The sequence below is a fragment of the Thamnophis elegans genome, chromosome 3, assembly GCF_009769535.1.
Source record: "Thamnophis elegans isolate rThaEle1 chromosome 3, rThaEle1.pri, whole genome shotgun sequence".
Classification (NCBI taxonomy): domain Eukaryota; kingdom Metazoa; phylum Chordata; class Lepidosauria; order Squamata; family Colubridae; genus Thamnophis; species Thamnophis elegans.
This window is the reverse complement of record NC_045543.1, coordinates 37,305,456-37,428,490: the sequence shown is the minus strand read 5'-3', so window position 1 is coordinate 37,428,490 and position 123,035 is coordinate 37,305,456. Positions and strand designations below refer to the sequence as shown.

Below are 123,035 nucleotides of genomic sequence, written 5' to 3'. Positions count from 1 at the left end.
TGACCCTACATGATGCCAATGTGCCAGAACTGCTGGACTTCGACTGTTTCATGATGGCCCTGTGATGACGTTTTGAGGACCCCCTCGCAGACCGCAAAGCACACAACCGCATTAAAGTTGTGAAGCAGGGACGGCGGCCAGTGGCAGAGTAGACCGAAGAATTCCAAGACCTGGCGTGTCATGTGAACTGACCAGAAGATATCCTGGTAAACTGGTTCAAGGATGGGCTGAGTGATGAACTCTACAATGCCTGTGTGGTGTGAAGTTCCCAAGAGATGACCTAATTAATTTACGAACCTCGAGACAAAGTTTAAAAAAAAAACATTCATTTATTAGGATCAACATCTTGGCATGATCTTCTGTGGAGCCAAAATTGGCCTGCGCTTAATTGCGTTTGAACTTTACCCCTCTATCTCCTCCCTTCTGTCATGCATCATAAATGAGATTCATGAACTAGGTTGTAGAAATATGATATTCTATCCTGGCCAAAGGTATGCATGGAATCTTCCCTCGAATGCCAACCTGATAATAGTCATGGCAACGCTTTACAAGTTGACATATGGCCTGAGGCACACCAAACCACCTACATGAGTGGTATCTCAGTGCGGAAGAGGCAGAGATCGACATGGCCAGGAACCAGTACCGAGCGGGATGAATGTGGAAGAAATCCCCAACCCAATGGAAGCAAGAACCTTTCAATCTGCAAACGGCATCTTCTCTGAAACCCCCAGCCTGTTTCAAGTGTGGAAAGGAGGGGCACTGAACTACAGAATGCCATTCTCAAACACTGGCTAGGAGACCAGAGCACCCATTGGGGGCGCAACCTACAAAACTTGGCCAGCGCAGGAAGGAGACGACCCTGAGGAGCAGGGAGATTGAAGAATCTGCACCCCTTCCCTCTTTGAGGAGGAAGCCCTGGCTTCTCAGCAGAAGGAACCATACTCATTCGGAAGCGACCCAGAGGATGAATCACTGGTAAGCAAACCAATTAAACCGCTTACCCTCCCCCTAAGACTGTTTATCCCCAACTGGGAGAGGGGGATAAAAATCTCCGCTTTATTGGACTCAGGGTGCACCTGCTGTTTGATCAGCCCAACCCTAGTAAGAAAGTTGAGGATAAATGTAAGGAAGCTGAAAAGCCCCATGTAGCGTTTTGCCAACTACATGGGTCAATAGCAGGGGGGAGCCAGCTTCTTTTGCCACTGAGCCCTTTACAGATAGGCATTGGGAGCCATGAAGAAATACTTACATTTATAGTGGCGCCTGGCATGGAATGGCCACTAGTTTTGTGCCTTGCATGTCTGAAAAAATGGAACCCCAAAATTAATTGGAAGCAAGGCACCATAAAAGTTCAGATGCACATGACTTTTGCTGAGAATCTACACAAAGAAACTGGGGGAGGCAGAGAACCAAGAAACAGCAATGCTTGCTTACACTATGCCAACCCAGGGCATACCCAAAGAATATGAAGACTTGGGTGAGGTTTTTAGTGAAAAAACCTCTGACGAGCTCCCCCCCCTCCACTGACTGTGCGATAGAAATCTGTTCTGACCCCCCTCCGTACGGTGAGTCATGCTGACACAAGGTTACTGTTAGCCACACTTTATTCACAGTAATTACTCACAGACAAGACTTTGGCAGCAACCCAGACTCCCACAGATAAGTGATACATACAAGAGCTTCTCCAGCTTAGTAAAACGGTTGTGTCCTGCAAAAGGTCTCCTCCCAAAGTCTCTTCTTATATACTCTCTTGGGAGGAGCCCAAATCACAACCACCTGGGCCCAATTATCTTCTGTCTCCGTAATTGTTGCCTGTGCTTATCCGCCCTTCTTTGCCTGGCATCCAGGACCAACTCTCTTTGCTCCTCCCCATTGCTCCAGGGCCTGACGTCATGAACAAACTCCCTTTGGCTTTCACCACTGCTCCATGCCTCAAGCGCCTCCTGGTGGCCAACCAGCCTCTCTGGTCCCTGCTCAGAGTCTGAACCCTGCCCAGGGTCCTCCACATCGTCCAGAGCTGATTCATAGGGTCCCTCGCTATCGGAGTCTGTCAGCAGCTCCAACGGCTCCTGCTGGGCCACAACAGAAACCCTACCTGGTGCCAAACTCCCTAAACGCAAGATGTATAGCATGTTCCCGAGGGAGCTGGAAGAACAGAGCATTCATTGAGCCAAGGTGGCGCAGTGGTTAAATGCAGCACTGCAGGCTACTGCTAGATCAGCAGGTCAGCGGTTCAAATCTCACCGGCTCAGGGTTGACTCAGCCTTCCATCCTTCCGAGGTGGGTAAAATGAGGACCCAGATTGTTGGGGGCAATATGCTGACTCTCTGTAAACCGCTTAGAGAGGCCTGAAAGGCCTATGAAGCGGTATATAAGTCTACTGCTATATTGAGAAAAACCTAGCAAGGGGTTTCATCAAGCCAGCCGGACCAAAAATCACAGTCCATGTTATTTAGAGAAAAAAAAGATGGTCTAAACGTCTCTATGTGGATTTTAGAAACTTAAATACGATCAGTGTGGAGAACATGTACCCCATCTTCTTTCCCTCATGAAAGACATGCTAGCACACCTCGCTAAAGGGGAAAAAATTTCAAAGCTGGATTTAAGGGAGGCTTACTACCATATCAGAATTAAAGCAGGAGACGAATGAAAAACGGCATTTAACACCCCTCTTGGATGCTACCAATTCAACGTGCTCCCATTTGGGCTACAAGGGGCCCCTGCAGTGTTTATGCAATTAATAAATGAAGTGCTACATGAGCATTTATATAAGGAAGTTTTGGTCTATTTAGATGACATTTTACTGTATACCGAGACCAAAGCAGAACATGTAAAACTAGTCCAGGCTGTTCTGAACAAACTTCGCTCTGCCAAACTTTATGCTAAACTCTCTAAACGTGAATTCCACCAAGAAAAAATCGATTATTTAGGGTACTGCATTTCACACCAGGGCATAAAAATGGATCCTTTAAAAGTGCAGGCGGTACTTGATTGGGAATCACCCAGAACAGGTAAAAAAGTTACAAAGCTTCCTGGGATTCGCCAACTTTTATTGCCACTTTTGCCCAGATTGTTCTCCCCATCACCAAGCTTTTAAAAACAAAGGGGCAGGGTAACTCAAAACCAAGGCAGCCTTTGAATTGGACAATGGAATGCCAAGTTCATTTGAAAAACTTAAAACGATTGTTTTCAGCAGAGCCAATTCTAAAGCACCTGGACACAGAGAAACCATTCATCATACAAGCAGATGCCAGCAATGTGGCAATAGGAGCGGTCCTGCTTCAGAAAAATGAGCAAGACCAATTACAACAATGTGCTTACATATCCAAAAAATTGAATGAATCTGAGCAATTTGGGAGAAAGAAGTTTATGCAGTTCGGTGGGCACTTTTAACATGGAGGCATTTTCTAAAGGGGAGTAAGATCCCTTTTGAAGTCTGGATGGATCATAAAAATTTAGAAGCCTTAAAGACCCCAAGGAAACTTTCCCCAAAACAAGTACGATGGGCTCAGTACTTTAAATGGTTTGAATTTACGCTCAGATATCTCTCGGGGAATTTTTTTTTCTGACAAATGCATTATCCAGAAAACTGCAATACAATAGTACGAAACCAGACGTAATCAAACCCATGATACAAAACAATCAAATAGCCGCTAAAGTAATCACCAGATCCCAGGCAAAACAAGAAACACTGATGGACAATGACACCACCCAAACTTTTAAACAAGCTTTAGCCACCGATGAATGGTTTTTGAGCCACAAATCCAGCTGCCTGATGAAAGATAACTTAGCCTGGGTGGGAGGGAAGTTGTATGTTCCTGCTAGCCAAAGACTGCACTTAATGGCAAGATGCCATGACTGCAAATTATCTAGACACTTTGGTTTTGTGAAAACTTTACACCTAATTAAAAGATAATTTTGGTGGCTTCATTAAAAAAGGACATAGAGAGCTATGTAGTTAGCTGCCCTATTTGTGCAACAGCTAAAAGACGTCAAGGGAAAATCCCCGGACTCTTACAGAAGGTAGCTGAACCTTCAGCATCCTGGAAAGAGATTGCTATGGACTTTATTGTAGAACTACCAGAAAGTGAGGGGAATACTGTAATTTGGGTTGTAATAGATCTGTTTACAAAGCAGGCACATTTTATACCTTGCCAAATGATCCTAACTGCCAAAAGTCTAGTCAAGTTATTCCTGATACACATTTATCGTCTTCATGGAGCCCCCCAGAGAATCATCTCCGACAGAGGGGTGCAATTCACCTCAAAATTTTGGAGGGCATTTTTAACTTTACTTGGCACTGCCCAAGGATTGAGCTCATCGCACTACACCCAAACTAACGGTCAAACTGAAAAACTTAGCTCAGTCTTAGAACAATATTTAATATGTTTTATTAATTTTTAACAGGATAACTGGACTGAACTTTTATCTTTTATGGAAGTGGCATTCAATAACGCTGTACACCCAAACACTGGTTTTACTCTTTTTAGAGTAGCAACAGGTCAGGATTTCAGCCCCATGCCTGAACTACCCACAGAAGAACCCACTATCCCCTCACTTAAGGAATGGATATACACTTTATGAGAGACATGGCCAGTAGTTAGATTAGCTTTAGAGCAAGCTAGAGCGGCTTTTAAAATTCAAGCTGACAAGAAAAGAATAGACACCAAACCTTTCCATGTTGGAGATAGTATACTTGTCTACAAAATTCCTGAAGTCATTGCAGTCATCAAAGAAATTAGGGCCAAATTTCATTGGACCTTTCCCTCACTAGAGTCATCAACCCAGTAACAGTAGAACTACTCCTTCCAAAAACATTCAGGCAAGTCCACCCAGTATTTCACATTAGTTTACTCAAACGAGAAGTAATCTCACCACTCAGACTACCTGCACCTACAGTATCTGTTCCTATCATGATAGAAGGTGAAAAACACTTTGAAATTAAGGGAATCCTTGGCTCTAGGATCTACAGGGGGAAAACCCAATACTTAAGTTGCTTGAAAGCATCTACCTTCATACCAAAATGAATGGGTAGCTAAACACCATGTTAGGGCCCCTACCTTATTGAAAAAAATCCACTCCCAATACCCTGACAACACGTTAAAATACTATGATGGAATTTTTGTTTTTCTTTTCACAGGTGAATCTCTCCTTTTTCTAAGGAAGGCAGCATGTCAGATCTCTAAAAGTGATACTGTCATTCAATTGGGAGGGAGGCCTTGGAGTCGATTTATTAGTAGTGCCTGTGACAACTGATATTTTACAACTGGTTTCCTAGCGCCAAAATGCCTTGAGATCCTCTCACCTTTTGGGGGAATGTTTATGATGGCCATGTGGGATGTTTCACTTTAATGTCTAATGGAAGATAGCCATGGGAAGGTGTTGTGGCCCAGCAGGAGCTGTTGGAGCTGCAAACAGACTTTGACAGTGAGGGGCCCTATGAGTCGGCTCTGGAAGATGTGGAGGACCCTGGACAGGGTTCCGACTCCAAGCAGGGACCAGAGGGGCTGGTTGGCCACCAGGAGGAGCCTGAGGCATGGAGCAGCGGTGAAAGCCAAAGGGAGTTGCCCAGGACGTCAGGCCTTGAAGCAGTGGGGAGGAGACAAGGGAGTTGGTCCTAGACGCCAGGCAACAGCGGGCTGATGGATGCAGAGAACAATTACGCAGATACAGAAGATAATTGGACCCAGGTGGTTGTAATTAGGCTCCTCTCAAGAGAGTATATAAGGAGAGACTTTGGGAGGAGACTGTTTGCAGGATTCAACTTCATTACCAATGCTGGAGAAGCTCTTGTGTATATTTCTTATCTTGGAAGTCTGGATTGCTGCTAAGGTCTAGTCAGTGTGTTAATTTACTGTGAATAAATAGTCTAGCAGAATTCTTGTCTTGGGAGTGCCTTGGTGTGCAGAGAGGGGGGTCAGAACAGGAATGTATATTTATTTGGCTCTCAGGGCAGTATGGTAAAGGAAACATCTCCACACTTGTTCATTGGTAGAATCTGCATTCTAACTAATGGGATGGGTCTCTACTCCTTTAATTCTACTTGCATTGCCTAAGGGAATTCAGATGTTGCTTTGAATTTAATGGTTTCCATTCTTCTCAATAAAAGGTTGCTTTTGAAATACTCCGTTTCAAGAGTCTTCACTTTCTTAAGTTAGGAGAGGAACCCTTACACCCATAATGTCACCTAATGGGCCGTAATATTGAAAACTGCCAGTATATTATGTTTTATAAACACTTTCTTGTGCTCAGAATTCCAACAGATTAGGAATTTGTCCACCAGATGTATCTTTAATCTAAAACATGGTGAATAAGTTCAGCAATTTTATATTGAATTTAATGTAAAAGTCCAATTTCTGAATAGTCTTTCACAAAAATCAAGAAACTGCAATATAACTGACTGATTACAATAACTACTGTACAGTATTACAGTACTTCAGGAAACTGATGCTATAATTTATGCAAAGAAATGTGATATATACAAAACCACACACACATTGCTATGGCAATATTTGCTTTTTTGTAGAAAATATTTTGTAGATTTTGTAGAAAATAGCAATCCAGAGTGAAATGCCTTTTTCTAAAATTCAATTTCCAACAGTATTTGGAACAAATGGAAAACAAAAGTTAAAAAAAGACTGATATTTATATTTGAAATGAAAAAGGCTGAAAAAAAGCTGTATTTTTGGCCATTGAAGAAAATTCAGAAAAAAATTGTAATACATGATCCATTTCTCTCCTTAATTAAGATTTCGTTGAAAAAAATCTTATTTTTTAATCAAAACAATCCTTTGGTGATGAATAAATTAATTCATTTTTCTGGTGTCAAGTTTCCAAGCACCTGTCAGGTATCGTAGTCGTATAAAAAGAAGGTCCTTTCCCATCTGCAACCAACTCCAGAAGGGAACCAACTTAGAACCTATGATTATTAAAAATAATAAAATTTATGTTAAACATATTTATAAATGACAATTATTTCAAAATCACTAATTTTAAATTTTAATTTGCTTTGAAATATATTAAATTTATAGTTCTAACATGAAATGTATCAAAGAGGCACAAAATTATAATCTCAAGTGAAAATAGGCAATATTCAGCTGTATCATTTTGCTAGATTATTATTCTCTTAGTTTTCCCTCTCCCTAGCACAATAGCCAGCACAAGTGTAGATGGTCTGGAGAGGGTGCATGGGTGGAGAAGACTACCCTAGGGACTTGCAATCTGCTCTGTCAGCTTTTCCACTATCTTTATGGGGAAACAGACTGGGAAGGGTGCAAATCGTAATCATGTGATCAAGAGTGCTTGGCAACTGGTCTAAGTGGGAATGGATTGCCAAGTGCCCAGCTTGCGGTCATGTGGCATGCTTGTAACTTTAAAAGCCAGTTGTAAGTCTCTTTGTTCAGCACTGTCATAACTTTGAACAATTGCTGAATGAGTGGTCATATGTACAGTGGGCTATCTGTGCAGAACCATTCTTGTTATAGAGAATATTTATGGATTTGTATTATCTGAGCAACACCAAAAATAAAGCACTTGACCCACTCAGAAGCCATTATGAAATTGATTCTGTTAGTCATGGAGGAAAATAAGAAGCGCTACAGTTAGTTGCTGAGTTGGAAAGTATGTATCTCATCCCTTCCTTGCAGCAATCTCCAGATACATATTTCCAATTTAATGTAATTGAGGTTACTAATGTAATTTGTTTTTTAAGTTTGACTATGGTGTTAAAAATAATTTTATCAGGTGGCTGAAAATTTGATATGTATATCTCTGTGTATCTGTTGATTCTGTTAATAAAACTCTTAATAGTGCTTGCTTTTATTTTGCTGTTATAGTATCAATAAATGTTATTTATACAATAAAGTAAAAGACTTTTGTAGCCAGTACAGCAGTACAGAAGCAAGTCACCCCAAAAAACTAGCAGATGGTAACTAAATAATGTAAGAACATAACTCATTGCATTAATGTTGTTCTCTATTATATTTCAAAAATCAGGTGTTAGGTTAAACCTTTTCAGATTTACAATCTTTAATAAGAGGCTAAACGTTTGTGAAATACAGTTTACTTTATCATTTCAAATTATTTTGGAATTGGTTTCTCTGAGAATCATCACCCAATAGGAATCCTCTTATCACCCATCACACCATAATTTTTATTAACTACTAGGGAAAATATGATAGAAATCTACTGCAAAATAAATAGTTCATAATATATTGACAGTGAGGGATAAAGCATATTAGGAGACTAAGGAGCACCATGCAAAAGACCCAGTGTGGAGGAAACAGATTAATTTTCTTAATAACTATACAGGTTGTCCTTGATTTACAAGTTCATTTAGAAAAAGAAACCTTAAAACTGTGTTTCACACTTATCACCATTCCAATATCCCGATGGTTACATAATCAAAATTTGGACACTTAGCAACTGACTCATATTTATCACCGTTGCAGTATCCCACAATTATGTGATCACCTTTTGCAACCTTCTGACAAGCCAAGTCAATGGGAAAGCCAGATTCACTTGACAACCATATTACTAATTTAACAATTCCAATGATTCACTTAACAACTGTGGCAAGAAAGGTTATAACATGGGGCAAAACTCAATAAATGTCTCACTGAGGAACAGAAAGTGTGGGCTCAATTCTGGTTGTAAGTTGAGGATTACCTGTATTAGAAAGACTAGTGGAACAATAATTTAACATTTCTATATTATCATAGGGAATATTTTAAGACAACTGAACTCGTAGAACTCACCTGATCTCTAGAACTGATCTAAAATGATACAAAATGTAAAATTTTCAACTGACCTTCAATTTCTGTCCAATTGACAGCAATCTCTGATATTGGGATTTTAAAGCTTTGAGCTATGTAAAGAAGTTCCACATCAAAAGCCCTAAAAGAAGAACAGAATAAATATTTTCAAGATTCTTCTAATGAATTTCCATAGCATATGGCAATATTGTTGCCAATTTTAATTTTTCTATCATAAAATAAAAATAATTGTGATATATGTTTCTCATGTTTCTCAGGAGTGGGCAGTATCTTAACTTTTTTTTAATCTAAAAACTTTAATCTCCCCTAGTGTCCCGTTTTTGAAATCATGAAATTGCTTGTTTTGCCTTGTAAAAATAGACACCCCCCCCAAAAAAGCTGTTTTTATATATTAAATCCAAAATTTTATTGTAAATGTTTCAATATACCAAATTTATCTGGATCCTTAGTGTGTTTTAAATTTTCTAAGACCAAAATTTTATTTTTGCTGATTATTTATGACTCTTAAATTCTTAAAACTTATGATTAAAATTTTCTTTCATTCAGGATTGAAGGCAGACTCACCCAGTGTTTTTAGACTTGTTGGTCCAAAACTAATAGTTTAGAAGTAGTTAATAAACAATTTCAAAAAGTGAGTAGGAAGTCACGTTTGCAAACTTAATGTCTTTTATAAATCTCCACTGCTGTTGCAAGCAAGAATGCTAATCTCATCATCTCCCAGCTCGCAGAAAACTGCTATTGTGTGGTCTCCCCACAAAAAGCAGTTGTCTGGAGCACATGCAGGTGATCTCTGGTCATTTCCTTATCCAGAGAGTTCTACTCACCACTTCCTTGTTCTTTGTTGCACTCACTGGCTCTGCTTTTGCAGAGTCACCTTTCACAGAGTTCACCACACCTTCCCAGAAGCCAAGCTTTTAAAACTACATCTGAAGGATGTTCCTGGGAAATGGCCAAATTCTGCTCACTTAAAACAACTAAATCATTCTGAAGTTTCAAGATAGAGTTGAACATGTAAGCAACTACAGAGTACACTGGGTCCCAGTAAAGCAGTGGCAGTTTGCTGAGCAGCCCCGAGAAAAGCAGAATCAGAACTGATATATTTTTGGTCTACTACTTTTCAAAGAGATGACAAAAGGAAAGGCATTTTAATTATTGTATAATGCTGGGATATTTTAGATAAACTTCTAATTGTCCCTTCCTAATAGGTTACCATGCTAGTTATGCTACCTTTGGTCAGTGAATACAAACAATTTGTTTTCTTGGGCCACTTGTTTGTGCCTAAAAACTCCATTGTCACTACTCAGGATGAATTCAGCTTACTGTGAATATTTCATTATGAAGGCATTATAAGTAGCTCACATGTAGGAAGGGCATCTCCTTGGTAGTGAAGGAGCTCAAATATGCAATCTTCAGTAGAGCCTACACTAAACAAAAAAAGATGGAAAACATAGAGGGACTGCTTCTCCTTTGAACACAGAGGAGGCTACTATTCTGATAAAGGCAAGTGTCCATCCTAAGCCTGTAGAAAAAGAAGACAACAGCCAGAAAAAGGGCTAGGCCGAGATACTCAGGTCAATATCATAACTGAAAAATGGAGGCAACAGCAAGAAGAAAGGTTTAATAAAAAAGGAAGAACAACAGCTAGAGGGAGACAGAGAAGAAGATATCAACATCCTAAATTAACCATGGAAGAAAATATAAAGGCTTATTTTGCTACATTTGAAAGGGCACCCAGTTTAACAGGAAAGATTTTAAGGACTTATTATAGCAGACTTCCAGCTAGGGAAGTAACTGATTACTATGTTAAAGAAAAATGTAATCATATACCAATACTATGTACCTCCCTTATACTGAGGCAGTTTAGGAGCTACATTTATGTCTACAATGAACATATTTTGCTGAGAATAAAGAAAAAAAACAACCTAAAAAAGGAACACATATGAAAAAGATCCATAAGCATAAAAAATGTAATTTTTAAAAATAACTTTGCTTTACAAAAGAAAATTTAAGAGCAAAACCAAGGAAAACTTTACAAATTGCCTATTTTTATTTTTAAAAAGCCTAAACTCAAACAATGTATGTCAATTTATTTTAAAAAGACAATTCAATTTTGATATGAATGTATAAGAATGTATTAAGTGATACCATTTGCATGATGAAAGTTAAATAACCAAAATAAAAGACAAAAGTGAATTTTTGAAAAAACAAATACCGTATTTTTTGGAATATAAGACGCACGTTTCCTCCCAAAAAAAGAAGGTGAAAATCTGGGTGCGCCTTATACACTGAATACAGCATTTCTGGGCTACCAAAACCCAGCCGCCTTTGCAAAAATGAACGTGCAGAGGGTTTGGGTGGCTTGCAAAGTGCTCTTGGGGACTGTGGAGCCCCCCCTGCCCCCAGGAGTACTCCAAAAGCCACAGTTTTTGCAAAAAACTACCCTTTTTTACCCCCCCAGCCCCCAGCACTCTACAAGCCTCCCAAAGCTCTGCATGCCCCCCTTTTTTGTGTGCAAAGAATGAGGTGTGCAGAGGATTTGGAGGGTCTGCACAGTACAAAACCTTTTTTTAAAAAATTTACCTCTTCAAAATGATGTTTTATACTCCAGTGCGTCTTATAGTCCAAAAAATACAGTAAATCCTAAAGGATGGCTTTCTGAAATAAAGGTTTGTCCTAATAAAAAATTAATAGGCAGTACAGGTAGCCCTCAACCTAAGACTACAATTGAGTCCAAAATTTCTGTTGCTAAGTGAAATATTAAATGAATTTTGCCTCATTTACAATTTTTCTTGCCACAGTTGTTAAGTGAATCACTGCAGTTGGTAAATTAGTGACTTGGCTGTTAAGCAAATCTGGTTTTGCTTTGTCAGAAGGTTACAAAATGTGATCGGGACACTGCAACCGTCATAAATGAGTCAGCGGCCAAGCATCTGAATTCTGATAATGTGACCATGCAATGGTCGTGTGAAAAACAGTCATGTCACTTTTTTCAGTGATGTAACTGAACGGTCACTAAATGAATGGTTGTAAGTCGAGGACTGTGTGTATATATATGGGGAAAAACTCACAAGTATGTTTGTGCAAACTTGAGTTGGTCCCATTTGTTACAGTCAAAATATAGAGAAATGAACACATAATGGTGACAGGTGCAATCCCTAAATTATTATGTAGTCTAATAATTGGAATAGGTTTTCCAATTGATGAAGGTTTGATTCCAACAAAGGGCTTTATGGAGGAGTCGAAAGTAGTAGGAGTAACCATAAGAGCCCAGTCTATGGCAGAAGCAAAGAAAGAGAATAAACAGGAGGGGAAGGAACCTAGGATCCTTCCCAGCCATGCCACTTTAATAGTGAAATTGGGATGTCCTAGTCCCGGGATGGCGAATCTATGGCATGCGTGCCACTTGTGGAACACGGAGCCATTTGTCAGGGCACGCGAGGGCCAGCTGAGTTCAGCCTTTTTAAAAGCCATTTTTGCCCTCCCCAGGCTCCAGAGGCTTTATAGGAGCCTGGGGAGGGCAAGAAAAGCCTCCCCACTGAGGCCCTCCGGAGGCTTCAGGAGCTTCCCTGAAACCTCCGGAGCGCAAAAAAACAGCCCTATTGGCAAACCGGAAGTTTGGAAAGTGACTTCCGGTTTGCTCGTAGGGTCGTTTTTAGTCCTCCAGAGGCTTCAGGGAAACCTCCTGAAGGTCCCTGAAACCTCTGGAGGGCTTAAACTGACCCTACGAGCAAACCAGAAGTGACTTCCTGTTTGCTTGTAGGGTCATTTTTTGCTCCCTGGAGGCTTCAGAGAAGCCTCCTGAAGGTCCCTGAAGCTCCCAGAAGACCTCTGGGGAGTGGGGAGGCTGTTTTCGCCCTCCCCAGGCTCCTATAAAGACTCTGGAGCCTGGGGAGGGCAAAAAAAAAATGGAAAAAATGGGGAGTCGCGCCTCTCATGCGCGCATGTGCACTGGGGGGTTGCATGTTGCATTATTGGTGTGGCATGCCCGTGCATGACTCCCCCCTGCGTTCCCCCCACATGGCACGCAAGTCAAAAAAGGTTCGTCATCGCTGTCCTAGTCTTAGCAAAGGCTGATAAAGTGAGAGGCACAGATACTCCTAAATAAGAGTGATTTAGGGCTTATAAAAGAAGGATTCCCATCTTAAAACCTTATTGGTTGGGGGCAGCACAGGAGAAAAATACAAGAAAAATAAGTTTTGCTGTTTCAAATATGGCCCTGTCAATATACAAAGTTACAAGTAGTAGTTCTCCAAGATTATTGCAAAATTATATTACAACTATCCCATGAAAATCTAGAGTCTGGACATACAAGTAGAGATTGTATAACATTCAGAATGCAAGTAATCCTACTTTAACAGTTGCTTAACAATCATTCAAAGTTACAATGGCCTCAGAAAAGATGCTTTATGTATTTCAAACCTGCATAAAACATTGTGTCATTGTTATCGGCGTCCCCTCCCTCCTGTCACATGACAGCATTTCAGGTATTTAGCAACCATTGCAGCATCCTGCAGTCATGTGACCGTGATTTGCAACATTTTTTTGGATATGCTGGATTTGCTTAACAAGATTTATGATTCACTTATCACAGTGATTCATTTTTCAATTATCATAAAAATGGTTGTAAAATTGACCCAGGTCACATGACCTACTCAAGAACCACCCCAACCTACAATCAAAATTCCGGGCTCAATTGTGGTTATAAAGTGAGGACAACCTATATTAGATATTTAACTGGCCAAATAAAGATGTGATTCATTACTCCAGACCCTGCCTGTTTGTCAATTAATGAAACCAAAAGGAAAACAAGATGAAGTTTCCATTGGACAGTGTGTCCTTAATTCTCATTTCTTTTTTAAAAATAGACACAGATATTGTGGGCCCTCTGCTCCAATCCAGTAAAGGAATACTGTATATCCTAACTGTTTGTGACTATGCAACTTGTTATTTAAAAACAGTTCCATTAATAAATGTTCCATTAATAAATATAAAGAAACTAGTCAAAATCTGTATGACAGGCATACTAAAGGAGATCCTCATGAATCAAGCATTTAATTTTTACCCAGCCCTACTTAAATATCTTTAGGGATGATTTAGGGATAACAGGAGTGTGTATCAGTCCTTATTTTTCCTAGGCAGATGGCATAACTAAAACAATCCATCAGTCCCTGAATGCTATGCTTTGGAAATAGGCAGGTCAACAAAACCAAAAAGTTAGGATACCTACCTGCCATTTTTAGTATAGTATTTGGCCCACAGGCAAATCCTAAAGGTATCCACTGGATTTAGAAATTGGGAGGCAACTTCAAGGTGGGTTGGGCGTTAAGTTAATCCTTAAGGAAGGATTGTGTGAACATTTGGAAAGCCCCAACAGTTTAATAGAATGCATATTAACCCGGAGAAACAAATCAAGGGCAGTAGGACACATTGCCCAAGAACATTTAGGAAGAGCCAGGGAAGAACAGAAGAGGTATGATAAGGGTACAGCAGTTCAATGAAGAAGACCAAGTGTTATTATTATCACCTAGTACAGAAAGCAAACTATTGGCTAAATGGCAGGGCTCCTACATAATAATGAGAAAAATTGGACTACCTATCAATGTCATGAAGAATTCAAAAGTATCTAGCTCAATTTACTAGTCAGATATCTGGAAGTTGAAAGAACTTCATGGCACAGCAACTGAATAGTTGACAAGCTTCTTCAATGTCTTTATGCATTCTAGTCATGCACCTACTATTTGGGCCATATGTGTTACAGTTTCTCTCTTCAAGAACAAAGGCAATCAATGAGACTTCTCCAACTACCGACCAATCCCCTTCTTGTCACACACAATGAATTTTTTGAGCGAATCTTCAACCGCCATCTCTGTGACATGGCTGAAATCAGCATCAATCTATAGAGTTTTGTCAAAGACTTGACTACCACCAGTGTGATTTTTGCAGCTTGCATGCTCATAGAGCATAGAGGAAAATTTCGCATCAGCTAATATGGTACATGGTGCAGTATTACATGTAAAAAAATGGAAAGAATTCCAAAAATCTCATAAGAAAGTGACCATTCTCTCCCCAAAGGGCAATCAGGGTCAAAGTCAAACCATGCATCAGAGCCACAGGAATAATTTTGGTTACCTCTGAAAGCCAACTAGACGCATTAGTCTAATATATGACCATTGATAGGAGTCAAGTTTTTAATAATTTGAGTCAAGTCTATGGTTGTCATGAAGTCCCAACTGTCTGTATCCATAAAAGACAGATTAAAGTGTATCATTTGTTTGGGTGACTGCATTGTCAATTCAGCTAGGGCTTCAAGCAGATCGAGTGGGAAGGCAAAGAGATTGGTATAGTCACAGCAATCCTATTTGGCCCCCAGGATCCAATTTCACTACCAAAGTCTCACAAACAGCTATATGAAAACCACTCTTATGGCCATTCCATTCATACATGAATTTACATCCTATAGAATCATAGTACTGGAAAGGTTCTTGGAGATTTTCTAATCCAACCCCTGCCCAAGGCAAGAGATCTTATACTATCCTGGAAACATGGATGTCCAATTTTCTTGGAAATCTCTAGTGATGGGACCTACAAGCCTAGGAGGAGAGCTGTTTCATTGATTGTTCTCATTGTCAGGAAATTTCTCTTTAGTTCTAGTTTGGATCTCTCTTTAACAAGCTTCTCCCCATTGTTTCTTGTCTTGTCCTCAAGTGCTTTAGAGCACTCTCTTAGCCATTTGATCCATATTAGTTAGGATAATGTCCAGTGTAGCTGACCCTCTTGTTCCCACCTCCAGTTTTTGTGTGACAAAGATCTCAGCTAGGCACTAAGAAACTTGTTTGATCTCCCACTCACTGCAGATTTTGTTTTCCAGCTGATGTCAGTTAAAGTCTCCCATTACGACAGTGTTGTTGTTTCCTTCATACTTTGGCTAACAGATTAGCAAAAAGTTCATCTATTTCCTCCAGTGTAAATGTGTATGTAATTTTTTTTTAAAAGGGGCACTCTTTTTCTATTGTTTTTTTCCTGCTGATTAAATAAATAGTATTTTTTTTTTAAAAAAAAGTAGATTTGAACACTGGGACAGGTATGCATCCTTTTGTTTATCTAAATGAGCAGGCCTATATAACATAAGACCTGGGACAGTTTTGGAAAAGTCTACAAATCTACTGCTGCTAAGCACAAGAAAAGAGCTCTTGTTGCCTAGCTCTTTGCAGTCATCTCCCCTCTCAAAGATATGCGGTTTAGCACCTCCAAACCTCACTGACTACTACCATAGAAAGACCTAGCAGCTACCCACTGCAGCCCAGTATTATTTTTAATTTATCAGTGTGGCCCTTAAATGCATTATATTGGTCTGTCCTAGAGACTAAAAGTAATTCTTCTAATTTTGGATAAAAGCCTGAAGAACTATCTTCATAAATTGAAAACAAGAAGACCCAGTGAATATACAAAAGTCTTTGCAATGCCTGAAAGCTCTTACATTCTAGCCATAAAATTATTTAGCATATATATGTACATACTGGATAATGCATCATAATTTTGCACACGTTACCAGTTTTCAATTAACTGAAAGAAATATACCAACCAACGTTCTATATGAAGAGCTGAAAATGTCCGAGAAGCAGCCTCCCGGGTCAAGAGTTTAAAACCACACTGCGTGTCTCTAATATCCTTAACACAAAGGAACCTGACTAGAAAGTGGAATCCATGCATTAGAAAGGTTCGGAAGTATGAACGCTGCAAACAAAACACACAAAATATTAGGTTTGAAGTAAAGAAAACAAATGCATTCCAGAACTTTTCTGTTTCCATAATCACCTTACTATAATAACCTTACCATGATAATCTCACTAGAACTATATATAAACTATATTCTCTGTGACAAGTATAAGAAGAAAAAATAAGAATTTTCTACAGAACAAATGTACCAGTGCAAGAATAGCTGGAGCAGCACTGATATTTATATGCTAGCAGTGCTATGAATGTACCAACACAAACTCTGAAGCACCTTTCTTTCTTTGAATTTATAGTACAACCCAGTCCTACTGAATACTTTATGTTCAACATATTTCTAGAACTATACTTGAACAAGAAATTGGCATTTCAAATAAAATATAGAATTTATAATCCTGCTTTTGCAATGGGGTCCATCTTGAACTAAATGATCTGAGATACTTATCCAGTAATGTAGAAAATATACCATCAATATTATGTTTAAACCACAGTAAGAATTTAAACTGTTTACTAAGCTACTAGGCCTCCCACACCCGAGGCATACTTTGCTCTGTTCAACAATCATCTCAGGGAGAGTAGGGTGGGGCAATCACATAGGTGTCTTGTTTACTGACCATCACAACAAAATGCACAGGTATAGAATAGGTGGTACCTAGCTCAAGTTGAGTATGAGCTAGCAGTGTGCTGCAGCTGCCAAAAAGTCACTGCAGTTTTAGGCTGCATCAAGATCATGTGAAGTGTTAGTATTGCTATATACTGCCTTGATAAGACCACACTTGAAATACTGCATCCAGTTTTGGTCACCATAATACCAAAAAGATGTTGAGACTCTAGAAAATGTGCAGAGAAGAGTAACAAAGATGTTTAGCAAACTGGAGGCCAAATTATACAATGAATATGACTGCAGGAATTAGGTATGCCTAGTCTAATGAAGAGAAGTACTAGAGGTAACATGATAGCAATTTTCCAATATCTGAGGGATTCTCACAGAGGAGATCAAGCTATTCTCCAAAGCACATGAGGGCAGGACAAGATGTAATGGATGGAAGCTTAATAAAGAGAGATTCAACCAAGAATTTCCTTTCAGTGAGAACAATTAATCAGTAGAGGTGTTAAGAAGAGATTAGACAGCCATTTGTCCAGAATGATATAGATTATCCTGTTTGAACAGGAGGTTGGACCAGAAAATCTCCAAGGTCCCTTCTAACTGTGTTTTTCTATAATTCTGCAATTTTTCTTGAGACCATAATGACCAGGCCCCATTACAGTCATAACTGAAGAAATATCTATAATCAGTTAAGTGGTGGGTTTCAAAATTTTTAGAACCTATTCTGTAGGTGTGGCCTCTTTTGTGGGAGTGGCTCGGCAGTCATGTGACTGGGTGGGCGTGGCCAACTTGGAAAATGTGGTGAAACTCACTTAACAACTATCTTGCTTAGCAACCAAAATTTTGGGCTCAATTCTTTCTTTCTTTCCTTTTTTGTCTCTCTCCTTTCTTTCTTTCTTTCTTTCTTTCTTTTCTCTCCCACTTTTTTTATATTTTCTCTTTCTTGTTTTTTCTTTCCTTCTTTCTCTCTTCTTTCTCTCTCTCCCTCCTTCCTTCTTTCCTTTCTTCTTCCTTCCTTTCTTGTGTGTATCTCTCCCACTTCCTTCCTTCCTTCCTTTCTCTCTTCCTTTGTCTCTTTCTCTCTCTTCCCCTCTCTCTCTCATACACACATCCCTCCCAATTATATTCATAGATATATTCTATGAACTAAAACCGGTGCCCAATAAATCCTATGATCACGGAATTCTGTGTCCTACAAGCAAATTCACAGAGCTCCCAATTCAGCCTGTTACCGCTCTGGGGGTTAACTGAATATGGTTAGTCGTCCTGTTATCTCTTGGCCTTGGTTTCCGCCTTTTTAGCAGAGTGGCAGAGAGGGCTAATTTGAAACAACTTTTTTTCCTTTTGCCAAAGCCCAATTTCTCTGCCGTTCGGCGGATGACCTAGTGGGTGTCCAAAGATGTTGGGCAGGCTACGGAGGGCATGCACGTCATGCACACACACACTGCACTTGTCGCAATGCAAGGCGCAGAGGAAGGAGGCAGGGATGCTGGCCGGCCTCTCTTCATTTACCGCTCGCCCCTGAGGTCTGCCGGCTGCAGACCCTGCCTGGTTGGGAAAGTGGTGAGGGGGCAAGCGCCAGCCACCATCCCCACCTCCTTCGTCTGTGAGCCACTGGGATTAAAAAAGAAAGAAAAAATAGCATTGTGACCAGCTCCGCCAACTGTGGATCATGGGACCGGTTGCCTGGCCATGTCTTGGATTGGACAAGACATTGCTTAGTTCTAGTGTGGCGAGAGCATAGGAGCAAAGGCCCTCTCCCAACTGGCCCTTCCTCCCTTCAAGGGTGAGGGACACGGCTGCCCCACTGCCTCTGGTGGACATCAAAGAAAAGGGAGCACGCGCCATGTGGGCTTCTCTCAATCCTCCGCTCTGGCAAAGGAAGTGGGTGGGTGGGGCAAGCTTAGTGCTCACAGGCAGGGTGAGCAAGCGAGCGAGCAGCGACTGGGCGGACGGGGGGGGGGTGGGGGCAGCCAGGGGAGGGAGTGTTCCGGTACGGGACCTCCGCAACAATGGGTACGGGAAGGCATGCTAAATTTCACCATCCGGTACGGTCGGTACCAATTGAAACCCTGAATCAGCTGTTGGAGAAACAACTCAAGATTGGAACATTAACTAATAGTTGTCTGAACCTATCCTATTGCTCCATTTTGCAATAATATCAACACTGCATTCAATATTCCTGACCTGATATTCTTTGCTATATTCCTTGTAATCTTCTAAGATACTAGGAATTGTAAAATATCCATATATGGGAATCAACTAAAACAATTACCATTAAAAACTGGAAAGATAAATCTGCACCTCACATGCAGTAATGATCAACTGGTGTTTTGTTTGTTAACATTTGAATTTTTTCAACAAAGGGCAAGGAAAAGATGTGGAGGGAGTGGGTTTGAAGTTGTTCTATTTAAAAGAAACCTAGGTTTTCCCCTCTTAATTTTTATCATTTCAAATTAGTGCTTATAGGATACTGTTAATACTGTTGTATGTATACTTTTTATTCTCTTAATTAGTTTGATCTAATAAAAATACTTTAAAATCTCAATTTAGAGACTACAGAATAGAGACTTTGATAATTGTGCTAGAAATATTTAGTAGCAATGAGTGTTTGTTTTAGTTATTTATGCTGGCTGTATACGGTTGAATAAGGGCCCACATTCCTTGGTCAATAAAGAATTCTATTCTATTCTATTCTGCATTCCAACCAGAGATCATGCAAACTAAAGGAGGATAAGATTTGATCCTAAAAAAGAAGGCATTTATATCTGTCTATAAAGAATAGTCTATCTGACAGTAGATGCAGAAGAAAAAAACAGAGGAAAGAAAAATATACCTGTGCTATGGAATCTTTCTCTAAGTGAGCACGAGATCCACAGGCAATAGCCATCATTTCCTACAGGGAAAAACATTAACAGCCTTAAGGGAAGCAGAGTAAGGAACAGGTAGTTTCCAAATTATATTCCTATAAGCCAGTGATGGATTCAAATTTTTTTGCTACCGGTTCAGTGGACATGGCTAGGAGGATGTGACTGAGTGGGATTGGCCAACTTGACATCACTCACGGCCACAACTACTCAGTCACATGACCCTCCCCCTCACCAAGCCACACCCACAGGAAAAGGTAGGAAATTTTTTAGGATTTCTCCCTATCTACCCCCGCCCTCCCTTTGCCAGTCTCTCCCATTTCCTCTCCTAAACCCTGGCCCTAGCCCCATTTCCTCCTCCCCTTCCACCTCTTTGTTTGTTCTACAGTGGCTGGTCTAGGCCGGAAGGCAAGCTGACCAGAGTTTTCGGCAGCCCCCAGCCAGCAGCTGCTGCTGGGAAGCGGCTGGCTGGCAAAAAGCCTCCCAGCCTCTGCCTTTTTGCATACCGGCTCTCAAAGAGGCTGGTGGCTGGCTGCTGACAAGTCCTCCTGTTGGCAAAAAAGCAGCTGCCGCAACCGCCATCTTCTTCACACATACAAAAATCCAACAAAAAGGAGAAAAAGTAGCCAAATAGAACCTCACAGGCCAGGGTTGGAGACTCTCAAGACCTTTTTCTACTTTTTCAATATCTTTAAATTTTGTAGCTCCATCAGCATCTGCCATCAATATTCTTTTTCCTCGTGAATAAAATACACCCTGCGGTTAAGAAATATGTAAGAACCTAAATTAGTTTAGCAGATTATTATGAAAAGACAAAAAAGTAATACTTTGTTTTGATAGAATCTTCCCCCCAAAATTATAATTTAGGTATTAAACTTTATGACCAGAGAACATATTTGACAGCATGAACACAATCATGTTGCTGGTATGAGGTAAATTGTCTGTTCACAAAATGGATGCCACAATGGACATGGCCAGTCATTAATTGCAATTTTCCAGAAAGCAAAATGAAGAGACTGCTTAACAGAATACCGATTAAGAATTTTGGCAAACAACTGCAGTGAGCCACCATTTTAATTCTGTAAGACTCTCTTCACAACCTATGTGAAATCATATCTCTGGAGACTAATGCTTTGCTTTGCATTATGCCAGTTTCCCTTTTAATTATATTTAAAATTAGAATAATCTGTTCAAAAAACTAAAAACTAACATGATGCAATAAGCTTTCCATGTTACCAATAGTCACATTCAAGACTAAGAATGACTTCACAAAGCTCTGTTTGAATTATGGCTACAAACCCTGGCAATCTGTTGCCGAGAAGAATAACAATGGTTCTAGACAAGGGTGCTACTTGGCAACTCAATCAGAAACTAAAATGAGGATGTTTACCAAATCAGCAGCTCTATATTTTATGTAGTCATTATTATGATTATATTTTTATAGCTCAATTGGGTAAATATACCTAATCCCTCTCATTTTCCCTTAACAACAACTTGGGTGTAGAGAGAGAATGACTGACCCAAAGTCCCACAGCTGGCTTTCATGCCAAAGGGAGGCCAAGAATTCACAATCTCCAGGATTCTAGGCCAGCATTTTAACCATTATATAAAACTGGTTCTCTGGTTAATTTTAATGTTAAGTAACGTTAAGTTTTTGAAAAGACAAAATACCAAAACTCCATGTCTCTTGGAGAAGATTACAGGAAGCATGTATTATTCTCTTTTGAATCCCTGTCAAAGAGATGGGCTCAACACATGGGATGGGGGGAAAGCAGTATTTTTCAAAGATGGCTATAAAATGAAATTAATGTTAAATACATCCATTTTAATATTAATTTTATCACTTGTCTTTCAAACTTGAAGATAATAGCAATTTATGGACATATAATAAATATTAAAAGTACAAATTAATTTAATTGTAAATTTAATTTACAACTTAAATTAAAGTACTCCCAAAGAACAAATATTTTAAATTAACTTTGCAAATTTGGAATGGTAATCCAGTAAATGTCTATGGGACATAGATGGTTTTATTCAAAGAATCTTGGATAAGTAGACACTGGGTTTAATATACTAAAAAATTGTAGATCCAAGTTCTATTAAATTTCAAACAGAAAGAGACTTCATTTCAAATTTAGAATACAATCAGTTTGGTAAAGTAGTCTGGATAATGGCCACTGCATCCTCTCAAAAGTTTTATTTATTGTAACCTGAAAAATATATTTTCTCATCGTGTTTTGGGGCTCAAAAATTATTTTGTCATTTAAGAGTCATTTGGTTCAATAGAGATTCCTTCTCCTATTAATCCATTAAATCAAGCAGCCAGTCTATGTTCCATCTTAGCAAAATAAGCACTATAGGTTGCCCCAAAGTGCTTTTTCAAGAGGCAATTGGACTTTCTGGTTTTTATTTGAAGAGGTTTCATTTCTTATCCATGAAGCTTTTTTCAGCTCTTACTGGATGGTGGGAAATGGAAGGATTTATACTACTTGCAGACAGCTGGTCATTTGTATTCTTTTAGTGAGTTGTTAAGCCACATGGATGTTTATCTGTGTCATCAGGGTCACCTGAGTAGTACAAATTGGTGTGGAGCCTTCTTGGAACTATTGAAAGGACTGTGTTGTAGACTGAAGATAGATGGTGTTGTATTCCTCCCCCTTTGTTGAGAGAGGACCGTACAATTTTGACATAGATGGCCTCTTTGATCCCTCTTTTAAACCAGCAGTTCTCTCTGTCCAAAATGTGGACTTTGCTGTCTTCAAAAGAGTAGCCTTTGTTTTTGAAATGCAGATGGACTGCTCAATTTGTCTTGATGGGGTTTTTTTCCCTATGTTGTGCTATTCATTTTTGAAGTGGTTGTTTTGTTTCCCCAAAAGAAACAGATTTGCACATGGCTCACTGTATTACAATGCCTATACCAGATTGCTCAGTTTGTGTCTGGGTGTTTTATGCTTGGGATAGACAAACTTCTGCCTTAATGCATTCTTGGGTTTCAAGTGTACATGTATGTTATGTTGGCATTTAAAAAGTCAAAGGCCACTCTTTTGAAGACAGCAAAGTTCACATTTTGGACAGAGAAAACCGCTGGTTCGAAAGAAGGGTCAAAGAGTCCATCTATGTCAAATTGGAACAGCCCCCTCTCAACAGAGGGGGAGGGGTACAACATCATCTATCTCCAGTCTACAACAGTTTCCAGTCTTTCAACAGTTCCAAGAAGGCTCCACATCTATTTGCACTACTCAAGTGACCCTGATGACACAGACAAACCTCCGAGTGGCCTCAACAACTCTTAACGACTTGCTAAAAGAACACAAATGACCACCTGTCGGCAAGGAGTATAAATCCTTCCATTCCCCACCATCCAGTCAGAGCTGAAGAAGCTTCTTGGATGAGAAGCAAAATGTCTTCAAAGAAAAGCAAGGAAGTTCAGTTACTTCTTGAAAAATCACCTTTGGGATAACTATGACCTAGATGACTGAAAATCTCCAGAGACATCAAGCACTATAAATTCTAAATAAGAAAACAGTATGTTTGCAGTACCTTCAGTAATATCTTTGAATTTAATTTAAATGTTCATACTAAAGGCAAAGACCGAATCACTTGTTTCCTCAGAGAAAGAAAATATGCAACTTAAAGGAAAAGCAGGTGAGTTTACCATTCTAACAGCTGTCCCCTTTCCACGATTCCTCACCAGAGTGAGTACTCTCACTTTGTCACTACCATACTTCTCAACGTATCTCAGTGCAACCTACAGAAAATAATACATCAGAATAAAACAACAGTGACCACAATTTGGAATGCTATACTTACTAATAATTGAAGGTCAAGCGTTACAAATATACTGTATATACTCGAGTATAAGCCTAGTTTTTCAGCCCACTTTTTGGGCTGAAAAAAAGCCGCCTCGGCTTATACTCGAGTCAGTGAAAAATTTGCCCGAAATGGAGGAGAAAAAGGGGCGGGGCCATGCCGCTGGGTGACACTCGTGAATGGCCCAGTGCCCCTGTGAGTTTCCCCTCCCTCTGTGTCAGTTTGCCGCGCAGCGCGCACCGCACCATCCCCCCTCCTCACGTTCTAATGTAATGCAGGGCTGTCTTACGATTCCCCTTCCTCCCCCTCCTGCCGCTCTGCAACGATGTCCCACCTCCTCCTTGTTATGGCAAGCAGCCACATAGCGATGTCCCACCTCCTCTGGTACAGTGATCCAATGATAGGAATCACTGTGCCGTGTGTCATAGGAGGCGGGACATCGCTCCCGCAGCTGCACGGGACATCATCATCATAGCGGGACATCAGCATCATGAGGTGAGTGAAGTATTTCATTGAATACACCGCTAGTTTACTGTTTTTCTTTGAAATAAATATTCAAAAACATTATTGGTATCTATTTTTATTTTTGAAATTTACCGGTAGCTGCTGCATTTCCCACCCTAGGCTTATACTCGAGTCAATAACTTTTCCAGTTTTTTGTGGTAAAATTAGGTGCCTCGGCTTATATTCGGGTCGGCCTATACTCGAGTATATACGGTACATACATCATGCAAAAATATTTTTTGTTTAGAAAATGCCATTTGAATTTTTCTAATCTTTTTCCTGCTAATTTATTCACCTATTAAATCCTTCCCAGACAGATGTGTTTCATGGTGTTAAAGGTACTGTCATAGTACCTTTAAAGGTACTGTCATAGGATATAAGCTGTTCCAAGTAAAGCTGCCTTTTGCTGTTGTGTTCATTTTGTCAATGCCAATGGTGTCCAACTAGTGCTCCACATGTTTTAGGATTGCAACCAAGATGCCTATTACTATTGGTACTATCTTGGTTTCTTTTGCCACAGTGGTTATAGTTCTAGTTGCAGGTCTTTATATTCTGTGGGTTTCTCCAGTTTCTTCTTTCATTCTGCCTCCAGGTACTGCAAAGTCCACTGTTGAGACTTTTTTGTACCTCAGTGCTTTTCTTATCAACAATTGCTAAATCTGAGGTGTTATGTGGCAGATACTTTTGTTTTAATTCTGAAGTCCAAGCATACTTTAGCTTCTTTATTTTCAATTACTTTGTCAATTTTATGGTCCCACCAGTTGTTGTTGGCAGGCAAGTAGTAATTTTTGCAGATATCCCAATGCACCATTTTTGCAACTTTGTCATGCCGTTGTTTGTAATCCATCCATGCAATCACCTTGTAGCAGCTAACTAGGTGGGCCACTATTTGTTCAGCATCTTTGCAGAGGTGATATTTGCTGTCTGTTGCTCCCTTCTCAATTCTGGTTTTGTATGCATTTGTTTTTTGGTCTTGTACAATCAGTCTTTTCATTGGGGTGGGGGTCTTTCCTCAGCATTTCAAGGAAGGTCTTTCCACCTGTCCCCCTCTTGATTGTAGTGAGCAGAACTAGGATGGTGTTCCGAGAATCCAGTCAAGCCTCAATTCCTTAATGGTGCCCTAGGCAAATTTGACGTTACAAAATACCATATTAGAGATACTGTGCTTCAGCCCCTTGTTGTACCTTTTCAAAATATTATTGAATCCTAGAGCAGGAAGGGATGTTAAGGGTCATAGAGTCCAAATCCCAGACCAGGGCAGGAAAGGTAGTGAACTCTTTTCTTGAAAAGCTGCAGGGTAGAGCCACCACAACTTTAGGACGTAGGCTATCCCTGTGCTGCATAGTTTTTCTTAAAACTTAAATATATGTTCATTTAACATATATTTTAGTGGCTAGTTGGATAATCTACACTGTGTGCACAATTATTTGGCATGATGTATTTTGGAGGATTCATTTTATTATTGAACAACTACAGTGCTCTCGATCAATCCAAAATGTTAATAAATCTCAAACCTGAATATTTAAGAAAGTAAAAGTGAGGTTTTGGATTTCTTATGAGAATACGTGTGCAGAATTATTGGGCAATTATTAATGTGCAGAATTATTATGCAACTAAATGAAAAATGAAAATTTCCCCATCTCACTTGTTTATTTGTATGTTAAAGTGAGAATAATAAACAACCTAAACTGTACAAATAAACATTTCTGACATTTCAAAAATAATAATAATAAAAAATCAGTGACCAATGTAGCCACTTCTTTTCAATAACAGTCATAAGCCTTCCATTCATGGAGTCTGTCAGTTTCTTGATCTGTTGACAATCAACTTTTTGTGCAGCAGCAACCACAGCCTCCCAGACACTGTTCAGAGAGGTGTAGTGTTTTGCTTCACTGTAAAGCTCCTATTTAAGAACAGTCCACGAGTTCTCAATAGAGTTTAGGTCAGATGAGGAAGGAGGCCATGTCATTATTCTTTCATCTTTAAGGCCTTTACTGGCTAGCCATGCAGTGGATGCATGCGATGGAACATTGCCCTGCATAATAATCATGGTCTTCTTGAAAAATGTAGACTTTTTCCTGTACCACTGCTTGAAAAAGAGGTCTTCTAAAAACTGGCAGTAGGTTAGGAGTTGATTTTGAGTCCATCTTCAACCTGAAAAGGTCCAACTAGCTCATCTTTCATAATACCAGCCCATACCACTTTCTTGGCGTCTGAGTTGAAATGGAGCTCTGTGCCCGTTACTGATCCAGCCCTGGGTCCATCCATCCGGTCTGCCAAGAGTCACTCTCATCTCATTAGTCCATTAAAACCTGTCTTCAGATATTTCTTGGCCCAGTCTTGCTATTTCAGCTTATGTGTCTTGTTCAGTGGTGGTCAGATTTCAGCCTTCCTTACCTTGGCCAAGTCTCTGAGCACTGAACACCTTGTACTTCTGGGCACTCCAGGTAAGTTGCAGTTCTGGAATATGACAGCACTGGAGGATAATGGTTCCTGGTAGCTTCACATTTGATTCTTCTCAAATTTTAGGCAATTAATGTGTGCCTTTTTTCTCAACATGTTTCTTGCAACCTTGTTGACAATTTGCAACACAAATTGATGGTTCTGTGATGACGCCCCAATATTTTAGCAATTTCAAAAGTGCTGCATCCCTCGGAAAGACTTTTACAATTTTTGACTTCAAAGTCAGTTAAATTTCTTTCTTGGCCCATTTTGCCTGAGGAAAAGAAGCTGCCTAAGAATTATGCACATTTTGATATAAGGTGTTGATCTCCTTAGGTCACCTCCTCCCTAATTACACAAATGCATATCACCTGATATGCTTATATCCACTAAGCATTCAAATTTTTATAGCTTGGAAGTGAAAAACATGCATAAAAATGATATGGTCAAAATACTCACTTGCCTAATAATTGTGCACACAAATAAATAGGACTAATGTGATGGATTGGAGCCTGTTCCATTTTGAATTCCATGAATGTTTTGTATCTTGGCTGCTCATTGTAGTGGTTTTAATATGGTTAGATGCTTTTTCTTTGTAATTTTTAAATTGTGTTGCCCAGAATTATAAATATGAGATAGGTGGCTATAGAAAGTGAATGAACGAATGAATATTCAGGATGTAATGGCCAAATTGTTTACTAATAATTAGTAAGTTTACTCCCCTTTCAATTTATTTTGCTTAATTCTTGCTTGTGTTTAATTTCTCTTTCTAAACAAATCATGAATAACCAAGTCCTTAAAAAAAGTATACCTGTTGCCTAGCTAAAAACTATTTTTCTACCAAAAAACTTTCTACTTTGAAATTGTTGACAAACAATACATGCATCATTTTCTTTACTCATTTCATCAAATTATCTCCAGTAAGACCATAATAGACTGTCAGTTATTTAAAATATTTCCTAATGTTCTCTGTGAATTAATGCTAATGGTTCTTTAAAATCTATGTAATACTTGAACACAAATGCACATAATGAAGGAGATAATTATTTTAGACAAAAATATATATATATATATATATATATATATATATATATATATGTATGTATGTATGTATGTATGTATATGTATGTATGTATGTATGTTGTTGTATTTGTGCTGATAAATAAATAAAGGGAGACTAGTATAGATCTATTTCAAGCTATTTAGATCTCATCAGCTAGCCATACCCTTACTGGGATTTGAATGAGAGCTAAATAGCTTGAAATAGATCTATACTAGTCTCCCTTTATTTATTTATCAGCACAAATACAACAAAATGTAACAAAAAGGCAACAGTAAAAATATTGGGTTTCTGCCTGGATGGTCTCTTGTGACGAGCCGAAGGACAGAGAATGGAAGTAGTTATCTTCCTCCCATATTTGGGCATACCGGGGGTTGTAAAATAATATCATTTTGACATATATTATGTTTATTCTGGCAGAATCAATTCTAGCTGTGAATTATTTTACATATATTGAATTGCTCTTTGGGCTTTGCTACCACATTGTAACATATAAGCAAGGAAAAAGTCAAGAAACAAAAATAATGCATATGTGCAGTTTATACAGAAAGGCTACTCTGACATGCATAGGCAACCATGTTCTCAGTTGATTGTACTCTGAAGGGAAAGGTTTTCAGTTCTCTATCACTAAATAAAAATGGCAGCTTGCAAGGTTGAGCAATCAATAAACATTGTAGTTATTTTGGAATCAGAACCTCAAAATAATAACACCAGCAACAATAACGAGATATGGAATAGATAAAATTACTTTTTACAGCTTTCTGATATTTTTTCTTATGTATTGTTTCTGGTATTGTGATTTTAAATTTTAACAACAGAAAGTCTTTTCCAAAACACAAACAAACAAAACAGGTAGATTTCAGCTTATAACAGTGACTGGGACCAGAATCGGTGTCGCTAAGCAATACAATCATAAAACACAATATCATGTGAGTTTATTGCTTAGTAACAATAATTCTGGTAATCTCAGTTGCAGTCATTAAGTGTGGGCCGTGCAGGTCATTTAATGCTGCAACAGTCAAAACTCCAAAGATTAACTGCAAACCACCCTTGTTCAGGACCATCCTAAATTTGAACACTCATTGAATGAGTACTCATAAGCATGAAGAGCACCTCTACTGTTGACAGTTATCTGAAGTTTGTAGAAGAGTCCTTTATTTCCTACCTTTGTGGTTTGATCTGTGCTGCCATCATCAACTACTATGACCTCATATGTGAATGAAGGATCTTGCTTCTATAAAAATAAAGAGAACCATTTTTCATTTGACAGGTTTCATGTTCTTTTACTATCAGAAGATTCTACTTTTAAAAGTGTTACTGAATTATTGCAAATACGTACCTGTCTCATCTCTAGATAATCTAGAGCTTCATTCATCATTGATGGTACTGTAAGATGTGGAAAAAAGCAAAACTGCAGATCTTGTTTCATTAAAATTATACTGAGGATAAAATAATTTATAAAACAAAATATCTTATATATAAATATTTATCCTTACATCGTTCTTCTTCATTATATGAAGGTACTACTACAGAAAGTTCACGTGTTGCAGGGTCATGAAGGCTAGGCACTGGTTTCTTATCATTCAGAAATAAATTCTCACCCTCATATTCATAAATACTTGGCGACTGTCTTGCAGTTATATATGCAATGGCAGCAACCTGGGAGGGAAGTAAAAGAGGAGTGGTAGCTTATAGTACTGTAATAATAATGCAATACCATTCTTGCAAGATTAAAACATTCATGTTGAAGTTTTTAAAGTGAATAGAGAATAGATAAATAAAATTAAGAAAAAGAAATAAATTTGATCTCAATGTCCAAGATTGTGTGAATTGGGAGAGAATCTGCACTAACCAAAATGTAAACACAGAATAAATTATAGTATTCAACATTCATATATAACAGAGGAAATTAAGACGAGGAATATATTGTATGTTGAGAAAAAGGATGTGACTCCTTTTTGAATGAAAGTAATATATATGAGAAATTAGGAATTGGTGTTATTTAAACTGTTATAAGAGCATATGAAAGTAGGAATTCACAGGTTGATGATAGTTAAACTGTTATGGTTTGGTAAATAGTTATGACAAAAAATAGTGACCAGGACTAAAAGCGATACCCTGAATAGAGAAAGTAAATGAGGACTGAAGCACAAAACAAATATATGAAGAGAGGATGTGGATTGAGGGGAAGCTGAATTATGCTGCTGATAAACTCCTAAAAAAGAGATGAGAGTTTAAAGAACAAAAGGCAATATATAAATTGCATAAAATATGACAGAATCATTTGCCAGATAAATGAACACAAAAGAATACTGAACTGTGTTGATATGAATTAAATTAAGCCATATTTGTTTTTCTTTTGTCCCATGGTTTTAATTTTTTTGGCTTCTTTTAGTTTTTTCCGCACTTTGCATGATTGGTATTGCTGTATAAACAAATTAGCATTTAAATGAAAGATACTCCCATCACTAAAATGGCTTTTACTTTTTAATTTAGGAAAGGCTGAGTTCTACTCCTTTAAAAATGTACATCAAATTTCTGAGTAAAAACTACAGGTAGTCCTTGACTTACAACAGATCATTTAGTGACTGTTCAAAGTTACAACGACACTGAAAAATGTGACTGATGACCATTTTTCAGTTACAATCTTTGCAGAATCCCCATGATCATCTGATCAAAATTCAGATGGTTGGCAAATGGTTCATATTTATTGCTGTATCCCAGAGTCGTGTGACCTTCTGACAAGCAAGTCAATGAGGAAATCAGATTCACTTAAGAACTGTGTTACTAATTTAACAACTGTAGTGATTCACTTAACAAAGGATGGCAAGAAAAGTTTTAAAATGGGGCAAAAGTCACATAACAAATTTCTCACTTAACAACATAATTTGGGGCTCAATTATGGCCGTAAGTTGAGGACTACCTATATCCAAGTCAGCAGCCCAACTTTCTCTGACAAGGTAGTAATACCACCTCCTCAGAGGGCATTTTGCACCAGAAAGACATAGTTCTAAAAAATCAGAAGTTATCAAAGTAATTTTAAGTAAAGCTATAATGTAAACAAAGATGAACTCATATGACTTGGAACTGCAAAATTTCAGAAAAATAAGTGCACAACTAAATGCACACTCACTCACACCCACTGATGTCTCAGCCTGAATGTCTCAATGTAACTGTAGTCAGAAGCATGTGCATTTATACATTTACACATTTTTCTTATCTGTTAGTACTGAAGTTTTACAATGCAATTTTATTTTTGTATTTATAAACTGCCTAAAGTCTGTGAAGAATGAGATGGTGAACTGCTTATTCCGTACTCTAGGAAGGACGTATTGCATGCATCCCGATGCATTTTTGTTAAATTTGCGGATATAAAGTTGAACCTCGGATATAATGAATCTCCTAGGTCAAATTTTCCTGAAATGTCAGGAAAATGACAGAAAATAAGCCTGAAGGCCAAGATTCTAAGAAAGGAGAGCCCACTACGAGGAACAGTTTGCTGTTCCGCCTTCATTCTCTTCGCCCCGAAATGCTTTAGGGCCACTCCTGATCCCTTCTCACCAGAGCCAGCCCTGCAGTTGCTAATACCACGATCCCTTCGATCAGCAAGCACAGTTCCATCGTCAGTTACTTCAGCACTTCGCTTCTCTGCTCAGGTATCTTCAACCAGCACTCAGAGCGACTCATCGAAAGAGACACGAAAGCGGAAGTAAAGAATGACGAGGACGCGAAAGCCTGAGCTTCCGGTGTGTAGAGCAGCCTATTGGTTCAGATGATTAGACATTTAGGAAGACAAAACTAAAAAAATGCTTTTTTATATTCACGGAGGTAAACACATTCACGTCGTGTGAAAAACACACGGGGGTTACCTAAAATATGTTGCCTACAGAAGTTATGGATCCTCCGTCACGGGAGGCTTTTAAGAAGAGACCGGACAGCCACACAGGTCTCCTGCTTGAGCAGGGACTAGAAGACTCCCAAGGTTCCCCCCCCCCCCAAGTCTGTTATTCTGTTCTATGCATTGAAATTAGCTTGAGTGAGCACTGATTCGGCAATGAAGATCTTTGGCAGCAATCTTTGAACAGTTTTGTATTGAAGAAGCTGTTTTGTATTTCAGTCTACCGTAAGTCTGGTCTTTAAAATGCCAATAACGTCAATAAGCAGCGGTTTTATATGAGCATTTTTAAACTATTTAAACTAGAAAAGTGCTGTGTGAAAGAAGACAGGTTTATGCGGCCGATCTTCCTATAGACAAACCAAGTTTCCTTCGAATCGATTCGTGATTTGACATTAAGGCGCCTCTATATAATAATCTTAGCAACAATCACGGAAGTGGTTTGCAACCTCCTATTTTTTTTTAAAAAATCAGCGTAGCTTTTCATCCAAGAGATCATCCTCCATCCAAGTAATCAAATTAATCAAACTATGCAGAATTGATGTATTTCTTTACTTATATGTATAAGGGAAACTGTAAGATTCTCGCAATATCGAATTCAGAAAATTAGGTGAAGTATTTTTTTTTAAACCTAGTTACCATTACCATCTGGGAGACCGCTCACTTTCGTTTTTGCCGAAACTGCCGACAATGTGCCAATCTCTCCTTTTCCTAATTCTAATTTACATCGCAGACTCGATTTAGTAGCGCCTTCCGCAGCTGGACTGTTTTTAGTTTATATCAGTTGCTAAACGGAGAAGCCAGTGAAGTGACGATGACGGCGACCGTAACGGACGCGTTCAGGTAAATGTTGGTTTCCTGCCGATCGGGAAGCGCAGAGTGTTTCCCCTCGTGCCCAAACCGTTCCTCGTTCCGGAGGGTCTTGGGCGCGAGCGCTTGCATTTTGGTATTCTCGCCACTCGCGATCAGGCATTTTTGGTTTCTGGAAGTTCTCCCCACCTTCAACCTGCTGTATTCAAGTTTAGGACATATCCAGATTGGCAGGATTTATGCATTCCTGCAGTAGTGAAAGAGTACCAATGAAAAAGAATAAGAAATTGGCTTAATTTAATTGTCCTTTTTGAGAGGGGGCTATTTAAGAATGTCCCCTGCTCCTTCACCAAAATCTTTGCGTGTTTTCCTGTTCCACCGAGTCTAACCCTTCTTTATGGGGCAATTAAAATAGTTTTTTTGTTTTCATTTTTAAGTTATTTCAGTGCTCATATTTCCTCCAGGATCAAAATACATTACAAAAATTAAAGAAATATAAAATAAAGCAATATAATAGTATCTCAAAGACTGTTTGGTCTTGAAATACTTCTTACTTCAGAGATGTCTGGGTGTTTAACTTTTCTAAAAGAAAAAAACTTGGAAAGCTAGATGAATTTCCCCTAGCAAGAGAGGTTCAGGGGCTTTAGGAGGCCTTATTTTTAGTTACTTAAATCTTTCTGATTTGGTGATCATGTAATATTGTCAGAAAGTTCATGATTCGGTGTTTCCAATCTTTGGATGATTTCTCCTAGTTCAAACACCAAATAGCTGGGGAAGAAAAAAATAGAACTCTGTAGTACCCTGCCTGTTCAGAGAATCAAAGTCATTGCCTTATTGCCTACTATCACCTTGTGGAATTAGTTATCAGACAGAAATGTAACCACAATACTGTGATTCCTAATTACCAACCCACCAATTTGTTCCCGTAATATCTCATGATTGATTAATTCATTCTTTGCATCTGTCTTCACGCAAAAGAAAAATAGTCCAACTGATCAAAAACAGCACAATAGGATACATAGACAGAATAGGAATGCAAGTCAAAATGAGCAACAGAATGATAAGAGAACACCTATCCACTCTAAATGAATTCAAATCATCAGATGGATTACATTCCAGGATTCTGAAGGTGCTGACAGATGTGGTCTCAAAACCAAAACTTTCAAGGCTCCTGTAGCATGGGAGAACTGCCAGAGGATTGGAAAAGAACTGATGTTCCAATCTACAAAAAAAGGGGAAAAACTGATTACACAAAACTATGAACCAATCAGCTTGACATCAATACCTGGGAAAATCTTGGAAAAGATAATCAAGCAGTGCATTTGTGAGCATCTAGAAACAATTACTAGAAGCCATCATGGGTTTGTCAAAAACAGATCATGCCAGATCTTAATGTCTTTTTTTGACAAAGTGACTAAATTACTGGATAAGGGAAATGTGTGGACAGTTTATTTAAACTTCAGTAAGCCATTTGTCAAATTGTAAGATAGTGACAATATGGGATAGACAGTACCACCATCAGATGGATTTGCAATTGGCTGTCCAACCACACCCAACAGATAGTTCTCAATGGAATTACATCTACATAGAAGGAAGCATGCAGTCATGTGCCCAGAGTTCGGTCTTAGGTCCAGTACTCAGCTTATTGATAAATTATCTAGATGACAGGAAAGAAGTGGATCTTATAAAATTTTCAGACAGAATCAAATTGGAGTGAATAGCTAACACTTTAGAAGATAGACTTAAGATTCAAGAGGATCTTGACAGACTAGACTGGGTCCTATCCAACAATATGAAGTTTCATGGTAAGAAAAGTAAAATCCTATGCTAGGCAAAAAAAAAAAAAAGCAGAGATGTAAAAAAGGAAGTACCTGGCTCAATAGAATAACTCTGAGAGGGATCTAGGTGTCCTAGTGGACAACCACTTAAGTATGAGCCAGCAGTGTGCTGCAGCTGCCAAACAAGCCAGTGCATGATTGGGTTGCAAGGATAGCATCAAGATCATGAGAAGTGATAGTGCCATTCTGTACTGCACTATTGAGGCCACACTTGATTGCCACATTTCAAAAAAGATGATGAGATCCTGGAAAAAATGCAGAGAAGAGCAATGAAGATAATAAGCGGTCTGGAGGCTAAACTCTGATGAATAGCTAAGAGTACTAAGTATGTCTAGCCTAATGACAAGAATGACTAGGGGTGACATGACAGTTGTCTTCCAGTACTTGAGAGTCTGTCACAGAGAAGAGGGGATTGACCTATTCTCCGAAGTGCCTGAGGGCAGCAAGAAGCAATAGGTAGAAGCTTATTAAAGAGAGAACTAAGGTGAAATTTCCAAACAGAGAACAATTAATCAATGGAATGGCTTGTCTTCAGAAATTGTGGGTGCTTCTTTACTGGAAGTTTTCCAGTAGAGACTGGACAGCCATTTGTCTGTAATGGTATAATTTGCTCACATAAAGAGGTTTTGACTGTTCTCTGACCCAGCCAGTTGTACTAGATTTTAATGGCCACAGTAGGCAAAAGTTGAGAGAATAGATTGTTAGCCTAATAGGCACAAAAATCTTATTTGCTTCTTTTGGATGCAATAATTGCTATTAATCCCACAAATCTAGTCAGATGGCAGTCCCACAGTTTCTGATGCTTTGGGAATTCAAAATTACTATCCATTTGGGAATGTTATTTTTATCCTAAAATGTTCAACTTGATTTGTCTGTTTCTAAAATGCTTTATGTAAATTTCTATTTGTTTTAGAACTGTAGAACCTTTGGAATATTACAGAAGATTCTTAGTGAGTACAAACTGTATATATCTATATATATTAAAAGTGTTTTTGAAACCTATTCCTCGTATGAAGATAGACATAGAGTATCTGGAGGCTCTCATCACTTGCTCCATATAAGCAGATTGATTAAAACAGGATCTGATATGACCAGAATAAAGCAAGCTGTATTCAGGATTTTCCCAGTCCCCACAGTCTTTTAATGGCTATTTTCATATTGTCAGAACTTCCTCAATAAACAAAAAAAAAATCCTGTCAAAAGTTTTAGCATTGAAGGTTCAACTTTGGTTATCAGAGACTGACTTTTTCTTAGCAGGTCTATTTAAATCTGAACATATTTGCATTTGAATCCAAATAATCATACCTTTGTTTTTAGATGAATCCTATCATACCAATTTGCTTGTCAAATCCTGATATTTTTAAACTCAAAGTATATACTCTAATGTTATGATTAATTATTTATGCTTGATTTGGTGATCCTAATAGAAAGAAAATTGTCGGCCTGATGGAAGGGACCTTGGTGAATTTAGGACCACAACTATCAACATAGGTAAATGCGTTACTATTAAATAACTATTCTTGCTCATAGTATTCCAAATTAATTGTAGGATATTAGTCTTCAATATGTAGTTGAGTTTGTTTTGAGAAATAATGGGAAGAATAGCATAGAGCGCATATTCTGATTAAGCAAGAATATGGAAAAGGGTCAGGACTAACCACTATGGTTATAGGTTGAAATGATTCATACTAATCACAACATCTGGTTTAACTATAGAAATTGGCTCTTCTCAATAAAGGTGGAGATAGTATCCATGAATGGGTTAACACGGTCCATGCTCTGATTATAGACTGTCTGATTATTAATTAATTATCTGCCTATATAACCCGCCTTGTGAGTGGCCCCACCCAGCTTTCCGACTCAGTCCACTCTGGGACGGTTGTGTTATCCACCCCTTTCTTCATCCCATGCTGACTGCTTTTCAACTTCTGTCAGTTCTGAAGACTGCAGTTTGTATTGGTGGTCTGAGATTGTCTGCCACTGGTCTCTGGGCATTGCCCCACAGGCCCAGCCTCTGCCTCTGTAAGGACAATCCTCTTACCTTTAGGGCTTATTCAACGACAAAGGAATCTCGTATTGATAAATCAAGCCTATTCCGCAGCTCTGGCTGCAAGGCTTTGCGCAAGTAAACCGATTGGGCCGCTTGTCAGTTCGGCCGAAGTGCTCTGTGTGATTACGATCGGTTTCAGATCCAACATGGCAGCGCCTGTTAGCGGGCATTCACTCACCTGCTGCCTGCGATGTTCCTCACCATGTGTGTCACTGCCGCATCGCCAGCTGACCCATTAAAGTGAATGAGACTGTCAGTGAGTCAACAGCAGGTCAGAGAAGGAGCCGCTGCGGGACAGAGATGACAGTTGCTCTTTAAAAATTATGATTTAAATTGAGTTGATTTAAATCAAGCCTTTTTACTAGTGATTTAAGCCGACTTGATTTAAATCAAATCCACCCTCAACCACTGGCTTTTATTTTGAATGCATCAATGTAACATTTACATATTTTCTTAAGTAGATTTTATGAAGTTTTTTTTTCTTTCTTTAGGTTCAATTACAACTGCAGATGGCTCTGCACTTTTGAAGTTAGGGAATACTACAGTGATGTGCGGCATAAAAGCAGTAAGTTCATGGATATATATATTTTAAAGCTAATACAGGTAGCCCTCTGTTAATGATCACTTGTTCAGCCCCCATTCAAAATTGCAAAGGTGCTAAATCAGTGATGCTTATAACCAGCCCTCAAAATTCTAACCATCGCATCATCCCCAGAGTCATATGATCATAATCCAGGTGCAACCATCTCACAATTAAACATTTGCAACATCCTGCAGTCACATAAATCACCATTTGTTACCTTCTTGTCAGCTTCCCATTAACAAGTCAATGGAGAAGCCGGCAGAAAAGTTTGCAAGTAGCTTTTTCTCCCAAGGAGCCCCAGTACAGATTATGAGATACCAGGATCTTGTCCTCCTTAATATGTTTGTACTTCAACAGCCCCTCATCAGCCCACATGCATTGCTTGCAGTAACCCTGCGACCTCACTTTGTAATCCTTGCAAACCATTTGGGACTTGCAACTTCCAGCTGGCTTCCCCATTGATTTTGCTTCTGGAAAGTGGGCAGGAAGACACAAGTCAGTTATGTGAGGCTCTTGCTTAATGACTTGAAATTTTCACTAAATGATAGCAAAATAAATTTCTGGGATTGCCATCTGTAAGCAGGATGGTCACTTTTTTTTTACTGCATTGGAAATTCAGATCCCAATTACTGTTGGTAAGAGAGAACTACCTATACTATGAGTATCTTTTTGGAAAGATTCTTTTCTTTAGCTGAGGTGAAGAGCTGAGGTGGCGCAGTGGTTAAATGCAGCACTGCAGGCTACTTCAGCTGACTGCAGTTCTGCAGTTCGGCTGTTCAAATCTCACCGGCTCAAGGTTGACTCAGCCTTCCATCCTTCCAAGGTGGGTAAAATGAGGACCCGGATTGTTGTTGGGGGCAATATGCTGACTCTGTAAACCGCTTAGAGAGGGCTGAAAGCTCTATGAAGCGGTATATAAGTCTAACTACTATTGCTATTGCTATTTAGCTCTAATAGGAAATCTTAATCTCTAAAGTACTTTAAAAAATCTTTTGGAGCTTAATCCTCTGCCTATTGCAAGAACAAGTAAGGAAAATATACTATGGGAAAAGTAATACAGAGAAAAATAAAGGAAAATAAAATGGAAAATAAAGGAAAAATTATAATGGAAAGAAAGAAACTTTTCTTCTAAAATAAGGATGCACTAACCAGTATGGCAACTGTAGAAATTTTTAGTGAGATATTCCAAACTCTGATATTGTTAAATATGATATGAAATATTCTTCATACTGAATATATGAAGTAGTAGATTTACCAGTTTACTCACGTCCCTTTGCAGTGTTGCTGGATGATATACTATCTCTATTTCGAGAATTGACTTTTCAGCTATGTTTTATTGTGATGTAGATTTATGTTCCAATAGTTACTTTGTAGTATATGAGAAAGGAAAGCATTTGAGAGAAATCAATAATGAGCATGCACAAAAGAATTAGTAGGAATTCAGACTTTGTCCTCACTAGTTTTGGCTTGGACAATACCACCAACTTCCTGCCACATTCAGCCTTAGAAACTGAGTTGTGTAACTAATGTATTCAGTTAATATTTTGTTTTAATAAATAATAAAACACATCAAAATTCAGGCAAAATGTGTGTGTTGACTTTACAAGTTGCATATATATTATTTCTAAACCAACTTCTAATTCTTATATTTTGCTCTTCCCCAACTATACATTATGTACAGGAATTTGCAGCACCCACTGTTGAGTCCAGTAACAAGGGATATATCAGTAAGCTTTATTTATTCATTTTTCTTCAAATATGACATTACTATCATGCAGATAATATTTATGATTATTTCTCTATTTCTCTATATAGTTCCCAATGTAGATCTTCCTCCACTTTGTTCATCAAGATTTCGACCTGGACCTCCATGTGAAGAGGCTCAGGCTGCTAGTCAATTTATTGCTGATATCATTGAAAAGTAAGAAATTTAGACTTCAATATCAGAGTCTTTTGGAGTGGGGCAGCTATAATAAATAGACAGACAGGCAAACAGCTGGACAGCTCTAAGATTGATAGGGCAGCTGGGGAAGCTGCCCTATGTAGTCTGTAGAGAACATGGGTTGAAAAAGCGGAGAGACAGCACACTGGTTTTCAAGATATTATTATTATCGCAACAACAGAATTGTATCACAACAGCCAGTTGTTTCGTCGGATTTGGCATTGATTACTAGTCGGGCCCACCCAGGAGCCTAAGACGTCGTAACGTATTTTCGTAATATGCGTGTGGATCCAAGCAGTGCAGTTTTTTGCATTTGACTGATGGTGATTTTGTCAATTTTTAACTGTTTTAAATGTAATTCCAGTGCTTTTGGAATAGCACCCAGTGTGCCGCTTACCACTGGAATTGCCACTGCTGGTTTGTGCCATAATCATTGAATTTCAATTTTTAAGTCCTGGTATTTCACGATTTTTTCATGTTCCTTCTTGTCGACCCTGCTATCACCTAGTATTGCGATGTCTATGATTGTAACCTTATTTTTCTCAACCAGTGTGATGTCTGGTGTGTTAAGCGCCAGTATTTTGTCCGTTTGTATATGAAAATCCCATAAGATCTTGACCATCTGGTTTTCGGTGACTTTTTCAGGCTTATGTTCCCACCAGTTTGTTGTTGTTTTAATATTATAATTTTTGCACAAATTCCAGTGGATCATTTGTGCTACTGAATTGTGCCGCAATTTATAATCAGTCTGCGCGATTTTTTTTACAGCAGCTGAGTATGTGATCAACAGTTTCATCAACTTCTTTGCAAAGTCTGCATTTGGCATCATCAGAGGATTTTTCGATTTTGGCCTTAATGGCATTTGTGCGGATAGCTTGTTCTTGCGCAGCCAGGATTAGTGACTCTGTTTCTTTCTTTAATATACCCGTTGTTAACCATAACCAAGTTTTTCACTATCCACTTTATCTTTTATTTTTCCCAGAAATAGGCCATGCAATGCTTTGTTCTGCCAACTCTCCATTCTTGATTTTATCACATCTTTTCTGTATTCTTGTTCCGTCTGTTGGATCTTCAGTAGATTTTTGTTCTTGACTTTCTTTTAAATAATCAGCCAGTGCATGTTTTTCTTCTTCAACTATTGCTTCACTTGTAATGATCCTCTGCCACCTGATTTTCGGGGCAGGTATAGTCTATCAGTGTCACCATGTGGATGTAAACTGTAGTGCATTGTCATTAGTTTCCTGGTTTTTCGGTCCAAAATGTCCAAATCTGCTTGTGTCCAGTTAACTATACCAGCTGTGTATCTTATAACTGGTATTGCCCAGGTATTCATGGCCTTGATTGTATTTCCACCATTCAATTTAGATTTCAAAATTTTCCTAACTCTGTTGGTGTACTCTCTCCTGACAATAGTTTTTACTTCTCCATGTTTGATGTTATCCAACTGCAGAATGCCTAAGTATTTGTAGGCTTCAATTTCGTTGCATTTAATTAGTTGGCCATTGGGCATTCCAATTCCCTCACATGTAGTGATTTTGCTCCTTTTTATGGATACAGTGGCACATTTTTCCATGCCAAACTGCATTGAAATATCGGTGCTGAATACTCAGACTGTATTTGTCAGTGATTGGATTTCTATTTCTGACTTTCCATAAAGTTTCAAATCATCCATATATAATAAATGCGATTTTTTTTTCAGCTTCTTTGGCTGTTTGGTAGCCTAATTTCATTTTTTTTTAAGATTACTGATAGTGGGATCATGGCGATGATGAAGAGAAGAGGCGAAAGTGAATCACCCTGGAAAATTCCTCGCTTGATATTAACCATTCCTTAGTTCTCATTCCCTACTGTCAACTTAATTCTCCATTGTTTCATCGCCTTTTCAGTAAAGGATGTAATATTTTTGCTAGTGCCTTGAAGCCTCTGGAGCGCAAAAAGCGGCCCTATGGGCAAACCGGAATTTCAGGAACAGACTTCCAGTTTGCTCGTAGGGTTATTTTTTGCCCTCTGGAGCCTTCAGGGAAGCCTCCTCTCTGATACTCTTAGAGAAGGTGCTGAAGATGCTGGTTCTGCCAGTGGGCCTGGGGAACCCAGAGTGGGATGGAGCCCATTAAATGGCTTGTGTGATCTGCTGTTGCAGGGGGTGATTTTGTTATATTGCACTATATATATTCCACTATATTGCACTATATTTATTTGATTCTTTTTGTTAGTTTTTATTGTTTGAAATATGGTTTTATATTCTGTAAGCCACCTTAAGTCACCATGGGTGAAGAGGCAGCAGTATAAATTCAATAAATAAATAAATAAATAAATAAATAAATAAATAAATAAATAAATAAATAAATAAGAAAGAAAGAAAGAAAGAAAGAAAGAAAGAAAGAAAGAAAGAAAGAAAGAAAGAAAGAAAGAAGCAGAATTGGGGATAAATGGAATGTCCTCTTCATTATGCCATTATTTCAGTTCACAGATGATAATGAAAGAAGATCTATGCATTTTAGATGGAAAGGTGAGTAAACATTTTATTTTAAGAATTGTAAGAAGCTGAGATGCTCCTAAACTAAAAATTCCAACGAGATATGAAATATGATTTTATTTTATCCTGCATGCTATGAAGCAACCTTTGCTTCTAAACAAGGTTGAAGCTGGACTGCAGTTAACACTTTGCTTGCACTGAATATGTTTTGTTGAGCACATTTCAAATGTGGTAAATAGAATCATACACATTAATACAGATGTAAATGTGCAATAGCTGGATAAGGGCATTGCGGTGGTTTGGCATTGTGTAGCTTCTTAAAATATCCTAGAGTAACTTCTCATTATTTCACTGCTGCTGCTCTGCTTTGCTTCCTGATGTAGTCAGTATCTTTCCTGCATTGAGGGCAACAATTTGTTTTCTTACTTCTTGAGCATCCATCTTGGTCCATTAGGCCAATCGCTTCTTTGGCTAATTTCCTGTTTTGAACACTGGCAACAGCTTTGATAAACTGGCTAAACCTGATGATGGGAGCTAATGTGTCTTAAGCCCTTGGTGAGACAGACAGCTGCCTATTCCAGCATGTGAAGACAAATTCCAGATTGAGCTGATGAGAACACTGGAAGGACTAATTCTCATGGTCTCTGAAAGTATTATGGAACATGAAGAACAGGACAAGGCACAGAATATATTCTGGTCACCCACTACGTCTAGTCCCATTTCCAGTTGTTTTGACTGTATTTTGCCACTGGACATAGATGGGAATTGGAAAGAGAGAATGAAGCAGACACTGCATGCCTCTCCCTCATTTTAATCCATATTATGTGCTAGTCTGAACACCATTATTGTCATCACTCTTTATAAAGTACATGGGTGACAATGGGTGAATGACAGAGCAGTAGATGTGGATACACTAGGAGCTGTGATCATAGATCTGCACACAGGCGACTCGTTTAATGGCCAGTTTTTGAACACAGCATCTCTGCAGGGGACTGAGCAGCCCTCTCTAGGAATGTATTCCTCATCTCTGCAGTATGAGGAAGGGGCTAGAGAAGGTACCCTAAAACATTCACTACATCCTAGCCAGTTTACCAGGGCTGCAGGATCCCACTTTGGCAGTCAAACACACACAAAATGCAAGTGATGCTGCTTATCATTGGTACTTGGAGCATGTACACACTTCTGAACAACTTGATGGCAGACACACCAGAGAGAAGAACAGCTTTAATTGCCAAAGAAAGATATAACATTGAGATTGGAGGCCTGAGTGAGATTTGTTTTGCCAATAAAGATCAACTGACTGAAATTGATGGTAGATACAGTTTTTTTCTGGGGCAGTTGTGACTGTGATTATAGTTGCAATGCTGGAATTGGACTTACCTTAAAGAGATATCTTGATTGGAAACTTATTATTCTCTCCAAGGGTGTAAACAACTGGCTCATGACACCGCAACTTCTGCTACAGAATAAAAGTCAAGTCACCCTGATCAGTGCCTATGCCCCCACAATGACCAATTCCGATGAGATGAAAGATGGATACTATGAAGAATTAGATATCCTGCGATCAGCAGTGAGCAGAATCAACAAGCTGATATTGCTCGGCAACTTTAACACAAGAATAGGATGTGATTCTGCAGCCTGGCACAGAGTCATTGGGAGATATAGAGTAGGCAACTTTAACATTAATGTTCTACTCTTACTGAAGTCCATTGCAGCACATGACCTCCTCAACAGCAATATAATTTTCTGTCTGACTACCTGTAACCGGACCTCCTAGGTGCACTCCTACTCTAAGCATTGGCATTTTAACTGACATCGTCAGAAAAAAAGACAGGATATCAGAGTGACCAAACCCATGTGTGTTGCTGACTATTGGCTAAATCTCAGGCTCATTATCTCCAAAATGATGCTCCATATCAGACCCAAGAGAGGACCAGAAGGCCATGAAAAGAATTAATGTAGCCAGGCTGAAGAACCCCAGCAAGGTTTCAGCATTGGATTAGAGACTAAGCTTGCTATCGTACATCTTGCTGGCAGTCCTGAGGACAACTGGAAATGTTTTCAGGAGTCCTATTCATTTATCTGCACTGAAAATTCTAGGATTCTCTACTCACCAAGCAGGAAAATGATAATTTAAGGAAAATGATGAGGAGATAAGAGGGTTGTTAAAAAACATCACCTTCATAATGTCCACCAGAACTGTTACCAAGAAAATGGCTTTAACCGTGCACATAGGATAGTCCAAAATAAGCTGTGTAAAATGCACAATGCCTGATTGAATGCCAAAGCAGAAGAAATACAAGGAAAAGTAACAAGGTAAACAAACATCTAACAGTATGAATATATATCCCCACTTCTATTTAAACCTAATCGTGAATTCTTCTCTATAATAATCAAAATCTAATTTCAATTAACAATTAAACCTTGCAAAAGTTACAATTAAACATTACCAGAAATAATAATCCCTTATTTATATGTCAGAAGTACTAAAATAGATATGCCCATTAAAACCAATTAAATATTTACAAAGCAAAGTATTTTCTTCTTTCTCCCAGCAATCTTTAAATTCCATACATCAAGTTCTAACATATACTTTCTTCTATCTGTCTTCTCAGAGTTCTTTTTACCCTGCAAAGCTTGCAAGTTCTAAAGGCTTTTCAGTCTTGAAGGGGTAATAAAAAGAAAATTAAATTTCAAGATGATCAAAAAATTAAGACTAGGTTGAATTTTGAGTCCTTAAAAAAGGCTACATTAATGGCTTAGAACATGATAGACTCTGCAATTCCGAGCTGATTGCGGGCAGCTGCAAAATCCTGTTTCTGCTGTCAATTCGTGAAAAAAATCCCCAGCTATTTAGAATACATGAGAGCAATCTTAAGTTCTGTCTTTTTAGAATTACCGGCAGTCTGGATCTCACATTCAGCTGCCTTTCAGCCACTATGTCCTCAGAGCTGAAGAAGCATCTTGGATGAGAAGCGAAACTTCTTAAGAGAAAAACCAGGAAATCCAGTTGCCTCTTGAAAAAGCACCTTTGGGACTATGTCCTATGCAAAACACAGAATCTCCATTTGCTCACTAGGAGCATCTCCATGCTGAACGTTTTGAAGGCATCCTCAACTTGACCCATCTATTAATGATGTGGCAATGGACAAGATTCCCCAGTGACATACTAATAGTAGTTGAAGTCACAGAAACTGTGACTGAAGATGCTAGGGCTCTCTACTCAGCAAGCAGCATGACAAAGGCTCGGGCAGACACCATACCTGCAGTGATATACAAAGTTGGTGATCCTGTACTTTTAGAAAAAATCACTGAGTTGTTCCAGTCTTTATGGAAGTAAGGATCCATTTCTCAGGAATGATGCATCCGTTATATACATCCACAAAAAGGGGCAATTAGCAAATATGCAACAACTACGGAAGAATTTTGCTGCTCTGTATTGCAGGAAAAGTCCTTGCAAGAGTTCTGCTAAATCTTCTGGTGGCTAATCTGGAGCTGGGCTTGCTGCAAGAGTTACGGTATGACTTCCACAGATCATGAGTCTATTGACACACTAACTTCAGGAGAAATGTCAAAAGCAGAATTGTGAACTCTATACAACCCTTTGTTGACCTTACATAAGCCTTCGATACTATGAAACATCAAGGCTTGTAGAGGATCATGTCAAAGCTCAGATGCCCTGCCAAATTCATTCAGATGATAGGTCAGATCCATCAAGGGTAGAGGTGTAGAATCTCAAGACATTCCCAGTCACCAATTGTTTTTAAACGGGTCTGTGTACTTGTAACCACACGGTTCAGCCTGTTAATTGTAATGTTGAATGATGCTGAAATCAGCCTTAATTACAGAATGGATGGGAAGACAATCTGAGGTGACTTTAAACACTATCTAATTTTTAAATTATTTTAATGTTTACCTGTTTTTAATGTTTGTAAGCTGCCCAGAGTTGTTTCTAGACAGGATGGGTGGCACACAAATCTAATACAGATAGTCTTCGACTTACAACCATTCATTGTAGGAAATGACCAGGCTGAGCCCAAGAGAGGGGTAAAATGTGTCTTAAGTCACAAAGCCCACCTTGAATCGCTTGCTTATTTCCCTTGACTGCTAGTTGGTGAGATTCTTGTAGAGAGCTTAAGCTTGCAATAAATCTTTATACTAATTTGAATTGCCTGATTTCCCCTGCATTTGACATTCATTTAGTGTCCATTCAAAATTACAACAGCACTGAAAAAAGTGACTTATGACAATTGTTCACTTACAACTGTTGCAGCATCCCCATGGTTATGTGATCAAAATTCTACCCTATGACAAGCAAAGTCAGTGGGGAAGCCAGGTTCACTTTCCAACCATGTTATTAGCGTAACTGCAGTGATTCACTTAATAACTGTGGCAAGAAAGATTGTAAAATAGGACAAAACTCACTTATCTTTCTCGTTTAGCAAAAAAAAAAAAATCATGTCATGTACCATACACAGAGCCCAATCACAAAGAAAGGAACTACCCCATTTCAATTACCTTGACAGTATCCACTCTCACATAGTGACCATTTAGAAATCAACTGCAAAATAACAAAGGTAAGTTTTGCTTTTGTAGATTGTGTTCCATTGTATGGGAACATCAAGGAATTAAAATTGAATGTCTACAGAGCTGTTGTGCTCATTGCTCTTTGGTATGCCTGTGAAATGTGGACTGTGTATGAAAGGCAAGCAAAATAGCTTAACCATTTTTACATGTCTAGTCTTTGCAGAATATTAGGCATCAGATGGCTATATGAAATACCAAATACTGAGTTCTCTCTAGAGCAGGGGTGTCAAACACAAGGCCGACGGGCCGGATCTGGCCCACAGAGCGCTTAGAACTGGCCTGTGGGGCTGCCCTAGAAACAGCGAAGGACTGGCTTGCAGTGCCTCTGCACTCGGGAGGCCCGCTCCATTTTCACTGGCAGCAGGTTGTAGGAGGCTGTTGCAGCTGAAAATGGAGATTGGGAGCCCATTTTTGCTGACAGAGCGCTCGGGCCACTAAAGGCGCCCCCATCACTAGTAACATCAAGCTGGCCACTCCCCCTGGCCACACAAACACCCCGCGGTCAAACATAACCCTGATGTGGCCCTCAATGAAATCGAGTTTGACACCCCTGCTCTAGAGCAAATCTGCTATTGATCTATATACTGCTGGAATGCAAGTTCAAACCGAGCCCAGACTTGATGACAGATTATGTTATCCTTAAGCTAGATGAAAGCATATCCAAGCAGTTTTTGGGAAACTCTGCTAGAAAACACATGGAGGGCAGAGGAAATAATCCAAAAACAAAATTGCTATATTCATAGGAGGTTGTTCAGCATGTAAAGTAAGGCACACAATGGAAGCACAACATATCTATAAAATACACAACTCTAGAACTATCGGTGCAACAATTGCAAATTACACATTTGTTCAACATGTGCCAGGATATTCTGTGCCCAAATTGGCCCGAACAGTCATTTTTGGGCACACCAAAAATGACTGTTTAGTTTTAATTGGACGATAGTTGTTGAAGTCTTAATGAACAACAATATTTTTAAAACTTCCTTCGTTCCTTCCTGTATGATTTGGTAATATTGAGCTGTTCTAGTGGTTATGCTCCAGTACGTACATGTATAAATTGGCCATTATTAAATTGACCCCCTTTTTCGCTTTCTGTCATTCGGCTAGAATGAGTGAATCATTTCTGTATTACTGATAACAGATTTCAAACAATGTGATATGAAATAACATGCTGACTTAGACAAATATTTCAAAGTAATTTTTTATGCATGTGAAAGCTTTTCCAGTATTTACATCAGCAGGTCTTATTTCTTTAGATTGTATGGGTTCTATATTGTGACATTATATGCTTGGACTATGATGGAAATATTCTCGACGCTTGCATGTGTGCTTTCTTAGCAGCTCTGAAAAATGGTAAGTTATGTTCATATACTTTAAGATTTACTTTAAACTTAAAAAAAAAAAACTTTAAATACAGTGCAGATTTAGCACTAAATTGGATTGAAGGAAAACAGCAATTGTAATGGCAACCAGGCTTTGACAAATGTAGTACAGAAGTTAGATGAGGTACGAATCGGTCTGGGATAAAAAGATATCCTACAGTCATTGCTATTTCCCTTATCAAATTTTTTGAACAATTTGCCCAAATGGCCAAATACTCTAAATGTTGTTGTTAGAAAGGACACAATTCACAGAAGGATTTCCTTGTTCTGAATATTTTTAAATCAAAAGCTACTTATTACATTTCTATCACTATATTGTGTTTATTTGAGGATGCCTCTATTTTTCTTTATAAAAATATGCTGTATCAAACAATTTTCCAGCCTTGCTTTTTTCATATCTATTCTTTGTTATTTCAGTGCTTTTGCCTGTTGTTGCAATAAATACAGAAACTGGTTTGGTGGAAGTTAATTTGAAAGAGAAGAATCCTTTGACTATTAAAAAGCACCCAGTGGCAACATCATTTGTGTTGTTTGAGTAAGTGGAGTATATGTGTAGATTATAATAAACAATACCATGTTACCAGATAACCCCAGATTTGAGCAGCTGTACTAGCAAAAAATACTTGGCTGCTTCTTCCTTTGGGAGCCCTCTAGTACTCCAAAAGAACATGGTGTGAGCAGAGGGAGGGAGATTCACTTAAAAATCCATGAAAATTGTTTCTGCTATCTGGGTATTCCACATTTAGCAACTACAATTGGGACCAGCAATCCAGTCATCAAGTGATGCGGTCGCCAAGTGAAAAATCATGCAAACACTACTGCTTGCAATGTTGTTTTAGCTTTTCTTCCCCCCCCCTCCCCTGCTCTTTGGAGCATGCACCCTGGTGCTAGGATAATTAGCAAGAAGGGGATTAATCTTTGTATTTACATTCTTTGGAGAGGAAGGGATTACAAGAGACTAAGCAGACACTAAATAAGGAATACATATTGAAAGGAAAGCCCTAGCATCAGCTGTATGCCTAGTGTGGCCGCCTGAAGGCCTCTGAAGGCTCCCGAGGGCGAAAAACGGACCAACTGACAAACCGGAAGTTACAATTCCCGAACTTCTGGTTTGTCCGTAGGTCCGTTTTTTGCCCTCCAGAGCCTTCAGGAGGCTTCACTGAAGGCTCCGGAGAGCAAAAAACAACCCTATGAGCAAACCGGAAGTCCACTTCCGGTTTGTCTGTAGGTGTGTATTTCGCCCTCGGGAGCCTTCATGGAAGCTCCTGAGGCCTCCGGAGGGCATTGGGGGGGAGGGGCTGTTTTCACCCTTCCTAGGCTCCTAGAAAGCCTCTGAAGCCTGGGGAGGGCAAAAAATCACGCCAAAAGTGGGACGGGTTGCTGGTCGGGTGTGCATACGTGCATGGGGGGAGGGTCGCACGCAAAGTATTGTGTATGGCATGCCCGAGCATGACCCCCTGCGCTCCCCCCGCTTTTGGCACGGGAACCAAAAAAGGTTCACCATCACTGCCCTATACCATTCTAAACAAATGGCTGCCCAATCTCTTCTTAAAAGACTTTCAGTGATGAAGTACCCACAAATTTTGAAAGCAAGTTGTTCCACTGGTTAATTGTTCTCATTGTTGGAAAGTTTCTCCTTAATTCCAGGTTGCTTCTGTCCTTTATTAGTTTTCATCCCTTGTTTTCTCCTTCCTAAGTGTAAAACCTTGGTTTTCACCACATTAAATTTCACTTTATTGGATAGAGCCCATTGTTGAAGTCTGTCAAGATCCATTTGGATCCTGAGCTTGTCTTCTGGTCTTCTTATCTTGTATTCAATTCAGGAAAGTTCTCTGAATGTCATTATAGCATTTATAAATGATGGAAATGGAGAGGAAGAAATAAAAAACACTATATGCATGCACTTAAAATGAAATCTCTCTGAACAGAAAAAATTTATATACATGAAAATGGGTCTATGTCGAATAGTGAGTATGGATAAGATAGTAGTTGCTCTGATAAACTTCCAGCTGTTTTTCTGAGAGGATCAATTTAGTTATTTTTCACTCAGAGTCAGGCACAGATTGAAGAAATCCTTATTGCCTAAATTTCTTTAGAAGTCTTTGAATTAAATTGAAAAAGGCTTCAGCATTGATGCTTATGCTAGCAATAATCCAGGTGGTCTGAATAGTACATAACTGAACAAAGGAACGTGATGATGCTTTTTAATGTTGCTTCTTACATGCACTATTGTCTAATTGAACAGTAAATATATATAATTGTTATGGATTAAAAAAATCGCAGAAAGGTTAAATTTTGGCACATGTGTATATATCTTCAACAGCACACTAGTGGTAGTTGACCCAACTGCAGAAGAAGAAGACTTGGCATCTGGGACTTTAACTATTGTGACTATCGAAGACAACAAACTGTGTTCTGTTCATAAACCAGGTATTAATACTAAATTATTAAGAATTCATATTTTCCAATGTTCTAATTTAGTTTTAATTTTGTCTCTACACCTAATTAAGGGATTACAGGGTCACAAAAAGAATTTTTCAATGATGAGAATGTCCTGTTGAAGTTAATTCTAGTAAAAACATTTGGTTAATTACAAGCATATGGATGTAATTTAATGGGCAATTCAAAAGCTCAGACAGTATTAAATACATTGTATCCTTGTTTTCTGTTTCTTTTTAAGGTGGAAGCACAATATCAGAAGCAAAGCTTCAAGACTGTATCAGTCGGGCAAAAGCACGACATAAAGAAGTACAGAAACTAATGGATAAAATAATAAAAAATGTATAATTAGTAAGAGGTGTATTTACTATTTGTTCATGAAACCATTACCTTAATAAACATACTACATTTATGAAGTTCCATTATTTCACAATATCATTTAATCTTGAAATTTGTGTAACATTTCCAGATGAATAATTTCATTTTAAAACAGTATAGCTTTTCTTACAAATTTCAGTCGATTGCTATGCCTCAGTATAGCTACAAATTCAGTTTCTTTTTTTAAAAAACATTTTTTAAAAATATTATTATTGAATACATACATCTCTCTCAAATGCAAGTTTCAGGATTTTGATACCAGTGAAGTTTTTTTCCCCTTTTTACTTTTTGACTGGGTACCTAGATGATGTAGTAGTAGAGCTGCTTATGCTGCTACCGCCATAACCATTTGATGGAGAAAGAACTGTAGTTGTTGCCAAGAAAAAAAGAAAAATGTTTTATTTTTTAAATTTTCATTTTTATCTTTAAAAGAATGAAATAAATAATGCAATATTAAAAACTAATACAAGATTAAAAACTATAATACAGGATTTAATCATTCAGTTAATGATTAACTGAAATAATTTACTTAGATTTTAAATGTTATGGATATCAAGGTATATTAAAATACTCTTAAATGCCATATCTAGTGCACTAGCCATAGGAATATATGGAATTCAACCAGACTATTTTGTCTCTGTTACAGTAATCCTACTGTTTAAGCACCTAGCTCATCTGTGTTTGATTTCTTTTTATAAGAAGAATAACATAGTAATGGAAACAGAGACTATGTGGCAAACTATGGCCACATAATGTATTTAATGCCCCTAGAGGATCCAAACTATACCTACACAAAATGTAAACTAATTGGATTTCTGTCTATGGAGATTTTCATTCATCTAGGTCATGGTTGTCCCAAAGGTGCTTTTTCAACTAGAGTGCAACTAGATTTCCTTGATTTTCTTTGAAGGAGTTTTGCTTCTCATCCAAGAAGCTTCTTCAGGTTTGACTGGATGGTGGGGAATGGAAGGATTTATACTCCTTGTAGACAGCTGGTCATTTACATCCTTTTAGAGAGTTGTTGAAGCCACTTGGAGGTTTATCTGTCTCCTCATTTTTGCACGGGAACACTCCATAAAGCTGGTTCTTCAACACACGTACCTGCTGCTTGAGGTTGGATAAAGTTCCCTACTCCAGTCAAGTTAACAACAGCAGTTTGCTGAACAGATAAAGATTGATCCTGGTTTGGGGATGCTTCCTCAGAACCCTAGCAAAAAAGTTGATGTATCAAAACGTATTTATGATCTGTACAGTTTATTTATTTTCCTTTAGGAAGAAATACATTTCAAAGCATTTCTTAGTTTGATACATAAATAGTGAATTTCACTGAAAACAAAATTTTGTAAATGAGACAGCTTCAGTAATTCTTCTTAGTGATTTTACTTTATAGCAGAAACTTTATTTTATTAACTCTGATGGAAACCATACTTAAGTATATACATCATGAATTCTTAGTTTATAAACATACCTCAAACAGAAATTCTTTACTTAACTGTAGTTCAGTTTGTCACCTGTGAATTAATGAGAACTAATGAAGCTGCAACAATGCAGAATATAGTTCTAGAAGGTACTAAAGCTAACACTTAGTCAGAAATAACTCCCCTCCAATATATGCCTAAAGCTGAACTGAAACAGATCCAGATAATTCATTTCCTCCAGGATAATCTAGAGCTGGAGCAAAACCATTGTTTGCACCAACTTGCCCAGAAAATGGAGGGTGAAGTTGGAGTGGAAATATCCAGGATCATTGGGTAGAGTAATCCTGACGAGGCTCAAGGGTTGATTCAGCCTTCCATCCTTCTGAGGTCAGTAAAATAAGGAGCAAGATTGTCGGAGTAATATGCAAATAATGCTTCTATATTGTAAATTACCCAGAGAGTGCTGTGAAGTACTATGTGGTGTTACGTAAGCATAAATGCTGTTATTAAATGCTACTGCATGTGCTACTGAATATATGAACAATGTTAAACAGCCCTTCTATGGAATGTTGTGATATTGGTATGTCAGAAAACATCTGGCTGTCTAAGGATACTATATAACTGCAAGTATGGGAATGCTCCCTGTGGCAACCAACATTCCATGTGAATTGAAATTGCATTATCAGGATTCCAGCCATTATAGAAACTTTCACACATACACAATAGCTTTTCTTTGAAGACAGCTCCACTGTATTGTAGAGATTAACTCCCCAGTGATATCATAAATTTAAATTACCATATTTTTCAGAGTATAAGATGCACCTTTTTCCCTAAAAAAAAAAAGAGGCTGAAAATCAGGATGCATCTTATACACTGCATACATCATTTTTTTGCCTCCTGAAACCCTGTCCTTCACCAAAATGGCCGTACATAGCTTGTAGGTGGCTTTCAGAGAGCTCCTGGGAGCTGGGGAGGGCAGAAATGAGCAACAAATGGGCTGTTTTTTGCTCAATTTCCCCCCCAGCCCACAGCTTCCTAATGCCTTTTTGGCAAAAAATGGGCCCATTTTTGCAAAAAATTGGCAGGTTTTTGCTTATTTTTGCCCCCACAGAACACTCTACAAGTGTCCTAAGGGGTATTTATGACCTTTAAAAAAAAACAACGGGTCTGTTTTCACAAAAAATGGGCTGTTTTGGGGAAGTTTGCAGAGTGCAAAAACTTTTTTAATTTGCCTCTTCAAAACCTTGGTGCATCTTATACTCAGGTGCATCTTATACTCCAAAAATACGGTAAAGGAGTCATGTTGATATCTATTGTGTTTCCTAGAAAATAAGACCATGTCTTATTTTCTTTTGACCCATTCAAAAACACGATAGGCTTCTTTTTGGGGTGGGTCTTATTTTAGGGGAAACATGGTACATGCAAACATGAGACAGCATGTATTATTGTTTATTATTTTATTCTTAATGGGTATGCTTACCTGATCTCCCTGTAGCTGAGGACTAGAAGTTGTAGGCAGCTGAGATGAAAACTGGGAGAGTTGTTGCTGCTGCTGCTGCTGGAGAGGATTGAATATCAGTGAGCCACCTGCAAGCTGTTAAAGTTTAGACAGAAATTAGGTGTTGGGAGGGTTGCATGTGTTACTTGTGATGCACACAAATATATAGAATTTAGAATTCATAACTGTGACTACCCAGTGTCCTTAGTCCCTTTCCATTTCAAGAAAATTGGGACTAATTTTTTTTACACAAAGTAAAATCACAGCAAAAAGGAAGCCTAAATCAAAGTAACCAAAGTAGTTTTCCACAGCAAGTATCATTTTATGCAAAAATAGATGTACATGTGCACAGAATCCATACTGCCTACATCAACTAATTCTATTCTCCATTAGGTAAAACATATGTGGTTACTTCCAACTAGATCAAAGCCTGAAATCTCTGTTACAGCTGGAAGCAGGAGTAAGAGGTGCAAATGCACAAGTGCTGAGCAGAGCTTTTAATCTAGTTTGTTGGATGTCCCATAGAACTAGCTCATCAACTTTTCTTTGTGAAATAGCAGTACTTTGTTTATGGTCCATCTTTTTGCATACAGGGCACTAAAAGTAACAAATACAATTCTATAAAAACAGTTAAAAGCAATTATTTAACTCAACCTGAAAATACACATCAAAAGAGGAATGTATTTCAGTATTTTTTGAAAGCAGAGTTAAGTCTGAGTGTGGTTTTGAAGGAAGCATATGTGAGAGCAACACAGGAAATAGCATTCTCTCTGTGTCCAAAGTTGTATCTCAGAAAGTAAGAAAATTTTCATTTAGACAGTCCATCTAATAATGAAACTCCAAAGCCATTATAAATATTAAAAGCATTGCCAACATTGTATACAAATCAGCAGCTATATATTTAAGCTTGCTTCTGGATATATTTCAAGGGTAAGCCCATACAGAAAGCAAGGATATAAGAAAAGCATGGATAATTCAATGAGAATCCCAACATTGAAGTCATTGGCATTGGGCAGTCAATAAATTTGAACTAATTAATTAAAATAACAAGGGCAGTGAGATAGTTAGGCAGGGGGATGGTCCCCTAACCCCAGTTGCAAAATCTCCACATTTTTGCAGATTTGAAATAGAGAATTGGCTTTGCAGATTCACAATTTCCTTGTCTCAATGTTTTGCGATGAAATTTTTTCCCCACATTTTTTCCAACCTCATATCAAGAGAAATATATCCTTCTGTATTTTTGACAGGATATGTTTTACTAATTAGTCAATGGACATAAGGGTGTTTGTATTTACATCTACTGGTAATTTTCCAACTCAATATCTTGAGAAATCATACAGAAAAACAAGCCCAAGTGTATTATCATACCTGTAGAAGATTCAATGGGCGAAGGCCTGGAGCATTTTTTAAACCAAAAGGGACACCTGCTGAGATTAATTTAGATAAGAAAATGTTTTGTTTTTTTCCTTCCTTTTAATCTAAAGTGGAAATGAACAGTATAGCTAACCATTAATATTGACAAAAGCTATTTTGGCTATTTCAACAGAAGTAACTATTTTTTCCAAAATACCTCCTCTAATGAGAAAGATGTTTTAAATACTAAAATATTCCAACTTCAAAGCTCAGCTTTAAAATTTGGAATATTTTAGTATTTAAAACTCATAAAAAGTTATATGAGCTTTAAAATTTAAGTATAGTTACTTTGCACTGAAACTGTACAATGTATCTTGTTTCAGTAAACTGAACTAAAAAACCTTAATATTTAAATCCTAGCAATGATTCAAGCTTTCAGAGTACTGTAGTTTTTTTCTACTGCCATGTCAGGGTAGAAGGCATATACATGAAACAGAACAGAATTAGCTTATTATATTTATATTATTTCACAAAAATGCTTACAAATCCTAAATATAATGCTCATATAATAACTGATTAAAAATAGACCACAAACTGAAAGCATAATAGCAGATAAAACATTCCATAAAATGCTAAAATTATGAAACCATTGTAGCAAGTTAAAATGCTTACATAAATAATTTTAATTTTAAATCAAAAACTTGATTAACAGCAGGTTATTTGGAAGATCAGTGGCACCATATAAATATCAACAGATGATTGAGAAGAAAGTAGAATTACCAGAAACTATACCATGCTATAGAATGAATCCTAGAATTTGTCTGGGTCTGTGTCACTGATTAGAAAATTCAGTTGCATATGCTTACAAAACTTAAAACTCTAAAGGATTACCACTAGGGCAATAATTAAGATGGTGTTAATTGTAAATCAAGTCCAAAATGACCATCACTATGCAATTTACTAGTTAGTAACCTTCTAGATTCTTTTTCCAAGTTGCACTTTCAATAGGCTTCATCATCATCATCCCATTTCAGCATGTCTGATTTTCATACTGACCTGGCTGAGAGTTATGCTGCATTGCAGCAGGGAGTGCATTTGGCATCAGATTTCCTGAAGGTAAAATATTACTCAGGTTTATACCTGCAGGGGGGAGTGCACCAGTACTACCCCCCAACATGGGATTTGAACCACTCATTAATGTTTGTGTTCCACTGTACAAAAGGAATAGGTAAGAATTAGACTAACATGGCATGAAATACTAATGCAGTTTTACTAATCAAGTTACAACAAAATCTTTCCTCGTATTCCATCCAAAGCTATCTAGACCATTTCTAAACAACATAACATGTGAACAGTACTCAAGGAATGAATAGAATGCCAGATGCTCTCTTTATTCTTAATTCTAACTCCAATGATGGTAAGAATGGAGGACAGATTACCCATACACAGAAATAATACAATAATAAAAATACTAGTCTCAACCAGTTTTCTAAAATTTATTCTAAAAGTTAACTTTTTGTATGTTCTCATAATTATGATCAACTAATGTTTAAGAACATGTAATGAAATAAATGCACTAAAATATGTTACATTTCATTAATTGGTTAACCCATCTCAAGTTCATCACTCATCAGTTGGCTCACAGCAACATGGAACATGGTGGAAAGTAACTCTAAACTATAAAATAACCAACTTACCACACAGAGCCCACTACATTGATGAAGTTAAGTCCTGCAGTGTTTGTCATGACCTGGTTGGAAGATGTTCCTGTAGTAACGGAAGTTACCATGGTGGAAAGAGGAATGGTCATTACAGGCAATGCCTGGCCCAGAGACATTTGCTGTTGAGCAAACGGGGTAAGCAAAGTGGGCTGAGGGGTGAAGCCTGAATCTTGGGGAGTAAGGGTAATCAGAGATGAGCTCTGAGCATCGGCAGGGTGTGGGGTCGATGAAAGGGTGTTGGTTGGAGTAGGAGTAGTTGGCTTAGGAGTTCCAGACCCTGCTCATTGAGAAAAATAAAAAGCACTCGTTTGTTATAAAAGGCCAGTCCTTTTTTAAAACTAAGGTTAGTGGACTCTTACTTAGCTTGATATTTTACTCCACCTTAAAACACCACCACCAGCCCAGCCAATTCTGTTAATAATTGCGTTTTTGATGAATGAAGCCAATGGACAAAAATGTCACTATGCTTAATCTGCAACTCCAGTTCTATTTATTCCATTAAATCATTCTAACATTGTTGACACATTTACATCACTCCTCTGCTATTAAATATCTCATGTCAATTTCAGTATTTAAAGTATTAAAATGCTATTAACAATAAATGAGTCATCTAACATAGTAACATGTAAATCTCTAACATCTGCATAATAATGTAACATTAGAAAAGCAGCTTGAATAAAAATATGGATAGTGAAAAAGAAAATACAAATAATTATCCATCACTGATTTCCTTAACTTGCAGACAGAAAGAAAGCAACGATCAATGATTTCATTTAAAATGTAAAATTGGCATGAATCAATGGAATTAAAACAATCCAAAAGTTCTAAAGCTATTTTTTTAAGCATTCATGTTTTGCAGAAAGAAAAAAATGTGAATGTCTAAAAGCTGGGGACCAAGTATACTACAACACTTACACATCTATAAAAAAGAACTCTCCTACAAGTTGAGTTTGGTTCCTCATGAATATGTGGACATGCCAATGTAATTTTCTTGACATTGCCTTCTTCCAGGAAACTATTTTGACTTCCAATCTAGTCCCTGGGATTTAGCAGCAACATACAGTATAAGGAGTGGAATGAAAATTAGTTGAATCAGATAGTTGGGAATACTTATCAAAGCTCCTTTTATGTTTCTTTGTGCAAAACTGGAAGGCATAAAAATGGCATCTGTTAAGCCCCCTTCTGACAATTTTAGATTATGCAACATGCAAATCACAGGACTACATTATGTGGCAGACAAAGAATTGAATAGACAAATGTTTAAAAGATACTCTAAGGCAGGGGTGTCAAACTTGTGGCATCCCCCCATATCGTGACTTCCCCCCCTTTGCTAAACTGGGCGTGGACGTGGCCAGCACGTGACATATCCAGCCCGCGGACCACGAGTTTGACAGCCCTGTTCTAAGGGATCCCTCCCCACCTCCCATATATTTCAAAGGGTGGTTAAAGGGTGGTTAAAAACCCACAGTTGTTATTTTTATTGTGAGATTTATCAAATTGATGCTGCTGAAAAATCCAAACCAGCTAACAGTTCTGAAGATATTTAAGAGATTGCACTAATATCCTGAAGCTATTCTTATATTTTTGATTTGTAATGATTTTGATATCAGCAATGATTTGTAAAACAGTATAGGAGTGTTTTTAAAAAATCAACTATAAACTTTATTTTATTACCATATTGGGACTTGATCATGTTATATACACATATAGAGATACAATTACACCATAATTGATAACATTCAAATAGTTTTACTTTCTTAAAATATGCAAATTAAAATTGGTCTTAATGAGCTACTGTTGACATATTAGTGGAAAAAGATATGTATTTTGGAAACTTCTATGATTACATTAATTATCAGGCTATATGAAAGTCAGACCTAAGTTAGTTGCATAAAATGAGTCAAAACGTATACACAGAGGGTGCATACATATATAATTATACAGAAGAACCAAATACAGTTACAGCAAACGAAGTACATACAGTCAACAAGAGGCCTGCTTTGTGCTGCACAATTAATACACAATTTAGGACAGGTGATATTTAGTTTCTCCAGATCAGCTGGTTAGGAAGTTTATCCTAAGATGCCTATGAAGATTTAATGGAGAATTTAGGACGGGACTCACTTTGTGAAGCACTTGCAGGAGACACAGAAGTCGAAGAAAGCATGCTCAATTGGTTCAGATCCAGAGACTGCTTCCGAGATACACAGGGAGGCTTAGGAGGAGGAAGAGCAGAAGGAGGAGGAGGAGGAGGAGGAGTTGGGGATTTGAGATGACTGCTTGACTGCTGTGGACTAAAAATATTACCTGAAAAGCATAATTAATAGATGGATTTGTTCTGTGAACCAACATCAGAAAGAGTATTTCATTTTCTAGAGTTGTTTCCCCAGTTTTTCTACAGTACATATTAGTTATACAGTCCAATATTTGCTTATAAAAAGGATGCAGACCGCCTCACTTTTTTGCACTTGTTTGGAACATAAGTAAGTTCTTTAGATTGCAGTTTCACTATTCCTACTGGAAGGAAACTGAATCTCCCCCCCCCCCCACCTCCAAGCAATGTTACTACTGTGAGAAATTGTCTGCCACAGAAGTCCTGTTTTCCTAGTTTCCAGTCTGCTCATCCATCAGGTGAGTGACAGGATATTATTATTATGCAAGGGGAGTGTGTTCTGAGTAACTTCCTTGCAATTGCCCATACTTTTCTTATCAATAAGATCATAAATATATGTTCACATTCCCTAAAAGATTCACTAAGAAATCTAAACAAGTAAAGCAAAACTTATTCCACACATATCTTCTCAACACAAATGGAAGGTGCTTTGAAACGATATTTACCTGAAGAACTGCTTGCTGAACTTGAAGGTAGCTTGATGGGAGGTGGTCTGTGTTTCACACCTTTTCCCAACACTGAAGACTGTATATAACCTGCCACACCCTCAGTCTGCTAAAATCAAGCATATACCCTTGGAGTCAGAATAAATTTACAGAGGTAATTCTAACAAACAAATATGGAAACTGATAATGCAAGTCAAAATTAGTGTATTTGTATTTTCTCAGGAATGGGAATAAACATTATTACTAGAGTTTTCCTGAGCTCTTTATTATATTCCTAAAAAGATCTCACTTTTTGGGAATTATTTTTAATCAAACCAGTCAAACCAAGAAACCTGTCTCCATACGACAAAACACTTTCATCTCACATTTTATCATCATTTAAACTTTGAGCCCTGAGCCTAGAGTTCAGATCTATACTGAGTGATCTCCCAGAATATTTTTAAAAAGCTTAATCCGATGCGATTAATTCAATTCTGAATCATTTAATAATGGATCTGATGATATTAAATGACTTAATATACAGATTGTCATATTTATATTTTTATCAAAAATTGAATATGAACTTGTTTTCCGAAGTCGTTAAAAGAAAAAAGAAAAATAATCCACCCAGCTCGTCTTTTCATCTTTAAAACTATCCCAATTGTTTTAACCCTTAGAACATGGGCTATATTAAGATGCGTGGACTTCTACTCACAGAATTCCCCAACCAGTGTTGTTGCTTGTGAATTCTGGGATATCTTTATTATTTTCCCATCACATCAGTAGTGGGATTCAATTTTTTTTACTACCGGTTCTGTGGGTGTGGCTTTGTGGGCGTGGCAGGGGAAGGATACTGCAAAATCCCCATTCCCTCCCCACTCTCAAAATTTCTGCTACCGGTTCTCCAGAACCTGTCAGAACTGGCTGAATGCCACCTCTGCATCACATATTAATTTTCTCTTCTAGATGAATACTTTTCAGGCTTTATTTCTATTAAGGAAGATGATCATATTTGCAAATGCTTTCTTTATTTGTTAAAGTACATATAGTATAAAATATTAGGAAAGAAGATTAAACTGAAATGAACAACCTCCTTAACTTTACATATGATTCTCCTCAAGCCCTCACCTCAATAATCTAAAATCGTAATGGCTTGCCCATTAGAATCATAAGTCATGGCGGTTGTTAAAGAAGGCACCCACATGATTGCTTCACTTAACAGCCACAATCCCTTTTCTCCCCACAATGTTATTAAGCAGAGAATGGGGTGCCGCAGAGGATGGGGGAAGCCCCAGGAGACCTGGCACAGGCATAGGCCCACACTGCAGTTCCCAGCATCCCAGAACCTCCTGAGGCAACCTGTACTCTTTCCACCATCCCAATGGGTTCCACACCCATGTTCCTACCTCCATACAAACTTTGGGTCTGCCTCCTGCCCTAATGGGTCCCTTCAGGCTTTGGACCTGTCTCGCACCCTGCTTGATTCTCACAGGCCTTGGACCTGCTTTCTACCCTGCTGGGTCCCCCACCATCCTCTCTCCATCATGGCTCAGTCTACTTACATATTGCACAAATCACTTTGGGGAAGAACTGGCTGATCCACCCCATGGCTTTCCTATAGTAGGGTGGGGGCATGCCCAAGGCCTGCAGGGCCTCAGCCAGGTAGGGGTAGGCCCAAGCCTACTAGTGGGGTAGGATGGGGGCAAAAGAAAGGCGGGAGATGCTGTAGCATCCCTGTGTCACTCGTAAGGGTAAGCCAAATTTTGTTCACGTGGCCATGGGAATGTGCTGTGGCATTAAATTCAGATACAGATAGTAATTTCAGTGCCATCAAAATTTTGGATGGTTGCTGAATAGTCACAAGTTGAAGATTCCCTATATTCTATTCAGATGACCATCAGACAAACTATTTCTTGATATCTTTTCTAGACAATTCAATATTTGCACGTCACAATAATTAGGAATTCTGGAAAATTCTGGCTTTTTGTGAATAACCAATGAAAGAGAATATTTGTAACTCAGGATTGAAATGTGGGGTCCTTGGTGGGGTCCTTTCTAAGCTTGGTTGTTTTCTTGCAGACATTTCATTATCCAAACTAGGTAACATCATCACTGATAGTAAGTAGTGGGATTCATTCTCAATTCATATTCAAGTGGCATACCCTGTCAGTGTTGGTGGGAGTGGCCTATTGTGAATGACCTTCAGAATGATGTGGATAACCATACTTTCATTTTGTTTCTCCCCACTTGAAGGAGAAAAAATAAACAATAATATTAGCTTATTGTATTTCATGAAAGCAAATTCTTAGTTTATAATTTAGGAGCCGTGGGGGCACAGTTGTTAGAATGCAGCATTGCAGGTTAACTCTGCCCATAGCCAGGAGTTTGATCCTGATTGGCTCAAGGTTGATTCGGCCTTTCATAGTAATAACAATAGTGCTTAGTGTTATGTCCACGCAGACATGAGCAGAGACTTTTCCTACTGCTGTCAAGTGTGGGATGTATTTTAAAGTTATTGGTTAATTGGCTGAGAGCTTCTTTTAAAAGGAGCTGTCGGCCGGAAACTGAGGTTAGTTTGTAGTCTGCTCTTATCTTGAATAAATAGCATTGCTGGAATGTGCTCCTCCACGCACAGCATTGCATTGGCGACAAAGGTGGGATTCCTGAGCTTGGAGCCAACACTGAGAACTGTTAATTGAGAGGTCTCAGAGATTAAGAAGCAGTGGCGACTATGTTGTTTTGGAAAGATAATGGCTAACCCACCACAGTTTGCACCATTTGATCCTGAAACACAGACGTGGGATTCTTACTTAATGCTTTTTAACTGTATATTGGAAGCTAATGACTATACAGATAATCTCAAACGAGTGCTTTTCTTGAGCATTTGTGGAAAATAAGTGTTTGAGATGGCAAGGGCCCTCATCGCACCCCAACTCCTTCAGACAGTTAGAACCCTAACCCTAACCCTAATCCTTGGGACATATTATTGTGTAAACTGCAGGAACATTACGCCCCCCGACCATCTTGCATTGCCAGAAGACATGCTTTTTACCATAGGGACTAGACAGAAGATGAGTCTATGTTATATGGTGGCCCTCCAGAAGGCAGCTATCTACTCCGGATTTAGCAACTTAGACGAAGCCATTTGAGGCAGATTGGTCTGTGGGGTTCAGGATGTTCGGTTACAGAGACGATTACTGGCAAAACCGACGTTAACGCTACAAACAGCAGTGGAGGAGTGCACGCCGCTGAATCATCTAAATGATCAACTGAAGAGATATAGATGTCAGGCAGCCCCCAGGCAGCATTCTAGCACCAGAGGATAATAATGCAATTCATCTATAAAGAATGAATAGGCGAAAGTCATGTAATTAAGTCACTAATAAAAAATGAATTTGCATGTTTTTTAGACAGGGCTTAAATGAAACTGTGATATTTTTGAGAGTACAAAGTTATCCTCTAATAGTTAAAAATGACTTACTTCTAGTTCCTTCCCAGGAGAAAGTTGACTGGCATGGATTGATCCACTTGAGTTATGAAAAATCTTCACAGGACATTTAGCTTCATTTTGAACCAGCTCCTGGTATTGGTTGACTACTCTATAACATGAGATAAATATGTCTTTCATGAAATTGCAGAATTTCTATCTAGATAATGAACAATAGCAGAGATCTGCTTATTTTTATATTTCTGCTGGCTATTAATTTATATACATAAGGTACTGAATGAAAACAGTGTATTTAAGCTTACTAAAAATATTCCCTATGGAAGATATTCTACTCTTCTACACAATCATATTTTAGAAACAAATTCTAATTCAGCACTTTTCTTTATTCTGAGTTTAATGTTTGAGTGGATTCTAAGAACAGTTCCTGAGTTTCTGTTGTAATTACAGTATATAATGACAAGAGAAGCATGGATAACAAAAGAAAGTAATTAAGGAAGAAATTAGACACTTTGAAATACAGAATGTGCAATTTAAACAATAAATACAAAGGATTATACCTATCTTTTAGAACTACACTTCAGTTCTTTACTTAAATTTTCTGCAAAACATTCCATGCCACACAAGTGGACAACATCCTAACCTTACACCCCAATACTTGGTGTTAACACTATCCTATTCTGACAATATATACATTTGATGGGTGAAAAAGGTATATTCTAGGCAAAGATCATAGGTTTTAAGACAAACTTCATTTCCAAGAAAAAGAACAAAGAAAACATAAAGCCAATCTGAGGAGTTTTTGCAAGAGCAAACCCAACTACCCGTAGAATCGTGCAAATAGTAATCAGGTACTTACCTTTCTGCTTCCGACTTTGAGCCAATAAGAAAACTGTAAACAATATAATACACGAATTAAAATTAAATAAATATACAATATAGATTATATATGTCACATCAACTGAGCTGAACATACATGAAGTTTGCTTAACACGAAAACCCAACTTCAAGCAGTATTTAATCTCTGATAGTTCACTGGCTAATTCTTTCTCTTCCTCTCAAACTAAATATATGAACTATTACAAAGCATGGAAAGGATGCTGGACTAAATGTGGTCTGATTCAACAGGATTCTTTTTAAACTTTTATGCCCCAAAACCTGGACGATAGTCACCCCATTCCTTAAATTATTTTTGCCAAACAAATATTTTCCAAATATTTCCATTGATACCTCTACTATTCCCTTCACCATGAACTTGTTTCTGCTATACGCCATCCATCCTGACTTTATTTATTAAGATCTAACTTTTCAACTGAACATACATAGCAATGATGTGTGGAAAGTTCCTGTTCTAACAAAGGGTGGAAATACAGGAGGGCTAAAAAAGACTTTACTAGTGTCTTATGAAAATATAGCTGCAATTTTCAGAGATGTATACAGTGGATACTTTCAGAAATAGGTATAGGTAGTCTTTGACTTACAACCATAATGGAACCTCCCATTACTGTCATAAGTGATGAAGGCTGTTTAGTGCAATGGCTTTAATGATGCCTACTCTCTTCTCTCCCTGATGGGGTTGGTAAACACCAGGAGGTGTTAAAGCGGAGCATGGGGTGCCTTGGGACTCACCCAGCTGAATCCAAAAAAGAGTCAATCAAGCAGCAAAAAAGCTTTGCAAAGCCAAAAACAGGAAAAGGAAGCAAAGAAAATCCTTCTGATGGTTGTTTGCGTGGAAGTTTGTTTCCAAAGTTAAGGATGACTCAGTACATGCAGCAAACAGTCACAGAATAAGCTGGTTTGTAAAGGGAGTCAGGCAAGCAGCAAAAGGTTTGGGAATGTTCCTTGGAAAGCTTTTTGCTGTTGTCTGACTCGCTTTAGGACTCAGCTTCTGCTGATACTGTTTGCTTCATGTGTTGAGTTCTTGGTAGCTTTGCAAAGTATTTTTCTTCTCTCCACAAACAACCCCCAGAAGGGTTTCTTTGGTTCCTTTATACCCCCCCCCTTCCTTTAAAAAAATTAAAACCTTTTTCTCTATTCTTTAGCCTGCCAATCACTTATCACGGTAAGTAACTTGCAGATTTTGTCACTTCCTTTCCAGGCACACAGTAAATTTAGTAAATTAAGTGGTTAAAGGGGATCAAGATTAGAGGACAGAGGTGGAGAGTTTAGTTTCAAGATCTAATTGGGAGGGGGAGAAAAATCCACAAGCCTGCCCCCCTCAGCTTTTTTTCTATTTTCTTTATTGGGAAAAAAAGTGAGTTTGAGGAAGAAAAGCAAGGAGATGATTTGCGGAAACTGGTTGTAGAGCTGCCATCTTTGCATGCAGCAGGCTGGTTTCCCCAAAGTCTAACAAGAGCTAGGAAAGATCTGCAGTCTCAACTGTCAGCTGATTGGAGCAGAGGCCTAGTCCATAAACAGGGCTTCTTCATATTTTACAAAATGCCACCAATTGATGGATCACTAAACTTCCTCCCTGGTGTTTCAAACATCAGGATTTCACTACAGCCAAGCAAATAGGCTTGTTTGGAAGCCTTGGTGGCACTGGAATGCAGCGCTCCGACCCTCATCTAGTTGGGCTCTTCCTCTGCTTCTGGGTTGTTTTTTCTTGCTTCATTTTGCTTTGTTCTGCTTTCCGCTAGTAAGCACGCTTCTCTCTTTTGTTCCTTGAATGTTTGTTTGACTCCTTTTAGGACTCAACATTTCCTGCCATTTTTGCAAAGTTTTTGTGGCTAAAGCTTTGGCTTTACTTGCTGCTCAACAAAGGCAGGGCAAATACACAAGTGGGTGGTGCATTGCAGCCCCTCCTTATGGTCAAAAATGTGGGCAGGCTGCCAAGCCCTTAAATTTTGATCTTGCAATCATAGGGAGGCTCCAATGGCTGTAACTTTGGGCATGAATCATAAATACCTTGTTTCATTTTGAATGGTTGCAGAATGGTCATAAATTGAGGATAACCTATATATTTTATTTATTTATTTCTATCCTGCCTTTATTATTTTAGAAATAACTCAAGGTGGCAAACATATTCAACCCACCTTCCTATTTTCCCAACAACAACCCTTAGAGGTGTGCTGTGCTGAGACAGTGACAGGCCCAAGTCACCCAGCTGGCTTTCATGGCTAAGGTGGGACTTGAACATACAGTCTCCTGCTTTCTAACTTAGGTTATAGCTTTATTGATTAGCCTATAGGCCATATCTAAGCACAACTTCTAACTTGAAGTCTTAACTAGTAGACCAAAACTGGCTCATATAGCCATTATGGTTAGATAAAAGTCTGATCTGACAACATTAAAACAATTAAATCTATTTTATCGCTATCAACCTACATGAAATTGCAGCTAAAACATTACTGAAGATTTGAAAACACACCAGGCACACAAATTGAAAATGAAAAGAAGCCTGATCACAAAGTAAAAGTCAGGACAGGTAACCCGGAACCCACATGCTGTCAGGAAAGTGAAAATTAAGAACGAGTTAAGGTAAGAACAGTAAATATGAAAAAAAGAATTTTTGTAGGTATGTATATTCAAATTAAAAGAATTAGTACTATCCCCTGCTCAATGAAGACAGCAAAATGCTAACAAATAGTGAAGAAAAGGCAGAGCTTACTCAACTACTATTTTGATTTGTTGGTTCCACCCAACAAAAAGCACCTTCAAGGGTATGTGAATAATGGCAGGATGAAGAGGCAGAGCTGAAACTTGAGACTGATAGAAACGTGGTTGGGAATTTATATTGACTGAATTTAAATCTTCAGATTCTAGAAGAATTAATGTTCTGCCATTATTTCTAAGAAATCCTGAAGAAGGGGTAAAATATGAAATCACTGGAAGAATGCAAACATTAAAAGAGGGGGCAAACTACAGTCAGTCTGACGTAGATATATTATGGCAAGATGCTAGAGGAAACCATAAGGACATTGTTCTGTAAGCCTGTTAAAAACAATGCCATGATTACTAGAAATCAGCCTGGATATATCAAGAATTAATGAGGTAATATTACATCATTAAAAAAAAATAACTTCCTTTATAAATTATGGTGATGCTGTTGACATAATAGATGTTGATTTCAGCAAAGCATTTAGCAGTGCTAATTTGCAAACTAGATAAGGGTGGCCAACTGGGTGTATTCTGAGTAAGATTTCTCGGGCTTCATCAATGGCCCATCAGAGTGGAAAGAGATATCAAATGAAATACATTCAAATTAAATCTGGATCCTTTATGCTCATTTTTGGGCGAAGAAGTGGAGGAAATGCTCATAAAATGTGTTGAGAACTTATTGGATGGAGTAGCCAATATCACAGAAGACAAAGTAAAATTCAAAACTATTTTGATGGGAGGAAAGGAACAGAATAAAATATATCAGAAGCAGCTGCAAAGTTCTCAATTTGAGACATAAAAACCAAATGCTTCGGTAACTTCATTTGTGAAAAAGTATTGAACAATAATTGACTTCAAACCTGATATAATAAGATTAACTACCCAAAGGGCACATACAATTTTAAAATTGATTAAGGTCTGGTCAGTTGCAGGCATATAGATATGCATGTACACAACATCTCATCTGTTGTGATCCACAAGGTGAAAAAGATACCCACCCCTGCAGTATAAAATTAACATCAATGCTTTTTTCTAAAACTGAAAGATGTACTCACTGTGATGGACTTTCGTTATCCTCATCATTTTTAAGAGTCTGTATTTTACCATAGTACAATGGATTTCCAAGGGACTGAAAAATTGTCAATTTTGTCTTCTGAAAATGATTGCCACTTTCACATTCAAACACATAATCATCTTTTATTTCCTATGAAATAGAAAAAAACACTTATAACTATTAAACAACATATTTATGATGTGCTTAGCTTGTTATACAGTTGTACAGAGAACAGCAACCTTTGGGAGTCTTGAGAATACAAGAGTCTTCATAAATTATTTTGTTTGGATCAGTGGTGGGTTGCTGCTGGTTCGGACTGGTACGGCCGTACCAATAGTGGCCTGGAGGAGCTGAGAGTGTACCAGTACGGTGGCTCGTTTGGCACATCGGCGGTCTATAGCTGTATTTATGCCAAAAAGGCACATTGCCCACACGTGCACAGCATGCAGTGCCTGCGTGATCCCCAACAAGCAGCTGGTTGTCACAGGGGCGGTGGATTGCAGGCGTTTGCACAAACAGACTGCGATCAGCGTACTGGTAACAGCAACCCACCACTGGTTTGGATGATATGTTTCATTTGGTAATGGATAAGATTACTGGGCTATGTAAAAAACTAAATCTAACATCCTATTATGTGTGTATCCTCTTATGTCCTCCTCCAAGATAACCTTACCCCATACTACATAGCTCTTTAAAGGTGACAACCAGGATCTTTTTATATATATATATATAAATAAAGTTTTTTTATTTTTTGTTCTCTATATACATTCACATAATTATTATTCTTTTTTTTACATTCATAATTCTAATACATTTGTCATTCCATTTATAGAATTGTAATATTCCATTCGGGTTGTTTTGTTTACCATCCCTCACCAATTTTGACACCCCCTTCTTCTCCTTTCCTTTTCGCCCTCCCTCCCTTCTCTACTTCCTTCCTTCCTCTTTCCCCTTCCTTCTTCCCTTACCTCTCCCCTCCTCCTCTTCCCCTTCCTACCCTCTCTCCTTCTCTGCTTTCCCCTTCTATCTTCCTCTCCTCACCTTCTCTCTTCCTTCCCTCCTTTTCCTCTCTTCCCCTTTCTTTCTTTTTCTGTTGCTGCAGGTGTCTCTTTCAGCTGTTAATTTCTATTTTCTTGGGGTGGTATTTCCGAAAACCCCAAAATCTTTATATATCATTTCTTGTTTTTTAAAAAAAGAATATTTTTCTTTTTTGGTCAGACAAAAACAGACAACAAATAACACATAGAACCTTCTTCAATCACGTACAGCGTGTCGTTTGTTTGTAAAGTTTTTGTGCATCACTTCCATAGTCCTCACTTTCAAATGTATGTAAGATCACAAATTATCAACTCATTTCAAACAAGTTCTCATATCATCAATCCAGTATATTATATAATAAATTATTATAATTATTAAACATTCATTTGACTATAAATTACTTTTACATCCTTTTGTATGAAATATCCTAAAGGTAAAACTATATAATAGCATTCCATTCAATAACATTTCATCTTTCTAACATATTCTAAATAAAAATTGATTATATTTAATAACAAATACTTTTAAGTCTCCTCTCGTAGTCCTCATTTGCAGTTTGTATAAAATTTCATAGCCTTAATCTAGTACCAATATATGTATTATTATTAATATTACTCATTTATATGACTATATACAATACTCTAAATTTAACTAAGTTTGACTTAATTTTTATTATAAACTTTCACTACATCAACCTGCATCTTTCCAGTATTAGTGCAGTTTTATATCTCGTGTCATTTGTGGAATGAATATTCTGGTTGTTTTCTTAGTGGGTCTTTTATGGACTTCTTTTCGCAACTTGTTGCTCATTGTATATCTTATGAGCACTCGAAACCCTCCATCTGTCCTTTCATCAACTTATCTTTTATCTTATCACTGATGTTTCAGTCAAGATTTTTCTCCTTACTTCCATCAAATTTTCTCTTTTTTCTTCTTCTGTACTTTGAGGTCTGAGGTAGAGTTCCAGTCCACCTATCTCCCCTTTCCATAGTCCACTCTTACTATTTCCAATCACGCTCAGTATGCTGTCCGACCACCACTGAACACGACACATAAGTTGAAATGGCAAGATTGGGCCAAGAAATATCTGAAGACAGATTTTTCAAAGGTTTTATGGACTAATGAGATGAGAGTGACTCTTGACAGAGCAGATGGAAAATAAAATAAAATAATTTTTTTGTAATTAATAAAATAAAATTTTATTTTATTAATTACAAAAGATTGGAATTATCGCTGTTGGACAACTGATCTTTGTCTGTATGATACCTATAGTTGAGACGCAATAGAATTCTGAATACAATAAACTGGTTTATTCACACACTCAACAGCAGCTTATACACAATTACATTCTATTGCTAAGAAGTTGCCCACTTGAAGAATTCACAAGTGTTCTGTTTTACCGAATAATTGAAAATGATCTGCAGAATTTTTCTTTAGTCACCTCAATGCAATCATGAACAAATTATTCATTACATTGCATTTCCAATTTTTGCTAAAAAAAAAAAAAATAGTTCTTGGAAATTAAAAATTTACTACTACCCACATGAATTGGCCAGACACTTGGTTGTGAATCATCGGGTTTCATAGATTTTTCCACTTTAGCATATTTTTCCACCTTGAGAAATAAGAAAACCAAATTAAAGTGCAAGTGAATAAAAGCAACACTTGAATAAGGCATACATTTTATAAATAATATAGTTTTTTTTTAAAAAAAATAGTTATCATTTTGGTAATTTTAAGAAATCTAATCAACATAGTTCAATCTCCTCTGGAGCCAGACGGACATGTAGTCCTATTCTAGCTGAGCCTTTCAGCCCAAAAGACTATCTATGCTGGATTAACCAGTTGATTACGTATAACTCTAATGAGGATTTTTAAAAATTACTTGTAATGACATTCATCTTTAGAAATAGGGAGGATAAAACATTCCCAGAAAAACTCTCACAACAAATTTACTGACATCAGCAAAAGAATCCTTCATTTCTAAAAAAAAAAAAAAATATTCAACATTTTAAATAATTACATAATTAGGCAATGGGTTAATTAGAATAAATTAAATTGTCACAAAATAGCAAACAGGTTTAGGATTTCACCGAAACACCTTCACCAGCTTGGGTGATAGAAGGAAAGCTTGGTAAATCTGTAAACTTACATCTATTTCAGATGGTGCAGTCAAATAGCAGGGGTTCTGTTTCCACATATCAACACACTAAAAGAAGGGCAAACATATATAAATGGTCATCAGGATCGATACATTTCACAACTGTATTATTTTAAAAGCTTCTTAAAATAAGCATACATTTCCAGCTTTGGAAATTTTGAGATCATACTGTTGGCTTCCTCTTCTCTCCTTTCTTTTTTGTAAATAATCAAATAGCTTGAACTGTGGTGGAATGGTACTTTGAGACACCTCCTGCTGGTAATTCAGAGATGGCCTGGAATATTTCTTGAAACATCTGTAAGATATTGCAAGGATCATGTAAAGAAAATTTATATTTTTGAACACATTTGTACAAGCATTTATAAGCATTATATGCAAATCATGATTTAATAATGTAGTTGCAAAGCTGCTGTGCAATTCCTTTTAAATCAAGGAAATTAAGTCAATTGTAAGCTTATATCTTCAATTTGTAAAATATTTGCATTTAATTTTGTAAATATATATATATTAAATTTGTAAATATATTATATTTACAATTCCTTTTCTGTAGTGGTTAAGACACCAGGCTAGAAACCAGGAGACTTAGACAAGGGGTGTCAAACTCACGGCCCACATCATGCTCTGGCCACACCCACATTTAGTGAAGGGGCAGAAGTTGCAATATGCCATGTGATAACAATGTGTCATCATGAGTTTGACACAAAGTTAGCTGGATGAGCTATCACTTTCTTTTGGCCAGTCACTTTCTCTCAGCTTAGAGAGAGGGGCAATGGCAAGTGACTATTGAAAAACCTTTGCAAGAAAACTGCAGGCCTAATCCAGAGAATTGGATACGACTAAACCAAAGGGAAAAAACTTTTATTAATTAATATACATTTACAATTGTATTGCAAATCCAAAGGTTTTTTCCCTAAAATATATTTGCATTCAGTATTCTAGGTTATTGTATAGGTTTTTAAAAGTTATCTAACTTGAATGTAATCAACCTTTCCCCCAGTATAACAGAAAGCAAATTTTTGCAAAGATTCTCTAAAGATGAATATTTTCCAGTACCGTTTCATTGGCTGAGTATTCATTTTTTGCTTATTATACAAAAGCTGGTTTGCTGTGCACGTAACAGCAATTGATGGATCTAGACACAGAGGTTCTGCTGTTGCCAGTATCAGTTGACTTTCTAATAGAAGTTTGTCTTCCTAAAACACAAATGCAGAAGATTCTAAAAGAGCAATAATTCTTTAATGCTAAATTTATATGCACATTTTTACAAGTTAGTCCACTGATGTCAATATATTTCATTTTCAATATTTATGTAGACAATAATTAGTTTCATTCTTATCAATGTGCTAGATTAAGTTGATTCTTAAACATACTGTATGTGTAAATATTAATAGACAAGTTTTCCTTTTGAATCTATTGGGTTTGACTTTTTAGTTCCAATAATTTTCAAGACTGAGTAGTACTGCCATTTTAGAAGTAGATAAATTTATATTTAACATTATTTTAGTAACATATTTAATAATACCCATATTCTAGTTACACACAAAAAAGTACAGCAAGTCAGAAATTGCTCAATTTCTAGAATTTAAGAGCTACAGTTGCTGTCAAATATTAACTATTTGTTTATTAACTATTTACTATCATGTCTTAACCAGAGAAAAGGAAAACAAACTAGAAATTGGTCATATAAGTAATGATTATGTATTCATTTAAAACACTAATTTGATGGGTTGTTCAACTAAGAATTATTAAATAAAATATTGCTTAACACAATGTGTGCCACATATAAGAATGGCAGCACATACACAACCATTGTTTGCCATCCATCATATCAGTTCAGATAACAAGTGGGACTCTATAGGAGTATACTTATTGATTGCTTTCCTACTTCTTTCTCCTTGCAGCCCATTTTGCTGTTGTCTCCCGTATGTTATTCTGAAAGATCAAAAGATCTCCCAGAAGATAATAAAAGATGGCATGTGAAAGATGCAAGTAGAAGGACAGAGAAATAGGCATATTTTCAATTCACATGAGAAAATGTCTCAATTTTGCCCAATGTTATAATTAGCAAATCAAATATGGATGTTTCTAGCATCTGCCATATCATGAGAGGATGCGTACATATGGTGCCCCAGCCATCAAGAATATTGCTCATATTTTATTTGAATGTCAACCATGTACCCTTTTAGGCTTAGATACTTAATATCCTTACTTGAAGGAACAGCCCACTGGGATTTGAATCAGATTGTCCTATTTCCTCCAGGATTCTAATCTACAGATTAGGAGCAGAACTGCTAAATGTATAGTTAAAGCAGTTAAGAACCCATTGTGAACATATTGGAGCATGCTGTAAAAATGACACACTTATCTGAATGTTGATTCTTTGTGTTTACTACACATGTATTTTATTGCTGTAATTTTAAAATCTATTTTGCCCTGGAATTAGATTCTGTACTCTATTTTTGTTTTTTTATGGTTGTAAGACTAATCATCTATCTATCTATCTATCTATCTATCTATCTATCTATCTATCTATCTATCTATCATCTATCTATCTATCATCTACAAAATAATCAAAATAGGCATACTACAGTTACAGTATGTCCTGAATGTGGAATGGCTGCTACAGGTTTTTTGAGTTTGGGAGATTTTGTTTCACATTATTTAACAATTATTCTCAAAATAAAGATAAGAACTAACAAGGTGGAAAATTTAGAGAAATAAATTCTCTAAATAAGAAGGAATTTAGCAGTGGACAGCTTTCCTTCTGAAACTGATGCTTCATCAGTGGAGGTTTGTAAGCAAACATTGGACAACTATATTTAGAATGGTACAAAAATTTCTGCGTGGGGCAGGGGATGGACTAGATGACTTCTGAGTTCTCTTCCAATCCTTCAATCAATCAATCAGAATAGAGCTGGAAGGGATCTTGGCGGTCATCTAGTCCAAACAGGAAATCCTATAGAATTTCAGATAAGCAGCCACAACTTCTAATTCTGTAACTCAAATGTTCTGCCATAAGAAACAATTGCAACTAGGAACCAAGTCCACACTTTTTATTTCTGGTTTCTGAATAAGATGCTAAACTTGCACCTAAGTTGTATCAACAACTTATGGCCACAATTGGGATTGGAATTTGGGTGGTAAGTTGTGGTCGTAAGTCAAGGCATCCACATGATTTTATGACCATTTTTACAACAGTCATTAAACAAATCACATGGTCATAAATCTGAATCCATTCTTGTGAATGGGCATATTTTTGTTGGAAACTGGCAAGTAACACTAGAAACTGGTAAAAACATTGCAAATCATGGTGATATACCCATGAGATGCTACAGCCGTGTGTGCAACCAGAAGTGCTTTATGGGCCGCAAAGCACGCTTTGCGGAGGACTACCTGTATTCTTTACTTGAATGAATTTCCTTTGAATAAAATATTTTTTCAACATAGATATTTGGAAAAGTGGTATTTTTTTCTGATATGTTAGTTTTCATTATGGAAGAACATTCCATCATATTCCAAATACAGGCTTGCTATTTGAAAATTATTTGTTCGGTGGTTCATTGAATAAGCTAATACCAATCTTACACCAGAAATACAGCTTACACCAAAAATGTATCTTAGTTCAGAAATTTCTGGACTACCAACTTATAATATCACAAGGCTTATATAACTTTGTTTCTACCTGTGTCCACTTGTGGTTGTCACTTGTAATAGAATGCACATCACAAATCAAGGTCTAGGGAAAAAGGAGGGTAACCATTTGTTATGAAATATAAATGAAAGTTAACTGAAGCTTTAGCAATTGCAGTTCTTGAAAGCATGAGGAGTTTACCTGCATTGTTGGGCGCAAAAGAATGTGTTTGCTTTGATACGTTGGAGATTTCAGATTACCAGACTGTCTATAGTCACGTATTTCTGTTATGACACTCCCACAATGGAAAATATTAATCTGTTTAGAAAATAAACATAGAATTACACAGTCATTATTAATGTTTTTAACACAGATTTTTAACAGTTTGATTATACTTAAGTAGAATCAAAATGATAATTACATCTTAGGAACAATTGTTAAATGCATCTTCTATCAATATATCAGAAGAATTAGGATGGTACCAGGTCATATAAAAAATGATACTTGCTTTCAAATTTTTTAGACAAACTCAAAGTTCTAAATCATATACTAAGGAACAATTCTGGTCAAATTATGACATGAACTTTGACGCATATGACAAACAATAGTTCAAAATAAATTCCTTTCTAATTTTTAATTTAGAAATGCCCTAGAAAAAGGAACTAAGTGGAGGGGGGGACATAAGAAACTAAGTCTTAGTATACTGCCGATCTAGTTTTATTTTGCCTTGTTTTATCCTTAAACTTATATAATCATAATCATACTCACTGAGGCATTAAAGCATTATTCAAATCATGGTTTCTCACTGAATCAGAAATCATAGCTTGTCAAATAAAATATTATGTTAATTATGTTTGCCTTAGCTGTGTTTTGATGTGAACTCTAAAATGAGTCTGTGAAAATAAGTAGGTTAGTGTAATGTTGCTAGTAATATTACTAGCAATTTAAATAATATTTAAGGCTAAAGCAACTATAGAAATCTAAGTAACCATTTTGCCTTAGGGTCATATGGATCATAAATGGTGAATTACAGCCTTGATTTTACAAAGGAACATACATCTATATATGCACACATTTTGTCAGGGATGTTTATCTTTTTACTGTCAATCCAGACTAGGATTTATATTTTTCTACAACTAATAGCAATCTTCTTCTCCTGTTTAACTGTTAATTGGCTTGCCACATGGAACAATTGTTAAGGTTGCAATTTTTCTAGATTTACTCTGTTCAGTTTTGTCTGTTAACAGCTATCACTCTTGTTCTACACACTGCCTACATAGTGGTATCTGTGTATATCCCAACTGACTGTCATACATGCATAAGTAAGGTTGATATTATATTACACCAAAAATGCATTAAAATCCATAAATAATCATGCAAATTCTTTTCAAACCTGAGATTTTTCAAGAAGGTCAACTAAAATAGGGGGTAGCTCCTCAGCATCCAAATATTCAAGTATTTCTCCTTCTTCATAAGGAAGTCGAATGGTTTCTGAATCTGTTTTAAAACAAAATAAAACTCAGCAAGCATCTATTACTCACAACAAAAGCAACTCTGATATGGTTTGAATCAGGCTTCCACCTACTGGAATAATATTTCAAAATATTACACTGGTGCACAATTATTAGGCAAGTGAGTATTTTAACCATATATCATTTTTATGCATATTTTCCAACTCCAAGCTGCATAAACTCAAAAGCTCATAAGCATATCAGGTGAGGTGTATTTGTGTAATGAGGAAGGGGGTGGCCTAAACAAGGGGTGCATCATTATTAAACAGCTTCTTTTCCTCAGGCAAAATGAGCCAAAAGAGGGATTTAACTGACTTTAAAAAGTCAAAAATGGTATAAAGTCTTTCAGAGGGATGCAGCACTCTTGAAATTGCTAAGATATTGGGACGTGATCACAGAACCATCAAACACTTCGTTGAAAATAGTCAACAGGGTCGCAAGAAACATGTTGAGAAGAAAGACACACATTAACTGCTAAATATTTGAAGCTACCAGGAACCCATTATCCTCCAGTGCTGTCATATTCCAGAACTGCAACCTACCTGGAGTGCCCAGAAGTAAAAGGTGTTCAGAGACATGGCCAAGGTAAGGAAAGCTGAAATCCAAACACCACTGAACAAGACACATAAGTTGAAATGGCAAGACTGTGCCAAGAAATATCTAAAGACAGATTTTTCAAAGGTTTTAATGGACTCATTAGATGAGAGTGACTCTTGACAGACCAGATGGACAGGCCCGTGGCTGGATCAGCAACTGATACAGAGCTCCACTTCAACTCAGACACCAGCAAGGTGGAGCTGGGATACTGGTATGAGCTGGTATTATGAAAGATGAGCTAGTTGGATCTTTTCAAGTTGAAGATAGACTCAAAATCAACTCCCAAACCTATTGCCAGTTTTTAGAAACTTGAAATTGCTAAGATATTGGGACATGATCACAGAAGCATCAAATGTTTTTTTGCAAATAGTGAACAGGGTCGCAAGAAACATGTTGAGCAAAAAGACATTAACTGTTAAAGATTTGAAGCTACCAGGAACCCATTATCCTCCAGTGCTGTCATATTTCAGAACTGCAACCTACCCGGAGTACACAGAAGGTAAAGAAGGCTGAAATCCAACCACCACTGAACAAGGCGGGCGTCATCAGGGGAATGTGGTTCTGCAGCTGAGTAGCCACAATAAGGTGGTACAGTTAAAAAAGGATGCTGCAACCGCAGCCTTAATAGCTCACGCCGATGCTTGCAAAGTCTTGTGTAGGGTGAGTTCGGCCGTTTTATTGTCTGTTTTAAGCTTGTCCGCAACATCCCCTGAAACTAGGGCCGAAAATGTGGCCAGAGCCGCGACTAGAGCATCTATTGTTGGAACCTGTAGGGCATCTGAAAATTCCTTGTCCGTGTTATAAAACCGGCGATCATTGCTGCCGGGATCGGGGGTGACCCAGGATGAGCCCATTGGTTCTTGACAACTTCCAGAAGAAGGGGTGGAGCAGGCACCCTCCTCCTTTTCTGTAGATGTCTTAGAAAACATGATCTTGCCAGGCTCATCCTGAGTTGTGGCAGTAGCTGGAGCAGCCGTTCCAGGGCCCAATTTGGTAGTGGAACGAGCGTTGTTGAGAAGTGACTTGAAGAAGGCGGGGGGAAAAAGCTCTGAAAGGCTGGGGTATCTAGAACAGGTGTCCACTTGTTCTCTGATAGTTCAAGGTCCTTGTGAACTTCCTCCCCCACCAGTGATATCTCGCTAGTGAGGGATGGAGAGGCTGGCCTCTGGACCTCCCAAGAGACCGATGATTGACCCAAAGACTGGGCTCTGGTGCCCCCCTTTGCTTTTCTGGAAACCTGGGTTGACCGCTTCTGTAACCTCATGCCTGAAGCAATGCCCAGGGAAATGGCTGAAGTCACTATCTTCTGTAGGCTCTCTGGCACATTATCCAGATCAGCCAGATCCTCATAAGGGCCTGCAGCTTCCTCCTCTGCGTCTCTCTGGGGAGCTAGGCTGAGCCTAGGCATCAGATAATCCCTAGAAGTGGCCTCCAGGGGATTTCCTATCACATCCCTGATGGCACTGAGTGAAACAGAAGGTGAAGGAGAAACCTCCAGTCGACTATGGCTTCTAGGTCCGACAGGAGATAGTGGAGGTGAAGGAGGACTGGAGAGCCTAATTGGTGATCTAGACCTGGGAGAAGGGCTAGACCTATGTGCCTGCACCTCCCTTTGTCGCTGTGCTTGAGCAACCCTCTTCTCCAGCACATGTTGCCGGCACTGTTCCTAAGAGTAGCCAGGTGAAGAATCAGCAACCCCAGGGGAAGCCTCCTGTTCTGGGGCCTCGATGCCGACTTCGGACCTGGCGTCCGCCATTTTTATCTCCCGCAGGAGATACTCATGCCAGCACCTTCTCATGGAGGCAATGGAAGGGCCCTCTAGCCGGAGTGGCTACTGCTCTCTCAGGCACCGCAGTGTAGCTCCACGTGGCTGTTTTGCAGCACTGTCTGGCACCCACGGCTTCCTCGCACTGCCATCTAACACACGCAGCCGCTTTAAGTTTCTGTCTGGCACGGTCAACGTCACCAAAATGGCTACCGGGCCCACACAGCCACTCCAAAATGGCCTCCCCAGCCTGTGTGGCCACTCCAAATTGGCCACCCAGTATACGTGGCCATTTGAAAGCTTTCAGAGTGTTGCGACGAAGGCAAAGAAGCCGCTTGACTAAAAATCACTTGCGACGATAGGAGAAGATACCCGGGAATCCGTTGCTCAAAGCCAGTCACTCTCAGTGCCAGGAATTGCCTAGGCTTTGCGTGGCTAATGGCCCGGAGCGGAAAGCTGAAATGGCACTCCGGTGCCTCAACAAGTGGCAACGGAACGGCCCCCTTACAATGCCAGCAGCTTTCCTTTAAAAATTTAGAAAAATAGCCAATTAAGGTAAAAGAGAAAATTTGCTCAGGAGCAAATTTGCTCAGGAGCAAATTCTAATCATAGTCACCTCAACCAGACTGAGTGACAAACTGAAACTACAGAGGAAGAGGCGTGGCTTCAAGATTGACACCCAGTCTTGACCACTCAGGCTGTGATAACCCAATTGTGACCCCTCCCACGATGCCCTGGAGAACAGTACACCTCTCTGAACAGTGTCTGGGAGGTTGTGGTTGTTGCTGCACAAAAAGTTGATTGTCAACAGATCAAGAAACTGACAGACTCCATGAATGGAAGGTTTATGATTGTTCTTGAAAAAAAAAGTGTCTACATTGGTCACTGATTTTTTTTTGAAACATCAGAAATGTTTATTTGTACATTTTGAGTTATTATTCTCACTTTAACAGATGCAAATAAACAAGTAAGATGGACAAATTTTCATTTTTTATTTAGTTGCATACCGTTTCCCCGAAAATACGACATATCTTGAAACTAAGGCCATGCCACATTTTTCAGGTGAGCAAAAATATAAGCCCCCCCTGAAAATAAGCCCCCTAGACAATGCCCCCCCTCTGGCCAGGCAGAGCAACGCTCACCAACCTACTGGTATCCCGAAGGCATCAAGCCGCAGGAACCGGGGGGGGGGGGGGAGAGAGGCACTTGCGTTGCTTGGTGCCTTCGGGATACCGCTAGGTCAGTGAGCGGTGTTGTGCCCAGCTGGAGAGGGCATTTGCCAAGCGGCTGTTCCACTCCTCGATCACCTGCCTTCCAGCCTTGCTATGCCCTGGCCCAGCTCTCCCTGCAGAGCCAGGGCACCTCCGCTGCCGCGGCCTGCCCCTCCCATCCCAGCTTGGCTTTTTCTGTGGAAGTAGGCTGCCGAGTCTTCCTGCAGTGGCTGCTCTGGGCATACGCTCTATGGTTGTACACTCTGCCGGCAGCCAGTCCACAATTTCTCTCTATTTCCTCTGCCTTCATTTCCCTCCCCCCATTCTCTCATTTGTTTGGAGTCTCACAAAGATTCATTTCTAGCAACTTCTACCAATTTAGAGGAGGGTGGCAGGTTGGGGGGGAATGCGAGGTGCGCATCCTAGCGCTATCATAGACTGACAGCTCCATTGCGTTCCTTGCTGTTTCGTCCAGGGAAGCCCCTTGTAAAAAAAACCTTGCAAGTTGAACTCATGAGGTTTTTTTTACAAGGAGTTTCCCTGGACAAAACGGCAAGGAACGCACCGGAGCTGTCAGTCTCCGATAATGCTAGGACATGGGCCTCACATTCCCCCCCCACCTGCTACCCCTCGCTAAAGGGACGGTGGGGAAGGGAACCAGGCAGGCTGCCTTTACTATTGTGGGGGGGGAGGTGGCAGGCCAGCAATGCGCCTCGCACCCCATTCCCTCCTGCACAAAAAGAACACCTCCCCCCCAATGGTAATGGCTGCCTTCCTGCTTCCCCTCCCTGACGTCCCTGTAGCGAGGGGTGGCAGGTTGGGGGGGGGGAGAAGCAAGATCCGTGTCCTGCACACTAATTGTGCACACATAGATATTCTCCTAAGAAAGCCAAAACCTCACTTTTGCTTTCCTAAATATTCAGGTTGAGGTTTATTGCACTGTAGTTGTTCAATAATAAAATTAATCCTCCAAAATACAACTTGCCTAATAATTGTTCACAGTGTGTATATAAACAAACACTATTTAGATCAAAGAAAGATTTAAAAGCCAACAATGCTTGTTTTACCTGAGCCATTCTTTCCTCTCAGCATCAAGGAATATCCTTCATTTCCTGGATAAAGATTCACTACTAGGCATGACAACGTCTCCTGCATGACTAGCTTCTCCAACAAGTTCACATTTCGTCTCAGCTTCTGCTTTAAAATGTGGGCAACAATTCATGAAAAACAGGGATATAAAACTAGATTAGCACAATCTATGTATTTATATTTAAAATGTTCCAAGTCAATGACAAGACCAACACAAACCTTGCCCCAAATAAAAGCTATTTATTATTTTCTACCTTTCATGCCAATACAAGTAGTTCACTTAATGATTGATCAAGGACCACTTGTATCGGGGTTACAATTTATTTGATTGGGAAAACTTATGCTCACTGGCCAAGTTCACAAGACACAGTAAAGGCAGCTTTATTGTGAAAACAGTTGCTAGTGTTTCTTCCAAAATAATGTTTCTTCCAAAATAAAACACCCATGTTTATTTTCATGTAATTTTACATTTACAATATAGTTAACTATATTGTTCAAACTTAAGATATTGTTATTTTCAGCTGCAACTAGTCAGAAAATGTAATCAAATAAGACATGGCTATTCCTGTGATTAATATAATTTGTCCTGAGAATTACAATGCTAGCCAGCAGCCAAAGAAGCATCATGTCTGTTTCCCGTATATGTTACTGTTGAGAGCCCCTGTGCAGCTCAGAGCAATCTGAAACACTAAGGGAGAAAATTTGTTTAAGGTTCCCTGTACAGAAAAACTGATAATCACCAAGTGAACATGACATGATCACTGGCACTTTGGTAGAATAATAGGAAGCTCTAATCCTCTGTAATAGGTGTCTGAGAACAGTATGATACAATTTCTCCACATTTAGATACTCCCATATTTTATATTCAGAAAGTGGTTGCTCTTCCTCCTCAAGGGTAGAAATTCTTCATGAGACAAACCAACCATGCTGACATCTCCCTGAATGTTTTTAATGCCACTACAATCTATGAACAGAATAGTTATGTGAAACTGGCCTTTCCTGGTCCATTATGAAAAACATAAAATAGACATCTGACAATGAGATTTCACTTACCTTTATTTCAGGCTCCTTGTCACATTCTTCTAGATACAATTCATATAATTTTTGAAATACTGATTTTCTGGAATTAGAAAAAAAAAGCTCTTGAGTAAACATTTTCATCCGTTAAAGTAAGAAAAATGCACTAAATATTTCTTACCTCCCACTAGACAAATACTTTCGTTTTGGAGGGCGCTGGCGAGCACTTTCAATGATATACTGAAAAAAAGTGTATGAATGTTAATACGTTAAAAATATATTAGCACTGCACAAATGCACACATAATTTCAAGTATTTATATAATTGCGGAATACAATTCCCTTATTATTGATATGTCAAATAAACTGGAGGAGGAAAGTGGAACAGAATACAGGTAGTTCTTGACTTATGAGCACAATTGAGCCCAGAATGTTTGTTGCTAAATGAGGCAGTTGTTATGTAAGTTGTGCCTCATCTTATTACTTTTTTTATTTTAGTTAAGCAACTACTGAAGATATTAAGAGAATCATGCAGTTATTAAATGAATAACACAGTATGAAGCGAATCTGACTCTCCCATTAACTTTGCTTATTGGAAGACTGCTGGGAAGGTTACAAATTGTGATCACATGATCCCAGGATAGTGCAACTATCATAAATACATGCAAGTTGTCAAGCAAACAAATTTTGATCATGTGATCATGAGGATGTTGCAATGATTGTACATGTAAAAACTAGTCATAAGTCACTTGTTTCCAGTGTTGTTGTAACTTTGAAAAGTCAATAAATGGCTGTAAGTCAAGGACTACCTGTATAAACTTAGAATTTTGCCTAATGTTATCCTCATTTCAACTATAATTCAACTACACTTCCCATAGACCATGTAATGTTTCATTTCTTGAGTTTTGCAATATATTATTTATCCATAAAAACTCCATAAAAAATCAGAGAAATCTAAAATAATTCAAGCTATAGTAATCAGTAACAAAATTACACCTCTTGAATCTTTCTAGAGTATAGTGGGCATTATCAAACAGGAATACAGATAATCCTCGACTTACAACAGTTCATTTAATGAACTGTTCAAAGTTACAACGGCACTGAAAAAAGTGACATGACCATTTTTCACACTTACGACCTTAGTAGCACACACACACACCCATGATCATGTGCTGAAAATTCAGATGGTTGGAACTGGTTCGTACTTATGACCATTGCTATGTTCAAGTCATGTGATCCACTTTTGCAACCAATGGGGAAGCCAGATTCACTTAACAATTGTCTTACTAACTTAACTGCAATGTTCACTTAACAACTGTGCCAAGAAAGGTAATAAAATGGGGCAAAACTCAGTTAACAAATGTCTCACTTAACAACATAAATTTTGGAGTCATAGGTTGAGGTCTACCTGTAGATGTTATTACAAATGTTTATAATAAAGCAGTTTAATTGTTTAGGAATTATATGTTTTTCATATACTTCTAAATGAAACTATCATGAGTAGAACAACGGTCTTTTCTACTGCTAGTGCTATAATCAGAAAAGCCTATATAATTTAGATAATCTATTATTTACCTCCGCACGATCCAGTGCAACTTCTAAAGTCTGCTGCTGCAAAAATGAAAATAATATTCTTATTCTTATAAGTATTATAATTAATTGAGCAAATAAAATGTTGTAATTAATCAACAAAAGCTAATATATTATTTAATCTTCTAAGGCTTAAAAAATCCTTCATATAACAAGGTGGAAGAAAAGTCCTACTGGAATTTAGCATGTTTTCAGGGTAAAAAGTTAGGAATAGACTGAAAGCAATCCATTACCACAATATTGGTTTAAATGTGAAAGTTTATCTACATTTGGTTGTAATACAACAAAAGCAGGGAAGTAGGATATATAAGGATCACTGCCAAAGGCAGATAACTTGAGGCCACTGGTCAAATGTCCAAGCACAACTGCCAGAGGCACTGTTTCTATCCTTTTGAAGCAAGAGATACATGAAAACTGCAAAGCATCCTTGAAATAGCTTAACATACTGTTTAAAAAAAAAACAGTCAGAGGAAAAAAAATCCTGATCCTGCCCATATATGTTAAACACATTCACTTTGCTTCATCATCCTTTGGACTTTGATCAGTTCTGGTATTAAACATGGCGAATGTAATTAAGTAAGATCCTGGACTTAGGCAGGAAAAAAATACCAGACTTAACAGTACTAACTGTGAGAGAGTGTCCTAGTAGAACACCACTTGAGTATGAGCCAGCAATGTGCTGCAGCTGTCAAAAAACCTGAAATAATTGGGAAACTAAAAATATGGTTGATAGCAATAGCAGTTAGACTTATATACTGCTTCATAGGGCTTTCAGCCCTCCCTAAGTGGTTTATAGAGTCAGCATATTGCTCCCAACAATCCGGGTCCTAATTTTACCCACTTCGGAAGGATGGAAGGCTGAGTCAACCTTGAGCCAGTGAGATTTGAACAGCCGAACTGCAGAACTGCAGTCAGCTGAAGTAGCCTGCAGTGCTGCACTCTAACCACTGCGCCACCTCGGCTCATCCAATATTTGATATTTGTGCATATAAGTAAACCAAGGTTATGGTCATTATTTGCTGAACCAGTTTTTGAAGCTCCATACAGGAAATCAAATTGGAAAGAACAAAAGTAACAAAATACTTTATATTTCCCTCTTTAGCCATGTATTATTTAAAATACAAAAAAAGCCAATACCACACCCTCAAAATCTTACCATCATGCTGAAGTTAATTGATAAAGTCAATGACTTTTTTAAAAAATTGTTGAGATTCTGAAATGAGGCACAGGATCTGAATTGTTAAGGTCCATCCATGTTTAATATTTCTACAACTGAAAGAAATAAGGAAATAAACATGTATTGTACAATATAAGAAATAAGGAAATAAGATTTAAGATACAAAAAAAATAAGAATACCAGTATACTATTTTTCAATTATTTGGAATATACATTTTCTAAAAATGAAATACAAACATATTACACGGACTAGATTCAGTAGTGTTCTGCTAGAAGAATGCATTCTTAATATTCTATCACCTTTTGCATTCACAACTGAAGAGATATAGGACCAAATGAGGGAACAGAGTAATACAAAAACTATTCATTTAACATTGGCAAAATAAATGAGGAGACAATCAAACATTTTTATCAGACTAAATTACAAAATGTGTAATGATGCCCTGGAGAACAAACATTGGTGCTTACCTGAACAAAATTACAATTTTGATATATAAAATATATTAACATATTCAGATTTAGACAAAATCCACAGGATTAGAGGTACACACTGAATACATCTAAAATCATTAAGTACATCCACACAATCTCTGTTCTATAATGACTTGGTATAGTGCCTGAACAAAAGCTTGAAACTATTCACTTTTTGTTCTTCCTACAGCATTATCGATTCTTATAGGTTGTTATAAATCACTTAAAGGCTAACATTCAAAAACATGGAGGTTAGCTTTTAGAAACTTACTAACCAGCTAATTCAAGAGAGTGCTATCTTAAAAGAAAAAAAACTTTGGCTAGGAATGCAAATTATGTATTGAACTTATTTCTCAACAGCTTCACTTGAATTCTGAAAATGCAAATAGATTGCAAATTTGGATGTACCTGAGAGGAAAGAAGAAATTAGGGTTCCTGCATTATCCAGAAGCCATAATCTGGTCTTTGCCTCATCAGATACATTAGATAGCAATTTATACTAAGCTATTAGCTTTATTGTTGCCCTTGCTACTAAGTTACATCTTTGGTAAAATTGAAAATGGAACTAGCATCTCTACAGAATGACATACTTGAAAATTTTGATTGTATTTGATTCTCAAGTAGTCTCCAACATCTGACTGATCAACTGATTTCAGAAAACAAAATTGGAAAGAAAATGGGTTCAAGAGAGTAATTAATATATTAACTATTGGTTTTATGTATTTTTGAGTTTGTTAAACACTTTGAGCAATTGTCTAGTAAACCAGACTATTATTTTCATCTTTTCTTGACAACTTTTCCCATAATAAATCTTAGGCTGTGTTATTGTACATGTCCATCTATGTGTATTTCTCTTTAGATGCAGCATGATCAATTCCTATAGAAAAGCACACAGAACTGTGTTATCTTTCTTGACACCCTAACATAACTGTTGTGTCTACCTTTTCTGATAAAGTTTGATGGGCTTTTCTCCCTACAGAATTTATTTTACCAGTCAGCCCAATACAGCAATTGATATGTTAAACTGGGAAATCTTGGGTTGAAATCTGTATGCAGAAACAACAAAAATATTTACTGGATGGCCGTGGACTAAATCAAAAGGTGGTTACCGGACCATCGCAGTGCATATTTTTTTGCGGAAATAAATTAATAAACATCAAATAGCAAAACGGTCGCCTACGTAGTATTATCGTCCTGCTTCACAATCCCGCAGTTGTAAGTAGCTTTCCATTTCTGAACAGTTAAGCAGTTTTTAGAAAACAAAAAGCAGAAGCTAACCTCAAGCCCACCCACCCACCACCAACACACACATAAAGATATACATCATCGGCAGCAGCAGACAAGATTAAAACCTACCTTCCCCCTTCTTTCCACCCTCTTGCAACTTCCGCTATAAGCACTTCCGGAATCTTTTAGATGGGAATTAACGTAGCCGGATGGAACGCCGCGACGGTCGTCATAGGAACTGAGGGAGGTTTATTTTTAGTGTTTTTTATGGAGTTCAAATTAATTCGAGCGAAGTCGACCTGGCAGGCTCTCAAAGTCCGTGTTATCGTTATTCTCAATTATCATAGTTGGTAATAGTAATACATAACACATACAAAATAAATCACATTATTATGATTGCTGTCAGTTAACCGGCACCGTTTCCGTGGAGCTGAAATCGTGTAAAGTTGACTGTAAAATATTCATCCAAAAGCAAAAGATACACAGATGAAAGGAATTTAGTGCTATTCCTATATGAATAGGTGGTTCTCTTATTGGGTGAAAAATGTGAATTTTTAAATCAAATGACAGGAATATTATAGGAAATAATGGAATGGAAGTTTTCTGAAACTTTATAGAAAATGAGGCTGATGATACAGGCTATAGATGTCACTAGGCTTTATCAAGTGATGTGTGTGAATGCTCCAGGTTTAACATGAAGGACCAAAGTGACTATACATTCAAACAAAACACTTCAGGTACTTTTCAGATTCACACCACCTCATACCTATCTTGTCTTTCAAAAAACATAGAAACAAGCAACTTCAGAAAAAGACATTAATTATTGACCAGCACTCTTTCTTATTGTACAATAAATTAACTGTCCCCTTAGTATTCATTGAATGTGGGAAAAGTATGTTAATGGTAAGAAATCAGAAGTCTCTCTGACTAACAAATTTTATTAAAAGTCATAAGCTTTTGTGAGTTGCAGCTCATTTCATCAGATGCACGCGTGACTAGGAAATAAATTAGGATAAAGGTGGAAAGATACATAACAAACCTATTTGTCCTGGATTTGTCTTAAGAGTTTGTATTCATTAATTCATTTTCACAAAGTTTGAAGGATTTGAGTAAAAAAAATCTAGATACTTGTTTTGTCTTTACATCTATACCACCATCATAGGCCTCAAGAAATACAGATTAAAATCCTTTACAGGCTCTTCTTCCAATGTGATTGATGCCATTATCTCCCAGCAATTTCCCTCTGGATTTTATATAGGACAAATGTCACATATACAACAATTAATAGTCACAAGTTTGACATCAGGACAGTCCAAAGTGATCAGGACAAAGTGATATTAGACAGTTTCAATCCCAGCATACTGTAGACTTCAAAATTACCATTTGGGGAGAACAATATCATTGAGAAATTGCTGAACATTGGTGATAAATCAAAAGGTTTCAAACAATCTCAGAAGATTTCAACAAACAAAATGGAATTACAATTGTTGATTGAAAAAATCAATTGTAATCTGTATTTTGCACTAGATATCCCCAAGTGACTCTTAGAATGAAACATTTAACAGCCAATGTCAACACCAATATGCAACTAAACAACCCATCCCCTTGAATTCAGATATGTTTTCTTACCTAAACAGAGAAACCGAATAACCATGGGTGGGCAAAAAAGCAGTAGGAGCAGGAGCAACTTCTGAATTTCTGTTGCTTCTCCATTGATTTTCCTTGTGAAAAAGGATTGAAAATCTTCCTTCCACCGGAGGTTGCTTTTAGCATTGATATCCAGTCAGTCAAGCTGACTGAGGAAGGGGGATCCCTTGGATACTCAGGTATTGGAACGATGTCCATGCCGCTTACTACTTTGAATGGTGTTAGTCCCGTGCTGCTGTGAACAGCATTATTATACACAACCTCAGCAAAAGACAGAAGGTCTGCCCAATTGGACTGCTGATAGTTCACGTAGCACCTCAGGTACTGTTCCACCATAGCATGCAGTCTCTCTACCTCCCCCCCCATTGGTGCTCAGGTGAAAAGCCAAGCTAAGGCCCTGGGATGACCCAATGGACTGCAGGAACTCCCTCCAGAACTTAGCTGTGAACTGGACCCCTCTGTCTGCGATAATAGTTCGAGGTACTCCATGCAGGTGGTAGATGTTCTTCAGGAACAGTTTGGTCAGCTAGTGAGCTGAGGGTAGTCCTCTGCAGGGTATGCCTGTTTGGAGAACAGGTCTATTACAGTCCAAATCACCATGTTTCACCCACTTTTTGGCAACTCTACTATAAAATCAATTGCGATCACCTCTCACAGTCTTGTTGGCTCTGCTACTGGTTGCAGCAATCTGGGAGGTTTTCCCAGTCCCCTCTTCATTGTGGCACAGATGGTACAACTTTTCACGTAACTGTCCACATATTTCCTTATTGCGGGCCACCAGAACTGCCTATGGGTTAAATATAATGTCTTTAGGAATCCAAAGTGGCCTGCCGGTTTGGCGTCATGGCTCTTTTGGAGACTTGGGTGCGTAGGGATTCTGAGATGTAGAGTTTCGTCCCCTTCCATGCATGGTCATCTCTCTTTGTCAAGATGTGTTGGTTGTTTCAAAATGAGGTCTGCTAGCACTTCCATTTTGAGTCTCGGTTAGATCACCTGCTGGTCGGTCGTGCCAATCACAGCATTGTCATCTAGTGGTCACTTGGGCAACTATTTGGGTAGAGGGAATGATGGTGTCCATCACTTACTCCCATTCACATTTGTACTGGGGCATGCAGGAGAGGGCATCAGCTAGAAAGTTCCTCTGCCCTGGAATGTGCTTTAGTACGAAGTCAAAGCGGTTGAAATATTGAGCCCATCGGACTTGTTTAGGTGACAGTTTCCATGGGGTCCTGAGAGCCTCCAGATTTTTATGGTCATTCCAGACTTTGAATGGTTTCTGGCCCCCTTCCAAAGGTGTCTCCAGGTTAGCAGTGCCCATCTCACTACGAAAGCCTCCTTTTCCATGCGGCCCATTGTCTCTCTGTGTCTGTGAGCTTGAGGGAGGTGTAGGAACAGGTTTGTAAGTTTGCTTGGTTATTTCTTTGGAGTAGCACCACTCCCATTGCCATGTCACTGGCATCTGCTTGGATCACAAAGGGTTGCTTGGGGTCAGATTGCTTCAGCACCAGTTCCTTCGCAAACATTTCTTTTAGCATCCCAAACGCCTCTTGGCAGGTTAGGTCCCACTGTAGAGGTTGTACCAGGTGACGTTTTGTTCCTGGGCTCCCTATCTTTAAAACGTCTGTCATGGGTTTGGCAATCTTTGGAAATGAGGGGATGAATTGCCTATGAAGTTTGCGAACTCTAGAAAGCTTTGTAGCTGTCTGCAGGTGCAAGGGGGTTGCCAGCCTAGGATAGCTTGTACTTTGGCTGGGTCCATCTCTATTCCCTCATTTGATACTTGGTAGCCCAGGTAGTCTAGTTATGCATGATGGAATTCACATTTTGATAGTTTGATGTACAGGTTGGCTGCCAGAAGTTTTTCCAGTATGTGTCGGACCAGTGGTATATGGTCATTCATAGTCTCTGCGTGGATGAGGATGTCATTCAGGTAGATGAGGACTCCCTTGTAGAGGTGCTTGTGCAGCACCTCATTTATTAACTGCATGAACACTGATGGGCTCCCTGCAGTCCAAAAGGCATCACTTTGAATTGGAAGCTCCCTAGGGGGCAGTTAAATGCTGTTTTCCATTCATCTCCTTCCCTGATCCATATTTGGTAGTATGCCTCTCTGAGGTCTAGTTTGGTGAAGACTTCTCCCTTGGCCAAATGAGATAGCATGTGGGGGAGCTGGTATAGGTTGTATATGCACACCGCATTGATTCCTTTAAAGTACACATAGCCTCATAGTTCTGTCTTTTTTCTATTTGAAGAGGACTGGCGCTGTGACACATGGCTTGGCTGGCTCGATGAACTCCTGTGCTAGGTTTTTGTCTATGTATTTCTGCATTTCTTGCATTTTTCAGGGCGTCATGGCGTACAGTTTGGGTTTGGGTAGTTTTGCCCCAGGGATGATTTTGATGGCACAATCTGCCTCACGGGGGGGGGGGGCAGAATGTTGTACTCGGTCTTGCTGACTACTTCTGCGAGGTCCTGATATTCCCCTGAGATCTGTTTGGTCTCTGGGGTATCATTGGATGTCGCTCTGAGATGTTCTGGTGTGATCTTTTGAGTGGTTCCCTGTTTGTGTGGTATTTCTGCTTGCTGGTGGAAAAGGGGTTGGGGCCCCTTTTCTATCCTAAGTCTGTGAGTACTCCCTTGCCACCAGATGGTCTGTCCCCACTTGTCTAGCCAGGAGAGTCCCAGTATGACTGCATCTGTCATTTGGTGAGCTATTATGAATCAAATTATTTCCCAGTGATCCACTAGCTCTAGTCTCACTGGTTCGGTCAGGTGGGTGGCATAGGGTCCCCCCATTAGGGATCCGTCGACCTGTTCAAACCGGATTGAGTGGGCCAGTCTTTTTGCTCTGATCCCGAGTTTCAGGACTGTGGTCAGATTGATAGTGCAGCCTGAGTCTATTAGGGCTTGAAAATCCACCTGACTTCCTGTCTTTGGGGCTGTGAGGTGTATTGGAAAAAGGAAAGGGCGAATTGGTCCTCTCACCATTGCATTGTTTTTGCCCTCATCATCACTGTCATAGGATTCTGGTGACTTATCCTTGTTGCCTGGAGTCCCCCCTTCATCTGGGTAGGGAGGGACCTCTGCAGTCTGGAGGACCTTCTGGGATGCGTGGGTGGCCCATTTGTGGCCCCGTTCCGGTTGTGCCTGGGTAGTGGCTCTGGCCTCAGCATCGGTGTGTTGTGCACGCGGATGCCATATGGCCCACCCCCTGCATCTGTAGCATTTCAGCAGACTTTGAGGGGGGCTGATTTCAGGGCCCTCTGTGTTGCTGTGGGTTGCCGTTGGCCGGTCATTTTCAGGTTGAGTTGACCTCTCTCTTTCTTGTCCGGTGGCTTTCTCATGGCATTAGTGCATAATCCACCATCAACCTTTATTGCTACTCGGAACCACTCAGAAAGTTGGTTTGGGATGTTGCGGTAGGCAGTTACTTGGGCAATCTGCTAGTCCAGACTTGTTCTGAAAAAAATCCACTAACAGTGCCCTTTCCTCTTCTTGTTCGTCTCTGTATGCTTGCATTTGATATGTCTGAAGATACGCCTCAGTTCTAGTTCGGAGGGAGGGGAGAGGTTGTCTGCCCTGGGCAGCCTGCCTGCTACGTGGAAGAGGCATTGGCTTCATCTTCCTTCTAATGAGTGGAGAAGAGGGGCTGCAGTCCCTTGTGCTTCTCATCACCTCAAGAGTATCCACTGCTCCTCCCCTCTCTTTTGGCATGCATAATGGCCTTTCTTCACAGAGGGTGACCGAGTCAAATTCCTCCCTCTGTTGCTCTATGGAACTTCCCAGGGGCTCCATTTGGGGCTTTGGGGGCCTGGCTTGATTCTAGTCCAACATTCCCTCCACTCTTCCCAGTTCGCTTAGGGCCTTTCCCTTTTTCCTGGCATAGGAGTGGGGTGGGGGCTCAGCTTTAGCTGTTTTAGGGGTTGTATACTCATCTCCTCTTGCTTCGCCCATCTCGGGTTTGATGTCTGAGATCAGGCTGCACGCCGATGGCAATTAGGCTCTGTTCGGGGAGCTGGCCTTTTGCCATGGTCTTTTGAGTTCCCTCTCAGCACCCCCAATATTTAAAAGTGAGAAATGTCTGTCTGTGAAGTTTCCCAATGATGCCGTGCAAACACATAATAAAAGCTAATGTTTCTTATGCAGAAACTAGTGATTTATTAACAGCTTCATTAGGCAAGATTTATTAGCAGACATTTCTTTCGCTTTGTCTATCTGCTTCTGAACTTTGCCCCTCTTCCTTTCCTCCCCTCACTTTGTGTCATAAATCATGTTGCTCAATAAAAAACACTCATCTCAAACCAGCTACTGTAATCTGAGATCCAGCTCCGACAGTATGCGTGGAATGTCAACCCAGGAAGTTGACTCACTGTTTCACTCAGTTAAAGGTTACGACAATAAGAGTTTTAGTAATATTTAGATTATATTATGGAATTTTTAGGCTCCATTGTTAGCTTTTTAATAAAGTTGATATTAGCATTCATGTTTTCTTTTGATGGTCAGGAAAGTCAGGTTTGGCTTTTAGCCAAAACTATTTCTTTTTTTCCATGCAAAACCTAGCCTATTCACAAACAACATATTTTCATAAACATCATTGTTTTTTATTGTTGTTTTCTGCCACATCACATATACCAAATGTATATATTATTTTTTCTGTACCCTATATAAAGTCTTGAAATAATATTTCTTTGACTGTACAGTACACATTAAGGCAGAAACCTAAACAGTGAAGTAAACAGACCCCCCCCCCACACACACAGATTAGTATTTACTTTTTGATTCTTGTGTGCTGTGTGGAGATGGTTTCCTCTTAAATTCTTGGGAGTGCTTATTATTCAAGATCTCACCTGGAAAAACAACACATCTCTGGTGATTGGAAAGGCCCAACAGAGACTTCATTTCCTTAGAGTCCTGCGAAAAAATCAGGTAGAACAATGGCTGATGACCTCTTTCTATCAGTCCACCATAGAAAGTGTCCTCACATATTATATTACAGTATGGTATGCTGATTTAACAGCAGCGGACAGGAAGGCACTACAGAGAGGGATCAATTCGGCACAAGAAACCATTGGTTGCCCTCTGACACTACTGGATGACATCGCCAGATCTCTATGCTTTAGCAGAATAAGGAAGATACTCAGAGATGATTCACACCCTGGTCAGTGTCTCTTTGCACTTCTACCATCAGGCAGAAGGCATCAAAGTATAGCCAGCCAAACAAACAGGTTTAAAGATAGTTTCTATCCTTGGGCTGTGAGACTTTTAAATACAACCACAATCACTCCATGCACACGCTAGTTTCTTTTTCTTTCTTTTTTTCTTTCGGTTATAATTTTGCACCAGTGAAGTTAAAACCAATTTTGTTGTATTTAAGTACAATAACAATAAAGATTACACTTAATTCAATCACTAAAGCAGAGGATGTTACATTATGAGGAAAGTCCTATAATGGGCATCCTCTCTGTTCATGTCAGGTGGAGAATCTAGTTGCTAATTTCTATAGGTTTTTTTCCAGGCATCCCATCCCATTCTTCCAGCAATGTCACAGGAAATAGTCAGAGTGCTGTACCATCATTTTACTATCGACAAATCTCAGTGACCAATTGACAGGACTGGAGGGGAATTTTACCTACAACCTGGAATTGGATCCAGAAATGTAGGATTTTTGCCTTTCCCACAGCAATGTTATATCCCAATATTGCTTTTATATATTGATTTTTTTCAAGAAATATTGAAATAATATTTTTTAGTCTCTCAATTATGTCTTTTTGTAATAAGACACTCTGAGAAAGGGAAAATACAATTTTGAAAACAGAACAATTAAGGACAAATATAGGCAGTTTCCAATGTGACTGTGAATTGAATTATAACAGTATCACAAGGATATATCTTCCAAAAACATTTAGCAAGACATTTATGTGCTGTAGATAGTGTGTCATAGGCAGGGCTCCTTTCCCTTTTCTCTTGAATTGCTTTCACTTAGTTCCTATTTTTTATGCTTTGCATAATATTGCTCATCTTAAAAAGTAATAATCAGTGGCGGGATTCAATTTTTTTTTACTACTGGTTCTGTGGGCCTGGCTTGGTGGGAGTAACATGGCATGGTGGGCCTGGCTTGGTGGGCATGGCAGGGTAAGGTTACTGCAAAATCCCTATTTTGTCCTGGTCAACTGGGACTTGGGAGGCAGAGAATAGATGGGGACGGGGCCAGTCAGAGGTGGTATTTACCAGTCCTTCAAACTACTCAGAATTTCCACTACCAATTCTCCAAAACTGGTCAGAACCGGCTCAATACCACCTCTGATAATAATATAATCAGTATGTATGGCTTAGGATTCTAGCTCTTTTTCGGTGACTGATATGAGGTAGTTCAATGTAATTTCCCACTAGAGGTCAGGATTGTATTGCAAATGTAATAGTAGTAGGTCTATTTATGGTAGTTTTTAAGTAACTCAGGTAACTGGGACAATGTCAACCCCCTCATCTCTGTGACTGACCCTCAAGTGGCCGAAGACAGCTAATGTAACAGCCCTAATCCTTCTCTTCATTAGTCTAGAATCATTCTGGCTCAGGAATTCTGGATGTTGAAGTCCACAAGTCATAAAGGAGCCATAGTTCCCCATCTCTGGTCTAGACATACCTAGTTCCCCTAACCATTCATCATATGGTTTAGTCTCCAGACCTCCTGTCATCTTTGCTGTTCTTCTTAATAAAGCCTCAGAATCTTTTTTGTATCGTGGTGACCAGAACTGGGTGTGTATTCCAAGTGTGGTTTCACTAGTCCAGTATAGAGCAGTATTATCACTTCTCTTGGTCTTGATACTATCCTTCTGTTGATGCAGCCTAAGACTGCATTACATTTTTGGCAGCAGTAACACACTACTATATATCCCTCTCACATTTACTACTGATAAGCCAGGTATCAGCTATTAAGTCCAGGACCTTATTTTTCTCACCACGGAACTGCATCTTGTTTGATAGGACCCTGGCTCAAGTCTGTCAAGATCCTTTTGAATCTTGAGTCTCTCATCCAAAATGTTAGCAATCCCCCACAAGTCTGTAAATTTGAGGAGCCCGTCGTCTATCGCTTCATTTAGATAATTTATGAAGATATTGAAGAGCAGTGGGCCCAAGACCAAAGAGGGGATTCAGCTGGTTTTCGACCAGTTTGGGCGAACTGGTTGTTAAAATTCATTCTTTGGTGAACTGTCCCTGTCCCCTGTGAGGCGTTTTTGGCTGTTTTTTCAGCCATTTCAAGGCCATTTTCCGAGTGAAAAACAGCCCAAAATGGCTGGAAAATGGGCTAAGAATGGGCCATAACCTGCCATTTTGGGGGCATTTTTCAGGTTGTTAGCAATTTTCAGGCCATTTTCCTGGCTGTTTTCTGGGCTGTTTTCAGACCATTTTTCACCTGAAAAACAGCCCCAAATGGCCCAGAAAGCAGCCTGGAAAATGGCCTTGAAATGGCTGAAAAACAGCCTGAAAAGTGACCCCAAAATGGCTCAAAAACAGCTCAAAAAGGAAGGAAGGAAGGAAGGAAGGAAGGAAGGAAGAAAAGAGATGGGAATGAGGAGAAGGAAGGAGTGAAAGAAGGAAGGATAAAGATGGGAATGAGAAGGAAGGAGGGGAGGGAAGGAAGGAGGGGAGGGAGGGAGGGAAGGAAGGAAGGGCTTAATCCAGCTTTAGCTTAGTCTCTTTCAAAATTGCCTGCACAGAAGTATTGTCAATCCTTTTCCTTCTGCTATTTATTTATTATTTTTGGGGTACAAATGGTCTTTAATTGTAAATTGCTTCTGAGGAGTCAATGGAATTTATTGCCTCTGCCACCTCAGGTGTGAAATGTTGGCTGTTATGAACAATATATTGCTTTTTAATAAGCTCAGCCTCCAAGGTCTTACTTTCCTTGGTGATGGGAGCAGAATGCTTTGCTGGTCTCTCCCCATCCTTTCATTGGGATTTGCACCAGGAAACTGAGGGTTTCATTTCTAGAGATGTTGCATATAGGCCCAAGGCCTGGGGAAAGGGAGAGTGGCCAGGAGGCGGGGCTGGTTTGCTTGCCTCCATGTAGATGTAGTTCCATTGAGGGCTACATGTTGTGATTTATTGGTTAGCCATTTGTGAATTCATTTGATGGTAGTACTGTCTATCCCACTTTGTTCTGTCTTATCAAGAAGTAGGCTGTGATCTACTTTGTCAAATGGCTTACTGAAGTCTATGTATACTATATACATCGCATTTCCTTGATCCACTAATTTAGTTGCTTCATCAAATAAGACAAGGTTTGTCTCACATAAACTGTTCTTAACAAACCCATGGTGGCTTCTATTAATCTCCTTGCTCATTTCTTAGGTGTTCAAAAGTCCATTGCTTGATTGTCTTTTCTAGGACTTGATATATAAGCTAATTCATCTATAGTTTTATGAATCCACTCCCCCCACCCTTTTTTTTGTAGATTGTAATTACATAAATTCTTTTCCAGTTCTCTGGCACTTTCCTGGTTCTCTAGGAGCTCTGAAATATCTTGTTCAGTAGTTCTGAGATCATATCTGAGATCACACGGCCCTGGTGATTTGATCTCATCTAAAGTGGAAAAGTGTTCTCTTGCTATCCCCCCCCCCCCCCCCCATTTTGATCTGCTTTATTGTTCTGTCTCCTATGGTGTTGTTTTTGATTGGATAGACTATTTTTTCTTTTGCACGAAGACAGATGCAAAGAATGAATTAAGCAGTTCTGCTTTCTTCCTGTTTCCTATCACTATCTTGCCATCTTCTCCCATTAATGGCCCTATCATTTTCTTGGCTTCTTTTCTATGCTTTAAATATTGAAAGATTTTTTAATTATTATTTTTGACATTTGTTGCAATCATAGCTTATTCTGAGCCTTAGCTTTCCTGTCTCCTTGCAGATCCAGGTTATTTGCTGGTATCTGATTTTTGCTTTTTGGCAACTTCCAATGTGACTGTGAGTTGAATTATAGCAGTATCAAAAGGAGATTTGGGAGCACTGTTTCCATGCATAATATAATGCAAAGGGAGGGTGAGAATGATTGCTGACTTCTTTTTCCAAGGTATGACCTTGGTGCCAGGAATGAGATCTAGTTTATATTTCACTCACTTTTCTTCTACTTGAGTTGTCTTAGCATTTTGTTTGGCTTATGTTTAGAGCAAGTTCTCCTTTATTGTTGCATTTCTTCATCATTCAAATGTTTTGTTTTGTTTTTGCTTGCAATGGTTTTCTCTCTAGGCTGTTTTTGGAATGTTAGCTTGAGAGGTGATGGGGAAGGAAGAAGGGACAAGGTGTCAGACAGGAATATAAAGAGTTAGGGTGGGATGGGACGGTGCAGCACCTGAAGTGATTGATAGAAGTATTATAAGTTTTTGTTTGAATGGAGGTTGGTGAGTTGCTATTTCTCAGTCTTTCGTTCTAATCTCTATTTTTTCCATTTCATTCTCTTTCATATCTCCTGCTACCTGCCTGTCAATAGCCAACAAACTGGTGATGTCATGAAACTTTTCTAGTATTTTACTTTTGTAAACGTTATTAGGTTTTTCTTGGAAGAGATAGGCAGGGACTTTGGATTCCCTGAATTGTGATTTTTGACTCTGGTATATGATTATGTACTGCCAGAATCACTGGTAAATAAAGCTGACTGGGACAGTTGTTAACTGGATCATGTTGTCATAGGTACAGGGCCAGATAATTTCTCATCTAGGGAAAGTGCCAATTCTCTTGGAACTCAGGCAGAAGTTGCTGAAAAAGCAATTTTACATTTTCACCAGAAATTAAATTATCTCTGTTTTTTGCCTTCTAGCTATCTTTTCAACATTAAAAATGATTTTTCCCAAGCATTTCTGTTATGTGGTACTTAAGTATCCACTCTACACTGGAATTGCAGCTTTAATGTTTGCACCTTTCCTGAAGTATTTATTCATGGAATCTTATTTGTGTTTTCTTTATTTTTTTAAAAATAACTCTGCTCAGATTATAGTTCTGATCTAATCAATTTAATTTTGGGTATATTATAATTAATTAATTAATCTACTAAGTTATTACCTGCCCTGAAAACAAGCTCTAGCCCGATTTTCATGCCTGCACCTAATATAAGCCCTTCCCCAAAATAAGCCCTAGGTATTCTGATCCAGGCTTAACAGAATTATGAAACAGACTCCTTGTCCCCAAACCCCCCTTTTTATTTGGTTAATGTGAATTCCTGGCATTCACATCCAGAAAAGCCTGTGCAATAAGTCTTTCAAGGATAAATTGCTAAAACAGACCTTATCAGTTCTTGGATATTTGCCAGGCTGAGAGCTTCTAGTTGCAACACTGTAAAATGAAATACCTGGCAAGGAGTCTCTGTGAGGCATGAACTCAGATAAGCAAATCTTCACAATAATAAGCAAACTAATTGTCTCCTGCATACACCACTCCCCTTTTGCTCCTATTTATTTCCTATGGGAGGGGCCATTCAGTGTCCACTTGTGCCCTTACTTCCGAATTGACCCCTGTTCCTTAGTTGTTCCCTTCTTCTGACAGCTCTGCACAAACGTGCATCTGGAGCAGGCTCCAGCTTTTCTTCTGCCCCACTTATCTCTAACTCCAAAGGCAGCTAATAAATATTGGATGGCCCTGGCCCCATCTCTGCCTCTGACACAGAGCACCTATCAGAGCCTTCTTCAGATTCCAGGTTCCTCCCAAACCTCCTTGCTGTCTGAGTCTGCCACCAGTTCCGCTGGCAGCTGAAAGGCTACAATAGCATGCTCTGGCTATCTGCCGATAATCAGCCTTAGTTATGTGTCCCTCTTTCCATTTTTTGTACTTGCCCTTTTTGTCTTTCAGTTTGTCAGAGAGATCTTTGTGCAGCCATGCTGGTTTCTTCTTGAGTTTCTTAATTGTTATTTGACTTGGTTTTTTTTCTTTTTCAGTGGTATTGTGCTGGACTGGGCTTTTATGATCTCATTTTTCAAAGTTTCCCACACTTCTTGAATTGTTTCCCCCTTTAAGATTTTCATTCATGGAATCTTTCCTAGGCTCTCTCTGAGTTTGTTAAAATTAGCTCTTTTAAATTTTAAGAGATTGGTTGGATTATTTTCTATTGCTTGTGTTTGCATTATATTGAATTCCAGTATGACGTGGTCACTTTCACCCAAGGTTCCACCAACTTCAACTCCCTCTATCACATCTTTACTATTAGTAAGAATTAGGTCCAGTATAGCTTTACTTCTAGTTCCCTCCTCTAGCTTTTGGACAAGAAAGTTGTTGGTTAGGAATCTGTTTGAGCTCCCACTTGCTGCAGAGTTTGTTTCCCAGTTGATATCTGTATAGTTAAAATCTCCCATTACTACTGTGGTATGCTTCCTACATACATTTTAACTGGTTGGCAAAGAGTTCATCTATTTCTTCTGATTGGTTAGATGGCCTATAATGTACACCTATGGCAATGTCACTCTCCCCCCCTTTATATTGACTCAGATACATTCTGCAGGAGTTTTATCTTTGATCATGTGCATTTCTATAGCTATGTAGTGAACTCCTACATATAGTGCAACTCCACCTCCTGTTTTGTAGATGTGTTTCTTTTGAACAATTTGTATCTATCCATCAGTACATTCCAATCATGGGTTTTGTCCCACCAGGTTTCTATAATGGCAACTATGTCATACCTACCCTCATGTACTATTGCTTTTAGTTCACCCTGTTTATTCCCATGCTTTGAGTAATTGTTTATAAACATTTAAAACTTTTATGCCTGTCCATGAGTATGTTTCCAGCATCTCTTAATTGTTATTTGACATTTTTCCCCCTCATCACTCCCTACCTCTTTGTTTGATTTATTTTCTTGGGGTTTATGATTGGTTTTGTGTTCTAGAGATTCTAAAGATTGGCCACCCTCCCCCTTGAATTGTAGTTTTAAGTCCTTCTGATGAGGTAGGCCAGTTTTTTTCTGAGTACATTTTCTCCTGTTTTTGTGAGGTGCAGCCCATCCCTTGCCAAGAATCCTTCGTGTAGGTCCATAATGAAGTCCATGGTCCAGGAAACCAAAGTTTTATTGTTAACACCAATCCTTTAGCCAGTAGTTTATTTCTAGAGTTATTTTTTCCCCTCAGTGGGTGTTGACCTTTCATTGGGGGTACTGATGAGAACACTACTTGTGCTCCTAGTTCCTTAACTTAATTGCCTAGTTGCTTATAATTTCTCAATATTGTACTCAGGTTCTTTGTTGTGTTATTCGTCTGATTGTGAAGAAGGAGGAAAGGGTAGTAAACAGTGGGTGTAATTATTTTGGTTAAGTTCTCAGCCATGTCTGATTTTTGCTCCAAGGAGATAACATATCTCCCTAGATTGTACGTCTGATCTGCAGATAGTTCTGTTCCTTTGAGAATAGAATCTCCTATCACCAACACTTACCTTCCTTTTGGGGGGGTGCAGTCTGGGGTGCTTTTCTGTTTATCATAGGTGTGTTTGTTGATTTTTAAAGGGATATTTGATTATGTTTCTTCTCTAGGGGTCTGCATGTTATCTTTCAAGGGGAAGTTGTGGGTCTGCGCATTTTCACCTAGGGGGAGAAATGGATTGCTCATTTTTAATAGGGCTGCTTCTGGTTGGGTTAGCTTGGGCAATAAGGGTTTGTTAGATATATGCCACCTTTCTTTGATTATTGTGTTTCTTCTATGTGTGACATACCTCCATTTGTGTTCCTCCAAAGGTTTATCAGCAGGGTCAAATCCTTCTGGGAGTTATTTGTTCATTATTTGGATTTCATTTCATTTCATTTATTTTCATTTATTTGGAATTTATAGGCCGCCCTTTTCCCTGAGGGGACTCAGGGCGGCTTACATTCATAGGAAAGGGGGGTGCAATATAAAACATAACAATATGTGAATAAAAATAAACGGTAAAACACACCTTTCATTCAACATTCAACACTCAGGCAGGGCGAATTATGAACTTATCCCCAGGCCTGCCGGGATAGCCAGATCTTAAGGGCTGTGCGGAAGGTCTGGACGGTGGTGAGGGTGCAAATCTCGACGGGGAGGTCGTTCCACAGGGTCGGAGCTGCTACTGAAAAGGCTCTCCTCCGCGTAGTCGCCAGTCGACATTGACTGGCGGATGGAATTCGGAGGAGGCCCAATCTGTGCGATCTAATTGGTCGGAGGGAGGTAATCGGCAGGAGGCGTTCTCTCAAGTACCCAGATCCACCACCATGGAGGGCTTTATAGGTGGTAAGTAACACCCTGAAGCGCACCCGGAGATCAACAGGTAGCCAGTGTAGCTCGCGGAGGATCGGTGTTATGTGGGCGAACCGCGGTGCGCCCACTATCACTCGCGCGGCCGCATTCTGGACTAACTGCAGTCGCCGGATGCACTTCAGGGGCAGCCCCATGTAGAGCACATTGCAGTATTCCAGCCTAGAGATCACAAGGGCTCGAGTGACTGTTGCGAGGGCCTCCCGGTTCAGGTAGGGTCGCAACTGGCGGACCAGGCGAACCTGGGCAAATGCCCCCCTGGTCACAGCCGACAAATGATGGTCGAAAGTCAGCTGTGGGTCCAGGAGGACTCCCAAGTTGCGAACCCTATCTGAGGGGTGTAGAATTTGACCCCCCAGCCTGAGCGATGGAACACTGGCCAAATTGTTGGGAGGGAAACACAACAGCCACTCGGTCTTGTCTGGGTTGAGTACCAGTTTGTTAGCGCTCATCCAGTTCTTAACGGCCTCAAGACCCTGGTTCATCACGTCCACCGCTTCATTGAGTTGGCACGGGGCGGACAGATACAGTTGAGTATCGTCCGCGTATTGATGGTATTTTATCCCGTGCCTCCGAATGATCTCGCCCAGCGGTTTCATGTATATGTTGAATAGTAGGGGGGATAAGACCGAACCCTGCGGCACCCCATATGTTAGGGGCCTCAGGGACGATCTCTGCCCCCCGACCAACACCGACTGCGACCTGTCCGAGAGGTAGGAGGAGAACCACTGCAAAACAGTGCCTCCCACCCCCACCTCCCACAGTCGTCGCAGAAGGATACCATGGTCGATGGTATCGAAAGCCGCTGAGAGGTCAAGGAGAACCAGGATGGACGCATAGCCTCCATCTCTGGCTCTCCAGAGATCATCGGTCAATGCGACCAAAGCGGTTTCTGTGCTGTAACCAGGTCTGAAGCCGGACTGGAAGGGGTCAAGGTAACTAGCTTCCTCCAAGGACCGTTGGAGCTGGAAGGCCACCACCTTCTCAACAACCTTCCCAACAAAGGGGAGGTTGGAGACTGGACGGTAATTGTTAAAGACGTCTGGATCCAAGGATGGTTTCTTCAGGAGGGGTCTCACCACCGCCATTTTAAGTGTGGCGGGGAAGTGCCCCTCCCGAAGGGAGGCGATCACGACTGCCTGGATCCAGCCGCGTGTCACCTCACTGCTGTTGGCAACCAGCCAGGAGGGACACGGGTCCAGTATACAGGTGGAGGCACTCACAGCTCGTATGGCCTTGTCCACATCCCCAGAGGCAACATCCTGAAACTCAACCCAGAGGTGGTCTGCCAAGTAATCCCCCTGTGTCTCGGCTGGATCTGCAGAGGTGGAGTCCAAGTCCGACCGAAACTGAGCAACTTTGTCCGCTAAGAACTGGGCATAATCCTCAGCCTTGCCCTGTAGGGGGTCCCCCACGTCCCTCCTATTTAGGTGGGAGCGGGTTATCTTAAACAGGGCGGCTGGGCGGGACTCAGCGGACGCAACCAAGGTGGCGATATGTGTTCTTTTAGCTGCCCTCAATGCCCTGATGTATTCCTTGGTGCATGTTGTCAGAAGTGCTCGGTTCGATTCGGACTTATCGGACCTCCACAAGTGCTCTAGGCGTCTCCTCTGGCGCTTCTTCTCCCGGAGCTCCTCGGTGAACCAAGGAGGCTTCCGGGATCCACCGACCCGGAGGGGCCGTAGTGGCACAATCCGGTCAAGAGACTCCGATGCCGCCGAGTACCAGGCAGCAACCAGAGTCTCTGCCGAACTGTGGGCGAGAGTATCAGGAATAACCCCAAGCTCCGTCTGGAACCTCAAGGGGACCATAAGTCGCCTGGGGCGGAACCACCTGGTCGGTTCCTCCTCCCTACGGTGGGGGTTTGGCCTCCGGAAGTCAAGCCTCAGTAGGCAGTGGTCTGACCACGACAGGGGTATGATCTCATTACCCCTCAGACCAAGATCACAAATCCACTGCTCCACTCCCTCTTCCTTGTGGCAGCCCCTCAAATATTAGAACACTGCCATCATCTCATCCCCACACCTTATTTTCACTAGTTTAGCCATACCCAATTCCTGCAACCATTCTTCATATGTTTTAGCCTCCAGTCCCCTCAGCATCTTTGTTGCTCTTCTCTGCACACTTTCTCTGTTAATGCATCCTAGGATTGCATTGTTTTTTTTGGCAGCTGCAGCACACTGTTGACTCATATTTAAGTGATTGTCCACTAGGATTCCAACATCCCTTTCACAATTACTGCTATGGAATAAGTCAAGTTTCACATTCACATTCAAGTTTCCTCTAATCTGTATCTATACATTGGTTTTTCTTCCTTAAGTGTAAAATCCTATTTTTATCCACATTGAATTTTATTTTGTTAGATAGAGCCCAGTGGTCAGGTCTGTAGAGATACATTTGGATCTTGAGCCTCAGCTCTACCATAGCATTCAGTCTCTCTGCCCGCCCCCATTGGTGCTTGGGTGAAAAGCCAAGCTAAGGCTCTGGGATGATCCAATGGACTGCAGGAACTCCCTCCAGAATGTAGCCGCAAATCTCTGTTTGAGATCATTCTTTGAGGTACTCCAGGCAGGCAGTAGATGTGCTTCAGGAACAGTTTGGGCAGCTTGTGAGCTGAGGGTAGTCTGCTGCAGGGTATGAAGTGCAACTGTTTGGAGAACAGGTCTATTACAGTCCAAATCACCATGTTTCCCCCACTTTTTGGAACTCTACTATAAAGTCCATTGCGATCTCCTCCCACGGCCTTGTTGGCTCTGCTACTGGCTGTAGCAATCTGGGGTTTTTTCCTGGTCGCCTCTTCATTGTGGCGCAGATGGTGCAACTTTTCACGTAACTGTCCACATCTTTCTTTATTTTGAGCCACCAGAACTGCCTCTGGGTTAAGTGTAACGTCTTTAGGAATCCAAAGTCGCCTGCCGGTTTGGCGTCGTGGCTCCTCTGGAGAATTAGGGTCTGTAGGGATTATGGGACATAGAGTTTTGTCCCCTTCCATGCAAGGTCTTCTCTTTTTGTCAAGATGTGTTGGTTGTTTTGGAACCAAGGGTCTGCTAGCAGTTCAGTTTTGAGATTCGTGGTTGATCACCTGCTGGTTGGTCATGCCGGTCATGGCATTGTCGTCTGGTGGTCACTTGGGCAGCTATTTGGGTAAAGGGAATGTTGGTGTCCACCACCTGTTCCCCTTTGCATTTGTACTGGGGCAGGTGGGAGAGGGTGTCAGCTAGAAAGTTCCTCTGCCCTGGAATGTGCTTTAGTACGAAGTCAAAGCGGTTGAAATATTGAGCCCATCGGACTTGTTTGGGTGATAGTTTCCGTGGGGTCCTAAGAGCTCCAGATTCTTATGGTCAGTACAGACTTCAAACGGTTTCTGGCCCCCTTCCAACAGATGTCTCCAGGTTAGCAGTACCCATCTGACTGCAAAAGCCTCCTTTTCCCATGCGGCCCATTGTCTCTCTGTGTCTGTGAGCTTGTGGGAGGTGTAGGCACAGGTTGTAGGTTTCTTGGTTGTTTTTTTGGAGTAGCACCGCTCCCACTGCCATGTTGCTGGCATCTGCTTGGATCACAAAGATTGTTTGGGGTCAGGATGCTTCAGCACCGGTTCCTTTGCAAACATTTCTTTGAGTGTCTCGAGTGCCTTTTGGCAGGTTAAGTCCCACTGTAGAGATTGTCCCGGATGAGGTTTTGTTCCTGGGATCCCTGTCTTCAGGAGGTCTGTCAGGGGTTTGGTGATTTTTGCAAAGGAGGGGATGAATTGCCTATAGAAGTTCACGAACCCTAGGAAGCTTTGTAGCTGTCAGTGGGTGCGAGGGGGTTGCCAGTTTAGGACAGCTTGCACTTTGGCTGGGTCCATCTCTATTCCCTCATTTGACACTCGATATCCTAGGTGGTTTAGTCGCTCATGGTGGAATTCACATTTTGATAGTTTGACATACAGGTTGGCTGTCAGAAGTTTTTCCAGTACTTGGCGGACCAGGGATATGTGGTCGTCCATGGTCTCAGTGTAGATGAGGATGTCATTCAGGTAGATGAGGACCCTTTGTAGAGGTGCTCATGCAACACCTCCTTTATTAACTGCATTAACACTGCTGGGGCTCCCTGAAGTCCGAAAGGCATTACTTTGAATTGGAAGCTCCCTAGGGGGCAGTTGAATGCTGTTTTCCACTCATCTCCTTCCCTGATCCATATTCAGTAGTATTCCTCTCTGAGTTCTAATTTGGTGAAGACTTTTCCCTTGGCCAAGTGAGATAGCATATCTTTCATGATGAGGGGGAGTTGGTATAGGTTGTGCATGCACACCGCATTGATCCCTCTAAAGTCCACACACAGCCTCATAGTTCCGTCTTTTTTCTATTTGAAGAGAACCCTCAGGCTAGGTTTTTGTCTATGTATCTGCACATTTTCTTGCATTTCCCGGGGCATCATGGTATACAGCTTGGGTTTGGGTAGTTTTGCTCCAGGGATGATTTTGATGACATAATCTGCCTCACAGTGGGGGGTCAGAATGTTGCATTCTGTCTCGCTGAATACTTCTGCAAGGTCCTGATATTCCCCTGGGATCTGTTCGGTTTCTGGGGTTTCATCGGATGTGGCTCCCAGATGTTCTGCTGTGCTCTTTTGAGGGGTTCCCTGATTGGGTGATGTTTCTGCTTGCTGGTGGAAAAGGGGTTGGGGCCCCTTTTCTATCTTAAGCCTGCGGGTACCACCTTGCCACCAGATGATTGGTCCCCACTTGTCTAGCCAGGAGAGTCCCAGTATGACTGCATCTGTCATTTGGGGGGCTATTATGAATCAATTACTTCCCAGTGATCCACTTGCTCTAGTCTCACTGGTTCAGTCGGGTGGGTGGCATAGGCTCCCCCCATTAGGGACCCGTCGACCTGTTCGAACTGGATTAGGTGGGCCAGTCTTTTTGCTCTGGTACCGAGTTTCAGGACTGTGGCCAGATTGATCAAGCATCTAGTGCAACCTGAATCTATTAGGGCTTGAAAATCGCCCTGGCTTCCTGTCTTTGGGGCTGTGAGGCATATTGGAAAAAGGAAAGGGCAAATTGGTCCTCTCACCATTGGGTCTTTTTCACCCTTGTCATCACTGTCATGAGATTCTGGTGGCTGGTGATTGTTGCCTTGGGTTCACCCCTTCATCTGGTTGGGGAGGGACCTCTACAGCCTGGAAAGCCTTCCGGGATGCGTGGGTAGCCAGTTTGTGACCGCATTCCCATCGTGCCTTGGGTAGTAGCTCTGGCCTTGGCATTGAGGTAGGGGTCGTGCACATGGATTCCATATGGCCCATCCCTTCACATCTGTAGCATTTCAGCAGACTTTGAGGGAGGGCTGGTCTCAGGGCCCGCTGTGGTGCTGTGGTTCCCTGTTGGCTGGGTGATTTCAGATCAGGTTGATCTCTCTCTTTTGTGTCCAGTTGCTTTCTCATGTTGTTAGCATGCAACCTGCTGTTGACTTTTATTGCTACTCGAAATCACTTACAATTAGTTTGGGATGTCGTGGTAGGCAGTTACTTGGGCAATCTGCTGGTCCAGAATTGTTCTGAAAAAATATACTAACAGACACTTTGGTAAAGGAGGTAGATTTCCTCCTGGAGCCCATTATGACATGGAGTCACAATGTGACCCTGCCCCACTCGTCCCTTACAAAGCAGTGGCATTGGCTGCTATGCGGGGTGGGCCAGTGTCTCAGGACCACTGTTCCCTCTAAGGTGCACGGGTGTGCGGCCGCGCATGTGGCAACAAAACACCGTGCAGCAGTTTCCAACTGCCGCCCAGTGGTTTTTGTGAGACGCCTTCCACGATAATAGGAGGGGAGAGCCAGCCTGGAGACAGCAATCACAAGGCAGGAAGTAGGTGAGAGAAGGGGTGTGGGGGTTGGGAGAAGGCATGGGACCGGCTCCCAGCAGCGGCTGCTTGGATTTGCCATTTGAGAGAGAGAGAGAGAGGAAGGGAGGGAGGGAGGAGGAGGAGGAGGGGAGGGAGGGAGGGAGAGCGTGAGCGTGTGTATCCCTCCTTCCTTCAGTCCAACACTCTCACTGGCATCCCGGCCAGACAAGAAGGACTGCAGAGGGTCTCCTCGAGTCTAGGGCAGCGAGTCATTCAATGGGAAACGTGCCTCTTGGAAGGAATGACCTGGCTTGACTCTCGCTTCGTCTCTCCTGCCTCTTCGCTTCTCCGTTCGGTCGTTGGGCGGCAGATTGAAAGTGGGAGCCAAGCCGGGTCATTCCTTCCAAGAGGCAACTTTTCCACCGAATGACTCGCTGCCCTAGACTTGAGGAGACCCTCTGCAGTCCCTCTCATCCATCCGGGATGCCAGCAAGAGTGTTGGGCTGAAGGAAGGAGGGATTCTCTCTCTCTCTCTCTCTCTCTCTCTCTCTCTCTCTCTCTCTCTCTGAGAGAGAGAGTTAGTTAGTTAGTTGGTGGGCAGACTTAGCACTTTGTTAAGTTTGTTTCTCTGTGTGTTGTGTATATATACATGTCTCAATGGGTGCAATTGTGCAAGCATTTTTTTCCCTCTTTAAAAGAATTTTTGGATTTCTCCTCACCAAACCTTTAAGACTGAAAGAGTTAGAGTTGAAATATAAAGAGATTGTCAATCGCCATAGTGTTAGATTGATAGGCAATCTTGATTATATCCTCATTAGAAAGAATATGCTACTGTATGGTTGAGAAAAAGATCAAACTTCATTCCATGGAAACCCAACAAAGTTCATAGGGAGGGTTTCTTTCTATGATGGGCTTCTTGGGTTAACGTGAATATCAGTTATCAAAAATGTAGGTAGAAAATTAAGCAGGCAATAGGCAATTACAAAAAGGGAAGCCAACTTTCTGAATCTGTTTCTTTGCACTTAGTGACTTATAAATAGACTAATGTTCTGAAAACCTGACCTAAATTACTATATATTTTAAATAGCTGTAAAGCTATGCTGAAAAAGTTGTTCTCACAACTTATTGATAAATTCAATAAAAAGAAGGAAATTCTTGATGAACTTAAGGAGAAATGAGAGTATTGGATAGTAAATGGACAAATAAAATTACCAATCAAAGAGAATATTTGCACCTCAGGGTTGAAATGAGATGTTCTCTCTTACTTTTTCCTCTTCCTCTCTTCTCTCTCTGTCTCTCTCATCCTCTTTCTCTTTGTCTCTCTTCTCTTTGTCTCTCCCTCTTTTCCATTCTTCTGTCACTTTCTCTCTCCTTCTCCCTTCTCTCTCCTCTTTGTCTCTTTCTGTCTCTTTCACCCTCTTTCTCTTTGTCTCTCTTTCTCTCTCCTTCTTTCCCACTCTTCTGTCACTTTCTCTGTCCTTCTCTGTCTCTTTCTGTCTCTCTTCCCTCTTTTTTTCTTCCTCTCTCCCACTCTTTAATCACTTTCTCTCTACTGCCCAACCTGTCCCCATACTTATCTTCGATTAATCATGTTTGCAATAATTTACTTTCTTTCCTAAATAGGCGCAGTTCCCTTACTGGATCCCTCGCTCACTCAAACACACACACACACACACACACACACACACACACACACACACTCATGCACAAAACCATTTTTCTCCATTCCAATTTGGATCCTATAAATCAATTGCTCTGTGAAACATCTGTGAAAAAAATTCAGGTGCTCAGACATGAAAATGTGCTGCTCAAATACTATACTTTTCCGCACACACTGAAAAAAAATTAGAGGGAACATTGCTCAGGACAGAGAGCAGGTCATGCATCCAGCACCAACAAAGGCTGGAAGTAGCTACCTGCAGTTAGCTCAATTTGGCTCTGTCTGCTCCCCTCTCTCCACCTTTGCGCAGTTTTGCAAGGATTCAGTGGACGCTGCCTTGGTGATGTGTGTGTGTAGGGGGTGTGTCGTCCGATACTTTGCCTGACAAGCATCTTCGGAGGTGCTCTTTGGACCAAATTGCAAGATGCGTATGCATGCCTCTGTGTGTGTGCTGCTGCTTGGGATGATGCTTCTCTGAAGTGCCTGTGGCAATCTAAGATGGCAACCTTGTGGTGCTTTGATGTAATAGCCTGACAGTCATGCCTTTTGCAACGCAAGATTTATTTTTGTATTTTTTCCAGAGACATAGAAAACACAACTGAATTTTCTTACAGTTATTACCGGGGTGTGTGGGTTGGGAAGTGGGGCATGGGGGAGAGGGAGGAGGGAGAGAGAGAAAGAAAGAAAGAGAGAGAGAGAAAGAGAGGGGGGAGAAAGAGAGAGAAAGAGAGGGGGGAGAAAGAGAGAGAGAAAGAAAGAGAGACACACAGAGAGACATAGAGGGAGAGAGAGAGAGAAAGAGAGAGAAAGAAAGACAGAGAGAGAAAGAGAGAGAGAAAGAGAAAGACACACACACAAAATTAGAGAGAGACACTGACACAGAAGCACAGAGAGAGAAAGATAAAGATAGAAAAAGAAAGAAAAAGAGAGGAAGAAGATAGAGAAAGAGACAGAAGGAGACAGAAAGAGAGAAAGAGAAAGATCGAGAGAGAGAGATGGAGAGATAGCGATAAATAGAGATACAGTAACACAGAGAGACTGAGAGAGAGAAAGAGAGAAAAAGAGAGGGAGGGAGGGAGGGGGAGTGAATAACACCCTCCTGGCAGGGTGTGACTGGCAGGGGAGGGGCAAATAATTTAACAACTGGTTCTCTACCCTACTGACCCACTAGGTAGGCATGGCTGGGTGGGAGTGAGTGACGTTGAGTTGGCCATCCCCACGCAGTTACACCAGTTGTTAAATTATTAGCTCCCGGTGTTTTCTTGTCTGTGGGAAACGGATCCAAATGACTCTTTGAGTGTTTAAGGTTACACACCCCTCTAATAGGGCTGAACAGGGGGTTGGATTAGAAGACCTCCAAGGTTACTTCCTTCTATTCTATTCTATTCTATTCTTATTCTATTCTATTCTTTTTTTAATAAAAAGTTTTTTATTTTTCCATTTTCATAAGAAATAACCACATGTATATTGTTACATAACCAGCATTGTTTTATATTATTAAATATTTGCATCAATTCGTCTTACCATCAATCCCCAAAAATGATTATTGGCTCTTCTGCTCTCCATACGCCATATTTGTATCTTATCCATCACTTTCTTCTTCCTTTCTTCTTCTCCTCCCTACCTCCTTTCTTCCCTCTGTCATCCTTCTCTACTTCCCCTTCCTCTTTCCTTCTCCTCTCTCCCCTTTCCACTCCTTCTTTCTCTCCTCCTCTTCCTCCCCCTGCCCTCTCTCCTGACCCTCTCTTCTTCCCTTACCTCTCTTTTCTACTCCACACTCTTCATCTCATTTACTTGGTGTATTTCAGCCTCTGAGCAAGCTCCATTTTATATTGATGATGTTATAATTTCATTTCAGTAAACATCTATATCCTCCTCCTTTTTTTAAAAGAAAAAAAGTATACATATATAGCAATTATATTTTTAACCTCCCCCAACCTATTTTTGGCCAGAATGTGGACCTGATTACAATTCCCAGCTATACTCATTATAATATTGTATAATTATACATCATTATACGCCCCCAATGTTTAGTTCTGTCTTTGTAGTCTCAATAATTTTCCATTGTAAGTATGTTTCATGTCCTTCCTCCATTTTTCCATATCTTAACTTAGCTTACCTTTAATTGTATTTAAATAACAGTCCTTACTATTCAATGTTCATTACAATTCCATTGATTTATTTATATTCTTAAGAATTCTATATGCATCCATATTTCATATATTTAACCTATATTTAATGTCCATTATCATATTCAATCAATTAGCAACTCAATTTAATTATCATGTAAAAGGGTAAATCACATACCTTTACTTTATATTCTCCCCATAACAGTTTCATATGTATCCATAATTCATTTTAACCCTTATTAAATTATATTCCATTATCATATTCAATCAGTTAGCAACTTTGTTTAATTATCATGTAAAGGAGTAAATCACATACCTCAATTTTATCTTCTCCACGTAACAATTTCTAAATATCTGATTTTTTCCTATTAAGTCTTTTGTCCCAATTCTCTATTCCTGTATCCTCCATTTTCTTTGTTGGGACATGTCCACTCTCTTCAATTTTTCCTAAGCTACTGCCAAACCCAGTGAAATCTTTTGTCTGCTTTTTATTTCCCTTTGTTGGGGCATATCCCTCCTCTTCAGTTTTCCCTATACCATTGTCAAACCCAGTGAAATGTTTTGTCTGCTTTTTATTTACCACTATTTCTACTCTTTCGTTCATCCTCCCCCTCTTCTTCCTTTGATTCCTGCATCTCCTCAGATTCTAACTTCCAAATTCTATTTAACTTAATTTTAATGATTTATGCATATTTTTAATAATTTCACGTAATTCTTCAAATTCCCACCTTTCCATAATGTCCAGTTCCAAAATTACAGTTAGTTGTACTGTTAATTATAATTTAAATCCCAAGTTTTCCAAAGTTCTTCTTATTTCACAGTTCTGGTCCAAATTAAATTCTGATTCAGCTAAAATGGAGAGGAAGAAAAGAGGGAGACATCTTGACCATTTCACTTTCTTTGTTCTTTATTCTTCCCTCTGGCAAATAACTCTGTATTTTTTTTGCTCTTGATATTTTTCCTTGTTATATTTCACCTCTTGTTGGTTTGGTTTGGTTGGTTTGGTTTATTAGATTTATATGCCGCCCTTCTCCAAAGGACTCAGGGCGGCGTACATTAAAAGAAACACATAATACAAAAGTTAAAAAAAATTAAAAGAAACCCAATTAGAATTGACAATAACATTTTTTTAAAAAAATTGAATTAAAATTAACAATGATCAATAATTTATTTTGTTTTGTTCAGGCCAGGCTGGCTTGCTGGAAAAGCCAACTTTTTAGGGCGTGTCGGAAGGACCGGAGATCGGGGATTATACGAAGCTCCGGGGGCAGCTCATTCCAGAGGGAAGGCGCTCCCACAGAGAAGGCTCACCCCCTGGGGGTCGCTAGCCAACACTGTCTGGCCAACGGCACCCTGAGGAGGCCAGCCCTGTGGGATCGCACTGGACTGTAGGAGGCTACCGGTGGCAGTAGGTGGTCTTACAGGTATCCTGGCCTAAGCCATGGAGCGCTTTAAAGGTCATAATTAGAACCTTGAATCGCACCCGGAAGACAACCGGCAACCAGTGCAGGCCGCCTAAAAGGGGTGTAACATGGGAGCACCTAGGTGCCCCCATGATAACCCGCGCAGCTGCATTCTGGACCAGCTGAAGCCTCCGGGTGTTCTTCAAGGGCAGCCCCATGTAGAGAGTGTTACAGTAGTCCAGGCGAGAAAGGACGAGGGCATGAGTGACTGTGCACAGAACATCCCAATCCAGGAAGGGGTGCAATATATTAATTAGAAGAAACCCTAATAACACGAGTCTCCTGGGTGTATTTTTAACTTTGGTTTCTCCTCGCCGCTTTTTCCAAGTTCTGATTTATGTCAGATAGTTAATTAAATCTTCTTGCGATGTTTTCACGTTCCATTCATTGCTCAGACAAGATTGGATTATAAGTGAGAAAATAGTGCTTTTTTCTTGATTTTTTTTCTTGTTACATTCCATCTCTCATTAATTAGAGTTGCTTAAGATAGGTTAGTTAGAACAGGCTCAAACAAAGCAAGTCTCCTTGGTATGTTTTTAACTTCTGTTTCACCCCTTCTTCTTCCATTCCTTTGTAGAGTTCCCAATTGTCAATTAATCTCTTTTAAAGACACAGTCTTTTCAAATCCAAATCCAAAGTTTGTGTTTAAATGGATTAGTCAATTCTGTTTCCTCCTTTCTGTCGCCAAGTTGTTTAAAACAAAGAGTACTTTTTGGGCTTAATTATTTAAAACCACCATTTCCCCCCTTATTTCTTTGTTTCTGCCAAAATCCCAATCTGTCAATCAATATTATTTATACTCACAAGTTTCTTTGCCTTTTCCAAATTCTGATTTATGTCAGTTGATTAATTAAAACTTCTTATCAAGTTTTACATTCCTTTCCTGCACCCCTTTGGCCAGAAGCCCACAGCTTTGATAGCAGCCATGTTGCCATGCTGCCTTCCCTGATGCCGATTCAGAGAGCTAATCTCTGATCTACAAGGAATCTGTTACACTCCTCTAGGTCTAGTGAGATGCGGCTCCTTCTTCACTCCCCCTCCAGGGAAGTTCTGATCCAAAAGGATCTCCACATTGATTTGTCAGACAGAATTTATGTGAGGCTCTTTGGAGCACACATTTTTCCATCTATCTCTCTGAGGAACTTCTGGTTGAGTGATTCTATTCTATTCTATTCTATTCCATTCCATTCCATTTCATTCCATTCCAAAAGCACAAAGGTTACTTTGGATGCTGAAGAACAGATTGGTTGGCTCTCCTTTCTGAACACAACCTCTATATCTCCATGTTTGGGAAGGAGACCCAGCCACTTCTTGCTCAGCCTCTCTATACTGTGGAGGTTGCATGGCACTGTCCTGAAAGCAGGCACCATTTCAGAGCAGTCACAGTTTTTTCCCCCTCAGACATATTCATCCTATGTGCACTAGGAAATTATATTCATCCTTCAAGATGGCATAGCAACTTAAAGAGTGCACTGTTACTGCTTTTCACTTTTTTATTGTATTTTTTTGGAATCAATTTTGGCACCCCTGCCCCAGTGCCAACCCAGCCTTAGCCTACAGCTGACTCTGCCCACATTCAAAACTCAGCAGAAATTTGCAAACTACTGAGCAGCTGTTTGGCCTAAGCTAAGGAAGTTGCATGGTAAATTCTTTAGCACTTGTTTGAAAACTCTACACATTTATTTCAAAACAATGCCAAACCCATTCTTAAAGCCCTACCATACCTTGGATGGCACAGATGCCACAGATGAAGAGAGAAAATGAGCTGAGCATTGGAAAGAATTTCCTTTAAGCACCATCTTCTCCGTTTTTTAATTTTTTTTATAGTAATTCAAAGTAGTAACTACTTTGGTGGATGACAATGTTTTCTTCATGGTTCCAGGCTTAGAGTTGCGTTGTCTCACTTTTTTTTTAACAGATTGGGTCTGCTTCACTCCTACTATGTTTTTCCCCCCCACCTGAGTATTTTTTAGTTTTTCCCCCTCCTGGGAACAACATCATCAACACCATATGGAAGTTTCTAGTCTCCATCTGTCTTCTAGATAGTCCTTCTCTTTGGTCTTTTCCCAGGCAATCTGGTTTGAGATCCTACAGGATATGTTTCTTCCATGTTTCTTCCACTCACCAGCCCTTAAACTTGGATTTTGCAATCAGTATAAATCAGGCATATATGACAAATGAATGAAGTAAATGTGGGTTTTGCCTACCTTGCAGTACAGACTTGAGTGAATAGCTAAGTGAATGTGATGGAGGGAAGGGCTTGCTATTCCTTTGCCCATTCACCACCCATTCAAGCATACTTTTTTTAAAGAATAGGAATTATTACCGTCCTGCCATCTTCTCCTAATAGCAAGTGTACCCCTTCCTTTTATTATTAACTTTTAACTTTTAGTTAAAAGTCACCTTGTTGGTGAGATGGATGGGATATAAATTTAATAGACATACAAACAAACAAACAATACACACACACACACACACACACACACACACACACATAGCCAAAAAGCTCATTTTGTTAGTTTCCCTTACAAATTCATTTTATGATTTAGATTTTCTAACCTCATTTTTACATATACTGTTGCTGGCTGCTTACTTTTTTTTGTTGGTGATTACACCCATCTTCATTTCCTATAGATGTGTGTCCCTTAATCAAAAGCTCCTGATACATCCACAGCAGTTTTCTAAACTGTCCCCCCATTTTTTTCTGACCACATTTGATTGCATTTCTAGTATCATACTTTTGAGATTGTATATTTCCAGTAACTTATTTTCTTACTATGTGTAATTGCATTTCCAGATTCTTACTTTTGCTGTTCGTCTGAGGATTTCTGTCTATAGGATTCAGTCCAGCACTTTGGGAAGCTTACTGAAATTGGCTCCTGAAACTTAGTATTCATAACTTTGGACCATTATTTTTCTTTCGACAATAAAACACGTATAATAAAAGATATAGAAAGCAACTCTTTATGGGTGCAAAATATATTGGGAACAGTTTTTGAGTTGGAAAATCTGGACAAGGTTTCAGTCTGTGTGTGTGTGTGTGTTACTGTTTACTGGAGTCATACATGGTTTAGGGTTTGACTATTTGGAAACAGCCTTTCCTGTTATAAACCTATTCAAAAATTATAACAAGTAATATAAAGATCTGTGAGAAGGGTCCTTTTGAAGATATCCCTATGGTATTAGGATAGTGGAAAGCAGCCTTCTTTTGTGTTTGCAAATACATCAAAAATCAATACTAAATAAATATTAAACAGGTGACAATCTTCACATAATTTATTTATAATTCGCAATTCTTTTATTATTTTGTTTTGATGGGTTAGTGTTATGGAATCAGAAAACTGTGCCAAGTATTTGCAGATTGCAAGAAATATTTCTCTTACTGCATAAAATGAGTTTTTAATTATATGGTTGATTGACATTTGGCAACATGTAGTTCTAAATAACATACACACATACAATTGGATCTGCTATAAAATTCTGATTCCCTCAGGACAGGGTGTATTTCATGAATTCCTCGTAAACATTTCAGGAGTGATGTGTTTTCCAGGTGGTGACCAGAAAGGGAAAGCTGGAGGAAACAACAGTTCTTGTAGCACCCCTAAATTCAGGGACGTGCAGTCACTAGAGGCAAGGGAGGCGGAGCCTCCCCAGTCTCCTGAGAGAAAGGAAAGTTTTAAATATTTTTTTTTAATGAATTAAAGCCAGGATAGTTGCTACCAGATTTCAAGTCACAGTGGCTTGGTGTCTGCTCTCAGTGTTAACTAGGAGGAGGCCAGAGAACTCGGAGCCTCTTTTGCATAAGGAATTTTTCGCCTTTTAAAAGTTAAGGCGGAGTTAAAAAGCAAAAGATTTAATATGCAAAAGAGGCACTGATTCTCCCGCCTCCTGATCTGAGAGCAGCGAATCATGTCTTGCACTTGAGCGACTGCGCAAGTGCAAGGGTGATTCTGGAGAGGTTTTTCTTTCACCAGCCGCCATTTCTTCTGCAGCCAGCCCAGCACCGAGCGGGGAGGATGAGGAGGAGGAGGAGAAGAGCGGTGAGCCCTTGTGGCTGGCTGGGGAGGGACTCACCACTCTTCTCCCAGCCAGCCAGCCAATCACCCCCACCCGACCTGCTCCCTGCTTGGCCGGCCGGCCGGCTGGCACAAAGACTCATCGCTCTTCTCCCAGCCAGCCAGCCAGCCAGCACCCCCACCCGACCTGCTCCCTGCCTGGCTGGCCAGCCGGTACAAAGACTCACCGCTCTTCTCCTCCCAGCCAGCCAGCCACCTGACCTGCTCCCAAGAATGTCAGCGTGGACAGAGGAGGCGGGGGGCCAGGCGGCAGAGCGCGGCAGCGGCGAGAAGCAACACCCCCACCGCTGTGTCCGACAGGCATCTCACGTTTATGTCCATCATAAACGAGAGACGCCTGTCAGACACAGCAGCGGGGACGTTGTTTCTCGCCGCTGCCGCGCTCTTGCCTCACCAACGATATCCCTCACCACACGTCACTGCCTAAATTCAATTAGTACAAATTCATTTTGAATATATTTGTTAGCTCAGCAGAAATCCCAGTGAATAGGTCTCTTATATCAATAGCTTTGATGCAATTTCCCCCCTGTACCATGTCAGCAGTGGTGGGTTTCAAAATTTTTTAGAACCTCTTCTGTAGGTGTGGCCTGCTTTGTGGGAGTGTCTTGCCAGCCATGTGACCGGGCGGGAGTGGGTTGCCAGCCATGTGATTAGGTAGGAGTGTCTTGCCAGCCACGTGACTGGGTGGGCGTGGCCAACTTGCAAAATGTGGTGAAACTCACTTAACGCTCTTGCTTAGCAACCAAAATGTTGGCTCAGAAACTCTGGCATTTGAAGCACGCAAGTCTTAAAGCTGTCAAGTTACAAGACCCTTGCAAAAAAAAAAAAAAAAGAGTGTTCAAACTTGACAGCTTTAAGCCTTGTGGACTTCAACTCCCAGAATTCCACCTCTCTTCATCTTGATGAAGACGTGCAGACGTGCGGGGGGAAGGAGCTGGAACCGGTTCTAAACAGCACTGTAGATTTGTGGAACCTCTTCTGTAAAAGAGGTTAGAACTGGCAGGAACCCATCCCTGCATGTCAGTATCTTTGTGAGCCCCTTATCAAACCAGTATTTAGTAAATACTATCTACATTGACTTAGATGATGGAAAGACAGAAAATGACAGCATTCCCAAAAGTCCTTCAGTAGAAGGTGCTCAGAATTGAATTCTTTTGAAAGGCCACTTGATTAAATACAAATAGTTTTACATCAAGAGGCTCTTTGCTTCCATATGAAAGCTTGGAACCTCTGGAGCCAGAAGGCATGGAGATAAGTCTCTTGGATGTCTTAATAATTAAAAAGGGATATACAAGTAACACAAGAGTGACCTGGATAATTTTGTATATTGGGTTTACAAAAGTAAGTTGTTAAACCCTGAAATGGTTTTGTGAAAAGGACAAAGAAAAAAAATGAAAAGAAATAAAATTCCAGGAAATTATTTGAAGGGAATGAAGATCAAGATTATTAAAAGTCAAAGGAAGAAATATGTTGGTTTATTTGATCAAGGTTAAATCCATATGTTGTTATCTCTGGTAACTCCTAATCAACTGTTGTTGACCAGGACTGAATTATGAGGCTTTAAGAATGGGATCTGGGAAAAAGAGATTGTTTATTGTATTTTAAGAGAAGTGGTAATTTACTAAAATCATATATATTGTGATGAAGAGGGAAGTCTTTTCTTTATATATTTCTTTTTCTTTTCTTTACTATATTCTTTCTTTTTTTCTTTTTGGCAATTTCTATTTTTTCTGTATTAGCTTTTATCTTTTTAAAAAATTTTAAAATTACTATTAAAAACATTTTTCCTGGAATAGAAAAGACATGAAAGCTTTTCTCAAGTATGTCAAAATATGTTATACAGAAGATTTATTTGGCAAGTTAAAGACAAGATAAGAAACAATTGGTTTAAATTATAAGGAAACTGCTATTGATTAGGCATTAGAAAGAATTTTCTAATTCAATAATGGAACAGACTGGGATGTGGAGGATTTTCCAGCATGGGAAATGCTGGATAGCCATCTATTGGGGATGCTTTAATCATGGATTCCTACACAGGGCAGAGGAAAGGCTGTCCTATGTGATCTCCAAGGTTCCTTCTCTTACCACACTATGAGTTTATTAACCAAAGCATGGTTATGGAATATCTAATTACTTTTTACTTTACAGACTTATAGAAAGTATAAAGCCAATTTGGTTTGGTGGTTAAGACAGCAGGCTAGAAACCAGGAGAATCTGAGTTCTAGTCCTGCTTTAGCCATGAAAGCCAGCTGGGTTATTTTTGGACCAGTCATTGTCTCTCAGTCTGTGAGAGGGATCTTGGAGTCTTAGTGGAAAACCAATTAAATATGAGTTAACAGTGTGCGGCAGCAGCCCATAAAGCCATCACAATCCTAAATTGCAATAATAGACAGATTCTATCAAGATCAAGTGAGGTACTAATACCACTCTACAAAGCCTTAGTAAGACCACACCTAGAATACTGCATCCGGTTTTGGTCACCATGCTATAAAAAAGATGTTGGGACTCTAGAAAGAGTGCAGAGAAGAGCAACAAAGATGATTAGGGAACTGGAGGCTAAAACATATGAAGAACGGTTGCAGGAACTGGCCATGGCTAGTCTAGTGAAGAGAAGGACCAGGGAAGACATGATAGCAGTATTCCAATATTTGAGAGGCTGTCAGAGAGAGGAAGAGGCAAACCTGTTTTCCAAAGCATATGAAGGCCAGACAAGGAATAATGGATAGAAACTGATCAAGGAGAGATTCAACCTAGAAATAAGGAGGAATTTTCTGACAGAATGATCAACCAATGGAACAGTTTGCCTTTGGAAGTTGTGGGAACTTTCAAGAAGAGACTGGGCTGCCATCTGTTAGAAATGGTGTAGGGACTGTTTGGGTGGGGAGTAGGACTAGATGACTTACAAGGTCCCTTCCAACTCTGTTAATCTGTTAATCTGTTACTTTAGAGGGTTGTTATTGTAGGAAAAATAGGAGGATAAAGGACTATTAGGTATGTTCGCCACCTTGAGTTATTTATAAAATAATAAAAGTAAGATTAAAAAAAATCTAAAATAGAAGTTTTTTTTTTTAAAAAAGTAGAAGGATGTTTATAAACTACCCAGAAACACTCAACAGTGAAATCAGATGCTGGGATGCTAATACTTTGAATGAATTAAAACTCCAAACTCAAAATGAATTTCATCCTAACATAATGATAGTCAGGCCAAATGTTCAATATGTTTGCCATTTTGAGTTGTTTATTTAAAAAATAACAAAGACAAGGTAAATAAAATAAAATTTAAAATATAGTTTATGTTCATAGCATAAATGGAGATGAGCATGGTCCACTACAGTTGGCAATGACTAGCGGTGTAAAATCTGCAGGGGACCACCCCCCCCATTTATCCTTCATAGGCTGGCTAGGTAAGCCTTAAATTTTTAAAGCATTTTTTCCCTAACTCACTGATAGGTCACATGCTTAAGTATTATTTTTGAGAATATCTTTGTAGGATAGATAGCATCACCATCAGATGGATTTGTAACTGGACTCAGCTAAACTCAACGTGTAGTCTTAATGGAACTACATTTACTTGGAGGGAAGTAGGTAGTGGTGTACTTCATCACTGGAGACTTTTAAGAAGAGACTGGACAGCCACTTGTCTGAAATGGTATAAGGACTCCTGCTGGAGCAGAGGGTTGACTAGAAGACCTCCAAGGTCCCTTCCAGATCTATTCTGATTCTGAGGTTCTGTTTTAGGCCCAGTATTCTTCAATATATTCATAAACAATTTAGATGAAGGAATAGAAGGGGACCACATCAAATTCACAGGCAACACCGAGTTGTCAGGAATAGCCAATACCCCAGAATATATGCTCAAGATCTAAATGGATCTTGACAGACTTGTACGCTGCACCCTATCTGACAAAATGAAAGTCAATGTTGAGAAAAGCAGGTTTTTACATTTAGGGAAGAAAAACCAAAGATACAAGTACAGATTAGGTGAAACCTGGCTCAATAGCAATAACTGTGACAGGAATCTTGGAGTTTTAGTGGACAGTCACTTAAATATGAGTCAGTAGTGTGCTGCAGCTGCCAAAAAAGCCAATGCAACCCTAGGCTGCATTAAAAGAAGGATAGAATCAAGATCACATGAAGTGTTAGTACTGCTTTTAAAGGTCTTGGTAAGACCGCACTTGGAATACTGCATCTAGTTTTGGTCACCATGATATAAAAAAGATGCTGAGATGCTGGAAAGAGTGCAGAGAAGAGCAACAAAGATGACTAGGCGTCCAGAGGCTAAAATATATGAAGAACTGTTGCAGACATTGGGTATATGTAATCTAGTGAAAAGAAGGACTAGGGGCCACACAATAGTTTTGCTCCTGGATTTATCTCATAATAATAGTCACGCTGCCAAAACTGTGACATCTTCATTTCTGTTACACAGCAAAAGATGAAATATCAAGTTGCCCAATTTCTGATAAATATTTTTAGATACTATATGTGTATAATTGACTGGGTTATGTTGGAGGTTGTTGGACCCGAAAGATGTTTGAGCTGCATCTTCTCCCCCACCCCCCAAGAAAACCCATGCCCTTCGACCGAGCGCAGTGGGCCCGGAGCGGGTCTCCCTAACTCACTGTCGGCTTTACCTTCACAGGCAGCTGTGGTGAGCTGAGCAATGCAAGCCCCATGGGCTGGAACACCTAGAACTTCAGGAGACAAGCTGTTCTACTAGTTAATTGTTCTCACTGTCAGGAAGTTTCTCCTTAGTTTTAGGTTGCGTCGCTCTTTGTTCAGTTTCCATCCATTTGTTCTTGTTTTGTCTTCTGCTTCTTTGGAAAATACATTGCCCTCCCCTTCTTTGTGGCAGTCTCTCAAGAGCCTGTATTGTGACCTGCCTATCACACTTTCGCGCAAAGCATATGAGCCATTTCCTCCTTTCAATGGTCCATGAAAGTACATCTATAGTATGTAGTTGCAGATAATAAAGATCAAAAAAGGTGATTAACGTTTTTAAAGAACTATAGATATGTTGAGGCCTTTGAGGTGAGTGGCTGGGATTTGAGGAAGCATTTACAGTTGACATAAATAGATCAGCCTCTAAGCATTTGAAATCAAGCATTAAGTATTTTAATTATCGATGTTGTTAAGAACAAGTCTTTCCGAACTATGGTAATTTTATTTTTTTATTTCTTGGGCAATATCCTTTGGTTTTTCAATAAAGAGAGCATACCTTTTGATAAGTTGAATAGTGTGGATAAATAGCATACATACATAACTAGTTAAAAAATCATACACAAGGATCAATCCTGAATTCTTTATTCTTCATTATTTTCACTATTGGTTATGATGGAAACACCACATTTTATAATATTCAAGAAAAAATTATTACGGTAGTACTTCTGAATTGATCCTTACTTAAAAAGGCCCTCTTTTATCTTTTGCTTGCTATCTTGCTAAATATTATCTTATTAATATTGTTAATAGATATTATTTTCCTCTGTCCAAGATCTGCTTTCTTACTCTGTACCACTCTTTATGTGACAATTCTTTCTCAGATTATACATGGTTCCTAAGCTTATAATGTTACTTCTTAGTGACTGACCTTGTAGTGAGAATGATGAAAAATAGTATTGCTATGGGGAAACCTATTTAATTTTCCATTTCTTCCAGTAGTTCATTCTCCAATTTAAAGGTAAATGATGGTATAAACATGTACAATAGTAACTGCAATCCTTACTAAAACATTTACTACTAGCAAGAGGTTTTGGTGTTAAACCCCTCTAAGGATGACCAAGTTAGGTCTGGCAAAGCTGCAAAATGAATAAGACCCAAGCAGCACACAGAACAGAGGTGGATTGCTCCGGGTTTGGCCCAGATCGGGCAAACAGGTAGTGGTGGCGGCAGGATGCTCCGTCCACCCACCCGGATGCTTCTGTGCATGTGCTGAAGTGTTGCATGTATGAGCACGTGCATGCACATGAGCGAACCAGTAGTAAAAAAAAAAAATAGAAATCCACCACTGACACAGGAGATGTTTTTCTGAAATCCTCTTATATCAGCTCCGGCCCTCTACCAAGTTAGTAGTCCATTCCTCAGATGAAAATTGCAGCCAAGTGACTGAGAATCCTTCTTTCTGAAAAACATATACCTAACGCTAGAGTGCCTGAACAGGTCAGGATATGATTGGTTCAGTTACTTCTCCAGTGAAGTTTAATAAAAGGCTTTCCTTACATTTCCCCATCTTAGGATAGTGGCTTTGCAGCTGATATTTCAAGAAATATCCCTCAGTGGATTCTTTTTTTTTTTTTTTAATATATTTTATTCATTTTTCACATTCCATTTGCAATCACTTATATACAGGGTATTTACTATAAGAAAAGAAAAAAAGAAAAAGAGGATTCTTATATGCAGCGAGATATCTTATCCTGGTCCTAAACAAGCAGACTTGGAGTTAGCATCTCTGTAGAATAGATGCTGCTTCAAATCTTCAGAAAATAATTAACTGCTCATAGTTATTTGCGTAAAAATAGCATGATGATAAAAAGGGACAGGGTTGATTTAGTGTATCAGGGTAATGATTTAAGAGCTGACCAGCTGCTATGATGATGTAATGCTAGGTATGAGTCAGCAAAGTTTTTGGGCTGATATCACTTTAAGAGCCTTTAATAAGAAGAGGCCCTGTTTGGGGCATATCTCTCTCTATGTGTATGCTGATTGCTGTTTGTTTGAGTTCTAACGAAAGTACATGTATGTATATATTCTTTGTAGATAGAACCACTATTTAAATACAAACCTCTGTTTACTGTATTTGCTCCTGGTTTGTCTCACATAGTAACACTATGAACACTCTAATATAGTGTACAAAATTGTTATTTCTTTTTTTATTGTCCCAAAGGTGCTTTTTCAAGAGGCAACTTTCTTGATTTTCTTTGAAGACATTTTGTTTCTCATACAAGAAGCTTTTTCAGATCTGACTGGATGGAAGTGAATGGAAAGATTTATACTCCTTGCAGACAACTGGTCATTTGCATTCTTTTAGAGTTGTTGAGGCTATCTGGAGGTTTATCTGTGTCATCAGGGTCACATGAATAGTGAAGCTTTTCTGGAACTGTTGAAAGGACTGTGTTGTAGACTGGAGATAGATGGTGTCATATCCCTCCCACTCCGTTGAGAGATGGCTGTTTTGACATAGATGGCCTCTTTGACCCCTCTTTCAAACCAGCAGTCCTCTCCATCCAAAATGTGGACTTTACTGTCTTAAAAAGAGTTGCCTTTGTCTTTTAAATGCAGATGGACTGCTGAATCTTATCCTGATGGGTTTGTTCTCCTATGTTGTGCATGCATTTCTTTATTCTCCTCACCCTAACCCATGCATTTTGCCTCTCAAATGCTGAAGGAGTGATTACACAGAATAAGATGTAACTGAAGCTGAAATATTTC

The 123,035-nt window shown here is 39.3% G+C and overlaps 3 protein-coding genes across 15 annotated transcripts; 1 reads left to right on the top strand and 2 right to left on the bottom strand.

The window, feature by feature from the left end:
* Window positions 1–6,318: 6,318 nt before the first annotated feature.
* ALG5 (ALG5 dolichyl-phosphate beta-glucosyltransferase) lies at window positions 6,319–31,510 on the bottom strand. The gene is made up of 10 exons (XM_032213283.1): window positions 31,357–31,510; window positions 29,292–29,454; window positions 29,135–29,181; window positions 28,961–29,029; window positions 23,635–23,727; window positions 20,622–20,735; window positions 19,949–20,008; window positions 16,357–16,508; window positions 8,810–8,895; window positions 6,319–6,919 (listed from the first exon to the last, which is right to left on the bottom strand). Exons 1-10 carry the CDS (start codon window positions 31,414–31,416, stop codon window positions 6,807–6,809), a joined length of 957 nt encoding a protein of 318 aa, XP_032069174.1. The 5' UTR covers window positions 31,417–31,510; the 3' UTR covers window positions 6,319–6,806.
* Window positions 31,511–31,790: 280 nt separating this feature from the next.
* Window positions 31,791–50,217, top strand: EXOSC8 (exosome component 8). The gene is made up of 12 exons (XM_032213284.1): window positions 31,791–31,918; window positions 32,424–32,533; window positions 35,252–35,288; window positions 35,766–35,829; window positions 36,880–36,953; window positions 38,653–38,698; window positions 38,787–38,892; window positions 41,377–41,422; window positions 47,233–47,329; window positions 47,776–47,893; window positions 49,682–49,788; window positions 50,039–50,217. The coding sequence occupies exons 2-12, from the start codon at window positions 32,505–32,507 to the stop codon at window positions 50,143–50,145; spliced, it is 831 nt and encodes a 276-aa protein (XP_032069175.1). The 5' UTR covers window positions 31,791–31,918; window positions 32,424–32,504; the 3' UTR covers window positions 50,146–50,217.
* Window positions 50,215–87,634, bottom strand: SUPT20H (SPT20 homolog, SAGA complex component). 13 transcript variants are annotated; one of them, XM_032213273.1, is made up of 24 exons: window positions 87,195–87,634; window positions 83,847–83,962; window positions 82,676–82,711; window positions 81,283–81,341; window positions 81,138–81,204; window positions 80,063–80,192; window positions 75,305–75,408; window positions 74,113–74,229; window positions 73,963–74,016; window positions 71,334–71,473; window positions 70,419–70,575; window positions 70,272–70,328; window positions 69,663–69,734; window positions 67,083–67,231; window positions 63,287–63,319; window positions 62,464–62,581; window positions 59,004–59,112; window positions 58,290–58,472; window positions 56,142–56,442; window positions 55,501–55,655; window positions 54,460–54,518; window positions 53,074–53,187; window positions 51,277–51,382; window positions 50,215–50,539 (listed from the first exon to the last, which is right to left on the bottom strand). In XM_032213273.1, exons 2-24 carry the CDS (start codon window positions 83,850–83,852, stop codon window positions 50,457–50,459), a joined length of 2,409 nt encoding a protein of 802 aa, XP_032069164.1. In that variant the 5' UTR covers window positions 83,853–83,962; window positions 87,195–87,634; the 3' UTR covers window positions 50,215–50,456. The 13 variants fall into 13 exon arrangements, with proteins under 13 accessions (XP_032069164.1, XP_032069171.1, XP_032069170.1 ...); XM_032213280.1 differs by lacking the exon at window positions 87,195–87,634 and adding an exon at window positions 85,695–85,909 and having other exon boundaries at window positions 54,460–54,515; window positions 56,142–56,211; XM_032213279.1 differs by lacking the exon at window positions 87,195–87,634 and adding an exon at window positions 85,695–85,903 and having other exon boundaries at window positions 56,142–56,211.
* Between the last annotated feature and the right edge of the window lie 35,401 nt (window positions 87,635–123,035).

What these genes read in the sequence shown, in the direction of transcription:
- ALG5 (XM_032213283.1), bottom strand. Translation starts at nt 31,416, where the DNA reads ATGGAACTGTGCTTGCTGATCGAAGGGATCGTGGTATTAGCAACTGCA. An exon ending in CAACTGCAGGGCTGGCTCTG is followed by an intron (nt 29,455 to 31,356) that starts GTGAGAAGGGAT and finishes CTTCCCTCCCAG; the next exon opens with GTTGCTGCCATTGCATATAT. An exon ending in ATATAATGAAGAAGAACGAT is followed by an intron (nt 29,182 to 29,291) that starts GTAAGGATAAAT and finishes CACATCTTACAG; the next exon opens with TACCATCAATGATGAATGAA.
- SUPT20H (XM_032213273.1), bottom strand. An exon ending in ACAACCACAAGTGGACACAG is followed by an intron (nt 71,474 to 73,962) that starts GTAGAAACAAAG and finishes TTTGTGTTTTAG; the next exon opens with GAAGACAAACTTCTATTAGA. An exon ending in GCAGCATAACTCTCAGCCAG is followed by an intron (nt 54,519 to 55,500) that starts GTCAGTATGAAA and finishes AATTAATCTCAG; the next exon opens with CAGGTGTCCCTTTTGGTTTA.
- EXOSC8 (XM_032213284.1), top strand. Translation starts at nt 32,505, where the DNA reads ATGACGGCGACCGTAACGGACGCGTTCAG. An exon ending in ACCGTAACGGACGCGTTCAG is followed by an intron (nt 32,534 to 35,251) that starts GTAAATGTTGGT and finishes TATTTGTTTTAG; the next exon opens with AACTGTAGAACCTTTGGAAT. An exon ending in CTTAGCAGCTCTGAAAAATG is followed by an intron (nt 47,330 to 47,775) that starts GTAAGTTATGTT and finishes TTGTTATTTCAG; the next exon opens with TGCTTTTGCCTGTTGTTGCA.